At 51.6% G+C, this 133,484-nt stretch overlaps 2 protein-coding genes across 6 annotated transcripts in view; one reads left to right on the top strand and one right to left on the bottom strand.

Annotated features, from left to right (window-relative positions):
- LOC133357065 (synaptotagmin-like protein 4) overlaps positions 1–10,228 on the top strand; it is a 58,951-nt gene extending 48,723 nt beyond the window's left edge. For all 5 annotated transcript variants that reach the window (XM_061574815.1, XM_061574817.1, XM_061574819.1 and 2 more), the window contains 6 exons: positions 632–734; positions 1,615–1,776; positions 3,138–3,237; positions 4,189–4,330; positions 5,450–5,661; positions 6,784–10,228. In XM_061574815.1, the coding sequence (XP_061430799.1) occupies positions 632–734; positions 1,615–1,776; positions 3,138–3,237; positions 4,189–4,330; positions 5,450–5,661; positions 6,784–6,935 (871 nt within the window). In that variant the 3' untranslated portion in view covers positions 6,936–10,228. The remainder of the gene's footprint in view (positions 1–631; positions 735–1,614; positions 1,777–3,137; positions 3,238–4,188; positions 4,331–5,449; positions 5,662–6,783) is intronic.
- A 17,904-nt stretch (positions 10,229–28,132) lies between these two features.
- On the bottom strand, positions 28,133–126,998 carry LOC133357029 (palmitoyltransferase ZDHHC9-like). Its single transcript, XM_061574769.1, has 10 exons — positions 126,404–126,998; positions 65,859–66,031; positions 64,515–64,673; positions 63,271–63,408; positions 59,467–59,515; positions 55,352–55,454; positions 49,365–49,474; positions 48,292–48,391; positions 28,344–28,882; positions 28,133–28,220 (listed from the first exon to the last, which is right to left on the bottom strand). The coding sequence occupies exons 1-10, from the start codon at positions 126,565–126,567 to the stop codon at positions 28,133–28,135; spliced, it is 1,623 nt and encodes a 540-aa protein (XP_061430753.1). The 5' UTR covers positions 126,568–126,998.
- Positions 126,999–133,484: the final 6,486 nt, after the last annotated feature.

The raw sequence follows: 133,484 nt of genomic DNA, 5'->3' as shown, positions 1-133,484 counted from the left end.
CAGGTACGTCAAGGTGTAGCTGCTGTTGGGTGTGGGACAGGTACGTGAAGGTGTAGCTGTTACTGTTGGGTGTGGGCCAGGTACGTCAAGGTGTAGCTGCTGTTGGGTGTGAGACAGGTGCGTCAAGGTGTAGCTGTTGCTGTTGGGTGTGGGCCAGGTACGTGAAGGTGTACCTGTTGTTGTTGGGTGTGGGACAGGTACGTGAAGGTGTAGCTGCTGTTGTTGGGTGTGGGACAGGTACGTGAAGGTGTACCTGTTGTTGTTGGGTGTGGGACAGGTACGTGAAGGTGTAGCTGCTGTTGTTGGGTGTGGGACAGGTACGTGAAGGTGTACCTGTTGTTGTTGGGTGTGGGACAGGTACGTGAAGGTGTACCTGTTGTTGTTGGGTGTGGGACAGGTACGTGAAGGTGTACCTGTTGTTGTTGGGTGTGGGACAGGTACGTGAAGGTGTACCTGTTGTTGTTGGGTGTGGGACAGGTACGTGAAGGTGTAGCTGCTGTTGGGTGTGGGCCAGGTACGTGAAGGTGTAGCTGCTGTTGGGTGTGGGACAGGTACGTGAAGGTGTAGCTGTTGTTGTTGTGTGCGGGACAGGTACGTGAAGGTGTACCTGTTGTTGTTGGGTGTGGGACAGGTACGTCAAGGTGTACCTGCTGCCGGACAAGTCCAAGCAGAGCAAGCGCAAGACCACAACGCAGAAGAACACGGTCAACCCGGTGTACAACGAGACGCTCAAGGTGCGTGGAGCGCACATCGCACCGGCGGTTACCGCCGGATATCGGCACCCCGGTTATCCGCAGGCCGGCTATCGGCACGCCGGTTACCCTGGGGGAGCCGAGTTTGATTCCCGCTCGCGGCCAACGCCGGTGACGATTGTCTGAGCCGGCGTGGCGCATCGCCGGCCCTCGCACGCCGCTGCGGCCTTCACAGGGACCCCGCTCCGCTAGCAGCACTTGCCTCAACCGTCCGTGAAGGCTGTACGGGGGATCTTTGTCTTCATAGGTTGCTGCTGCTGCTGTTGCTACTCGCTAACAGCACTTGCCCCAAGAGTATATTAAGGCTGTACGGGGGATCTTTATCTGTATAGGTGTTGCTGCTGCTACTCGCGAACAGCACTTGCCCCAACAGTATATTAAGGCTATACGGGGGGTCTTTGTCTTCATAGATGCTGCTGCTACTCGCTAGCAGCACTTGCCCCAAGAGTATATTAAGGCTATGTGGGGGATCTTTATCTTTATAGGTGCTGCTACTCACTAATAGCACTTGCCCCAAGAGTATATTAAGGCTATACGGGGGATCTTCGTCTTCATAGGTGCTGCTGTTGCTACTCACGAACAGCACTTGCCCCATGAGTATATTAAGGCTATGCGGGGGATCTTTATCTTCATAGGTGCTGCTGCTTACAGCACTTGCCCCAACAGTCTGTTAAGGCTATACGGGGGATCTTTGTCTTTATAGATGCTGCTGCTACTCGCTAGCAGCACTTGCCCCAAACAGCCTGTTAAGGCTATACGGGGGATCTTTGTCTTCATAGGGGCTACTCGCTACGAACAGCACTTGCCCCAACAGTCCGTCAAGGCTACACGGTGGCGGTGGCACCTTTGTCTTTGCGCGCAGTACACCATCTCGCAGTCGCAGCTGTCGACGCGCACGCTGCAGCTCGCTGTGTGGCACCACGACACGTTCGGGCGGAACGCCTTCCTGGGAGAGACGGAGATCAACATGGACACGTGGAACCTGGACAACACGGACGAGCAGTGGCTGCCCCTGCAACGCAAGGTGACCTCGGCGGGCCAGGAGATGTTGACTACCTCGCCTGGGACGCAGGAGGTCGTGGGTTCGATCCCAACCCGACGACGCCTGCTGCTGTATATTTTGAGTTTGCGTGTCTCTCTCTCTCTCATCATCATCACGGTAGCTAGGAGATGTTAACTACCTCGCCTGGGACGCAGGAGGTCGTGGGTTCGATCCCAATCCTGACGCCTGCTGTTGTATATTTTGAGTTTGCGTGTCTCTCTCTGTCTCATCATCATCACGGTGGCTAGGAGATGTTAACTACCTCGCCTGGTATGCAGAAGATTGTGGGTTCTATCCCGACCCCGACGATGCCTGCTGCTGTATATTTGGAGTTTGCGTGTCTCTCTCTCATCATCACAGTGGCTAGGAGATGTTAACTACCTCGCCTGGTACGCAAAAGATTGTGGGTTCTATCCCGACCCCGACGATGCCTGCTGCTGTATATTCGGAGTTTGCGTGTCTCTCTCTCATCATCATCATCACGGTGGCTAGGAGATGTTAACTACCTCGCCTGGCACACAGGAGGTCGTGGGTTCCATCCCGACCCCGACGACGCCTGCTGCTGTATATTCGGAGTTTGCGTGTCTCTCTCTCATCATCATCACGGTGGTTAGGAGATGTTAACTACCTCGCCTGGCACGCAGGAGGTCGTGGGTTCGATCCCAACCCTGACGCCTGCTGCTGTATATTTGGAGTTTGCGTGTCTCTCTCTCTCTCTCATCATCATCACGGTGGCTAGGAGATGTTAACTACCTCGCCTGGCCCGCAGGAGGTCGTGGGTTCGATCTGATATTGAGATTTGTTTACGTAATTCGAAACGCACTAACTTAGTCCGGCACTGTCGGGGTGTCAGTGCAGCATGACAGTTTCCTTCCCGGAGCCGAGTTGCTGCCGGTCGGACGGCAACGTCACCGGACGGAAACTTGCAAAACTTCGTAATTTGCAGTTTTGCAGAACTCCCCCCCGCCCTTTAGATTTAAAGCTTTCGTGACTGCAGGGATTCATATTCTTGGTTCTTTCGGTAAAGTCACCACGTAGAAGGGAAGTAATGAAATAATAAAAATAAAACATAATAAAATACAATTCTCACGACGTTTCGGCCACAACGCAAGCAGCCGTCCTCGGGTGAAGACCAGGTCTGTCGGGGAGAATTATTTTGTGATGTTTTATTTTTATTATTTTATTACTTCCCTTCTACGTGGTGACTTTACCGAAAGAACCAAGAAGAAGATCCCCCCCGCCGCCCCTTGCAATGTTGCTGTTTGTTGTTTACTCAACGGTCTTCTGTCTGCGTGTTGTTGTTGTTTGTTGTTGTTGTTGTGGTGGTTGTGGCCTGGCCTTAGTCCCATGCCCAGGCGGGTGGCATTCCCCAGTACAAGGGCGAGCTCACGGTGTCTCTCAAGTACGTGCCTGCCCATCTCGTCCCCGAGGAGAAGCCAGTCGGTAAAATGTTTTACATTTTTTTTTAAACATTAAGGATGAACGAAACTTTTCATCGTGTTTTACTGGGGTGAGCGCACAAGCCCCCGTCCGCTACAACGCGCGCCGGCGGTGTCTGCAGGGAAGGGGAACTTGCGTGCGCCTTGTACGAGTCTCCGCGTGGGGTCGAAAACAACATCGCTACTCAATGCTCACGCTGAGGGAGCTTCCTCTGATGGGGGGCAAGAGCGTGGGAGGGGGGGGTAGAAAGTGGAAAGTTAAGAAACTATTTTATGTTATTAGATTTTCGCGCGACACAATAACAAAGGGCCGCAGCAGAACGTTGGGTTGCGTTCCGATTGATGACATCCGGGGAATCACCAACTATTGTCTAAACTTTTTTGTTACTTTTACCAGGTTAGACCCTGCTGAGCTTCGCGGCTGTCTTCCAGAAGCCCCCTGTCCATCGCAAACGATAGCCCGTCAAAGTAGCCTTATTGTAATTCGTGTGGACAATTTTTAGCAGCAGCCTAACAACTCTTAAAAACACGTGATCTCGTTGATTCTTAATGCGGGGAGGGGTAAACCAAAGGACCCTGATAAAAATCCACGTCACCACGGGGAGCCAGAGAGAGACACGCAAACTCCACATGTACAGCAGCAGGTGTAAGGGTCGGGATCGAACCCACGACCTCCTGCATACCAAGCGAGGTAGTTAACATCTAGCCACCGTACGGGTAGGGTACGGGTACGGCCAGGTACGGGTACGGGTACCCGTTTGCGACCCTGGTGCGGCCGGGTACGGGCACGGGTAAGGAATCAAAACCCACTTGCGACCTCTGGCGCTGACACGTCCCCTTGTCGCATCCGATCGCATCACTGTTCTTGTAGCAGTGCTGTTATTGCGCGCCGTGTCGTTGTAACCGGTTCTCGTTGTTGTTGTTGTCGTCGTTGTTGTTGTTGTTGTCATCGCAGCTGAGAGCCGCTTGAAGAGGACCCTGCGCAGGAAGCAGGCGAGCGCGCAGGCGGCGGGCGGAGAGATCCACGTGCTGGTGAAGGAGGCGCGCAACCTGTGCCCCCTGAAGCCGGGCGGCACCGTCAACTCCTTCGTCAAGGCGTACGTGTGTGTGTGTGTACGCGTGTGTGTGTACGCGTGTGTGTGTACGTGTGTGTGTGTGTACGTGTGTGTGTGTGTACGTGTGTGTGTGTACACGTGTGTGTGTGTACGTGTGTGTGCACGTGTGTGTGTGTGTACGTGTGTGTGTGTACGTGTGTGTGTGTACGTGTGTGTGTGTACGTGTGTGTGTACGTGTGTGTGTACGTGTGTGTGTGTGTACGTGTGTGTGTGTGTACGTGTGTGCGTGTGTGTGTGTGTGTACGTGTGTACGTATGTGTGTGTGTGTACGTGTGTGTGTGTATGCGTGTGTGTGTACGCGTGTGTGTGTACGCGTGTGTGTGTACGCGTGTGTGTACGTGTGTGTGTGTGCGTGTGTGTACGTGTGCGTGTGTGTACGTGTGTGTGTGTACGTGTGTGTGTGTGTACGTGTGTGTGTGTACGTGTGTGTGCGTGTGTGTGTACGTGTGTGTGTACGTGTGTGTGTACGTGTGTGTACGTGTGTGTGTGCGTGTGTACGTGTGTGTGTACGTGTGTGTGGGGAGCGGTAGTGTAGCGGTTAGCGCGCTGCGCTATGAACCTGGCGATCCGGGTTCGATTCCCGCTCACGGCTAACACCAGTGACGATTATCTGAACCGGTCCTGGGCCTCCCCTAGGTCGACTCAGCCTTAAATGAGTACCTGGTGCGGTGTGTAAACATCGCCACTAGGGAGACAAAGGCGGTCGGGCGTGGTGCTGGCCACCCACCCCCTCGTGTACCGTTCCGGCCTTCATAGGTGCTCGCTAACAGCACTTGCCCCTACAGTCTGTTCAGGCTATACGGGGGATCTTTGTCTTTGTGTACGTGTGTGTGTACGTGTGTGTTTGTATGTGTGTGTGTACATGTGTGTGCGTGTGTGTACGTGTGTGTGTGTACGTGTGTATGTGTGTGTATGCGTGCGTGTACATGTGTGTGTACGCGTGTGTGTGTGTACGCGTGTGTACGCGTGTGCGATCGCACGATGCCCCCGATTCGTAACAACGCGCGCGTGCGGCAAAACCATTTACCGTCCGACGTCGAACGCACCAAACTTACTCGCCCCACCCCCCCTCACCCCCCACTCCCCCTCACCCCCCCGCAGCTCCCTGCTGCCCGTGGACCCCAAGGGCACGCGGCAGAAGACTGCGGTGGCGAAGCAGAAGGTGAGCCCCGTGTGGGGCGAGACGCTGGTGCTGCGGGGGGTGGCGCCGCACGAGCTGGCCCAGCGGGCGCTGGAGCTCACCGTGTGGGACAAGGAGAACATCGCCAGCAAGCACTTCCTGGGCGGCGTGCGCCTGGGCATGGGCACCTCCGGTGGGTGACGCCCCCTAGACACCTAGCACATAGCCCTAGCCCATAACCCTAGCCCTACCACCTAGCCCTAGCCCTACCGCCTAGCCCTACCGCCTAGCCCTAGCTCATACCCCTACAACCTAGCCCATACCTGGGCATGGGCACCTCCGGTGGGTGACACCCCCTAGACACCTAGCACATAGCCCTAGCACATAGCCCATAGCCCTACCACCTAGCCCTACCACCTAACCCTAGCTCATACCCCTACAACCTAGCCCATACCTGGGCATGGGCACCTCCGGTGGGTGACGCCCCCTAGACACCTAGCACGTAGCCCTAGCCCTAGCACCTAGCACATAGCCCTAGCCCATACCACTAGCCCTACACGTACCACGTACCCCTCCATCCACTCTCCCTCCCATCCCCTACCTCCCCTTCTTGCCTCCACATCAAGCAACATCCTCCTCACCCCTCTCACCCTCCTCCTCCTCATGCTCGTCCCTCTCCCCTCCTCTCTCGAGCCTAACACGGCGGTGGTGGTGGTGGTGGTGGCAGTGGTGGTGGTGGTGGTGGCGGTGGTGGTGGTGGCGGTGATGGTGGCGGTGGTGATGGTGGCGGTGGTGATGGTGGCGTTTGTGACGGTGTTGACATTGGTGGCGGTGGTGATAGCTGTGGTGGCGGTGGTGGCGGTGGTGGCAGTGGTGGTGGTGGTGGCGATATTGGTGGCGGTGGTGGCGGTTGTGACGGTGGTGACGGTGGTAGTGGTGGTGGTGAGAGCAGTGGTAGCTGTGACGGTCGTAGTGACGGCGGTGGTGGTGGTGGTGGTAGCGGTGGTGGTGGCTGTGACAGCGGTGGTAGCTATGACGGTGGTGGTGGTGGCAGTTGTGACGGTTGTGGTGACGTTGGTGGCGGTGGTGGTGGAGGTAGCTGTGACGGCGGTGGTGACGGTGGTGGTGGTGGTGGAGGTGGTGGTGGTGGTGGCAGTGGCGGTGGAGGTGATGGCGGTGGTGACGGTGGTGGCGGTGGTGGTGACGGTGGTGGTGACGGTGGTGGTGACGGTGACGGTGACGGTGGTGACGGTGACGGTGGTGACGGTGGTGGTGGTGACGGTGGTGGTGACGGTGGTGGTGGCGCTCGTTGCAGGCGAGTACGCGGGGACTCCCGTGGACTGGATGGACTCGCAGGGGGAGGAGGTGGCCGTCTGGGAGGACATGTGCAGCAACCACGAGGCGGGCGACCACCAGGCCTGGGCAGAGGCCTGCCTGCTGCTGCGCCCAGACATGGCCAAGCACTGAGACCCCCCCCCACCACACACCTACAACCCCCCACCACCCCGTCCCCCCCCACCTCCCCCCCCCCACCTCCGCCCCCACCTCCACCCCCACCTCTTCCCACACCGGCGTTCACCGTCTCCGGCCGGCTCGACGTGCCACAACCGTGCCGCGTGTCTGCCAAACCGGCGGTGGCTCAGCAGCTGCTGCTGCTGCAGCTGCTGCTGCGGCTGCTGCTGGTGCTGCTGCTACTGCTGCTGCAGGTGCTGCTACAGCTGCTACAGCTGCTGCAGCTGCTGCTGCTGTGGCTGCTGGCCCACGTGGCCAGCCGAGCTAATCGGAGGTGCCGGGGGGGGAAGGACAAGAAACTAAACACAACAAGCAGCAGTTGTAAATAAATGAGTTTTCCAAGAGCAGTTCTTAAAAGAAATGAGTTTTGACTCGGCCCATCATCCATCCCTCTCTACAGGGGGGGGGGCGATAAAATAGGGTACCACTTTGTGGAACCGCGGGCCTGGTGGCTCTGGTAGTGGTTTGGGGAGGGTGAGTGGGGGGTTGACTCGGCAGGCCCCATCATCCCTCCCTCCGCGGTCGATAAAATAGCTACCACTTTGTGGGGGGGGGGGGGTCGATGGCAGTCGTGCGCTGTGGATGTACTCCCCCCCCCCCCGCCATAGGAATGTGGAATTTCCACCACCAGTTCTGCAGGAGCCACGTACACAGGCGAAGCGTCGTCTGACCTCTTGATAAGGAAGCGAAACATTTGCCGAGCAAACTTGTTTTTGCGCGGAAGTTTTTACGGCGTATATTTTCCCCATTCCTTTTATTTACATTCTCCGTTCGAAAGATGCTTTTTAACAAACCCCCCAAAAAACGAGGCCACCCAAATTTATCGTTCGGTGCCGATGCCGGAAATATTTTCTCTTCGGTTTGTTTTAAATTGTAGGGGCGATGAAGCCGCTGCGACGAATGATTGTTTTTTTAAAGTTGCGCGCACGGGCGATGCGGGCGATGCGGGCGATGCGGGCGATGCGCACACACACGTAAGCCTCCTCGTGTCAATCCACTGCTGGATGACGGGAGGTCTCCGTCACGCCGCGTCGGCCGTGGCCGCACTTCCAGCGCGCCGGCGGCGGGGACGCGGGCGGCGTGGCAGTCAACAGATTCGGGTCGCCTCTCGTGACGCGAGGAGCTGCCTGGGCCACGGGAGGGGATCCCGCGTGAGAGAGAGAGAGAGGGAGAGGCACCGCACGAGGGGTTCAGGAGGCCGGAGGAGTCCGACGCTTCTCGCTCGGGGACCCTATGGGGCGCCACGCTGGCGGGGAGATGTTGACTGCCTCGCCTGGTATGCGGGAGGTCGTGGGTTCGATCCCGAGCCTGACGCCTGCTGCTGCTGTATATTTGGAGTTTGCGTCTCTCTCTCTTTCTCTCTCTGCCCGTGGATTTTTTTCTCCGGGTCCTCCGGTTTTTCCCTCCACTGCGTTTGGAGTATTTGGCTGCTTTCAATTTCAGATTTGAAGCTTTCGTGACTGCAAGGATTCATATTCTTAGGTTTTTTCGGTAAAGTCACGTAGGTAAAAAATTAAAATTAATAAAAGTAAAATAAAATAAAAATCACGACGTTTCGGAGGCAACACAAGCTTCCGTCTTCAGGTGGAACCGTCACAGCACGATAGCTGTATCAAGTGAGAGAAATATATATACATGGACTGTTTTCTTGGAATTTCTCTCACTTGACACAGCTATCGTGCTGTGACGGTTCCACCTGACGACGGAAGCTTGTGTTGCCTCCGAAACGTCGTTTTATTTTTTTATTTTACTTTTATTAATTTAAATTTTTTACCTACGTGACTTTACCGAAAAAAACCTCAGAATATGCTTTCAATTTCCACGCGACGATTGTCGAGCCACTTGGTGGAGCTGCCATCTGTGGCCAGTTCACTTCTGAATGAGAGCTACAACGCTCAGTGGGAGGCCTTAACCTGTCAAAATAAAAGAGTTCATAGCCGTGTCGATGATGAATCGATTAATCGATAACGACGAACAATCGACCCGTACGCCCGCAGCGAGCGATGTGGAAATCGCGCGTCTTGAACGTTGATTCCCGGGCCGGTTATTTCCGATCCGCTGCCGCTGATTCACGACGGCGATGACCGGCGGCGATGTGCGCCCAGTGGCGGAGCGACGACATCGACTCGGTGTGTGTCAAGTTGGGGCACCCAACATCGCGATTTGTCTCGCACGGCCCGACCCAGGCGGTTCATACACCGCGCGACCTCCTCCTGCCCCGCATCGTCGTTACGCTCGCGGTTCTCGGCACTTGCCCCAGCAGTCTGTTGAGGCTACACCGGGGGGCAGGGGGATCTTTGTCTTGTTTGTGTGTTGGTGCAGGGGGCGGTACAGGTGGTGGTGAGTCTGCCATTGACCTGCGGGTCGAATAACTCGAAGCAGCGAAGGGCATCGCTGCCTTCAGTTAGTCGTCCTTTCCCCCGGCACCTCCGATTAGCGCGGTCGTCAACGTACGGTGCGGAATATCACAAGATGCACAGTCTCGGTTTAAAGCTTTCGTGACTGCAGGGATTCATCTTCTTGGTTCTTTCGGTAAAGTCACGTAGAAGGGAAGTAATAAAATAATGAAAATAAAACATAATTTTCGATTTAAATCTTTCGTGACTGCAGGGATTCATCTTCTTGGTTCTTTCAGTAAAGTCACGTAGAATGGAATTTCTTTTGTCAAGGCGCTCTTCCCCCCTCCATCCCAGCTTAAATAGTCGCTCCAAGCCTGGGGGTGTGTCATTCAGACTCTGTCTACTCGACAGACCTGCTCACCACCTGAGGACGGCTGCTTGCGTTGTGCCCGAAACGTCGTGATAATTATTTTATCATGTTTTATTTTTATTATTTTATTACTTCCCTTCTACGTGACTTTACCGAAAGAACCAAGAAGATGAAGCACAGTGTCCCGTAGACATCGGTTCAACATCCGTGCGTGATTTGTGCCCGCTGAAAACCTCCACTCTGTACAAATGAAAGTTGTACCACTGAGTGTCTTCGACCATCAACTTTTGCACCGTGTGGACTTTGTCCGACGTTTTATTTAAAGCCTCTCTCGTTCGCTCTGCCCCATCTTCTCTGGGACATTGACGCCGCCAAACTGACCGACGGAATGAAAATGGTTTACGCACTCCGCCGTCGGCTTTTAAACACGACTGTTGTTTGTTAGCATCCACGCGTTACATATGTGGGTTATCGTTTAGATGTTTATATATATATACGTGTGTATACTGTGTATCTAAATAAAGATTAACTGACACTTATGATTATTTTGCCGACCGGTTCACTTGTAACGATGTCATCTCGTAACACCTCGCCCCTCTGGGAGATGTTGACTATCTCGCCTGGTACACAGGAGGTCGTGGGTTCGATCCCTACCCCTGACGCCTGCTGCTGTGTATTTGGAATTTGCGTGTCTCTCTCTCATCATCATCACGGTGGCTAGGAGATGTTGACTACCTCGCCAGGTATACAGGAGGTCGTGGGTTCGATCCCGACCCCTGACGCCTGCTGCTGTGTATTTGGAGTTTGCGTGTCTCTCTCTCATCATCATCACGGTGGCTAGGAGATGTTGACTACCTCGCATGGTATACAGGAGGTCGTCGGTTTGATCCCGACCCCTGACGCCTGCTGCTGTGTATTTGGAGTTTGCGTGTCTCTCTCTCATCATCATCACGGTGGCTAGGAGATGTTGACTACCTCGCATGGTATACAGGAGGTCGTCGGTTTGATCCCGACCCCTGACGCCTGCTGCTGTGTATTTGGAGTTTGCGTGTCTCTCTCTCATCATCATCACGGTGGCTAGGAGATGTTGACTACCTCGCATGGTATACAGGAGGTCGTCGGTTTGATCCCGACCCCTGACGCCTGCTGCTGTGTATTTGGAGTTTGCGTGTCTCTCTCTCATCATCATCACGGTGGCTAGGAGATGTTGACTACCTCGCATGGTATACAGGAGGTCGTCGGTTTGATCCCGACCCCTGACGCCTGCTGCTGTGTATTTGGAGTTTGCGTGTCTCTCTCTCATCATCATCACGGTGGCTAGGAGATGTTGACTACCTCGCATGGTATACAGGAGGTCGTCGGTTTGATCCCGACCCCTGACGCCTGCTGCTGTGTATTTGGAGTTTGCGTGTCTCTCTCTCATCATCATCACGGTGGCTAGGAGATGTTGACTACCTCGCATGGTATACAGGAGGTCGTCGGTTTGATCCCGACCCCTGACGCCTGCTGCTGTGTATTTGGAGTTTGCGTGTCTCTCTCTCATCATCATCACGGTGGCTAGGAGATGTTGACTACCTCGCATGGTATACAGGAGGTCGTCGGTTTGATCCCGACCCCTGACGCCTGCTGCTGTGTATTTGGAGTTTGCGTGTCTCTCTCTCATCATCATCACGGTGGCTAGGAGATGTTGACTACCTCGCATGGTATACAGGAGGTCGTCGGTTTGATCCCGACCCCTGACGCCTGCTGCTGTGTATTTGGAGTTTGCGTGTCTCTCTCTCATCATCATCACGGTGGCTAGGAGATGTTGACTACCTCGCATGGTATACAGGAGGTCGTCGGTTTGATCCCGACCCCTGACGCCTGCTGCTGTGTATTTGGAGTTTGCGTGTCTCTCTCTCATCATCATCACGGTGGCTAGGAGATGTTGACTACCTCGCATGGTATACAGGAGGTCGTCGGTTTGATCCCGACCCCTGACGCCTGCTGCTGTGTATTTGGAGTTTGCGTGTCTCTCTCTCATCATCATCACGGTGGCTAGGAGATGTTGACTACCTCGCATGGTATACAGGAGGTCGTCGGTTTGATCCCGACCCCTGACGCCTGCTGCTGTGTATTTGGAGTTTGCGTGTCTCTCTCTCATCATCATCACGGTGGCTAGGAGATGTTGACTACCTCGCATGGTATACAGGAGGTCGTCGGTTTGATCCCGACCCCTGACGCCTGCTGCTGTGTATTTGGAGTTTGCGTGTCTCTCTCTCATCATCATCACGGTGGCTAGGAGATGTTGACTACCTCGCATGGTATACAGGAGGTCGTCGGTTTGATCCCGACCCCTGACGCCTGCTGCTGTGTATTTGGAGTTTGCGTGTCTCTCTCTCATCATCATCACGGTGGCTAGGAGATGTTGACTACCTCGCATGGTATACAGGAGGTCGTCGGTTTGATCCCGACCCCTGACGCCTGCTGCTGTGTATTTGGAGTTTGCGTGTCTCTCTCTCATCATCATCACGGTGGCTAGGAGATGTTGACTACCTCGCATGGTATACAGGAGGTCGTCGGTTTGATCCCGACCCCTGACGCCTGCTGCTGTGTATTTGGAGTTTGCGTGTCTCTCTCTCATCATCATCACGGTGGCTAGGAGATGTTGACTACCTCGCATGGTATACAGGAGGTCGTCGGTTTGATCCCGACCCCTGACGCCTGCTGCTGTGTATTTGGAGTTTGCGTGTCTCTCTCTCATCATCATCACGGTGGCTAGGAGATGTTGACTACCTCGCATGGTATACAGGAGGTCGTCGGTTTGATCCCGACCCCTGACGCCTGCTGCTGTGTATTTGGAGTTTGCGTGTCTCTCTCTCATCATCATCACGGTGGCTAGGAGATGTTGACTACCTCGCATGGTATACAGGAGGTCGTCGGTTTGATCCCGACCCCTGACGCCTGCTGCTGTGTATTTGGAGTTTGCGTGTCTCTCTCTCATCATCATCACGGTGGCTAGGAGATGTTGACTACCTCGCATGGTATACAGGAGGTCGTCGGTTTGATCCCGACCCCTGACGCCTGCTGCTGTGTATTTGGAGTTTGCGTGTCTCTCTCTCATCATCATCACGGTGGCTAGGAGATGTTGACTACCTCGCATGGTATACAGGAGGTCGTCGGTTTGATCCCGACCCCTGACGCCTGCTGCTGTGTATTTGGAGTTTGCGTGTCTCTCTCTCATCATCATCACGGTGGCTAGGAGATGTTGACTACCTCGCATGGTATACAGGAGGTCGTCGGTTTGATCCCGACCCTGACGCCTGCTGCTGTGTATTTGGAGTTTGCGTGTCTCTCTCTCATCATCATCACGGTGGCTAGGAGATGTTGACTACCTCGCATGGTATACAGGAGGTCGTGGGTTCGATCCCGACCCCTGACGCCTGCTGCTGTATATTTGGAGTTTGCGTGTCTCTCTCTCTTGCCGCGCGGTCGCGCGTTTTTTTGCCGGATTGTCCCTGCACATTTAGAATCAACATGCGGTTAGATTATTTGGCTGCTACTATAAATGACCACGTGATGATGATTATGATAAAAGCCACTTCGTTGAGCTATCATTTGTGGCCAGGCCGCATCTGAAAACGAGCTAAAAGTTTAGTTGGCTTCACCTGGTAAAATAAAAAAAATCGTTTAGGGTTTGGTTTTAATTTCAACTCGAAAATTACATCGCAAAATTACTCAATTTGTCCACTGCAAAATTACGAAATGTTTGACTCAATTGGGATGAAACGTAGAGCAGCAGCAACTGGCACAGCCTCATGTGCACAGTCACTCTTGCAAATGAGATGCTGCCTGGATATGAAAAAAATAAGTATAACCCGTAAAAACAAAGTTTTTCACTCTAAATCCTTTATATGCGTGGCGGCTAGAGTCCTCTCGTCCTCTGGCTTGAGATGGCTGCCACCTATGGGTCAGATGATTGTCTGCCAGTATTAAGCAATTGGTAATTAAATATTTAATTTTTTTTCCCTAAACAGTGTAAAATTTTTGAAAAAAATTTTCACGAACATTAATTGTCTCGCACAACGAGTCTGTGTGCAAAATGTCAGCTCGATTGGATCACGGGAAGTGGGTTAAAAAACGACCGAAAGATTTGCACGGTCGTAAGCAAGCAAGCACGCAAGCAAGCGAACTTAATATAAAGGATTTAAAAACAATGAAACTTAATCGTGACTAGCGTGGTGAAGTATGGTCAAACGACCGTGTCCGTAACTCGAAACGGCACTGAGCACGGTTGAGCTTTATCCAGCAGTGGATGGATGATTGTTGTCATTCATAATCAACGGGCAATCATTCAAAGTCGACTTCAACGAAACAACGAGCAAAAGGGTTTACGTTGGGAGTTTTACAGGTAGGAACAATATGTTCCACACTGCCCACCAGGGATTATTTGTCTGTCTGAATGTCTGTCGTGCATAAATATATATATAATATAAACAGCTATTTGATTGGTGGAGACCTACTGCAGGGTACGGAGAGGGGAGGGGCCTAAGGATATGGGGGGGGGGTGGTCAGGGGAGGGGCCTAAGGGAGGGGGGAGCCAGGAGAGGGGCCTGAGGGGGGGGGGGTCAGAGGGGAGGGGCCTGATGATATGGGGGGGGGGGGTGCTCAGGGGAGGGGCCTAAGGGAGGGGGGGGGTAAGGGGAGGTGCCTAAGCAAGGGGGCTGTCTGCCTGGCTACCTCAAGTCAAGTTATCTTGTATACATACAGGTAGGAACAACAGGTTCCACACTGCTGCCCACCAGGGATTATTTGTCTGTCTGTCGTGCACGAATGCGCTGTCCAACCAAGTTCCTACCTGCCCACTCCGAAGGAACGTGTTATTGGCAATGATTGAGTCGGAACACGCATGGACATATATACATGAAGTTGACATGGCAGAGATGTTGACTACGGGGTGAGAGAGAGAGAGAGAGATCACTGCCATGTAATTCATCGGTGAGTCCATGATTTGGGTTTATTTTTGGGCTTAGATCGCGTCAATGTATAATAGCACAGCACACAGGCTAGTGTGTTGGAGAGAACATCCACAACATTTACAATCCGACGTTTTGCCAGAAATTGCAACGAGCAGCATCAGGCGGACAGCCAAATCTGTCCGACAAATTTCCTCTCCAACACGCAACCGGTGTTGCTGTACTCGTGACGCGTAGCCACACCCCTACCACCTAGCCCATACCCCTACCACCTAGCCCATAGCCCTACCACCTAGCCCACACCCCTACCACCTAGCCCTAGCCCCTACCACCTAGCCCATACCCCTACCACCTAGCCCACACCCCTACCACCTAGCCCACACCCCTACCACCTAGCCCATACCCCTACCACCTAGCCCTACCACCTAACCCTACCCCCTACCACCTAGCCCACACCCCTACCACCTAGCCCTACCACCTAGCCCTACCCCCTACCACCTAGCCCACACCCCTACCACCTAGCCCTACCACCTAGCCTTAGCCCATACCCCTACCACCTAGCCCATACCCAGCCAAATCTGTCCGCCAAATTTCCTCTCCAACACACAACCGGTGTTGCTGTACTCGTGACGAATTGGCCACGTTCTTTTAACGTGACAACCCTTACTAGTTGGCTGTGTCGGGTGGTGGCGGAGTTAACGACACATTTATATATTCACGCGATCTAACCCAAAAAAAACTCTAATGGATGATTTCGATTTAAAGCTTTCGTGACTGCAGGGATTCATCTTCTTGGTTCTTTCGGTAAAGTCACGTAGAGGGGAAATAATAAAATAATAAAAATAAAACATAATAAAATAATTCTCACGACGTTTCGGCCACAACGCAAGCAGCCGTCCTCAGGTGAAACCAGGTCTGCCGAGGCGACTTTACCGAAAGAACCAAGAAGATATTATGGATGATATTGGTCGCGAAAACCGACTGCGTGTTAAACATTCGGTGAGTTATACAATAGCCTCGATTCGTCTCGTATTTATTTTATAATCCCCCCCCACCTCCCCGAATCGGCTGATTACTCCCAGGAAAGTTGCCAAAGCCATACACCCATTCACGTATCTCCCGCTAGCCGATAACAGCAGCACCACCACCACCAACTCACCCCATCGCCAGCAATCGAACCGCTTCGAGAATTGCCGTGCAGTTCTGCAAACTGAACTGCAGGCGGTGTTGCAGACTAACCCTCGGCCCAGCTCGTTTTGGTTGAGCCCTCTTGGGTACCGTTCAATTGGCCACCTCCCAAAAAAATGTTCTTTTTGTGTGTGTGTGGTATTTATCGGTCGCCGGCAGAGTGGCAAATGTTCACCAGGGATTGCATGGAAGCACTTCGCCTCTCGATTAAAAAAGAACAACACGTGAGGTAGGAAGGTCCCCGTGGTGGGATGATTGCGGGGAACCGGGGCGTTGACGTTCGGTAAGAGAACATCGTTTGGCGATGTAGATACGCAACGGATGCGATGGGAAACATCCTCGAAATATGACGAATCATCGCGAGCGTGGTGGACACTGATCACGGTGGACACTGCCCCGTGGTGGACACTGATCACGGTGGACACTGCCCCGTGGTGGACTGTAGTTTGAAAAACATCACAATGTACTCTTCAGCAGGCATAGCATGGAAGACACGCACCACATTTCACCACGTGTCTTCATCACTTCGCTCCTCATCATCATCATCGTGAACCATGGTGATGTTAACTCCTTCGCCTAGCACGCAGGAGGTCGTGGATTCGATCCCGATCCTGACGCCTGCTGCTGTGTATTTGGAGTTTGCGTGTCTCTTTCCACGTAGAGAGGAAGCAATGGGGGCGAATCTGCGATGCGTGAATTCGGTGAAAGCGAAATTGATGACGACGACGATGATGATGACGATGATGAGTGGATTGAATGAATGGGGTGAATGAGTGGGTAGGTGACCACCACGTGGTCAGCCTGGGTGACTACCACGTGAGCAGCCTGGGTGACTACCACGTAGTCAGCTTGGGTGACTACCACGTGGTCAGCTTGGGTGACTACCACGTGGTCAGCTTGGGTGACTACCACGTGGTCAGCCTGGGTGACTACCACGTGGTCAGCTTGGGTGACTACCACGTGGTCAGCCTGGGTGACTACCACGTGGTCAGCTTGGGTGACTACCACGTGGTCAGCCTGGGTAGGTGACTACCACGTGGTCAGCTTGGGTGACTACCACGTGAGCAGCCTGGGTAGGTGACTACCACGTGGTCAGCTTGGGTAGGTGACTACCACGTGGTCAGCCTTGGTGACTACCACGTGAGCAGCCTGGGTAGGTGACTACCACGTGGTCAGCTTGGGTAGGTGACTACCACGTGGTCAGCTTGGGTGACTACCACGTGAGCAGCCTGGGTAGGTGACTACCACGTGGTCAGCCTGGGTAGGTGACTACCACGTGGTCAGCTTGGGTAGGTGACTACCACGTGGTCAGCCTGGGTAGGTGACTACCACGTGGTCAGCCTGGGTAGGTGACTACCACGTGAGCAGCCTGGGTAGGTGACTACCACGTGGTCAGCCTGGGTAGGTGACTACCACGTGGTCAGCCTGGGTAGGTGACTACCACGTGGTCAGCCTGGGTAGGTGACTACCACGTGGTCAGCCTTGGTGACTACCACGTGAGCAGCCTGGGTAGGTGACTACCATGTGGTCAGCCTGGGTAGGTGACTACCACGTGGTCAGCTTGGGTAGGTGACTACCACGTGGTCAGCCTTGGTGACTACCACGTGAGCAGCCTGGGTAGGTGACTACCACGTGGTCAGCCTGGGTAGGTGACTACCACGTGAGCAGCCTGGGTAGGTGACCACGTGGTCAGCCTTGGTGACTACCACGTGGTCAGCTGGTAGGTGACACCACGTGGTCAGCCTGGGTAGGTGACTACCACGTGGTCAGCCTGGGTAGGTGACTACCACGTGGTCAGCCTGGGTAGGTGACTACCACGTGGTCAGCCTGGGTAGGTGACTACCACGTGGTCAGCCTGGGTAGGTGACTACCACGTGGTCAGCCTGGGTAGGTGACTACCACGTGGTCAGCCTGGGTAGGTGACTACCACGTGGTCAGCCTGGGTAGGTGACTACCGCGTGGTCAGCCTGGGTAGGTGACCACCACGTGGTCAGCCTGGGTAGGTGACTACCGCGTGGTCAGCCTGGGTAGGTGACCACCACGTGGTCAGCCTGGGTAGGTGACTACCGCGTGGTCAGCCTGGGTAGGTGACTACCACGTGGTCAGCCTGGGTAGGTGACTACCGCGTGGTCAGCCTGGGTAGGTGACCACCACGTGGTCAGCCTGGGTAGGTGACTACCACGTGAGCAGCCTGGGTAGGTGACTACCACGTGGTCAGCCTGGGTAGGTGACTACCACGTGGTCAGCCTGGGTAGGTGACTACCACGTGGTCAGCCTGGGTAGGTGACTACCGCGTGGTCAGCCTGGGTAGGTGACTACCACGTGAGCAGCCTGGGTAGGTGACTACCACGTGGTCAGCCTGGGTAGGTGACTACCACGTGGTCAGCTTGGGTAGGTGACTACCACGTGGTCAGCCTTGGTGACTACCACGTGAGCAGCCTGGGTAGGTGACTACCACGTGGTCAGCGTGGGTCGATGATTACGAAGCGCCTAAGGGAGCGCTTCTGTATGCGGTGGAATTCGCGAGGGGTGACTTGGCCAGACGGGCGAGCGAGGGATGGAGGTGGTGGTGGGGGTGGGGAGTCGTGTTGAGTTCCCCCACGGGCTGTAGCTTCACGGCATTAAATATGTAGGTGGGTGACACAGCCAGGAGACACTCGGGCAGCGCAGCCCGCGATCTTAAATCCCCCGCGGAGCGAGCCACTGGGCAGGAGTAGTCCCGGCGTGATGCTGCTGCTACTGGTGGTGGTGGTGATGGCGGTGTGTGTGTGTCAGTGTGTGAGTGTGTGTCAGTGTGTGTCAATGTGAGTGTCAGTGTGAGTGCGTCAGTGTGTGTGTGTGTCAGTGTGTGTGTGTGTCACACACACACTGACAGTGGGGAGCGATAGTGTAGCGGTTAGCGCGCTGCGCTATGAACCTGGCGACCCGGGTTCGATTCCCGCTCACGGCCAACACCAGTGACGATTATCTGAACCGGTCCTGGGCCTCCCCTAGGTCGACTCAGCCTTAAATGAGTACCTGGTGCGGTGTGTAAACATCGCCACTGGGGAGACAAAGGCGGTCGGGCGTGGTGCTGGCCACCCACCCCTTCGTGTACCGTTCCGGCCTTCATAGGTGCTCGCTAACAGCACTTGCCCCTACAGTCTGTTAAGGCTATACGGGGGATCTTTGTCTTTGTGTGTCTTTGTGTGTGTGTCGGTGTGTGTGTGTGTCAGTGTGTGTGTGTCAGTGTGTGTGTGTGTGTCAGTGTGTGTGTGTGTGTCAGTGTGTGTGTGTCAGTGTGAGTGTGTGTGTGTTGCCCCTACAGTCTGTTAAGGCTATACGGGGGATCTTTGTGTGATAGTGGGGAGCGGTAGTGCAGCGGTAGTGCAGCGGTTAGCGCTACGCTGCGCTATGAACCTGGCGACCCGAGTTCGATTCCCGCTCACGGCCAACACCAGTGACGATTATCCGAACCTGTCCTGGCCCTCCCCTAGGTCAACTCAGCCTCAAACGAGTACCTGGTGCGGTGTGTGAACATTGCTACTGGGGAGACTAAGGCGGTCGGGCGTGGTGCTGGCCACCCACCCCCTCGTGTACCGTTGCGGCCTTCATAGGTGCTCGCTAACAGCACTTGTCCCATGAGTCCGTCAAGGCTATACGGGGGATCTTTGTCTTTGTATTCCACGTGACGTAGAAACATGACGATGTGGACCTTGACTTGTTTACAAAGACTCCCCACACCGCTTTAGCCTCAACAGACTGTCGGGGCAAGTGCTGTTAGCGAGCACCTATGCAGACCGGAACAATATACACACACACACATCATGTGTGATTGTGTGTCTAATGTGTGTCTAAGTGTTTTGTGTCCTCTGGCGAGGAGTGGTGCTCAGTGGTTCGCTCACAGCGCCACGAACCCAGCCACCAGGGTTCACTTCCCGCTCACGGCCACTCAAGAGTGGCGAATATTTGAACAAATCCCGGGCCTCCCCTAGGTCGACTCGGCCTCAAATGCGTAAACATCGCCACTGGGGAGACAAAGGCGGTCGGGCGTGGTGCTGGCCACCCAACCACTTCGTGTGTCGTGCCGGCCTTCATAGGTGCTCGCTAACAGCACTTGCCCCAACAGTACCCTACCCGATACCCGGCTACCCGGCCAGGTACGGGTACCCGTTTGTGACCCTGGTGCGGCCGGGTACGGGTAGGCCGTGAGTCACTGGTGAGTCACCGTTTGTCACTCATTTCGGGTAGGGTACGGGTAAGGAACGGGTACCCGTACCCGGCCGGGTATGGGTAACGGGTACCAATTTGCGACCTTGGTGCGGCCGGGTACGGGTAAGGAATCAAAACCCGTTTGCGACCTCTGGTGTGAGATGAAGTCCATCGCTGCCGACTCGAGGCTAAAAACGCGTCGCTGGAACGAGCGCTGCAATACGACGACACGACAGTGACCCGCTTGGTCTCTCGATCTCCTCCTTCTGGGCTCCCACGTGGCAACCTCATTGCCACGTGGGCTTGGTCGGCCTCCACGACTCGAGCGATGTCCTCGCCGCCTCGAAAAACAAGAACAGATATGGTTTGGTTCTTTGGGTAAAGTCACGGAGATAGAAAATAAAAATAAATCTTTTTTTTTAATAAAAGCAAAAAACCGACGTTTTTTGCCTCTATTTTTTTACTTTATTTTAATTTGTATTTTCTACCTACGTGACTTTACCTAAAGAACCAACGAATATGATTTCCTGCAGTCACGAAAGTTTTAAGTCAAAAAAACAGAAGACAAAAAAATCCCTTTTCAAGAACACGACCAGAGTGGCTGCGTTTCAACACAAACACGCACACACACACCACACATACAAACACACACTCCGCACGCACACACGCACACACGCCGCACTCACCACACATACACACACTCCGCACACACCGCACATACACACACCACAGACACAAACACGCACACCACATACACACACGCACACACACACACATTCCGCACACACCACACGCACACACGCACACACCACACCGCACATACACACACACACTCCGACACACACACACACCGCACACACACGCACGCACACAAAAATGTGCAACTCAGCGTGAGATAACAACACGCCAGCAAGAGGGGGGTGGTGGTGAGGGCGAGGTGGCGGTGGTGAGGGCGAGGTGGTGGTGAGGGCGAGGTGGTGGTGGTGGGGGCGAGGTGGTGGTGGGGGCGAGGTGATGGTGGTGGTGGGGGCCGGTGAGACGGACTCTTTCATCACTCAATGAGAAGCCCCGTGGGTGCCGCTGTCAAAAGTGAACGCGTGCCTCTTGCTTGCTGCTCAATCGCATGGCTTGTGGTGTAGTGGGGGGGTCGGGTGGAGGGGAGGTGTGGAGGGGTGTGGGGGGGCTAGGTGGCACCACAACGATACATGAAATGCCCCGGAGAAATTTCCAACTCAGCGTGGGCCCGTCAGCATCTTGCTGGCTGCGGTGGCGATGGTGACGATGATGCAGGTGGTGACGATGATGACGGTGGTGGCGATGGTGACGATGGTGGCGATGGTGACGGTGGTGGCGATGGTGACGATGGTGGCGATGGTGACGGTGGTGACGATGGTGGCGATGGTGGCGATGGTGACGATGATGCAGGTGGTCGACACGCTAAGGCTCACAATTGGTATGTGGCGATCGTCGTCAACATAATTAAGTTATTATTATAATTAAATAATTTGTCGTGATTACGTTTCAAAAAAATTGTCATAATCGAATTCATCATTGATATCAATGATCAATTTCATCATCAAATTCTTCATCATATTCACAGTCCCAATAGGGGTTTTCCCCTTTTTTCTGGCAACAAAACTGACACCTTTTGCAAGGAATCATGCTTACATTAACCACAATACTTGCAGTCAAATGCAAACAAAAAACAGTACTCTGATAATTTATGCATTGTCTTTGAAACTGATTGGTCCACAACAGAGACAGCTTTCTTTGGAGCCTCGTCTCATATGGTGTTCGACCAGATGACACGCGTTGTGGCCGAAACGTCGTGATAATTATTTTATTATTTTTATTTTATTATTTCCATTCTACCTGACTTTACCGAAAGAACCAAGAAGATGAACACAAAGCTGCCTAGGGATGGCTTTATCGTTGTGGGGGAGGCGTTGGATAATTACAGCCTTCATAGAAATAAGACATCGTGTGCAATGATATCAGTGATCAACATCGCACTTGACACGGCACAACGTGGGTCGAGGGCCTTCCTTCATCCAGCAATGGATCGACAAAGTTGCGCCAACGATTATTGCGATAATATTTGTGGGTTTTTTTTATTTAGTAACAATTACAGCGGCCGGAGGTAGCAGCGTACATATCTGATGCCACCTTCGGAGAGAGAGAGAGACAGAGCGAACACTTTTTTTCACTGCCTGCGGGAATTCAATCGTTTTCCAGGCTGGAGAGAGAAGAGAGAGAGGAGAGAGAGGAGAGAGGAGGCGACAGAGGGAGAGAAAATGAACTCGTCGGATGAAATCTCGGCCCCGTGCCTCGCCTGCAAAGTGGCGAGTTCTGACGATGCCTACGATCCAATGGTTATTCGATGGGCAGTGTGCATCACAAGCAATGGAATAAAGTAACCCATTCATATGTACACCCCACACACACACACCAGCACTATCCAGCACGGGTGTGGGCTTTGTGTTTCTTTTCCCACTGGCGGTTTGCCGGAAACCAAACCGTGCTTGGCAAGAAGATCTGCTTTGAATCTTGCTCGGGGTGGGTGGGATGGGGCCAAGCAGCGCCACCCAGGCAGGGGTGGGGGGAGGAAGGGGGGGGGGGGGTCGAATGACGTATTTTATTGCGTGTGACGTCAGCGGGCAAGCAGCGATGACACGCGAGCCGCGTCCTCGTTCATTGCACGTGACGTCAGCGGCACGGGCTCGGCTCGGTTTCTGCAGTGGAGTGGAAAAAGACCACACACACGAGCTAGCACGGCTCAGCACGGCTCCAGCACGGCTCCAGCACGGTTTGGTTATTCAGTGGGGGGGGGGGGGGGGGGGGTAGGAAAGGTCTTTAAGATTTACAATCTGAAAATAACGAATGGCTCGTTTTGACACGTAGGATGGTTTCCCGACCAATAGTATCCCTAATAGAGGCGTTTGGGTGAGATCGCGTGGATATCGATGTGTCGTTAAACCCGCCACCACCCGACACAGCCACTTGGCAAGCCGTCACGTGACAAACTTCACCAATTGGCTGCCGGATAGCGGGTTTGACGACATTTACGAGATCGAACTCCCACCACGCCAAAAAAACCACAGCCCTCTATTATGAATAACGAATGATTCCCACCATAGGATCAACACAAAAGAAGACTTCCATAATAACAACAACAATAACAACGTTGTCCTTTGTACATCCAAGAACACTTCAGCGAGCCTCAAGACATTTCCAAGAGGCCCCCCCCCCACCGATTCGGGGCAGGGATGTTTGGCCAATTCCATCCTGCCACGATCCACCCCCCCCCCCCCACTTCTGAAGAGTACAGATTTCACAGACGCGTGGAATTATCATTGAGATAGCAAAATATGGGGGGGAGGGGAGGGAACCACGTGGGATGAGAGAACTTAGGGGGCATCCATTGAGTCGGTACGCATGGAGGGGGGCTGACCCAAATGCGTAGCTTGCGTATGGGGGGTCTACTGACAATGTACACATAGGAAACGGGGGGGGGGGGGGAGGGGGGTAAAGCCTCGATAATAATTTGTCAACATTGGCCTTTAAATGAGTTAGTCCGGCGGTGGACTATCTGTTTGCTGAAACACGTTAATATTATTGATCCTGGATCGTTTCTGCGTGGATTAAATATCGGCCGTTCTATAAGATTCGGGAGGGGGTGCGTCAAGCGTACGTACGCAGGTAGGGGGGGGGGGTGTAAAAAGTCCGCGTGAGTACAGGGAGGGGGAGAGGGGTCAGGTTTTGAAAGATTTGTGCGTACCTACTCAATGTATGGCCCCTTGGCACGGCTTAAGGATCTCGTTTAAACTGTCGAGAAATTAAGTGGGAGAAGGGGGCCAGGACACGTACGAAATTGGGAACGGCGACCCGATGGTTCAAGGGGAATGACAGAGACGGAGCGTTGAAGTCGCCTCGCTTGAAGATGCTGGGCCGGAGCGGATTAATTCACATCGCGAGAGGCCTGGGGGGGGGGGGGAGGGGGGGGGTCCTTTCTCTTCACCCAGCAGTGGATCGAACATGACCGATGGATCGCCGATGAGGCCGCCAAATCGAACGGCAAGAGCAGGGAGCGCAACGAAAGAGCGAGCGGCCGAGCGGTGTGGGGTGTGCGATCCCGGGTACATGTCTCCAAATCGACACGCGCGATGCCAATTTACAATGGATAAACAAAACGGTAAATAACAACAAAAACAAAAACGACAGCAGCAACAAACACGTGTATGGGTTTTAGTGACAAAGTTGCCGACCTTACCGCGGGCCACGCGTGGAACAAGCACCAACGCGGAACCCAAGTATTGTTGTTATTATTATTATATATATACACACTCATGTACAGGTGTCTGGGGTCAATGTACACTTGCGGGAGGGTGTCACTCTGGGCTGGATATTTAAAGACGTTTCTCATGGCTTCGAGTGTGTGTGCATCGAGTCCAATCTCATCCAATGGGTCTCTTCATCTTCATCATCTTGCTCGGGTGGCCAGAAATCGGGGTGGAGGAATTCTTAAATCACCCCCCCCCCCTAACTCCACCCCCACTATCCACCACGACCCCCCCCCCCACACCAACTCCACCACCTCTGTCCACCCAGAGGCGGAATCGGCAGAGTAAGAAACGAATGCGTCGCGGTTAGGAGCGGGTTCTAACACCAACACTGTTTTGTTCATCCGAAGAAGCGTGGCCGCTGCGGAAGAGTAGGCCAAGCACACGCCCGACTTGGCAACGGGGCTCCGCTGAGCTTCCGTGCGGGCGAGGCGCTCAAAGTTGCGGAGGGGTTCTCCCCCCCCCCCCCCCCGCCCCTTTCAACCCGTCGTCTTTTGCGAGACAGATTTTCGCGCGATGAAACATGACAATTATTCGAATAATAATCAATAGAATGCGGCTGCAACCGGTGACGATTTATATACAGTGCCGATTAATCTGAGTAAACCAATCAAATGCATCGGTTCGCTAATCGACCTTGGTCGACTCATCGGCGGCTGAGACAAAAACACATTTCCCCCGATGCCTCGCCATTCACCACGAGGGGGAATAATAATGATGATGATGATTCTAGATTTGAAGCTTTCGTGACTGCAAGGATTCATACTCTTAGTTCTTTCGGTAAAGTCACGTAGGTAAAAAATTAAATTAAAATTAATAAAATAATAAAATCACGACGTCGTGATTTTATTATTTTTATTAAAAATATTTTTATTAATTTTAATTTCATTTTTTACCTACGTGACTTTACCGAAAGAACCAAGAGAATGATGATGAAATTAAAATTAATAAAAATAAAATAATAAAATCACGACGTCGTGATTTTAGTATTTTATTTTAACTAATTTTAATTTCATTTTTTACCTACGTGACTTTACCAAAAGAACTCACAGAATGATGATGATGATAGAAAAATCAAGAACGCAAATAACAACAATCAGATGTGGATTCCAACCGGCGACAGGGAGTCGATTTCGCCACCAACCGCCAACGGCCGCGTGACAACATTTACGTGGGCAGCCGTCGAGGCCACGTGACCACCACACGACGCGGCGTGACGTCACAGTGGCAGGCCGCGTCACGCGTCGAGCCCAGGCGTCGGTTGGTGGCGGTTGCTCTCCACTCAAGATGGCCACGGCCCCCTGCTGGCTTGGAGGTGGAAATGACATTTGAATCGACCGACTTAAATCATTTCTCGCTGGACCGCAGAATTGCAGAAGATCCAATCGGCCTCAACGCTGACCCACGGCCTCAACGCCTTTTCACCTCCACTCACAAGACGAGGCTCTCCATGACCCTGGTGAGGTCAGCATACGCGCGCCGACTTGGCGGAAGCCATTCCGCGCGAGTCTACGGCGGCGAGAAACTCGAACCGGAGTGTTCTTATTTAAAAAAAACGAATCGTCAGCGATACTTCGGAGTAGAAAAAAAAAAGGAGATTAGTTCCGAGACTGTAACTTCTCATCGGAGGCGTCGCGTCGTCTTCCCTAAAAGTTCCCGACGACGCGACGAGGGATCTCGAAGAACGCCCAAGAAGGGCGGCGTGGCAATCGTCCCGGCGTTTTGTCGACGCGTTCCGACTGACCCAGCGGGTCCCCGTCGCGCCCGTCGCTCCCAAAGGGCGCGCGTGTGCCGCTTGGGTGGACGAATGCTTGCGGGCGGTGGCGGCAACCGTGGCAGCACGGAGCGAGTGGGGGGGGGGGGAACAACTCCAGATGACCACGATCGCCGTCGCAAGCGCGGGCAGCACCCTCCCGCACGGACACCGTCGTCAGCAGCGTCCCTCGGTAGATCTGTCCGTGCCGTCTCTCTCTTCCTCTTTGTGCGGGTGGGCGATGATGGAGGGGGTGGGGGGGGGGTGTTGTGCGAATATTAAAATCCACGGTTAGATTCATTTTTCCGTGTCGGCGCTATCGAGCGCCTCTAGACTCGTGGATTTTCCCCGGGGCGTGCAGTTGTCCGAGAGCTTTGTTGTTGTTGTTGTTGCTTGTTGTTGTTGTTGCTTCAACAGGGAGCCGTTGCCGCCAAACATCTCCAGAGTCCTCTTCTCTTTGCCCCCCCAGGTTTTCTCCGTCGCGTCGAAGCGTTCGTAGAAAATGTTCAGCGAGAGAATGAGAGTTCGCGTGGGGCCGGGGGGGGGGAAGATGGGGGGGTAGTGGGGGGTGAAGGGGGGTGGGGAGGGGGGGGGATTTGACAACGCATCGCTACCAATCGTCGACCGGGGTCCGGTTTCTCTCCGTGCGTGTTTGTGTGTGCGCGTGTGTGCGTGCGTGTTTGTGTGTGTGCGTGTGTGCATGTGCGTGCGTGTGTGCGTGTGTGTGCGTGTGTGTTTGTGCACGTGTGTGCGCGTGCATGTGTGTGTTTGTGTGCGTGTGTGTGTTTGTGTGCGTGTGTGCATGTTTGTGTGCGTGTGTGCGCAAACGTGTTTTTATGTATGTGTGTGCGTGTGTGTAAGCGTGTTTGTGTGTGCGTGTTGTGTGTAAGTGTGTGTGTAAGTGTGTGTGGTGGTGTTCGTGGCGACAAGTGTCCACCGGGGGAGCAAAGGGGATCTCCCTGCGATTAATACAGAAGAGACCAAACGGCCGATCGCAAGCCTGGGCCCTATAAAAAAAAAATCCAACGTAGAGGCAGCCGTCACGTGTGTTGTTAACAGCAGCAGCTGTGCGACACGTACGAGGAACTACAATGAAGACCACCTTGTTTATAAAACATTTCCGAGACGTTTTTTTTGTCCGCTTGCCACGGACACGTCCTCAAGTGGAAAAGTGCGGCCGGGATTTTTTTTTTGTCCTTCGCCGTCATCGTCGTCGGTTTTTCCCTTTTAACCTCCGCGGAGACACGGGTCGCAGAAGCAGCATCTCTCTTGACCCCTTCTCCTCGGCACGTGTTCATGTCGACGGGGCCGTTTTCAATCTCCCTCTCTCGCGCGCGCTCGCACGCCCATCGACGCGGAACGCACCGGGGTGGCCAGTGTGGGGACGACGACGCTGACGAGGAGGGGTGAGGAGGAGGAGGAGGGGATGGGGAGGGGATGAGACGGGAGGACGACGGCAGGGAGAGAGATTCGGACGACGGGAGAGGACACCGAGGATGGGAAAAGCCACGAAACAAAAAGAGATGAGAGGGGGAGGGACAGACACGGGGTACGAGCGAACGAGGGGACGGAGCAACGGTGGAGGAGGCAGACAACGAAGGGTGCTCGGAATGACGGCAGGACACGGAGAGCACAGGGACAACAAGGATGAGAGACAAGGGGGCGAGAGAGAACGAGACCAGCGTACGGGGGGGGGGGGGGGGGGGGGGGGCAAGGGATGGGACAAGAGTGGACCGGAAAAAATGAGACGACAGGGACATTCACAAACACACCGACAGCATCGGAGACGGACACGGGAGCGGCGTTCGGGGGCGAGCGCGCACACACACAGGAGGAGTGACGTCACGCTCCTCCCGTGACGTCACGCTCCTCCCGTGACGTCACGCTCCTCCCGTGACGTCACGCCCCTCCCGTGACGTCACGCCCCTCCCGTGACGTCACGCTCCTCCCGTGACGTCACGCCCCTCCCGTGACGTCACGCCGAGCGGAGGGAGCGCTCGCCACCTCTCCCACCGGTCACACCGAGCTGAGCTTGACGAGCCCACGGGCGGACACCTCCTGCAGCATCTCGTGTGTCGCCGGGTTGAGGGTGTGCACCGTGTGGCTGTGGTGCACCACCATGGGGCTCATGGGCATCGCCACCAGGCCCGGGGGCAGGGCCGCCGCCCCCCCGGCGTCGCCTCGCCGCCCCCCCCCCGCCTCCCCCTCCCCCTCCTCATCCCCCTCCTCGCCGTCCTCCCCGTCCTCCTCCTCCTCGTCGTCGTCGTCGATCATCGGGAACTTCATCGACTCCTCGAGGCGCAGGCGGCGCGACGCCGTCCTCGCCGGCCGCTCGGCCTTCCGCGACGCCGGCGGGCCGGACGCGCCGTCGCCGGGGCCCGGCTCCCCGCGCCGGCGCTCGCTACCCGCCTCCCCCCCCGGCTTCCTCGCCGGGTCGGCCCCCCCTGCCGCCGACGCCGCGGCCGCAGCGGGGTCAGATGGGGCGGGCGGGGCGGCCGAGGCCGGCGCGGCATCGGCCGGGTTTCCGGCGCCCGCGGGCGCGTAGGCCATTTCCTCCTCCATGGAGCCCACGGTGGCGCAGAGCGCCAGCCCCGCGGGGGCGCGGCCCGCCGAGGAAGCGCGGCGGCGCGGCTCCCTGACGGCGCCGCCGCCGCTTCCCTTGCCGCCGGCGCCCGGCGCGGCCCCCTTGTGGTCCATCTGCAGCAGCGGAGTGGCGGCCGCCTGGAACATCAGCTTGCTGTTCTGGAGGCACTGGTCTTGGTCGCACTGCGGCGCCGACGGTGAGGGGGGGGGGGGAGGGTGGCGTGGTGGTAAAGGGGGCGGCGGTGGGAAGTGGGGGGCGGGGGGGGGAACCCGTGGAAGTGGTCGTACCAGCGGTGGCAGGGAAGGTAGATTGGGGGGGGGGGGAGGGTCGGCAGTCGAAGGGCATTATGGGAAGGAATTGTGTGAGGGGGCCAGGGGAGGAGGGATGAGGATACCACACGATGGAGGAAGTGAGGAACGCACACGCAGGAAATGTTTGAAAAGAATGGACGTTTGAAAAAAAAGAAATGAAGGAGTCAGGAACAAGGAGGAGGAGGGAGGATGACAACAAGGGGGGCGAGAGCGTTAGAGAGCGCAGACGCAGCGGCACGAGTCGACACACGGGAGCGTTACTTCTGAGCGGCCGGGGGGGGGAGGCGGTGGTTAGTCATTGCCGAGACGAGTGTTTACCGTGTCCCACCCCCCCCCCCCCCGTAACTTCAAGCCGATAAATCCCGGCCCGCAACCGGCCCTTCACGCCGCGCTCGTTTTGTCTCAGCGGGCGAGGCACTTGGCCACGTTGATAACGCCGTGATTTGCATCTTGGATTAGTGTCACAGTGTTGACTCCCTCCCTCACCCACCCCAACCCCCCCCCCAACTCCCTGTCTCCTCCTCTCTCTGCAAGCTTACCATCGTCGTTTTCTCATTATCCGGCCAGATTTATTAAGCTTTGCGTGCGCGGGGTTCGGGTTTTGTTTTTTAGCCGGCGCATGTACGGGCAAAGTCTTCCAGGATATCCTGCGATAAAGGGGCGGGGGGTGGAGGGGGGTGTGGGGGTGTGGGGGGGCAACCGAAAAACAATTTGCCGTCGTCGTTTTCCACCAAAATTTTCTGCCAAAAAACAACTCGCCCGGCACGGTCGCCCTGCGTCAGATCGAGCAGCCGCTACGACGCGGGGGGGGGGGGGGGGGGGTGGCAACGAGGGGGTGGTGACGGACACCCACCCCCCACTCTCGCGTGCCGCGCGCGTCACCTTCGTGGGTGCTGCCTGGCCTCGGCAAGGTAAGGTAAAAGTGTAAAAACAACGAGCCTACCTTTACCCTACCTTTACCCTTACCACAATACAATCACTCTACCCTACCTTTTACCCTTTAGCTAGCAGGTAAGGTAAAAAGCAACGAGCCTACCTTTTACCCTACCCTTTACCCTTACCCCTTGGCATGTCGACACCTTTACCTTTACCCTTTTACCCGGTAAAAAGGGTACAATTACCTCACCTTGCCGAGGCCTAGTGGGTGCTACTCGCTAGCAGCAGTTGCCCCCGACCGCCTGCTAAGGCTATACGGGGGATCTTTGTATTTTGGCGGGGGCGCTGGCACCCAACGATGCCGAATCTAAACCGGCTGCACCCCCCCCCCCCCCCACCCCCAAAACGATATTTATTTCGACTGGAGGAATCTGATGAGCGACAGAGCTCTTTTTCAGAGATGTCCAATAGGGCGCGGGTCAAAACGTTACAACAAACGAAAGGTAAAACAATCACCAAAACAAAACTATTTTTTTACATCTTACCAGATAAAGCCCACCGAGGTATTCGTTATTCTTCAGAAGAGACCCTGGCCACAGAATGATGGCTCTACGAAGTGACTAATCGCGTGGACATTTATAGCAGCCAAATAAATCTGAACAATCTCACCAACGAGACGAAATTCGCATCAGCTCCTCATTATTGTCGGGAGGGAGTCCCCGTTAATTGCTGCATTGCTCCGCCAAGCGTCGTCCTTGTTGGACATCGATGAGATCAATACGCGGGGCGGAGTGCGGAGTGGACCATTAAACAAACACGCGCACACGCGCACACCAACGCAGCCGCCATTCGCCACGAAGCGACGGTGACGTCACCACGGCGCCGGTGCCAGGACCGGTGCACTTTTGAGGCCACTTCAAGTGGCCTCACACACACGCGCACACACACGCGCACGACGCCACAATCTCAGCGAACTTCGCTGAGATTGTGACGAACCGCCCCCCCCCCCCCCCCCCCCGCGCATCGGGGCGCTGGGACAATCAATTTGGGTTGCTGCGATAGTTTTGATCGCAACGAGCGCTTTAGGTTTGAAACAAGGTGTGTAACGGAGAAACCTGACGCACGCAAGGGAATCGTCACCACGGTGGCTAGGAAATGTTATCTACCTCGCCCGGTACACAGGAGATCATGGGTTCAAATCCGACCCTGACGCTTGTTCTATATTTGGAGTTTGAGCCTCTCTCTATCCCCGCGGCCGCGTGGATTTTTTCTCTCTCCGCATTCGGAAGCGACATCGCCACGCGTGTAGAGGATTCGGCTGCTAGAAATTTCCACGCGACGAAGACGATAAGCCACCTGGCTCAGCCATCAGTTGCGATCGCCAGGAGGTCGCTTCGAAAAAAAAAGAACCACAGCTCAGTGGGGCCACACACACCTGCTAAATTAAAACAGTTTCATAGTTTAGTTTCGTGCACTCGGGAGGTGGGGGCGCTCACGCGCACGCGGTTTCACGATCCCGCTTGCTGTACTGCCCCGAGGCCTCTCTCGGCCGCACGGAGAAGAACGCGGTTCGAGCGTGCCCGGGGGAAACGCCAGCGACACACAACGCACGGGGTTTATCGGCGATCGGTCCAGAGCGAGCGTGCCTCGGTCGTCCGCCGCGTGAGCGACACGCAGGACGCGCAAAGCGGAGCGGGCGAACCCTCGCCCAGCGCGGGAACATCGCAAACGAGAGGCACACGCGGTACGACGAGCCAGCGCGATCGTTGCGTGGATGAACGTCATCTCGCTCTCTCTGGGCGCTGCCGTCTTAGCAACTTCATGGTCGGGAAACAAATGCCTTGTGAGTGCAAAAACAATACTACTGCTCAACACGAAGCACATGCGTTCCTAACACCGTGGATTAACGTGCGCTCGCCCTCTGTGCACTGTGGTCTGAGCAAACTCGGCGAGCCGAGTTCGATTCCCGCTCACGGCCAACATCGGTGACGATTATCTGAACTGGTCCTGGGCCTCCCCTAGGTCGACTCGGCCTCAAATGAGTACCTGGTGTGGTGCGTAAAAACATCGCCACTGGGGAGACAAAGGCGACTGGGCGTGGTGTTGGCCACTCACCCCCTCGTGTGCCGTGCCGACCTTCATAGGTGCTACTCGCTAACAGCACATACCCCAACAGTCTGTTAAGGCTACACGGGGGATCTGTCTTTTTTGTGTGTGCGTTAGGGTCACGGCGACTGTGTGTGTGCGTGCGTGTGTGCATGCGTTAGGGTCACGGCCACTGTGTGTGTGCGTGTGTGCGTGTGTGCGTGTGCACCAAAAATCGTGTTTGCTTTTGTGACCCCCAGAGCACAAGACGTGTGTGTGTTATTTCAGCTTTAAGTAAACGTTGAAAGTAAACTGAGGTCCCCGTTTGTCCCCCACCATGGAACCAACACCTCTGGCGCAATGTCTCCACGCTCCACACGGAGTTGCTTGGTAAGCGCTCGTATCTCCAGTGGCATCCCTGAGCCCACTGGTGGAAATTCCACATTACCATGGCGGGGGTGTGGGGGACAGTCTCTCCCAATAGGACGATCAGTGTTGACTTTGCGCCCAAAGTGGTACTTACTTTATTGACGCCCGTCTTACGGTGATGATGCATGATAATGGGCTCATTTGACCCTTAAGCAGGGTTGATATACGGTGATGATGCATGATAATGGGCTAATTTGACCCTTAAGCGGGCGGGGTTGATAGGTCGTGACCCTTCCGATTGCGAGTCAAGTCACGTGACCACGGAAGTGCTTGGGGCAGTTGCCGTCCTTGAATATAATGCCGAACCAATCATGGGAGCAGCAACAGCGACAACAAATACGCGAATTAAAATAATAAAAATAAAACATCGACGATGAAATTATAATAAAAGCAAAGAGCGACAACTTAAAAAAAACCTCTTAAATCAAAGAACATTTAATGAATTTGTACAGTAATATAACAACAATGGCCGCAACAAACAAAACACGAAATGGTCACGAAGAAATTAAAACGTTTGAAGGCGCGCTGATCAACGTGGAGATTACAAAAACCGCAGCCACTCAAACTCGCGGGGGTCCATAACTTCCGGACGACGCGACTCACGATCACCGCCCCCCCCCGCCCCCTGCAACAACAACAACAAAAACGCCTCGATAGCTTCAAGCTAAGGCAAACCGGGCATGCGTTTTTGTTTAACCGGCAGCCCAAAAATAGAGTACACGCACGAATAATGCGACGCTTAAACAACAAGTCAATAAAAATTTAGCTTTGGATTTCGTTGCAGAGAAAGAAATCCCTTGATCGTCGCCAGAATTAATTTTCAGCCCCTCCACATTATTGTAAATTCTGGCTTATCGCAAAACATTTCAGTCACACAGACGACGCTAACAACAACAAAAAACACACGCAAGCCAGCCCACCGCTGCCAATTTATCCGATTACAAATAGCTTTAAATAATGCCTTCTCTTCTATCGTACGCGACGTTTAAGGCACTGCATGCAAATATAAAAATTTGTATTTTAAATATATACCGTATATTAAAACACAGAAATATTCATCGCTGTTGCAACTCGTAGTGTGTGGGGTTTAGCGGCTGTTTGACAAATTCATGAGTACATACCTCTGTAACTTTGAGCGGTTGCTCACAGCTTGCAATCATCAGCCTTGATCTATTATTAATCGGCTCTTAAAAGAAGACTTCAGTCAAGGACGTATAAAAGGAATGTATTTTCCAAAAGGTTGGACACAATCGGGGTGAGCGGACCCACCACGAAGTGGCCGGGTCGCACAACCGAGGGCATGTAACCACGAAGCGCGCAACCTCCCCCACCACCACCCCCCCCCCCGGTTTCACTTTCGGTTTGGCACGAAAACGCATTTCCAGGAATGACGATGAAACGAAGAAGAGCAATTGGCCACGCTGTGTGGATAACGGCAGAAGTGAACGCCACCCCCCCCCCCCCGCCCGCCCGCTCCGACGAAGCAACGTGTACGTCGGTTGTTCTCACGATTCCGTCCCGGTGTGCGGACGTGTACGCACACGTCGTCGGAACGCGACCAGAAGAAAAAAATAATAACTTCATCGGCACACCGAGGGCTCCCACAAGGCCATGGGGGCGGGAGGGAGGCGTGTGGCAGAGCTTTGGCGCCGGCTATCGTAGAGTCGATCGCGTCGCTACGGTTCACCGCGGCGAGTGACGATGCCTTTATGAAAACGACGCTGCTGCTGCTGCTGCTTCGCCTCTCGAAATAAAATGAACGCCTAACGGCCTCGCGCGTTCCGAGATTCGGCGGCTAACGGGGGGGGGGGGGGGACGGGGGGGGGGAACGGCCCACACCCTGCGAACTCGCAGACGTTTCGGAACGGGCGAAGGAGTTCACACGATCGAGTTGTGCGAGCCGAACGGGAACTGCCGATTGTCAAGGTGAACGGAGGTGGCCACCGGACTTCGCCGGCATGGACGCAGAGAAAATAACGACGATCAGCAATCAAGCGCCGCGCGTGGCTTACGAAGAAATTAAAACGATCGCTCCCCGCTAAAACACCCTCTCCAAATACGCGTGCACATCTACACAATCGTCATTAAACTAAATAATAAAACTAAGTGTCTCTCTCTCGCTCTCCCAGCTCGCCTCCAGTTTACTACAGCCCTGAGCCAGTGGTGGACATTCCACATTCCTATGGCGGTGAAGTGAGAGGGGGGGGGCAGAGGGGTACGGGGGCGAGTTCGTTTGCAAGACGACCACTGCAGGGAAATTTACTTAAGGTTTAATAATGATAACAAGCTCTTCGCGCGAACAAAACACGGAATACCAAGGTAATGCATCCTGTAAGGGTTTCTATGCATTCTGTACATACACTTGCGTAGCTACCACTTGCATCCTAAGATGCGTGGAGTGCAAACGTACGGTGCGCAACAGCAGTGCGACGAGCGTTGCTCCCATATGCAGAGCGAGCGCCAGAGGTCGCAAACAGGTTTTGATTCCTTACCCGTACCCGGCCGCACCAGGGTCGCAAACGGGTACCCGTACCCGGCCGGGTATCGGGTAGGGTACGGGTACCTGATTGAGACCTCTGGGATGAAGCCATGTTGCAGGCGCGGGTGGGTTGATTCTAGGAACTTGAATTGTGAGAAGAGACAAGACGTTGGGAAATGAGTGACAAACGGCGACTCACCAGTGACTCACGGCCTACCCGTACCTGGCCGCACCAGGGTCACAAACGGCTACCCGTACCCGGCCGGGTACGGGTAGCCGGGTATCGGGTAGGGTACGGGTATCGGGTACCCGGTTGCGACCTCTGGCGAGCGGGTCACGTGCTCCCCCCCTTCCTCCCACTCCAACAATGCGCGGAATAAAAAACGTCACCGAAATGGATCTCGGAGGTAGCTCTGCGACCCGCACTTCCACGGGACGTTCCTCCGACGGGAAGGGGCCGCGAAAGTGACGCCTACAGCGCGGTTTGCGATCAAAGCGCACATGCTTCGTGCGCTCCGAACACTCGACCAGGCGTTGTCCCCGCGACGCGCGTTTAACAGGTTAAAGAGTTTACACCATTGCAACCTCATTTGCCAGTAAAAAATATGATAATTGTTTTTTTTACCCTTCTATCTGGCAACAAAACTGACACCTTTTTTTTACAAGGAGTCATGTTTGCATAGACCACAATACCTGCAGCCATAATGCAAAAATTATCAGGTTAAAGAGTTTTGAGTTCACCGTTTCGGGGTGGGGGGGGGATAGCTTTTCAGCTACGTTGGGTGTACACGTTCCATTTCGGGACAAGGGTAGGTTTTAGAATTACCACGCGCAGGAAAATAGACAGTCGATTCAACAACAAGGAACATTTCATAACTTCCGCCAATTTTTTCGAGCTTTTCTGAGCGTCCGTAGGATTCGTAGCAATGTGTGAATGACGACTAACACAGCCCGTGTCGTATACAGGAGAGCTGAATCATCTCTGGCACAGAATAGTTTGCAAAAGCGCAAAATAATTACAAAATATAACTACACACCTTGTATATATATATATAAAGGCCAGACGTACGATTCAATAATCATCTTACAACCGCCCCCACAAAATAATAATAACCTCAGTAAACAGCAGCAAGTTAAGTCTCATTTTAGTGGTTTAAATATTTGTACATTACGACCATTTTCCTACAAACTGACGCGCTTGTAGAAACGTAATAACAACAATAACAATAAGCCCCGAAGAAATGTTTCCTTGAGGGAAAAAAAAAAAAACCCATTAATAATAACAGTCGGCCGGCGATAACAAAAACATTGTACCCGCCGCCCCCCGCTTCGCCAAACAACGGCCGCTAACGGAGATCTCTGCCGATTCTCCCTTTGCTGCTGCTCCGACTTCACCGGTACCGGGGCTCCCACAAGGCCACGTGGGGAGGGCGTGTGGCACAGTTTTGGCGCCGGCTACGGTAGAGCGGCGGCGGTCGCGTCGCTACGGTTCTCCGCGGCGAGCAACGACGCCTTTTTAAAAACAACGGCGCTGCTGCTGCTGCGCCGTTTGCGCGTTGCGAGATTCGGCAGTGAACGTGACGACCACCCTCCACCACCACCCTTGCAACTTGCCAGACGTCTCAGAACGGGTACAGGGGGGGTGAATGACCGTCACCACGGCGGTACTGATTGAACCTCTTCCGCCGTGGAATTTCTAAACATTTTAATCACCCGTTTTGTGAGTGGGGGGGGCGGGTTCCGTTGACTCCTACAACTCACGTTAAACGAACCGTGTTTGGTTTGCTGTACTTTTCGCTAAGTTTTGCAGGATGTGGCTTAACCAAGGTACAGCTTGAGACGTCAGCTTTCGTCCTTTCTGACGGGAGCGAGAAAAATCTAAACCAAGGGCGTGCCTCATTTTAAAACAAATGCCGCTTAAACAAAACATTGATCCACAAGACCCACCGGCTGGGTCTGTGGCCTAAAACTTTCAACAGTGAAAGAGTGCGCATTGCTTCTTAACTCACCAGAGCGGCCAAATAGTCTGGGAAGCCACAAGGAGAGCCGGGAGGCTTAATCAGGCCACAATGAGAGCCGGGAGACTCAACCAGGCCACAAGGAGAGCCGGGAGGCTTAACTAGGCCACAATGAGAGCCGGGAGACTCAACCAGGCCACAATGAGAGCCGGGAGGCTTAACCAGGCCACAAGGAGAGCCGGGAGGCTTAACCAGGCCACAAGGAGAGCCGGGAGGCTTAACCAGGCCACAAGGAGAGCCGGGAGGCTTAACCAGGCCACAAGGAGAGCCGGGAGGCTTAACCAAGCCACAAGGAGAGCCGGGAGGCTCAACCAGGCCACAAGGAGAGCCGGGAGGCTTAACCAGGCCACAAGGAGAGCCGGGAGGCTTAACCAAGCCACAAGGAGAGCCGGGAGGCTTAACCAGGCCACAAGGAGAGCCGGGAGGCTTAACCAGGCCACAAGGAGAGCCGGGAGGCTTAACCAAGCCACAAGGAGAGCCGGGTAGCTTAACCAGGCCACAAGGAGAGCCGGGAGGCTTAACCAGGCCACAAGGAGAGCCGGGAGGCTCAACCAGGCCACAAGGAGAGCCGGGAGGCTTAACCAGGCCACAAGGAGAGCCGGGAGACTCAACCAGGTCACAAGGAGAGCCGGGAGGGTCAACGAGCCCCTCCCCCACTCCCCCCTCTGGCCTTCGCACCTGATTGGCTCACAAGTGATGACATCACGTGTATCCCCCGCCCTATTTAAGACCGAAACAGGAGGAGGGTTTCTCTAGAACTCTGTGGCTGCCACTCGATGATGCTGGTGGTTGTTGTTGTAATTACTGGCAAAACGTCACGGCAATCTAATTGTAAATGTTGTCGTGGGTTTATACTCTCCAACACACAACCGGTGTTGCTGTACTCGTAACGAATTGGCGCGTTCTGTTTACGTGACAAACCTTGCAATTTGGCTGGCGGCGGGTTTAACGACACATTCATATTTACGCGATCTAATCCTAAAACCTCTGTTACGGACAATATTGGTCGTGAAAGCATACGACGGGTGACACTATCCCGCAACGTGTAGTGGAGGTTTAAAGCTCTGACTGACACAACACCTACACGGTGTCAACGAGAAGAAAGTTATTACAAAACGCCATAAACATTTTCACAACTGCTTCATTCGGGGGGGACACACGGGAACAAGCCTCGTCTTAAACCTGTCTGCCCCCAGCCAAACGGCGATGTTTGGTAGCTTCATTATTCCCCGAATGCATCACTTCAACGCTTTTACGTGTTAACACACACACACACAAGATGTGGCAGCCGCGGGTAATATTTCAAAGTTTAAAAGGCTCGGCCGTTGCAAGAGCCACGCTCGTGAAACCCGACAGGAGAGTGGTGGTAGCCATGGTGTGTAATCAACGAGAGCGCTGCTCGAAGCAACAACCCCCCACCCCACACGGAGCCAGAGCTTCCGTGGGAAATGAAATCCTGAGACGAATTCGTGCAATGAGCGTGGCCTCGCGCATTCGCTGTCCGTGCGTTCGCTCGTGCTCATTTTGTCCCGTGGCCTTGCCAATTACTGTAATTCTCCAGAATGTAAGACGCTCTGAAAGAGTAAAGACATGCGGCCCTCGCGCCTCCCCGCTCCCCCAAGATTCTGCCGGGTTTTAATAAGATATTGCAAATCAGAGTCGCACACACACACGCGCGCGTCAGATTATAAGACGCAACACCCTAGTTTGTTGCCATAACATACAGAGGAAAATAAAGTGTTTGCCTCATCACTCCGAGAGAATAAGGTCACAGCCCATCCTATACGAACCCAATACTGCAATTTAAAAAAAACACGCAGCGACTGGAGGGCCACACAACAGCATATATATTCATCTTCTTGGTTCTTTCGGTAAAGTCACGTAGAAAGGAAATAATAAAAGAATAAAAATAAAACATAATAAAATAAATATGTTTCATTTTTATTCTTTTTATTTTAAAATAATAAAAATAAAACATATTAATTTTATTATATTTTATTTTTATTCTTTTATTATTTCCCTTCTACGTGACTTTACCGAAAGAACCAAGAAGATGAATCCCTGCAGTCACGAAAGCTTTAAATCGAAGCATATAAATTATATATCATCGTCGTCATTATAATCCTATATTATGTAACGTCCATTACACATCCAAAATCGTAGGGCTTAACGATTTGGAACAAAGCTCAAAAGAAAAAACCACCCGCATTCAATATCAATGAGTGGTGAGTAGTGGTGGTGAGTGGTGAGGGTGAGTGGAGAAGGTGAGTGGTGAATGGTGAGGGTGAGTGGTGAGGGTGAGTGGTGAGAGTGGTGAGTGGTGAGTGTGAGTGGTGAGAGTGGTGAGTGGAGAGGGTGAGTGGTGAGGGTGAGTGGTGAAGGTGAGTGGTTAAGGTGAGGGTGAGTGGTGAGGGAGAGTGGTGGGGGTGAGGGTGAGGATGGTTGGTGATGGTGAGTGGTGAGCGTAAGTAGTGAGGGAAAGGGGTGAACGGCAGTAAAAGGCGCAGCCCCGCAAGTTGAATTCCCGCGCCACGCTGGCCGAAGGAACTCCCCACCGCTACCACTCGTGGGAGCTGCGGGGAGAGAGCCCCACCCCAGCCCCCCCTTTTAGAGACTGGAGTGTAAATAACCGAGCAGTAACCAAGCAAGCCGCGGGATACATTGACGAATCGGCAGCTTTATCGGTGACATCGGCGAGCAGGCTAAAAGTTAATGATGATGTCACCCTGCTGCTGCTGCTGCTGCTGCTCTATATAAGAACGGAAGACAGAGCAGAGCCTCTCACCATTCCGGCGAATTGCCCGATGATGCTGGATGCAATTACCAGCGAAACGTCGTACTACTCAAATTGTTAATGTTGTAGTTTCACGCTTCAACACACCGGTGTGGGCTAAAGCAGTGAACTATTTTGTCTTTTGTCAACGTGACACTTTTTTTGCTGATTGGCCGTGTCGGGTGGTGGAGGGTTACGACACATTTATAAATAACGCGATCTAACACCCAAAAACGTTGATTATGAATAATATTGGTCGCGAAAGCCTACGTGTTAAACAGGCTCAAAGTTGTCGCATTGCAAGTGATGTCCTTTTGTCAAACGAGCGATAATACTTTTGCACTTATCACGCGCCGGGGGGGGGGGGGGGGGGGGGGGGGCTGCCTAGTGGTGTAGTGCGCTGTGGTTGCAGCTTCCGGATACTTTCTCAAATCCTCGTCTTATAACCGCATCTTCTGAAGTCTGTTTATTACATTCAGCTTCTCCTTCTCTCTCGGGCCTGTCCTCATTCTTACAAGGCGCCTTGAGATATCAGCGGAAGGTGTCACACAAATTAAGCGTACATTATTAGTATTACCTGTTCTGCGATTGGATAGAATCCGTCACACGTAGCTTACTTATGGCCGAAACGAATTCACTACGTCACAAACGTATTGGTTGGCAACATGTATCGATGTGTGCGTAAGGGGCGTATGGGTCGTTGTATTTATCCTGTTCGCGAAATAAGATTATTTTTTTTGGGGAAGGACGAAAACACTTTTATTCGAATAAGTATAACCCATAAAAACAAAGTTTTTCACTCTAAATCCTTTATATGCGTGGCGGCTAGAGTCCTCTCGTCCTCTGGCTTGAGATGGCTGCCACCTATGGATCAGATGATTGTCTGCCAGTATTAAGCAATTGGTAATTAAATATTTAATTTGTTTTCCCTAAACAGTGTAAAATTTTGGAAAAAAATTTTCACGAACATTAATTGTCTCGCACAACGAGTCTGTGTGCAAAATGTCAGCTCGATTGGATCACGGGAAGTGGGTTAAAAAACGACCGAAAGATTTGCACGGTCGTAAGCAAGCAAGCAAGCACGCAAGCACGCAAGCACGCAAGCAAGCGAACTTAATATAAAGGATTTAAAAAGGTGGCAGCTTCGTCCATTCAAATACAATGCAGTGCAAAGCCCCAGTCGCAGAGTCCACATTCACCACAAGGCGGGCACAAAGAGTGAATCAATCCACAAATCCAACTGCAGCCTCAAACGACAAAGACGAAAAATCACCGAGGAGGGTCGGTGAATCGTCGATTTTTTTTTTTTACTGGGGCTTGGAAATTAAAGGGCGGACCGCTCAGTTGCTCACTACGGTCCGTGTGCTGTGCAGATGCAGAATCAATCATACAGAGCCCACCGGCAGAAATACTGCACGAGGATCACAAAGGCAAAGATCCCCCGTGTAGCCTTGAAAAACTGCCGGGGCAAGTGCTGTTAGCGAGCACCTATGAAGCCCGGCACGGCACACGGGGGAGTGGGAGGCCAGCACCACGCCCGGCCGCCTTTGTCTCCCCAGTGGCGATGTTTACACATCCGCACCAGGTACTAAATTCGAGGCTGAGTCGACCTAGGGGAGGGCCCAGTACCGGTTCAGAAAAGTCACTGGTGTTGGCCGTGAACGGGAACTGAACGTGGGTCGCCAGGTTCGTAGCACAGCGCGCTAACCGCTGCACTACCGCTCCCCCATGGATCTTACACACACACACAAGCACACCCACATACAGACTGACAGATGCATTCCACACACACCGGCTTGATAAATTATTCTAATCCCCCTCACCCTCTCCAGGTTCACAAACACAACTCCTGACCCGGTGACACTATTACTCCAGACCAAAACGTTCTCCATAGTCTTAATAATCCAAGAACACACACATGCATGTAACACCAATGCAGAGGCAAAGATAGCCCCTAAAGCCTTTGTAAGCTGCTGGTGAAAGTGCTGTTAAGCGAAGGCCAGCAAGGCGCACCTATGAGGGAGGGTGGTGGTGGGAGTAGCACCACTCTCGGTCATCTTGGTCTTCCCCAGTTCTGAAGTTGACACAGCGCACCAGTTACTCTTTTAAGGGCGAGACCCGGGATTGGTTCAGATATATCGCAAATGATGTTGGCCGTAGATCAGGGATTGAACACAGGTTGCCGGGTTCGTAGCGCAGTGCGCTAACTACTACGCAAATTAAGACAAAGATTCCCCCGTATAGCCTTAACAGACTGTTGGGGAAAGTGCCGTTCAGCTGGAACGGCACACGAGGGGGTGGGTGGCCAGAACCATGCACGACTGCCTATGTCTCCCAAGTGGCGATGTTTACACATTGCACGAAGTACTCATTTGAGGCTGAGTTGACCTAGTTATAGATGATATTAGGTTTGGTTATTTCCAAACAATAATAATGCCATGATAAGAAAGAGAGATTGGGTTTGCCTAAGTCCCATTTCCCTTCAGCTTTACACTATTATTCTTTACTATTAGAGATAGTGCACCTTCAGCAAATGTGATGGAGAATTCCTCATTCCTACAGCAGGCCCAGTCTATCCACAAGACGACTGCTGTTAACTTCCCACAAAGTGGTACTGATTTTATAGACCACAGAAGGATGTGCCAAGTTGACCGGCAACAACCGGGACTCGAACCCATCACCTTCGGATGGGGCGTCAGCTATTCGGCCCACAGACATCAACAGCCGAACACAATCGCCTGTACCCTTACGTGGCGTTATATCACCCTTCAAACCACACTGATCGTCGCTCTGAAGTGTGGCCAAACACCCTACATGACCCTCTTCCTCATGGGGAAGGGGGCCACCCCCCTCAACCTCTTCACTCGTAGGCCATGAGGCTCAGACCAGGCATCTTCACTTATCGGTACCACCTGAGGTGGTGTAACTCTAGCGGTGACAAACTTGTCTCCGTGGCAAGCGATGGCTGAATTACGCGATGGCCGTTTGAAATGAGCAGGGCCATTTGAAGCAATGCACCCAATTAGCCGTAATAAATATAACCCATAAAAACAAAGTTTTTCACTATAAATCCTTTATATGCGTGGCGGCTAGAGTCCTCTTGTCCTCTGGCTTGAGATGGCTGCCACCTATGGGTCAGATGATTGCATGCCACCATTAAGCAATAGGTAATTAAATATAATATTTTTGTCCTAAAAAGTGTAAAATTTTGGAAATTTATTTTCACGAACATTAATTGTCACGCACAACGAGTCTCTGTGGAAAATGTCAGCTCGATTGGATCACGGGAAGTGGGTTAAAAAACGACTGAAAGATTTGCACAGTCTTAAGCAAGCAAGCGAACTTAATATAAAGGATTTAAAAATGAATCGGTATTGACTCTCACCTCGCTACCTTTGGGTGGTGCCTGCATCTGCTATGGCCCACGGGACAGCCGGGAGAAGATTGTGCAAGTTACTGAGAGCTGAATTGACTTTTAACACTAAACTTAAAATTTTGATTTAAAGCTTTCGTGACTGCGGGGATTCATATTCTTGGTTCTTTCGGTAAAGTAGAAGGGAAATAATAAAATAATAAAAATATAAAACGATAAAATTCTCACGACGTTTCGATCGCAACACAAGCAATCTATCTACGTGGCTTTACAGAAAGATATTCTTAGGTTTTTTCGGTAAAGTCACGTAGGTAAAAAATTTTAATTAACAAAAGTAAAATAAAAATAAAATAAAAATCACGACGTTTCGGAGGCAACACAAGCTTCCATATTCTTAGGTTTTTTCGGTAAAGTCACGTAGGTAAAAAATTTTAATTAATAAAAGTTCAATGAAAATAAAATAAAAATCACGACATTTCGGAGGCAACACAAGCCTCCGTCTTCAGGTGGAACGTTGGAAGCTTGTGTTGCCTCCGAAACGTCGTGATTTTTATTTTTATTTCTTATTTATTAATTCTAATTTTTATTAAATAAAAATTAGAATTTTTTCACCTACGTGACTTTACCGAAAAAACCTAAGAATATGAATCCTTGCAGTCACGAAAGCTTCAAATCTAGAATTTGCAGAAAGACCCAAAGAACATGAATTCCCGCAGTCGCGAAAGCTTTAAGTCTACAAAGTAATTGTTCGGCTCACCAATTCATCACTTGCCGTTTGAAACTGGGAAAGCTATAACAGCCAGTCCCAAATGATAATCCGCTCCGTGGCCTTATCATACACTGTCATCCTCCGAGGGCGGCGTTACTGATGAATGTGTCGAGTGGAGAAAACTTCACGCGGCTGCGCAAAGCCAAGAAGAGGGCGGCTACTTCAGTTTGAGATCGCTTCCAATAGCCGTGCGCTAAAATGAAGAAAAAACATCGTTTGTGAAAGCCAGGTCGCTCCTGAAAAGGAGCTACGTAGGTCATCGGGGGCCTGACCTGGTAAAATAACAAAAAAACTGTTGCGTTGAGTGCAGAGCAGCAATGGATTCTGCTGCAATGCCCTCTGCGGAGGCTGTGGCACCTGTCTTTCGCGCAGGGCAGCCACGCCCGTAAAGGCGCAAAGATTAACGCTCAAACTCTTAGTTTTTTCGGTAAAGTCACGTAGGTAAAAAATATGAAACTAAAATGAATAAAAATAGCAAATCTGGCTGTGACGGTCCACCTGATGCCTCCGAAACGTCGTGATTTTTATTAGGTTATTTTTATTAATTTTAATTGAATTTTTTTACCTACGTGACTTTACCGAAAAAACTAAGAGCATGAATCCTTGCAGTCACGAAAGCTTCAAATCTAGAATTAACGCTCAACCCCACGGAGCTTCCACGATCTGGCGATGTCGGGCACATTCTGGGCGATTCGGCGACGCTGACCGAATGGGTTTATACAAAATGGAAATAGGAACGGGGATTTTTTTCACTCTTGTTTTTTGGTCACGGGAGGTGAGAACACCGATGTTTTTTGGCTGACTGGGCCTGGGGGCTTCAGGAAGGAGGTCATTCACCCGTTAGCTATTGCAACCCTCTTTAAGGAAACATTATCCCGAGTTAATTTGTTTTGCTTAAAACGAACATCCCCAGCTCTTATGCTGTAAACTCTTGATTTCCACTTGCACATCTGAACTGCGCTAGGGCCAGGCTTTCCCGGGCCGTGCCGTGTCGTGCCAAACCATGCCATGGCCTTTCTCCGCACGTCCGATGAAGCACGGCTGGCTACGTACGGCGCGAAAGAAGTTCAACGTACACACACACACACACCCAGCCCGCTGCGGCTCAGGAAGCCCCCAGGTTGTTTTTCCACTGCAGAAACCAACCGAGCCGTGCCGCCGACGTCACGCGCAGAGACCGAGTCTCTTATCCCCCCCCCCCCACCCCGTGCCGACCAGTGGCCCCGCATGGCCCCCCAACCCAGACTCGGATGTCTCCTCCAAGGGGCCGCATCGGCACAACAAAAATAGGCAGTGGAAAAACCACCCGTTCCGCTTGCACTTAGACGCTTGCCCAACGGAGAAAAGAGGCACTGGAGAGAGACACGCTCGTGGGCACAAAGTCTGATGCTTCCTCCGACGATCGCAACGACTTTCCAATCGACTTTCAGGAGCGCCCCACCGAAAATCGCTCCAGACGTGCCCACCGCCGCCAAGCGTCTCAAGGAAGACGACTGCGATGCGACGTCGCTGCTGCTGCTGCTGCTGCCGAACCCGAAAGTGACTTTCCCAAGTCTATCTTTCTCTTTTCGATTTAAAGCTTTCATGACTGCAGGGATTCATCTTGGTTCTTTCGGTAAAGTCACGTAGAAGGGAAGTAATAAAATAATAAAAATAAAACAGATTAACCTATCTGTCTCCCCGACAGACTTGGTCTTCACCTGAGGACGGCTGCTTGCGTTGTGGCCGAAACGTCGTGAGAATTATTTTTTATTGTTTTATTTTTATTATTTTATTACTTTTCTTTCTTTCTCATTAAACGCAGCATCCCTCCCCAACCGCAGTCTTGGCAGCACGGAGGACCACGCAGCCGAGGAGACCTCGACAAGGCGAGAACTGCTCGCTTTGTCCGTTACGTCCGTTATACTTCAAGCAACAGCAAAAATGGAATTAGATTTTTTTTTTTGTTACGAAAACCAGTGAAATCTGGCATTAAGGCTGCCGGGGACACAATGTTCTGCTGCAGATGTCACACAGATTAACCTATCTTTAAACCATTAAAGTGTTCGTGCCAGACGACCAAATACGTACTATTGGATTACATTTCAGTGAATAAAAATTTTAACGACAAAAACGATTTGGTATCTAGTGGCCAAAGAAAAAATACCAAACGAATCTCACAAACAGCTGCGTGCGTCGGGTGTATCTAAGCCAACGGCTTTAAGCTTTCCCAGCATGCACCTGCATCAATTTACCCACAATTCCCGCTGATGCAAACAGTGGGCCAAGTGCAACCGCAAGCCCCGCCACCCCCCACCACCGGTGGCCAACCAGCCAATCGCACGCTCCGGCACTGCGCCGTGCAAAATGTGTTCGGTCGTCTCCGATTAGTCGGATTTCCACGCTGTACAATTTCACGACACGCCGATTATCGCGGCTTCAATTTCGGATAATTTTGTCACGCGATTTTTTACGTATTTGAGTCCTGTTTTTGTGCGTTGCTGTGCTCCCAGTGTGCGTGATGACAACTTAAAAAGGTTCCTCGGCTGATGTTAACACAACACGAGTCTTCGAATTATGGCGACTTTTTTGCGATCGGTAACATTTACAAAAGCCTTCATTGCTGCCAGTTAAAAACAGAAACAATTAAAAGATCCACAACGCTAAAATTGAGGATGTCACATGACCATCACGCCATCACTTAAGCCAAAAGTCAACGGCTTACAGCTAAATATTGAAAACTTTGATGACCATGTTTGCGAAATCGTACATATGTGGATCAGAATGTAAAACACAATCACGAGAAAACGATATTTTGCCGAACGAACGTTGATGCGATGATCGTGGTGTTTACGCCGTGCGACGCACCGTTGCGTCTCCATATAGCGGCAAACCCTAGCGGTGATTAGTAGGATGGTTCTGGAACGAACGGCAGAGAAATAGGATGGGGGGGGGAGGTGGGGGTGGTGGTTGTGTGGGGGGGGGGGAGGGGGTGGCTCTCTCGCCCAGTCTAAAACAGCACGCGACGGTTACGCATCGTTGCAACAAAAAATGTCACGCGCAATAATCATTCCGTGAGAGCTCGACGCACGCTGAGAGCTGCTTGTTGTGTTTAGTTTGTTGTCCTTTGCCCGCACCTGCGATTAGCACGGCTAGGCTACGTAGGGGGCCAACGAATTTCAACGTACAGTACAATGAGATCTTGAGATCCGACGAGCTCGTTGGGGGCGATTTGGTCAGAGACAAACCAAACGGCAATTATTCTTCGGTTCTTTCGGTAAAGTCACGTATAAAGATAAAATAATAAATTAAATAATAGCATACTACGACGTTTCGATTGCAACACAAGCAATCAGACTTAGATGTCTGTCTATAGTTTTCTGGTTAGATTTTTGTTGCTATTTCTTTTATACCTGATGATGATTGCTTGTGTTGCAATCGAAACGTCGTAGTATGCTATTATTTAATTTATTATTTTATCATTATACGTGACTTTACCGAAAGAACCAAAGAACAATTCCTGCAGTCACGAAAGCTCCAAAATTAAGATCAAACGGCAATTGTTCGTCCCGATTATGTTCCCATCGCACGATTGACGCCACACACTGGGACCAAAAAATATATGGTTAAACACGTAGGCTTTCGCTACCAATATTATCCATAATAAAAGTTTTTGGGTTAGATCACGTAAATGTGTGTCGTGATGGCAGGTTTAACGACACATTTATATTTCAGGACGTCGCGTTTCTTACGCACTCTAAAATGATACAGAATCCAATTAATAAATCACTTTGTACAAATCCTAACGGACGTCACCAAAGGCCTCTTGCGTGCTGGGGTGGGAGGTGGGAGGCGGGAGGGAGGGGGTGAGTTTCTCGCTCGTCTCGCTCTAGAAAGGCGCGCGCCGCCCCCGCTGCCGGCCAAACTCGCACGAGACTCTCCGACGGGGGTCACGAGATCACCGAGCACATCACGAAAACCGCTCGCGAGAGAGGGGCGACACGACGGAGCGGTGACTGGGTTCAAAGTGCGCACACGGCGTTCTCGCTCTCTCTAAAACGCCAACCAAACCGCCGCCCCCCCCCGCCACCACCCATCCCGCGCCCACCAACCCAGACCACAACTTCAGTGATTTAAAATTAATTGTGAAATACCGACGAACAACAAGCGTGTGTGTGTGTATATATATAAATATACACGGCGCGACGCAAACGCCGCGGGCGGGTAGGAGAGTCGGAGCGACGGGTAAACTAAAACGTCGGTGGGATTTGTTTCCGTTTCACGAAGCATGGTGGTGGCGTGGTTTTAAAAAAAAATAAAAACGTCCAGTGAATTCGATTTGTCCAGTCATCAAATCAAATAAAAAAAAAATTAAAGGATGCAAATAATAACGACGACGACGACCAAAAGATACAATTGGACGATGTTAAGTAAGAATATTAGAACCACGAGGATGATTTTGCAGGCACAGCAGGACGCCGCTACGCGTCGGGGCCTACCATAGGCTGGGAGCTCGAGGAGCCCGAGGTGTTGAGGCCGTTGTGAACGGCGACCGTCTTCAAGGCGTCTTCCTCGATCTCTCCTCGCCGGTCAATTAAGCTGATTGAGACAAACACACGCACACGCGCACGCACACAGACACACACACAGAAATGCGCACACAAACACACGCGCACGCGCAGACACGCACGCACACACACAGACACGTGCACACAAACACACACGCACACACAGACACGTGCACACAAACACACACGCAACCACACACACACGCACATGCACAGACACGCACGCACATGCAACCACACACGCACGCGCAGACATGCACGCGAACACACAAACAAGTGCACACAAACACGCGCAGACACGCACGCACACACACACGTATGAGCACATGTATATTTACACACAGGGCACACATATCTATGGCAGTATAAAAAATAAGAAAAGGCTTTACCCTTCCTAGCAATAAAACGGGATTTGTGAAGATGCTCAAACACCAAATCGAAACCTTTTGCAAGGCATCAAGTTTCTACATTAACCCACACAAACTCGTGGCAAAACGGGCAAACAAACATTCTCCGATAATTATTCACTGTGTAACAAAAACATGAATTGTTGTTCCTGGGTAGTAAGTGTTATTTCCTAATTGCTTATGTCTCAAAAGTACAGAAAATGGTTATTACTCCCCACAAACTTTGCTTTTGTGACCAGGACAGTGATATTTTGAAATGTACCTATCGTCAATGAGAAAACGCGGTGTGCATTTGTGTCATTCCTTCACGTAAAGTCCTGGTCACCAAAGCAAAATTTGTGGGAAATAATAAAAGCCATTTTTCTGTACTTTTGAGGCATAAGCAGGCCGAAACGTCGTGAGAATTATTTTATTATGTTTTATTTTTATTATTTTCCTTCTACGTGACTTTACCGAAAGAACCAAGAAGATGAAACCCAAGTACACAGCGGGCCTCAGGCTCGCGATGGAACCCACGACCTCCTGCTGCTCCTGCATACCAGGCTGGTGGTGGTGGTGGGGGAGGTGGAGGGGGCGGTAGGCGGAGGGTCGGCATACCTGGGAGGCAGGGGGCCGCACAGCACGGCGCAGCAGTTGGAGAAGACGTTGCCGTGGCTGAACGGGTTGTAGACATCCTTCCCTCGCTTGCTCGACCACGAACCCTTGATCTACACACGTGGGACGAAGCAGAGGACGGCTGAAAGTTTGTAAACTTTAACGTTACATAGTAGCAGGTTTTGACCCTTTTAAACTGGTACAAAACTGACACCTTTATTCAAGGCATCATGTTTGCAATGACCACAACACAAGTAGTCAAGAAAGCAAACAAAAAGAAGCAACTCTGATAATGATAATAATATGCACTGTCCTTGAAGTTGATTGGTCCACACCCGAGACGGCTTTCTTTAGAGCCTAGTCCCCATTGGTGTAGGGCCAGATGACACCAGAAGGCGTACAACTCAAACACAGTGCAATATCAGAGTATTGAGAGCTCGGGTTAAGCATTTACACTATGAGACATCTCTTTTACCAGTGGCAAAATATAGTAGTAGGTTTTAACCCTTTTAAACTGGTACAAAACTGACACCTTTATTCAAGGCATCATGTTTGCAATAACCACAACACAAGTAGTCAAAAAAGCAAACAAAAGGAAGCAACTCTGATAATGAAAATAATAACGTTACGTTACATTTATATACACACACACATATGGGACACGGTACGTTCACCGGTGCTGTCATTTAGTGTTTCGGGTTGTCGGGGGGGGGCGATTCAGCAGGTGCGGCGATGAAAGCGAGGTAGCCATGGGGTAGAGGGCGGGGTGCAGGTCAGGTGGCGGGGGAGGGCGGCCGCTTGCGGAACACCTCAAAGCCGTCCGTTGCGCCGAGCCGGTAATTGTTCATCTTAATGAATGTTTGCCGAACTTCTTTCGTACCGTACGTAGCCAATCGTGCTAAATCGGAGGTGCAGTGGAGTGTGGTAGTTCGGTGTGGTGGTGGAGTGTGGTGGTGGTGTTGGTGGTGGAGTGTGGTGGTGGAGTGTGGTGGTGGAGTGTGGTGGTGGAGCGTGGTGGTGGAGCGTGGTGGTGGAGCGTGGTGGTGGAGCGTGGTGGTGGAGTGTGGTGGAGTGTGGTGGTGGAGTGTGGTGGTGGAGTGTGGTGGTGGAGTGTGGTGGTGGAGTGTGGTAGTTTGGTGTGGTGGTGGAGTGTGGTGGTGGAGTGTGGTAGTTCGGTGTGGTGGTGGAGTGTGGTGGTGGAGTGTGGTAGTTCGGTGTGGTGGTGGAGTGTGGTGGTGGAGTGTGGTGGTGGAGTGTAGTGGTGGAGTGTGGTAGTTCAGCATGGTGGTGGAGTGTGGTGGTGGAGTGTGGTGGTGGAGTGTGGTGGTGGAGTGTGGTGGTGGAGCGTGGTGGTGGAGCGTGGTGGTGGAGCGTGGTGGTGGAGTGTGGTGGTGGAGTGTGGTGGTGGAGTGGGGTAGCTCGGCGTGGTGGTGGAGTGTGGTGGTGGAGTGTGGTGGTGGAGTGTGGTGGTGGATGTGGTGGTGGAGTGTGGTGGTGGAGTGTGGTGGTGGAGTGTGGTGGTGGAGTGTGTGGGTGGTGTGAGTGGTGATGTGGTAGTTGGTGTGGTGGTGGTGGAGTGTGGTAGTTCGGTGTGGTGGTGGAGTGTGGTGGTGGAGTGTGGTGGTGGAGTGTGGTGGTGGAGTGTGGTGGTGGAGTGTGGTGGTGGAGTGTGGTAGTTCGGTGTGGTGGTGGAGTGTGGTGGTGGAGTGTGGTGGTGGAGTGTGGTGGTGGAGTGTGGTAGTTCAGCATGGTGGTGGAGTGTGGTGGTGGAGTGTGGTGGTGGAGTGTGGTGGTGGAGTGTGGTGGTGGAGTGTGGTGGTGGAGTGTGGTGGTGGAGTGTGGTGGTGGAGTGTGGTGGTGGAGTGTGGTGGTGGAGCGTGGTGGTGGAGCGTGGTGGTGGTGGAGTGGGGTAGCTCGGCGTGGTGGTGGAGTGTGGTGGTGGAGTGTGGTGGTGGAGTGTGGTGGTGGAGGTGGTGGTGGAGTGTGGTGGAGTGTGGTGGTGAGTGGTGGTGGAGTGTGGTGGAGTGTGGTGGTGGAGTGTGGTGGTGGAGTGTGGTAGTTTGGTGTGGTGGTGGAGTGTGGTGGTGGAGTGTGGTAGTTCGGTGTGGTGGTGGAGTGTGGTGGTGGAGTGTGGTGGTGGAGTGTGGTAGTTCAGCATGGTGGTGGAGTGTGGTGGTGGAGTGTGGTGGTGGAGTGTGGTGGTGGAGTGTGGTGGTGGAGTGTGGTGGTGGAGTGTGGTGGTGGAGCGTGGTGGTGGAGCGTGGTGGTGGAGCGTGGTGGTGGAGTGTGGTGGTGGAGTGTGGTGGTGGAGTGGGGTAGCTCGGCGTGGTGGTGGAGTGTGGTGGTGGAGTGTGGTGGTGGAGTGTGGTGGTGGAGTGTGGTGGTGGAGTGTGGTGGAGTGTGGTGGTGGAGTGTGGTGGTGGAGTGTGGTGGTGGAGTGTGGTGGTGGAGTGTGGTAGTTCGGTGTGGTGGTGGAGTGTGGTGGTGGAGTGTGGTAGTTCGGTGTGGTGGTGGAGTGTGGTGGTGGAGTGTGGTGGTGGAGTGTGGTGGAGTGTGGTGGTGGAGTGTGGTGGTGGAGTGTGGTGGAGTGTGGTGGAGTGTGGTGGTGGAGTGTGGTGGTGGAGTGTGGTGGTGGAGCGTGGTGGTGGAGCGTGGTGGTGGAGTGTGGTGGTGGAGTGTGGTGGTGGAGCGTGGTGGTGGAGCGTGGTGGTGGAGTGTGGTAGTTTGGTGTGGTGGTGGAGTGTGGTGGTGGAGTGTGGTGGTGGAGTGTGGTGGTGGAGTGTGGTGGTGGAGTGTGGTGGTGGAGTGTGGTGGTGGAGCGTGGTGGTGGAGCGTGGTGGTGGAGTGTGGTGGTGGAGTGTGGTGGTGGAGTGTGGTGGTGGAGTGGGGTAGCTCGGCGTGGTGGTGGAGTGTGGTGGTGGAGTGTGGTGGTGGAGTGTGGTGGTGGAGTGTGGTGGTGGAGTGTGGTGGTGGAGTGTGGTGGTGGAGTGTGGTGGAGTGTGGTGGTGGAGTGTGGTGGTGGAGTGTGGTAGTTTGGTGTGGTGGTGGAGTGCGGTAGTTTGGTGTGGTGGTGGAGTGTGGTGGTGGAGTGTGGTGGTGGAGTGTGGTAGTTTGGTGTGGTGGTGGAGTGTGGTAGTTCGGTGTGGTGGTGGAGTGTGGTGGTGGAGTGTGGTGGTGGAGTGTGGTGGTGGAGTGTGGTGGTGGAGTGTGGTGGTGGAGTGTGGTGGTGGAGTGTGGTGGTGGAGTGTGGTGGAGTGTGGTGGTGGAGTGTGGTGGTGGAGTGTGGTAGTTTGGTGTGGTGGTGGAGTGTGGTAGTTCGGTGTGGTGGTGGAGTGTGGTGGTGGAGTGTGGTGGTGGAGTGTGGTGGTGGAGTGTGGTGGTGGAGTGTGGTGGTGGTGTGTGGTAGTTTGGTGTGGTGGTGGAGTGTGGTGGTGGAGTGTGGTGGAGTGTGGTGGTGGAGTGTGGTGGTGGAGTGTGGTGGTGGAGTGTGGTAGTTCGGTGTGGTGGTGGAGTGTGGTGGTGGAGCGTGGTGGTGGAGTGTGGTGGTGGAGCGTGGTGGTGGAGCGTGGTGGTGGAGCGTGGTGGTGGAGTGTGGTGGTGGAGTGTGGTGGTGGAGTGTGGTGGTGGAGTGTGGTGGAGTGTGGTAGTTCAGCATGGTGGTGGAGTGTGGTGGTGGAGTGTGGTGGTGGAGCGTGGTGGTGGAGTGTGGTGGTGGAGTGGGGTAGCTCGGCGTGGTGGTGGAGTGTGGTGGTGGAGTGTGGTAGTTCGGTGTGGTGGTGGAGTGTGGTGGTGGAGTGTGGTGGTGGAGTGTGGTGGTGGAGTGTGGTGGTGGAGCGTGGTGGTGGAGCGTGGTGGTGGAGCGTGGTGGTGGAGTGTGGTGGTGGAGTGTGGTGGTGGAGTGTGGTGGTGGAGTGTGGTGGAGTGTGGTAGTTCAGCATGGTGGTGGAGTGTGGTGGAGTGTGGTGGTGTGTGGTAGTTCAGCATGGTGGTGGAGTGTGGTGGTGGAGTGTGGTGGTGGAGTGTGGTGGTGGAGTGTGGTGGTGGAGTGTGGTGGTGGAGTGTGGTGGTGGAGTGTGGTGGTGGAGTGTGGTGGTGGAGTGTGGTGGTGGAGTGTGGTAGTTTGGTGTGTGGTGGTGGAGTGTGGTAGTTCGGTGTGGTGGTGGAGTGTGGTGGTGGAGTGTGGTGGTGGAGTGTGGTGGTGGAGTGTGGTGGTGGAGTGTGGTGGTGGAGTGTGGTAGTTTGGTGTGGTGGTGGAGTGTGGTGGTGGAGTGTGGTGGTGGAGTGTGGTGGTGGTGTGTGGTGGTGGAGTGTGGTAGTTCGGTGTGGTGGTGGAGTGTGGTGGTGGAGTGTGGTGGTGGAGTGTGGTGGTGGAGTGTGGTGGTGGAGTGTGGTGGTGGAGTGTGGTAGTTCGGTGTGGTGGTGGAGTGTGGTGGTGGAGTGTGGTGGTGGAGTGTGGTGGTGGAGTGTGGTGGTGGAGTGTGGTAGTTCGGTGTGGTGGTGGAGTTGGTGGTGGAGTGTGGTGGTGGAGTGTGGTGGTGGAGTGTGGTGGTGGAGTGTGGTGGAGTGTGGTGGAGTGTGGTAGTTCAGCATGGTGGTGGAGTGTGGTGGTGGAGTGTGGTGGTGGAGTGTGGTGGTGGAGTGTGGTAGTTTGGTGTGGTGGTGGAGTGTGGTGGTGGAGTGTGGTGGTGGAGTGTGGTGGAGTGTGGTGGTGGAGTGTGGTGGTGGAGTGTGGTGGTGGAGTGTGGTAGTTCGGTGTGGTGGTGGAGTGTGGTGGTGGAGTGTGGTAGTTCGGTGTGGTGGTGGAGTGTGGTGGTGGAGTGTGGTGGTGGAGTGTGGTGGTGGAGCGTGGTGGTGGAGCGTGGTGGTGGAGCGTGGTGGTGGAGTGTGGTGGTGGAGTGTGGTGGTGGAGTGTGGTGTGGAGTGTGGTGGAGTGTGGTAGTTCAGCATGGTGGTGGAGTGTGGTGGTGGAGTGTGGTGGTGGAGTGTGGTGGAGTGTGGTGGTGGAGTGTGGTGTGGAGTGGTGGAGTGTGGTGGTGGAGTGTGGTGGGTGGGAGTGTGGGGGTGGAGTGTGGTAGTTTGGTTTGGTGGTGGAGTGTGGTAGTTCGGTGTGTGGTGGAGTGTGGTGGTGGAGTGTGGTGGTGGAGTGTGGTGGTGGAGCGTGGTGGTGGAGCGTGGTGGTGGAGTGTGGTGGTGGAGTGTGGTGGTGGAGTGTGGTGGAGTGTGGTGGAGTGTGGTAGTTCAGCATGGTGGTGGAGTGTGGTGGTGGAGTGTGGTGGTGGAGCGTGGTGGTGGAGTGTGGTGGTGGAGTGTGGTGGTGGAGTGGGGTAGCTCGGCGTGGTGGTGGAGTGTGGTGGTGGAGTGTGGTAGTTCGGTGTGGTGGTGGAGTGTGGTGGTGGAGTGTGGTGGTGGAGTGTGGTGGTGGAGTGTGGTGGTGGAGTGTGGTGGTGGAGCGTGGTGGTGGAGCGTGGTGGTGGAGCGTGGTGGTGGAGTGTGGTGGTGGAGTGTGGTGGTGGAGTGTGGTGGAGTGTGGTGGAGTGTGGTAGTTCAGCATGGTGGTGGAGTGTGGTGGTGGAGTGTGGTGGTGGAGTGTGGTGGTGGAGTGTGGTGGTGGAGTGGGTAGTTCGGCGTGGTGGTGGAGTGTGGTGGTGGAGTGTGGTGGTGGAGCGTGGTGGTGGAGTGTGGTGGTGGAGTGTGGTGGTGGAGCGTGGTGGTGGAGTGTGGTGGTGGAGTGTGGTGGTGGAGTGTGGTGGAGTGTGGTAGTTCAGCATGGTGGTGGAGTGTGGTGGTGGAGCGTGGTGGTGGAGTGTGGTGGTGGAGTGTGGTGGTGGAGTGGGGTAGCTCGGCGTGGTGGTGGAGTGTGGTGGTGGAGTGTGGTGGTGGAGTGTGGTGGTGGAGCGTGGTGGTGGAGCGTGGTGGTGGAGTGTGGTAGCTCAGCGTGGTGGTGGAGTGTGGTGGTGGAGTGTGGTGGTGGAGTGCGGCGTGCCACTCACGTCCTCGTTGGTGGTCTGGTTAGAGGCCACCAGGTAGGTGTGGAACCCCGACAGTCCGATGATCGACCACACGGAGAAGAAACAGACGACCGCTTCCAGCACAGTGCGGCCCCCGTCGCGGTCAAGGCCACCAACACCAGGGGGAGAGACTCGCGGCGAACTCGCCAACAAAACACAAGGGGGCCCCCCACCGGGGGGGCACAGCGAATGCCGTGGACTGGCGCAGAGTGTTTGTTGGGGGGGGGTGGGCGGTCGCCCGTTTTAAAATTTACGAGGAACCTCCTTTTCAAAAATAAAAATTCTACCCACGTGACTTTCCCGAAAGAACCAAAGAGTATGGATTCCCGCAGTCACGAAAGCTTCAAATCACGATTATTGCAACAAATCGCCCGCTGAAGTCACCACGAAACGGCCCGCGGTGTTGTTTGCGAAACGTGAAGATTGCCGCGGATTTAATATAATGCATCGGAAGGCAGGGAGAGAGAGAAACTGCGACGGGCACCGCCGTCGGCACACATCGCAAGCGGCGATAAATATGCAAAGCAAATAAGACTTCGCGAGCGGAAGAGTCGCATTTCATTCTCTCGCAGCGGCAACTCCCTTGAGAGGTTTGATGTTCCCCTCCGATGTCACGCGCCCGACCCTAATTGGGATTCCGCTTTCAATTCCGAGCAGTGGGTTGGAGACTCCGAGCGTCGCTGTCGTCAGAAGTGATCAATCCACTGCTGGATGAAGTCCTCCCACGCCCCCCATCCCAAGCCAATGCCACCCCCCCCCTCCCGATACCGCGACGCAACAATCCACACCGCGCCCGCTCAGTCTCCCCAGTTGACATCCTACTCGTGACGCATTCCATCCCCTTGGCTATTACACACAAAGTGCTTGCCACAACTGAACAGAGGTCGCAACCGGGTACCCGATACCCGTACCCTACCCGATACCCGGCTACCTGTACCCGGCCGGGTACGGGTACGGGTACCGGTTTGCGACCCTGGTGCGGCCGGGTACGGGTAGGCCGTGAGTCACTGGTGAGTCACCGTTTGTCACTCATTTCGGGTAGGGTACGTGTACGGGTAGGGAACGGGTACCCGTACCTGGCCGGGTACGGGTACGGGTACCCGTTTGCGACCCTGGTGCGGCCGGGTACGGGTACGGGTAAGGAATCAAAACCCGTTTGCGACCTCTGCAACTGAACCACGATACCTCGCTGACCTCGTAAAGGAGCTATAAACCATCATCATGCAAACTCCGGTCATCCTCGCAGCGGCAGCAGCGGCTTTAGGCTCAGCCATCGAACAAAGGCGATGGTCACCGCATCAACACGCCTGGCGCTTTCAGATGCGCTGCTTCTGCGGCCGTCTGGAACGCTCTTCCCTTCCGATATTAGGAAGCCACTGGAGCCGTGGATTTAAACTCTTTTCTTCATACCTGCTTTTTGTGTTTAGTTTTTTATCCTTCCCCCGCACCTCCGATTGGCACGGGTTGGCTACGTACGTTTCCAAAGAAGTTCAACACACGTGCATAGTATTACTGCACGCACGCACGCACGCCATGAAATATATTGCCAAGTCCAAATGTTCTACGCTTTGATAAAATCTTCTTGGTTCTTTCGGTAAAGTCACGTAGAAGGGAAATAATAAAATAATAAAAATAAAACAATCAAATAATTCTCACGACGTTTCGGCCACAACGCAAGCAGCCATCCTCAGGTGAAGAACAGGTCTGTCGGAAAGACGCCAAATTCTCCTGAGGACGGCTGCTTGCGTTGTGGCCGAAACGTCGTGAGAATGATTTTATTATGTTTTATTTTTATTATTTTATTATTTCCGTTCTACGTGACTTTACCGAAAGAACCAAGAAGATGAATCCCTGCAGTCACGAAAGAAGCTTTAAATCGAACTTTGATAAAATGTTCACTGCTTTGCACTCTACCATTTTATCTGTGTTTGACATTGCAATATTTACCTTTCAACTGTTGACCCGGGAGGGATTAATTTGTCTGCCAGAGATAAGCGCAGCACTGGACACAACCCCCATTGCGATTGCTGTGGCTCAAGCTGAGTCTCCAGGCTTCTCGCTCCGCCCAACCCGGGGATGATAACGTGTCGGACAATGCCCCCCCCCCCGCCCCCCCACCTCTCAAATGGCTCACGCAATTAAGCCACGTCGGAATGTCTCGGCACTAACGAGATTGCGTCTGAAGGGCTTCGGATGAGGATTATTCCGCGCGCGCGTTCGTAAAGGAGACGTCTTCGCTAAGATGACATTCATCCGCCGGCTCGCCACATCTGAGCTTTCTCATCTCAAACTAGAAATCAAACTAAACTTTTTGGATTTTTCCACATAAGGTCCAGTTCAGAAGCGACCTGGTCACAAATTATAGCTCAACAAAGTGGCTTTTATCATCACATGGACATTTCTAGCAGACAAATACTCCAAACGCGTGGTGATGCGGATTCTAAATGTGGAAGGAAAAACCGGAGGACCCGGAGAAAAATCCACGCGACGTTGGGGAGAGAGAGAGAGAGACACGCAAACTCAAAATATACAGCAGCAGGCGTCAGGGTCGGGATCGAACCCACAACCTCCTGTATACCAAGCGAGGTAGTTAACATCTCCTAGCCACTGTGGTGCCCTGCTCTCCACGGCACGAACGTACGTACACAACACGGGTGGTTCTTCCACTCGGGAACACGTTTCACGGATCGCGCGCTGTGAAAACGCAGAGCGCCCCACCCCCCCTCCCCGCATTATAACGCGGTTTCTGAGCACTCAACAACGGACTACTTTCTTGAGCTGGCCGGCTGAGCGATGGCGATACGGTCGGCGGAATGATACAGGAACACAGTGACGCGGCGGTGTATCCTCATCTCAGACCTGTGTCCCGCCATGGGACGATTCGAATGTTATGCGATTCAAATTTTTACGTACAAATGCGATTCTAATTTGCATCGATTTTAGTCACTTACTTGTGCCACGTAATGCACGCGGCGCGGGGTGCCGTGCGGGAACGCAGCATCTCCTGCTCGGGCTGTGGCACGTCAAACGAAGAACTTGCTAATTGTTTTGTTACCCTTCTATCTGGCAACAAAACTGACACCTTTTTTTTACGAGGAGTCATGTTTGCATAGACCACAATACCTGCAGCCGTAATGCAAACAATAAACACAACTCTGATAATGTATGCACTGTCCTTGAAGTTGATTGGTCCACACCCGAGACAGCTTTCCTTAGAGCCTAGTCTCACATGGTGTTGGACCAGATGATGCCAAAAGGCACACAACTCAAAGACAATGCACCATCAGAGTATGAGAGCTCGGGGTAAGCATTTACACCATTGGAACCTCATTTGCCAGTAAAAAATATGATAATTGGTTTTTTACCCTTCTATCTGGCAACAAAACTGACACCTTTTTTTTACAAGGAGTCATGTTTGCATAGACCACAATACCTGCAGCCGTAATGCAAACAATAAACACAACTCTGATAATGTATGCACTGTCCTTGAAGTTGATTGGTTCACACCCGAGACAGCTTTCCTTAGAGCCTAGTCTCACATGGTGTTGGACCAGATGATGCCAAAAGGCACACAACTCAAAGACAATGCACCATCAGAGTATGAGAGCTCGGGGTAAGCATTTACACCATTGGAACCTCATTTGCCAGTAAAACATATGATAATTGGTTTTTTACCCTTCTATCTGGCAACAAAACTGACACCTTTTTTTTACAAGGAGTCATGTTTGCATAGACCACAATACCTGCAGTCGTAATACAAACAAAGAACATAACTCTGATAATGTATGTGCACTGTCCTTGAAGTTGATTGGTCCACACCCGAGACAGCTTTCCTTAGAGCCTAGTCTCACATGGTATTGGACCAGATGACGCCAGGTGTCCGTTTTGTTGCCAGATAGAAGGGTAACAAAAATAATTATCATATTTTTTACTGCCAAATGAGGTTCCAATGGAGGAACTTGCTGTCGCACGCGGCCAACAATTTCGCGTCACGCCAACAATCGCGGTCGATATGACGTGGAGGTGGGGGGGGGGGGATGCGGGAGGTGGGGGGTCAGGGGGGGGGCCCACGTGGGTTGACGCCACAGAAAGGATATCTCGCAGGGCTGTCCTTGAGGGCGTTCAGAAAGCCGTCACGTTGAGACACTGCGGGACGAGAGAGAAGGAGGACATGGGAGGAGGGGGAGGTCAGGCCGCCGCTATCACAAACACCCACCGCTCCATTTGAGAAGCGGGGCCCAGGCCGAGAATTTGAAAGTGCGCGAAAACGGTTATTTGTACACACGGCGTGCGTGTGTTCACTGCTTTGTCGTCGTCGAACCGCTGTTGGATGAGTCGGGGGAGAGGGGGGGGGGGTTTCTTTGACCATACTTCGCCACGCTGGTCAGCGTGGGTTGGTAAACGTGGGCGGTATGGGGGTGTGGGAGAGAGCAGGTAACGTGTAGGGTCACCATTGGGGTTTGCTGCACTCCCCACTGCCGACCCACACAGTAGTCGCGCAGCTTTTATTAAAAAACTAAACTATTTCTTATTTTTATTTTACAAATGAAAGGTCCACAAAAGCTGTAGAGGGACAAACCCGGAAGGACCCGGAGAAAAATCCACGCGGCCACGTGGAGTGAGTAACGCAAACACCAAATATACATTCTAGATTTGAAGCTTTCGTGACTGCAAGGACTCATACTCTTAGGTCTTTCGGTAAAGTCACGTGGGTAAAAAATGACCGTCACAGCCAGATTTGCTGCATCAAGTGATGCAGCAAATCTGGCTGTGACGGTCCCACCTGATGACGGAGACTTGTGCTGCCTCCGAAACGTCGTGATTTTATTATTTTATTTTTTTATTAATTTTAATTTCATTTTTTACCTACGTGACTTTACTGAAAGAACTAAGAGCACCAAATATACAGCAGCAGGCGTCAAGGGCTGGGATCGAACCCACGAACTCCTGTGTACCAGGCGAGGTAGTTAACAACTCGCCACCATGGCTCCCGATTGTTCACGTGACAAACTTTACTCGTGCGGCTGTGTCGGGGTGGTGCTCGTGGGATGACGACACATTTACACGATCGAACGCACGACATCCTGCATACCAGGCGAGGTAGTTAACATCTCCTAGCCAACGTGATGATGATGAGAGAGAGAGACACGCAAACACCAAATATACAGCAGCAGGCGTCAGGGTTGGGATCGAACCCACGACCTCGTGTGTACCAGGCGAGGTAGTTAACATCTCCTAGCCACCGTGATGATGATGAGATAGAGAAAGACACGCAAACTCTAAATATACAGCAGGCATCAGGGTTGGGATCGAACCCACGACCTCCTGCGTACCAGGCGAGGTAGTTAACATCTCCTAGCCACCATGGCGCCCTCTCGCACCTCCGATTAGCACGGTTGGCTACGTACGGTGCAGAAGAAGTTCAACGTGCACACACATTTCGAAAATTCCTCAATTGTGTTGCCTTGTCCCAATTCATTTGAGTTTTGTCAGCGCCCCGATTTCAGGTGACACTCACAGGAATAAAAATCGATATCAACAATGACAGCAGTGGATAAAATATTAACTTAAAGAACAAACAACTAAAACGCTTTCATGCTGGCGTTAAAATGAATTCATTTAGAATGTGTCTCCTGACTTTTCGGGTCAGCCTGTAAATGCAGGACACGTGTGTGATTGTGTGTGGAGCGGTAGTGGTTAGCACGCTGCGCTACGAACCCGGGGACTCGAGTTCGATTCCCGCTCACCGCCAAACACCAGTGACGAATACATGAACCGGTCCCGGGCCTCCTCTAGGTCGACTCAGCCTGACACGAGTACCTGGTGCGGTGTGCAAAAATCGCCACTGGGGAGACAAAGGCGGCCGGGCACGGTGCTGACCACCCACCCCCTCGTGTCCCGTGCCTTTCATAAGTGCTACTCGCTAACAGCACTTGCCCCTGCAATCTGTTGAAGGCTATACGGGGGATCTTTGTCTTTTTGTGCGCACAAAGGAACACTCAGGCACACACTGCCCTCTGGAAGAAAAGGCGCCCCCCCCCCCCCCCTCGCACACCGCCGTTCCAACAATACGCATTTAGCCAGCACTTCACGCGACACAATCTACTCACGGGTCATATTTCCTCACCAATTGCATCTCGCTGTTTGGAACGAGAGCTCGGGTTCCGTTCGCCCTGCAGTCACGAGGCGCCGTGGTGGCTAGGAGATGTTAACTACCTCGCCTGGTACACAGGAGGTCGTGGGTTCGATCCCGACTCCTGACGCCTGCTGCTGTATATTTTGAGTTTGCGTGTCTCTCTCTCATTATCATCATCATCATCACGGTGGCTAGGAGATGTTAACTACCTCGCCTGGTATACAGGAGGTCGTGGGTTCGTTCCCGACCCTGACGCCCGCTGCTGTATATTTGGAGTTTGTGGGTCTTTCTCTCTCCCCATGGTGAGATGTTAACTACCTCGCCTGGTACACAGGAGGTCGTGGGTTCGATCCCAGCCCCTGACGCCTGCTGCTGTATATTTGGAGTTTGCGTGTCTCTCTCTCTCTCCCCGTGGTGAGATGTTAACTACCTCGCCTGGTACACAGGAGGTCGTGGTTTCGATCCTGGCCCCTGACGCCTGCTGTATATTTGGAATTTGCCTGTTTTCGTGGTCGCGTGCAATTTTCTCCGGGTCCTCCAGTTTTGACCCTCGACATTTAGAAATATACATTTAAGAGTATCAGAATCATTTATACTGGAGGAATCCGATGAGCTATAATGCTCTTTTATTATAGATGGCCAGGCTGGTATAAATATTCACATAAGCCACTTCTCATTGAGCTATCATTTGTGGCTAGGTATATTAAGCAAAAGAGTTATAGAGCTCAGTGGGCCTTACCTGGTAAAATAACAAATAGTCTTAGTTCAGTTTTAATAGTTCAATTCAGCTGTCCGTAACGTGCTGCGTTTTTATCTGCCCGGCGCTCCGCTCGTTGTGCTTGCGAGCACCCCAGAAGCCTCAAGGCGCACCGAGCCTGGGCATCACTGTTTCACTGCTTTTATGGCTTTATTTTGGTGATTTTTGAAAAGTTTTTCGGTTTGGCCATGTTTGTTTGTTGTAGTACAGAGTTAGACTGATGGTCTTAATCTAAGTTGTCTTGTGGTTGTTGTTGTTTGACTTGCATCCCACTGGGATTTTTTCACACAGTGTTGGTGTACGGTGATTTTTCTGCAATATTTTGCTGTCTTTTCTTGGATTTTTTCACTTTAAGATGTTTTCTTGTTCATGTTTTTGTTTTTTGTTTGTTGCGGTTGCACCCGATTCAAGAGCCGAATGGCTCACAGGGGCTATACCTAATAAATGAAACTTGAACTTGAACTTGATTGCCCAGGAAGCGGCCTTCACTAGCCTCTCCTCCTTGCTATGACCACGTGGTCACGGGCGCAACATCGAGCGCCCGCCCCGTAAGTGAATCCTGGGTGTTGATCCAGTCAATAAGCAAATCTATCATCGGCAACCGTGAACATTTTCCAGGAAACCCGGGACGGCAGCGGGCGTTTAGGCAGCGAAGGACGCGTCTGGAAAATCAAGCGGGCGGGGGGGGCATCCGTGGCATCGTGCGGGCAACGTTAGAAAGCCACCGAAGGCTTCGGCTACTCGCGGTCGTCATCCCTACTACGATGGGAGGCCTGCGAGGGGCCCAAGTGCTTCCGGCACGTAACCCTCTTTGGGTGGGTGGGGGGTGGGGGGCGTTTCGTCCCGACGGGTTACGCCGTTCAACGACCCGCGATTCGCCGAGCCAATGTTGGCAAGTTGGCTTCGAGCACGGGGCGACCAAAGGATCGTGTAAATGAATAATGAGCCGCGTGCGGTTGCACGGTGTTGGTGGTGGTGGTGGGTGGTGGGGTGGTGGTTGCCACTCACGCAGGGCTATGTGCACGATGATGAACGCGAAGATGTAGACGGTGAGGAGCGACAGGGAGAGGACGAACATGTAGAAGAATCTGTAGTTCCTCTTGCCGACGCAGTTGCCCACCCAGGGGCAGTGGTGGTCGAAGTGCTCTGCGCACGAACAGCACCGCACGCGGGAGACACACGCGCACACAACAACAACCACCACCACCGCGGTGCGATCGTTAAGACTGTTCAATGACATTGACATCGCCACGCAGACACCGATTACGAGGAATCGAGTCTGCATCACCCTCTCTCTTGTGGCTTTGTGTCCCACCGGTGCTAGAGACCAAAGGATGCCAAGATGTGACCAGTACAGGGACAATGCAAAAGCTTAAACAGTTCACGTGAATGCAGACTTGATGCTTTGTAAAAAGGTGTCGATTTGGTCTTTGAACATCTTAACACATCCTGTATTATAAGCCTCCTATTTCTTTATCATCTTCATAGTGGCAAAAACGGGTCCCGTAAATACATCCACATCATTCCTTGTGTGTGCGCACACATACACAAACATCAAAGATACCCTGCAAAGCCTCAACAGACTGCTGGAAAAGTGATGTTAGCGAGTGCCTATTAAGTCCGGTACGGCACAGCAAGCAATTGGGGTGGGTCGGCAGCAACACGCCAGGCCGCCTTTGTCTCCCCAGTGCCGACGTTTACACGCCGGAGGCAGCTAGCGCAAATTTAAGGCTCAGTCAACCTACAGCGAGACCGAGGAACGGTACAGATATTCGTCAACGAAACGAAACTATTTTTTTTATTTGATCAGGTAAGGCCCACTCTGTGCTAATGCAGCTATTTTTCAGAAGTGACTTGGCTATAACAAATGATTGCTCAACCAAGTTTATCATCATCATCATCACGTAAAAATTTGTAGCAGCCAAATACTCTAAACGCATGGTGATGCTGATTCTAAATGTGGAGGGGAAAAACCGGAGGACCCGGAGAAAAATCCACGCGATCACGGGGAAAGAGAAAGACATGCAAACTCCAAATATAAACAGCAGGCGTCAGGGTCGGGATCGAACCCACGGACTCCTGTACACCGGGCGAGGGAGATAACATCTCGCCACGCTGGCCACGATCTGGAAACAAACGGCTCGCGGGGTTCATAGCGCAGTGGTGTTTCGAACGCTAACCGCTCGCTCCGCCCTCCCCTAACCCCCCCCCCCCCCCCCCCCCCCTCACAGCACACACAGCCCAGCGCTCACCCACGCAGTTGTCGCAGAGGCTACAGTGGGAGGCTCGCGGCGGGCGGAATATCTTGCACGTGAGGCAGTACTTGAGCTTCACGTTCTGCCCGTTGATTTTCACCTCCTTCATGCGCGGGGGCGGCCGGTAGTTGTTTGCGTTGCCGCCGTTCGCCACCTCTGCAGGGGTGAGGGGGGTAGGGGTGGCGGGGGGGGGCGGGGGGTGGGCACGGGGTTGAAGGGGGGCAGGGATCGATGGGTTAAACCACGCCGCCGAGCAGAAGGGGACAGCGCCGTGGATCGCGATCAAAAAAGTTGAACATTTGCAAGAGGCATTTCGTCCGTAGGCCTCGTCAGCGCGAGGAGGTTGCCGCGCCACCGGTGGCACAACGACCACGCGTCGGGATTTCACTTCCCGAACGCGTCCGGTCCCCGAGGCTGGCTGCCAGCGGCGTAGCGCAATTTCTCGCTCGCCGCCGCCGTTCTCGCCCCTCCCCGCAACGGAGGCACGCACCCCTCCGCCACTCGGAGAGGTGGCGCCGTGACGAAGGAAACCCCCTCGCGCGCAACGGCTGCGGTTGATATCCGCGACTGTGCCTGAACCGGGAAATCGGACAAATTGAGCGAAACGCATGCTCACAGTATTGCAGAAACGAGCCAGAGCTAAAAACGGAAATGCATTAGGAGATTGCCAATACGTAAGTAGATACTCAGATTGTAAATGTTGTGGCTTGGCTCTCCAACACACAACCGGTGTGCTGTACTAGTACACTACAATATACACTACACTATACACTACTATACACTACACACTAGTGCTGTACTAGTATACTACACTATACACTACACCACACACTAGTGCTGTACTAGTGACGAATTGGCACGCTCTGTTTACGTGACAAACCTTACTAGTTGGCTGTGTCGGGTGGTGGCGGGTTAAATGACACATTTATATATTTACACGATCTAACCCCAAAAAAAAAACTGTATTATGGATGATATTGATCACGAAGGCCTACGCACTTGCTAATTAAATACTTGAAGGCAACCGACGATTGTGGAAAAGCGTCACATAATCCACGTATTTGCACGATTCATTAAGACTTGTTGTGAAATGACTTACATGTGACGATGATGATGTTGATCGTGGGTAATGTTGATGGGCGATTACGATTAAAAACTAAACTATTTTTTATTTTAGCACGTAAGGCCCCACTGAACTATGTAGCTGTTAACATCTCATATAGCCAACCGTGAACCGCAAAAGAACTCGCGTCGCTCCGTTCCGTTGGCACGGCGAGCTACCGTAACTCGCTGGCGGTTTGCCGGCAATGATCACGGGGGGATTGGAGGGGGGCGCTTTACCGTCCGAGCCGAGGATCTGCTTCTCCAGGTCGGCCGCTTCGTCTGCGGCCGCTCGGGGCAGGACGCCGGGGTCGCTGAAGCTCGTGCGCAGGAGGCTGCACATGACGAAGATGAAGAGGGCCGCGCCGACCGCCGGCACCGCGGGGTTCAGGTTCTCCGCCAGGAACGGGCAACTGCCGGCAGACGGACAGAGGGAGGGACGGAGGGGCCGCGGTTATATCTCGGTAAGAGGCTTTATTCCATCTTGAATTGAAGCTTTCGTGACCGCAGGGATTCATCTTCTTGGTTCTTTCGGTAAAGTCACGTAGGTAGAAATAAAACAAAATATATACCTTAAATAGTCGCTCCAAGCCTGGGGTGTGTCATTCAGACGCTGTCTTCTCGACAGACCTGCTCTCCACCTGAGGACGGCTGCTTGCGTTGTGGCCGGAACGTCGCGAGAATCATTTTTATTATTTTATTATTTCCATTCTACGTGACTTTACCGAAAGAACCAAGAAGATGAATCCCTGCAGTCACGAAAGCTTTAAATCGAAATAAAACAAAATAAATCACGACGTTTCGAACGCAACACAAGCGCCCGTCTTCAGGTGAAAATCGCGATAGCCGCGATTGTCTGCTGCGAGCAGACATCGTGCTGCTTATCGTGATTAATTTTGGTTTATTTCTACCTACGTGACTTTACCGAAAGAACCAAAGAGTAAGGCTCTATTCAGCAAAGATACGGTGTGAGAGATTGTGTGGTGCCACGATTAAAAATGTTACCCGCACCATCCGAAGCGATGCTGCTGCCGCCAGACTTTTCACCCACACCTCGAATCTGAGAGCACGTCACCCCGATTGCTTCTAACCCTCCCCCCGCTGACTTCCAAAACCAATCCCAGATCAATATCAAGATCACACTCACCGGTCTTTCAGAATCCTTCCCATGAACTCACCCCCTTGCCTACCGCTACCCTCTCATCTCACTCAACTCCCCCCTCCACACACTCTACCACCTCTCATCTCACTCCAATCCCTTCCACGCGCTCTCCGCTCCAGCAACCGAGGCGTTCTATCGAAGCCACCACCCAACCGTTTCTCATTGGGAGGTCGCTCATTCTCCTCTGCTGCCCCCACAGTCTGAAACACCCTTCCCGCAGCCCACCGTGCTGCCGACTCCCTGCCCCCGTTCAGGCCGAGACTGACGAACCATCCCTCGTCCTCTCTCCGTTCGCGACCGACTGCCTCTCAATCAGAGGTCGCAACCGGGTACCCGATACCCGGCTACCCCTACCCAGCCGGGTACGGGTACCCGTTTGCGACCCTGGTGCGGCCGGGTACGGGTAGGCCGCGAGTCACTGGTGAGTAACTGTTTGTCACTCATTTCCCAACGTCTTGTCTCTTCGCACAATTCAAGTTCCTAGAATCAACCCACCCGCGCCTGCAACATTAATTCATCCCAGAGGTCGCAATCAGGTACCCGATACCCGTACCCGGCCGGGTACAGGTGTAGGGTACGGGTACGGCCGGGTACGGGTACCCGTTTGCGACCCTGGTGCGGCCGGGTACGGGTAAAAAAATCAAAACCCGTTTGCGACCTCTGCTCTCAATACAAAGGAAACATTCCCCGCCCCCCCGTGTCGGGACGGCGCCGGGAGACGCGGTCGCATCGAGACACCGCGATGTTGAATCGCGCTGCGCTGCAGTCGCATCGACGCACGCACGGACCCGCAGGCTCGCGTGAAGACCCACAGGTCGCACCCGAGAAGACCCGAAGCATCTCTCTGTAAAATAATCACGTCCACGGCTCTGCAGATTTTCCCTCGCACACAGACGCAACGTAGATCCCAAAAACTGGCACCTTGTATTGTACCGTTCCGGACATCGCATGCGCAGTTATTAACAATTTATGAACTTGAAAAAAATCGTTACTTTTTAATTATATATATCTATTTCATTTTAATATAAAATGTAAATGTGCGTGGCTCATTAATGATTTACCTCTACAATGTCGAAAGTGATGCATCCACGTTTGCGTGGTGCAGCGTTGGTTCACATCCGCCGAGTTTGCACTTTTTAAGAAGGGACTGATAGAAAAAGAAAATCACTACCATCTCACAGAGCCCACCGTGGAAATCAATATCAAGGGCTCATCTTTTGTTGTTTATTGAATAGTTATCGGGGGGGCCAGTGGTAGGCACAGCGCGTTGCAGGGCTTCGAGGTTCGAATGCGGCAGGCAGCCCTGGTTAATACCAGCTCTGGTTAATGACCACAGCTGTAGTAACCACTTTTAGCTCGGCCATCGAAAAACTGGCGGTCACCGCATCGCACGGCGCTTCCAGACGCGCTTCTTGCGGCCGTCTGGAACGCACCTTCCTCCCAATGTGAGGAAGCCACTGGGAGCCATGCCACTTTTAAACCATCATCATCGAGATTGACAAACTCATTTTTTTTGCGTTTTCAATTGCGGTCCTTCCCCCCGCGCCTCCTGACTAAGCACGTTTGCCTACTTACGGTGCGCGAAAGAACAAGCTGAACGTACTGCCTACGTACGCGTGCACTCGTACAATTCAACGTCATCCGCTTTGCGGTGGACGTCATCAAGATAACCCGTGACATCAACCGAAAAGAGCCGCTTAGAAAAAATTATAAACCACCATTGGAACCTCATTTGCCAGTAAAAAATATGATAATTGTTTTTTTACCCTTCTATCTGGCAACAAAACTGACACCTTTTTTTTACAAGGAGTCATGTTTGCATAGACCACAATACCTGCAGTCATAATGCAAACAAAAAACACAACTCTGATAATGTATGCACTGTCCTTGAAGTTGATTGGTCCACACCCGAGACAGCTTTCCTTAGAGCCTCGTCTCACATGGTGTTGGACCAGATGACGCCAAAAGGTGCACAACTCAAAGACAACGCACCATCAGAGTATGAGAGCTCGGGGTAAGCATTTACACCATTGGAACCTCATTTGCCAGTAAATCAACTTCAAGGACAGTGCATACATTACCAGAGTTATGTTTCTTGTATTGCATTATGACTGCAGGTATTGTGGTCTATGCAAACATGACTCCTTGTAAAAAAAAGGTGTCAGTTATGTTGCCAGATAAAAGGGTCAAAAAACAATTATCAATCTAAACCACGTTAAGAAACGGACTCGATTGGGATCGGCACGCAGTGACCGACGGCCGCACGCGACTAGCGGAGGTGGGGGGGGGGAGCGGGGGGGGGAGAGGGGGGGGGAGCGGAGGGGGGGGAGCGGGGGGGGGAGCGGGGGGGGGGGCCCTCTGTGGCCAGCAGTCGGTGCGAGCGGGCAACTCCGTGCCGGCAACGCGCAAAAATAAAAAACGGACGCTTTAGAGCGGGGGATGAAATTCACTGACCAGTTATGGTCCCCCCTCGTTCGTCTCTCACTGGGGCCGCGAGGGCATTTACTAAACGGCGATAAACACTCAACTCGGGCACAGGAAGAGGGGAGCCCCACCTTCCTTTGCCCGAAATAGCCCCCCCACACACATAGCCCCCCCACACACGCACACCCCTCCCCACGCACACCCCTCCCCACGCACACCCCCCCACCCACACACCCCCCTCCCCACACACACCCCTCCCCACACAAAGACAAAGATCCCCCGTATAGCCTTAACAGACTGTAGGGGCAAGTGTTATTAGCGAGCACCTATGAATGCCGGAACGGTACACGAGGGGGTGGGTGGCCAGCACCACGCCCGACCGCCTTTGTCTCCCGAGCGGCGATGTTTACACACCGCACCAGGTACTCATTTGAGGCTGAGTCGACCTAGGGGAGGCCCAGGACCGGTTCAGATAATCGTCACTGGTGTTGGCCGTGAGCGGGAATCGAACCCGGGTCGCCAAGTTCGTAGTGCAGCGCGCTAACCGCTACACCACCGCTCCCCACACACACCCCTCCCCACACACACCCCTCCCCACACACACCCCTCCCCACACCCCCCCTGGGGTTATGGGAGCACTGAGAATCTGGCTGGGATTGAAACGGGACACAAAGAGAGGGCGCGCGTGCGCCACAGTGTTTGTGGCACGCGATGCATTTGTCGAGTTCCTGAAAGCGAATGCACGGGGGGCGGTCCGTCCATCTTTCCGCCCATCCATCCATCAGTCCTTCCTCCATTTGTTCCTTCCATCAGTCCCATCCTTCCTTCCGTCCATCTCATCCTTCCTTCAAACCTTCCCGTCCATCCCATCCTTCCTTCCGTCCATCTCATCCTTCCTTCAAACCTTTCCGTACGTCCCATCCTTCCTTCCTTCAGTCCGTTTTTTTAATGAATATTAATTTGATAAACGAGCGAGGTCCTGCAAAACGAGTGGCGCGTGCATACGCTTTGTCTGCCGAGCGTCACGTGATCACAACTGACATGCGAGTACTTTGACATACGAGTGCTTTGGATTACAAACACGTTTCCCGGAACGAATTATGCTCGCAATCCAAGGATTTACTGTAGAAACCATTAGCAACATGCAACGAAAACATGCTCTGATAATATCATATACATGGCATTGCCTTTGAAACTGATAGGCCTACACCAGAGACAGCCGTCTCTATGGCTTTGTCTCATCAGTGTCAGACCAGAGAACGCCAAAGGCTGAACAGTACAAGCGCTATGCCACAAGTATCGGAGCAGTTGGCGACGTTTGGGGCAGTGACTCTTCTTCGTAGCCGCGTGATGCAATGACGACAACATATGTAAGATACACGAAGAACGCATTAATTAGATGAACATACGCAGGGTAGAGAAATCATACTGGTGGGAACCTCCTGGTTCCACCAGCCCACAGGGGATTATTGTGTCCGTCCATTGTGCATCCAAAAATGGGAGGGGTGGGGCTGGGTGGAAAGGGGAGGGTGGGGAGGGGCTGCTCACCCCGTGGTGCCCTTATAAACCTCAACGTATAACCTACTCACGCCGGCTTGTGCCCGCCCTCACAGTCGGGCATATTTGCGGAATACACCACGCCGCCGTTGACCCTGGCCATTGACCGAGCAACCCAACGTTCCTACCAGCTCCCTCCGCAGGAACGTGTTAATTGATCGTAAAAAAAAAAAAATCGCTTCTCGCATACTTCCTTATTTTATTGGAATGAGTGCAGTCATTGATATCGCTGTTATCAGTTTTCTATTTCGCCGAGATTGCATCTTTACCTGTGAGAGTAGTCTAAATTTTACGTAACGCACTTTGAGATATTTCAATGTGAACGTGCTTTTACGAAATTGAGGTGGTTATTATTATGATGATGATGATCGTTAAAAGTAAACGTGCTTTGCCCCAGGACCCATCGGGGGCGAGAGAAGGGGGCGACCGCCGATGGTAGGAGGGATGAACCAAGGAGTGGCAGCCAAGGGAGGGAACGTCAACCGCAGAGATAAATTGATGAAGTCAGCTCATCGGGCGGGCGCCAGACGAAATGCGCCATCGGCTAGACCGTACGAGACGGTCGACGGCCAGGGGCGAGGGCTTCCTCCAGCAGTAGATAGCGGCGAATCGGGGCGACCGACCGGTGTGGCGAGGCACGGTCAAACATCTCGCACTCGGCCGGCACGTCTTTCATCATTCAGCAGCGCCGCCATGAGGTCATCAAAGAGTTAAGATCCACCACCCACGGCGTTACGGACCACCCAGGGCTCGCTCGGTGGCGCTGGCGTCGGCTCTAAATATAGCCGCGCGTGCCGCGGCAAGTCGAACCATTCGGCGGACGCGAGAGACACGACGGCGGTGCAAGTAGAAACTCACCCACCAGCCAAACCCCCAGCAGGCAGGCGCACTCAATTATTCTAATTATTAGGTCGTATCAGATCGCACCGTGTGCGTGGAGCAAGTCGGTGACCCGAGTTTGATTCCCGCTCACAGCCACCAACACCGCTGACGATTTTCATAATCGGTTCTGGGCCTCATCCTCCAAGGTCGACTCGGCCTCAAATGAGTACCTGGTGCAGTGTGGAGTAAACATCGCCACGAGGGAGACGGAGGCGGCTGCTGAGCGTGGTGCTGGCCACCCACACCCTCGTGTGCCGTGCCGGCTTTCCTAGGTGCTACTCGCTAACAGCACTTGCCCCAACAGTGTATTAAGACTAGACGGGGGATCTTTGTCTTTGTGCAAGTCGGGCGTGGCGCTGGCCACTCCACCCTCTCTCGTGCGCCGTGCCGGCCTTCATCGGCGTTCGCTAACAGCTCTTGCCCCAACAGTCCATACAGGCAATAGACGGGGGATCTTTGCGAGTGCCCCGTCTCATTTGTACCGCCTGTGCAACGAGTCTCGTTTGTGCCGTCTCATTCGTATGCTTCCACCTCATTGTTGTCCGACTCTTACCGTCTCTGTGCTGCGTCTCACTTCCGCTGGCCGTAACCACGCGTACCACACGTACCACGCGTACCACACGTACTCTCTCTTCGCGTTTCGAATGAACGTCTTATTTGCGTTTGTCCGTCTTGCCTGAAGCGCTCCGGCGTCAACTGCATTCTTCACCTTCTAGTGGACTACTGCCCATCTCATCTGTGCGGGCGTGGTGCTGGCCACCCAACCCACATCGCGTGCCACAGTGCCGGCCTTTATACGTGCTGCTGCTGCTGCTACACGAGGGGGGGGGTCTTGATGTAGTTTGTGCCGCCTTGTCTGTATTGTCTCATGTCCACACACATCCGTGTTGTATGTTGCCTGTACGGTCTCGTCCGTACCGTCTCATGTCCACACACATCCGTGTTGTATGTTGCCTGCACGGTCTCGTCCGTACCGTCTCATGTCCACACACATCCATGTTGTATGTTGCCTGTACGGTCTCGTCTGTACCGTCTCATGTCCACACACATCCGTGTTGTATGTTGCCTGTACGGTCGCGTCCGTACCGTCTCATGTCCACACACATCAGTGTTGTATGTTGCCTGTACGGTCTCGTCGGTACCGTCTCATGTCCACACACATCCATGTTGTATGTTGCCTTACGGTCTCGTCCGTACCGTCTCATGTCCACACACATCCGTGTTGTATGTTACCTGTACGGTCTCGTCCATACCGTCTCATGTCCACACACATCCATGTTGTATGTTGCCTGTACGGTCTCGTCTGTACCGTCTCATGTCCACACACATCCATGTTGTATGTTGCCTGTACGGTCTCGTCCGTACCGTCTCATGTCCACACACATCCATGTTGTATGTTGCCTGTACGGTCTCGTCTGTACCGTCTCATGTCCACACACATCCATGTTGTATGTTGCCTGTACGGTCTCGTCCGTACCGTCTCATGTCCACACACATCCGTGTTGTATGTTGCCTGTACGGTCTCGTCTCTTCTGTGCCAAGGATCCGCCGGTACTTTGAGCGTCGTCTCTACTTTGTCTAAATTGTTATTCGAGCCTGAAGAAAACATAATCACATCAAATTCGGATGCATTGCGAATCGATTTTCACGGATGGTAATGCGGGCATCACGAGGATGAGAATTGATTTTTCTTTTTGTGTATCCGTGAATAATCACAGGCCTACAAAATGCTACAAAAAATGACAGCGTCTGCAACAAAAACCAGACGTGGCACATTCTCCTGCAGCTCAAAGCGTCTCCGCTCTCACAAGCCATCGCCTCGGGGTGAGACTCATCTCCCAGGAGGTGGAAATTCCACGTGCACATGGCCAAGGCAGTTTATCAATCGGACAACCAGGGATGATCTTCTTGGTTCTTTCGGTAAAGTCACGTAGAATGGAAATAATAAAATAATAAAAATATAATACAATTATTCTCACGTTTCGTCCACAACGCAAGCAGCCGTCCTCAGGTGTTTTGTTTTTATTATTTTATTATTTCCCTTCTACGTGACTTTACCGAAAGAACCAAGAAGATGAATCCCTGCAGTCACGAAAGCTTTAAATCGAAACCAGGGATGACTTTGCAATGATGATGGTGGGCTGAATCAGAAGGGTGGGGTGGGGGGGGCGCGTGGTGGGGCCATGGGGGAAATTGCACCCCACACCCCTTTGAGACCATAGGAACAAAACACCTTTATTGATATTTAGCAGAGAAAATACATCACATTGTTTATTTATGTATTACTATGAATGACTGCACCCCCATTTGAAACGTTGGAATTCTAGGAACAACCTCCCCCCCCCCCCCCCACCACGTGCCCCTCCCCACGCCCCCACCCCGACGTCTTCAGACTGAACATGGAGGCCACCCAAAGCCCGGGCCCCCCATAGCTGCGGGGCCCCCCCAAAGTGCAGGGCCCAGGGCCGACACCCTGACCCCCCCCACCCCGAGCCCCATCCCCTATAACGTCGCCGCCCCCCCAACTGAACGTGGAAACCTTTTAGAATCTAGATACACCTATAGCTGAGCCAACCCCGGACTGGGGATATAGACTTGTGACCTTAATATTTTACGGAGAGTTCAAGCGCCGCACGGGCGGGTGCGACGCGACAGCGCAGCGTCTTCCAAGCGGGCGGCTGTACCCCGTGACCACGTGACCTTGAGAGGGGCGCGCTGGCGCACACACACGTGACCCCAGGCACTTGACGCAGCACCAAGGCACCACAGACAAACATTCATGCCACTTAGAATGGAAATAATAAAATAATAAAAATAAAACATAATACTATTATTTTGTTATTTTTGCATTTCCCATAAATATGCGAAAATTCCTCTTGATATGCAAATTATTTTGTCAAGGCGCTCTTCCTCCTCCCTCCCAGCTTAAATAGACGCTCCAAGCCCAGGACGTGTCATTCTGACTGTCTTATCGACAGACCTGTTCTTCACCTGAGGACGGCTGCTTGCGTTGTGGCCGAAACATGAGAATTATTTTATTATGTTTTATTTTATTATTTTATTATTTCCATTCTACGTGACTTTACCGAAAGAACCAAGAAGATTAATGCCACTGTTGCCACCAAACCACACTCCCTGCCCGCAGCTCCCAACTCAATCTCACCATCTCTGGCACGTTCAAAAAATAACAACAACCCCATTTTCCTTTTTTCTTTCTCTCCCCATTTTATAATTTCACCAACACGCTAGGGGTCTGGGTGGCTCAAGCGAACCACAACCAACAATGATCTGCCGACTCGAGTGCTCGGACACGTGGCCACATTACGAACCTCTACACACCACAAGGGAGAGACATGCAGCCCTAGAGAACCCTCTTGGGGGTCTGGGTGACGAACCGAACCCTGATCATGGGGCGGGCTGAAGCGCTGGATTCGAACTCGGGTTGTTCGAGCTGGCCGCTGTCTCAGCGTTTACCCACAGTGCTTATTATCTTTTTACGAGACGCCCATCCACCACCTCATCACTCACCACTTTATTACCAAATATCTACCAACCTTACGGAGGGGTGTTTTTTATTCTCACACTTTTTCCTCTCACCATGGCTCCGAGTCGGATTTTACAAAGCAGTCAGCAGATTTGTCCATTACCGTATTCGCTTTCACCTCCACCCGTAGAGCCTTATTGATCGTTACCCGCTGAGGCTCGCAAGGAACCGGGTATTTTTAGGCAGCATTGGGGCAAAAAATCGGGGTGGGCAGCGGAGCCGAGGTCACGGCGCACGACTGGGAGGGTCGATAAAATAGCTACCACTTCATGGAAAGATTACTTTTGCCGCAATAAATTTCCACGTGATGAGCCACTTCTGTTGAGCTTTCATTTGTGGCCAGGTCGCTTCGCACAGCTCAGTGGGCCTTACCGGGCCAAAATAAAAATATCGAATCATTTCATAGTTTCAACAATTAGTCATTGCCAGCTGAAGGTCTTCCTCCCCCGACTACCACCCTTCCCAGCGCCCCCCCTCCGGCCCGCCCCCCTACCCCCGCGTCGCATGCGCCGCTGCAGGGGCGGTCGTGCCTTCCCGCGTGCGGGAATTCCGCGGCACCTGGCAGCGATTGGGAGCCCGGCTTCACGGCGCGGCTAAAGGAGGCCCTCGCCAAGGGTGCCGACGGCGAAAATCGGCCAGAAATAAAAGCAAAATAAACGCGCGCCTCTCCCACGCGCTCCCGGGGCACCGGTGGCCAAAGATGAACCCAGGAAAACCGGCGTCACCGATCGGCAAGAGGCGCAAGCGTGACGCCGACACGGCCCCCTGCCGCCACATGCAACGTACAAAGACAAAGATCCCCCCGAGTAGCTTTAACAGATTCCTGCTGTTATAGCGAGCACCTATGAAGCAGAGGTCGCAAACGGGTTTTGATTCCTTACCCGTACCTGTACCCGGCCGCACCAGGGTCGCAAACGGGTACCCGTACCCGGCCATACCCGTACCCTACCCGTAACCCGGCCGGGTACGGGTATCGGGTACCTGATTGCAACCTCTGGGATGAAGCCACGTTGCAGGCGCGGGTGGGTTGATTCTAGGAACTTGAATTGTTAGAAGAAACAAGATGTTGGGAAATGAGTGACAAACAGTTACTCATCAGTGACTCACGGTCTACCCGTACCCGTACCCGGCCGCACCAGGGTCGCAAACGGGTACCCGTACCCGGCCGGGTACGGGTAGGTTACAGGTATCGGGTACCCGGTTGCGACCTCTGCTATGAAGGCCGGCAGGGTACACGAGAGGGTGGTGTGTACAGCACCACGCCCCGCCACCTTAGTCCACCCAATGCTAATGTTTACACGCTGCAACACATGCTCATTTGACGTAAGGGGCGGGGGCCGGGACAGGCTGCGGATATTCATCACTGGTGCCAGTGGCCGTGAGTGGGAATCGAAACTCGGGTCACCGGGTTTGTAGCACAGTGCGCTAACCGCTGCGCCACCCCCCCCCCCCCCCCCAAGTACAAGCACGCACGGAGGGAAACAAACGAGCTGGGATTAGAGACGCTATAAATATTTACACACACGCTTGCCACCATGCCTCCAAACCACCGTGCCCATGTTAAATACCTCGTTTGCTAAACAGGGGTCGCGGGTTCGATCCGGACACCGACGCCTGTATATTCGGAGTAGTTTGAAGGTCCTCTCCGAGGTCGCGTGGATTTTTCCTCCGGGTCCTCCCGGTTTTTGCCTCCACGTTTAGAATCAACATTGCCACACGTTTAGAGTATTTTATTTAGCAGCAGTAAATTTCCACATAGGCCGCTTATAATTGGACTATCGTCGCGTCTGAACAGGAACGATACAATGCGGTGGGCCTTAACCTGGTAAAATAAAACATATTTTAGTTTAATTGTTGGTTCGGCAGTTGAGAAGCATTCGGCGATTTGTTGACTGGTGTCGACCATTCAGCTCACGACACACATCGAAGTGTACGAGCACGGGGAGCCATATCAAATTAATTTTATTTTATAATCGCGTCATTCGTGCGAATCGCGTCCCACGACGCTGAACGTTTTTTTCCCGAATCGGAACGAGCGCCGACGCATCACGGTTGCTCATACCCCTCTTTAGAGCCATCCCGAACCACAGGTGGGGCAATTCCACATTTCTATGATGGGAGCGCAAGTGTCTATTCCCTCTGTTAGAAGAGCCAACGTTGGCTTCCGCACAAAGCATTACTCTACGCTGGTCCGAGTCATCCACCAACCAGGATTTGAAACCACGATATTCTCACTGCGAGGCGCTTGCTGGAACGCGAAGCCACCTGAAAACTCGCTTCTTTCGAATCGCTTTACGCGTTTCGTGTGTTGATGTCCTTCCCCCGTACCGCCGATTAACACGGCTGGCTGCATACGATGCGGGAGAAGTTCAACATACGTACTTGCATACCTGGAAGGGTCCCATTTGTGATTTATGGAAGTAACACGCGAACACGTTAGCTTCAGGAGGCATGCACCCACAATTCGTAATTCTAGGCTGAAATTAAAGAGGTGCTATTTTCAGGTCGAGTGTAAATTACCCGAATGAAGCGGACAAAAGGAAAGAGCGGTCTCGCGAGCGCGGGTTAGCGTCTCTAGTTTTTGTTTACGCCGCACGTTTGCTCCTGCATAATGTCCACGCTGCCGTCGTTTAAAAAAAAAAAATCGTATTTGTTCCAAGCAATCTCTTCTCACCGAGCAATTATCCCAAACGCTCCGTGCTTTGACGGTCACCGCATCGCAACGACGCTTCCAGACGCGCTTCCGCGGCCGTCTGGAACGCTCTTCCTTCCGATATTCGGAAGCCACTGGGAGCTATGCACTTTTAAATCATCATCATCTAGATTGACAAACTCATTTCTTAAGAACTGCTTTTACTGGTAGGAACCACCTGGTTACACCAGCCCACAGGGGATTATTGTGTCCGTCCATCGTGCATCCAAAAATGGGGGGGGTGGGGCTGGGTGGAGAAGGTGGGGAGAGGGGAGGGTGGGGAGGGGCTGGGTGGGGCTGGGTGGGGAGGGGCTAGTCACCCAGTGGTGCCCTTATAAAACTCAACGTTTAACCTACTCACGCCGGCTTGTGCCCGCCCTCACAGTCGGGCATATTTGCAGAATATACCACGCTGCTGTTGACCCTGGCCATTGACCGAGCAACCCGACGTTCCTACCAGCTCCCTCCGCAAGAATGTGTTTGTGTTCAGTTTGTTGTCCTACCTACACGCCTCGGATTAGCGCAGTTGGCTACATCCGATGCGAAAGAAGCTCAACATGTATCACACATGTCCAAGAAGCGTGGTACGAATCCGTATTTTAGCTCAGCCCATCATCCTTCCAGGGTTGATAAAATACCTATTGCTTTTTTTGGACATCAGGAGTGGTTGTGCTATGCGTAGACTGATGCCTGCCATGGGAATGTGGAATCTAGACCTTTTGGCAAAAGGTGGCCAGAAGAAAGTGCACCTTTATTGAGCTTTAACATCCCGCCTCTTGCCCACTTCCCCCACCTTTGGTAGTCATGAGTTCAGCAGGTCACGAGTTCGGTGGGGTAAAGTGTGGGTATTCCCACTTGTTCAAAGTCATGCGGCCGGGCCAGATGCCTACTGAGTACCCCGGCGTTGGGCACTCCGATGGCAAAGCGATCGCGGAAACCGACTTCCTCGCCAAAGCAAATGAGAAATGTATTTATATTTCTACATCTATTTAGAAAATAAACTCACCTCCACTGCCCGAAGTTGAAAGGCAAACACAGAAAGGGATTCTTTTCATTTTTTTAGTCTTTTTTTTTAAACGCATTCTTTCATAAGAATGGTAAAAAAAAATCCACGGTGGGGGGGGGGGGGTTGGTAGCGGGGGGTGGTGGTTAACAAAGCAGCACAAAAGAACAAAACAGGAAATTCCTGGAACGTGCAATTTACAAAAGTGTTTCTTCAGAAGGAGGGTGAGGAGGAGGGCGGTGCAAGGGGGGGGGGGGGGGGTGGATTTGCAGGGCAGACGAACGAAAGACGAGAGAACTCCAGTTGGTTTCCAGGGCGGCCAGGTATCACGATACGCCCCCCCACCCCCCAGCTCCGCGCTAAACCGTTTAGCCACGGAGTTTCTGTCTCCCAACGTTTTCATCTCGGCCTTGCCCCCCGTCTTTCCATGCCCTGACCCAATTCCCCCGCTCTCTCTAGGGGGGGGGCGCCGAATCACATGGCTTCTGAAGTCTCTCTCACAGTACACGCATCGGAGTGTTTGCGTTGTGTGTTTTTTTTACGTTTCGTCTATCACCCCGCACCCACCACACACGCCTACCACCCCCCCCCCCCCGCACATCATATCAGCGTCACGTCGCACGAACGAGGATCCGTTTGAATGTCACGGAGCAGTGTTTGAACCCCCTTTGCATTAAATATTTTTTTACTTCAAAGGCATATCTACAATAATGTTGTAATTGCCAAGAAATCACCAGAAAGCAGGAAGCACTTCTTCACAATTCTGCCAAATCGCCTGACGATGTTGTTTGTTGTAATCACCAGCGAAACGTCACCGTGCCCAATTGTGACTCTTGTGGGTTTACTCGCCATCACGCCGATGTGCTGAAGTACTAATCAGCACGTTTTGTTCACGTGACAAACCTTACTCGTGCGGCTGTGTCGGGGTGGTGCTCGTGGGATGACGACACATTTACACGATCGAACGCACGACATCCTGCATACCAGGCGAGGTAGTTAACATCTCCTAGCCACCGTGATGATGATGAGAGAGAGACACGCAAACTCCAAATATACAGCAGCAGGAGTCAAGGTCGGGATCGAACCCACGACCTCCTGTATACCAGGCGAGGTAGTCAACATCTCGCCACCGCAGCACCATAGATGTCACCTCATGGCAAAAAAGCACCGATTGAAAACGGTCCTCTTGTGCACACATCGGTATAATCGGCTCACGGCTCTGCAAATTCGCGAGAATCATCAACTGCATCTGCAGAACGCATGCATGCATGCACGAGCGCCGGGTAGAGAGGACTTCCCCACAGGGCGTATCGATCCATCCGTTTTCCATACGGCCTTGCAGAGAGAGTGTGATGGAGCGTCTGTCGGTACAATGCCAAGCTCTTCGCGCCGAAGGACTGAGAGCCCCCGTCCGTCAACGCAGTCCAACGGAGTGGCAATAATTCACGTCAAATTAGCAATGCGACTCGGGATCTGTGAAGGAGCTGCGTTGCGAGTGGTGGACAAAGTTCAGGGTGGGGGGGCAGTGGCGGGGGGTGCAGCAGAGGAACTGGGGGTGGGGGGTAAACGCAGCCGATCATCCCTCGACGGTCCAACAAAATGAGTGGCAGCCCTGTTAGAGATATCAACGGTGGGGTCGGCACGATTGATAAACCGGCCCCCACCATGGGAATGTGGAATATTCAGATTGTTATTTTACCAGGTTAAGCCCCCACTGAGCTATGTGGGTCTTTTTCAGAAGTGACCTGGCTATCACAAATGATAGCTGTACGAAGTGGATTATTAGGTCGAAATTGATAGCAGCCAAATACTAGTAAACGCGCGATGCCGATCCTAAATGTGGAGGGAGAAACCGGAGGACCTGGAGAAAAAGCCACGTGACCACGAGGAGAGAGATGCAAACTCAAAATATACAGCAGGCGTCAGGGTCGGGATCGAACCCACGACCTCCTGTACACCAGGCGAGGTAGTTAACATCTCACCACGGAAAGAGAGAGACACGCAGACTCCAAATATACAGCAGCAGGCGTCAGGGTCGGGATCGAACCCATGAACTCCTGTATACCAGGCGAGGTAGTTAACATCACAGCCATGCGCTTGGGACGTTTCAAAGTCAGTACTTTTGAGCAAATCTCCCCCACGGGACGACCGCCATCGATTTCCTACCGATCGCTCTATCGGCATCGCACCGCGGGACGAAGGTTCCACGGATTTCTGACGCGGCGCTTGCGACCCTTTGTGAAGGAGAGGACGTCCGCCACCCAGGCGGACGTCCAAGACACTTTTGAGACCTCGTTGACGAACCTCCGGGAGCTACGCGTTAGCGGCGCGGCACTTTCAGCAAACGTCTTGCCACCCAGGGAGTGTACGTTTTGTCGTCACAACGGTCAGAATTGGAATTTTAGCCAATTTAAGTGCTAATAGAAATTGATTGCGATGGCTTTTTTTGTGCAGTCATTGGTGACCGGGCAGAAGTCATCAACTCACCACGTTTGCGAACCCCGTTTAACTACAACTCAGTAAATGCAAGATTCTTATGGGTCTCCGCTATGCGAGTCTAAGGAGTCTATGGATCCGTGTGTAACGCTATGGATCTCTGTATCTACGATATGTCTCTATGCAAGCCATTCGTGAGCGGATGACACCAGCAATTCACTTCACTTGAAAATCCGGTGAGGTTTATATTACTCTTTGGTTCTTTCGGTAAAGTCACGTATAAAGAAAAAATTATAAATTAATTTATTATATAATACATATAATAGGAAAATTATAGTATTATATAACAAATGTATTTATTATTTTATCTTTATACGTGGCTTAATAATAAATTAATTTAGTATATAATTAATTTGTTTGCTATTTTATCTTTATACGTGACTTTACCGAAAGAACCAAAGAGTAATTCCTGCAGTCACGAAAGCTCCAAATTAAGATTGGTTTATATTGTTTAATTTATCACGGGCTGCAACCCAGCATCAGAATCAGAACCTTGATTTATACTGGAGGACGAGGAATCCGATGAGTTAGAAAGCTCTTTTTCGCAGGTGTCCAGAAAGGGGGCACGGACTCAGAACGTTACCACAACAAGCGATACAAAAACACAACGGGAGTGCAAAGTATAGGAAAGATAAAAATAAAATCACTTAAAAAAAATTTCAACCCAGGATCCTCATCAGTGCCAAGCTCAGCGCTTCGACCTCGAAGCCAGCCAAGCAGCACCCCCCCCCACCCCCCATCGAGTGAGCGGTACCTATTTTACCCCCCCCCTCTCAGCACTCCCCGGACACCGGACGACAGAGAGCGGCTGATTAAATAATGAGCGGTCGTTACCTTTGGTACCGCGCTGGTAACCCTAATGCAATATGTAACAGTCGGCACGTAGCGCTTGAAACGGTAGCGTGACCTTGCGACCTGACCGCCCCCCCCCCCCCACCAGACCGCCCCCACCCGCCCCCCCTCCGCCGCGTTATCGACCAACACGGAGCAGGCATCCGTGTGCCGATGGCAAATCGAAACGGTGGGAGCTCCGAGCAATGGGAGCTGATTGTAACAAAAAAAACAACACGCACACACAGACAGACACACATATAATAAATACAAAGATCCCCCATGTAGCCTTCAACAGACTGTTTGGGGCAAGTGCTGATAGAGAGCAGCTGTGAAGGCCGACATGGCACACTAGGGATAGGGTGGTCAACACCACACCCTTTGTCTCCCTCGTGGCGATGTTTACACACCGCACCAGGTACTAATTTGAGGCCGAATCGACCTAGGGGAGGCCCAAGACCGGTTCTGATAATCGTCACCGGTGTTGGCCGTGAGCAGGAATCGAACTCCGGTCGCCGGGTTCGTAGCGCAGCGCGCTAACCGCTACACCACCGCTCCCCGCACACACGCGCAAGCACGCACGGTTGGCTACGTACGGTGCGAAAGAAGTTCAACATACGCGCGTAGAAATTCGCCCCTCTACCGCAACAAAAACATGACAGGAGCCTCCTGACAAAATGAGTCCTGAGACTCGGCGAGGCTTTGCTGGGTGAAACAGAGAGGACTTGCAACAAGCGGAATAACCACAGCGGTAAGCGGCGACATGCGGCTCGCTCTAAAAGGGTGTCCGGCAGGGGGTTGTGGGTCTTTGTTTACGCCGATGAAGAGGAGGAGGCGGCGGTGGCGGTGGTGGTGGCGGTGGTGGCGGTGGTGGCGGCGGTGGCGGCGGTGGTGGTGGTGGCGGTTCTCAGTGGTGAACCCGGATGTGAATGAGGACTGTGGAGTGGACGTGGAGATGACGGCGCCGGCCAGGAACGAGTGAATAACGAAAACAAAGGAAGGCGGGGCGCACCCCATGCTGGTGGAAAAATGCCAGGCATATGAAGACGAAGGATGATGATGACGACGACGATGCACAACCGGCAATTCTCTGCTCAGCGCCTTGGTTAAGGCTCCATATCGGTTCTAGATTTGAAGCTTTCGTGACTGCAAGGATTCATATTCTTAGGTTTTTTCGGTAAAGTCACGTAGGTAAAACATTAAAATTAATAAAAGTAAAATAAAATAAAAATCACGACGTTTCGGAGGCAACACAAGCTTCCGTCTTCAGGTGTTGTTCACGAATTTTCAGAGGGGGGAGAGGCCACTTGCGCCGATAAGCCATCAGTGTGAGGAGGGCCGCGTCAAGCATTTGAAACCATTGGGGGTTTGACAGCAGCAGCAGCACAACGATGATGATGATGATGGGGCGGTGTTCTCACTTGTCGTGCGATTGTCAAGGGGCCGAACCTCAGGGGTATCACCAAAGGCCACCAGGGGCCGCCAGTGGCCCGCGAGGGCCTTGCAATGACGAAGACTGCTAAATATAACATCTACGTAAGTAGATAATGATGTACGAGAGCCCAACCAGGATTTGAACTTGTGACCTGACCGAGTTCAAGCACAACGTTTGGCGAACGATGCTGCTGCTGCTGCTGCCGCTTGCGTTGGGCAGAGGGGCGCAGGCACAATGATCAAAACGCTCGCGTTCGATCGCGACGCTGCGTGTGGCCTTAAGAGATCAAACGTATAACGCGAGACGGGTTTTTTTGATCGAATGGGCCCCTTTCGCTGGTGTGCTCATGCAGCAGGGCTGTTGCCCGAAACGTCACCGATCATCACAGCCTTCCTTTAAAAGGCCACAGCGTTATTGAGCGAGGACTTCCGAGTTAAGCCCTCACTCATCACCACAAGACAAAAAGATCCCCCGTATAGCCTTAACAGACTGCTGGGGGCAAGTGCTGTTAAGCGAACACCTATGAAGGCCGGCACGGTACACGAGGGGGTGGTGGGTGGTCAGCACCACGTCCGGCCGCCGTTGTCTAGCGAGTGCTCATGTTGACACACCGCACCAAGAACTCACATGAAGCCGAGTCAACATAGGGGAGAGGCCCAGGACCGGTTGAGATGAACGTCACCGGTGTTGGCCGTAAGCGGGCATCTCACCACACACACCCACGTACACACCCACGCGCAACACAAAGACAAAGATCCCCCGTATAGCCTTAACAGACTGTAGGGGCAAGTGCTGTTAGCGAGCACCTATGAAGGCCGGAACGGTACACGAGGGGGTGGGTGGCCAGCACCACGCCCGACCGCCTTTGTCTCCCTAGTGGCGATGTTTACACACCGCACCAGGTACTCATTTGAGGCTGAGTCGACCTAGGAAAGGCCCGGGACCGGTTGAGATAATCGTCACTGGTGTTGGCCGTGAACGGGAATCGAACCCGAGTCACCAGGTTCATAGCGCAGCGTGCACACCCACACATGCACACACACACACACGCGCTCACGCCACACACTCAAAACATGCTCACATACACACATACATACACGCTCACGCCACACACTCAAAACACGCTCACATACACACATACATACACGCTCACGCCACACACTCGACCGCCGCTGCGAGGAGGGCTCAGGGTACAGACGGGGTGACGTGACCACGCGAACGAGCTACATCCATTACCCCAGTGGGGCAGCAGCAGCAGCAGCGGCAGCTCGACATTATTTTAGTGAACCACTCGACCGTACCGGGAGGGCCGGCTGGCCCAAGGCGCTGCTAATGGCACGTCACAGCACTCTAATCTGGCGGTGCGCTTTGGTGTCGAGGTTCATATCTGGGTCTCTGCCTTCCCGCAATGAAACAAAGGTGTCAAGTGACCGCGCGACAACATTACGAACAAATTATACCAAACGATAAACTAAACGAATTTTTTTTATTTTAACCAAGCAATGGCTCGCTGAGCTATAGAGCTCTTTTTCAAAGCGACCCTGAGAAAAATTCACGCGACCACGGGGAGAACAAGCAAACTCCATACGTACTGTACAGCAGGCGTCAGGGTTGGGGATGGAACCCACGACCTCCTGCACACCAGGCGAGGGAGTTAACATCTCCTAGCCACCGTGATGATGAGAGAAACGCAAACTCCATATACACAGCAGGTGTCAGGGTCGAGATTGAACCCACGGCCTCCTGCATACCAGGCGAGGTAGTTAACATCTCACCACCGCGGCACCCAAAACTATAAATTAGTTGTTTCACTGAACGTAGTAGGAATTCCCAAACAACTCCACCACGACGGTCGGTCTTTCGGCGTTTACCAATTTACCGCCCCACCACCCCCCATTCAAATAGAAAATAATTCATTCCACGCCACACACACGCGCTCCACGATTGTTAAATGCGTGCACCCACGTGACGCGCTGAGCAATTAGCTCCGTCCGCGTTAATGGAACAGATTGAAATAAAGATCGAGATCTCAGTGCGTGCGCGCGCACACGCGTGTTGCACGTGTGTGCGCGCGTACACACGTGTCTCACTCGTGCGTGTACTCAAACACGCGTCCCACGAGACACAGACATCGCTAATGGCTTAACTTGGTGCTCACAACGAATTTTCAGAGGTGGGGGGGGGGCAGTTTCGTCGATCAGACATCATCAGCAGCGTGAGTGAGGGTGCCGCCACACGGTTGAAACCATTGGGGGTTTGTGACAGCAGCAGCAAGACAATGATGATGGGGTGGTGTTCTCACTTGTTGTGCGATTGTTGGGGGGGGGGCCGTACTAAATGCCACTGCGTGAAAGAATCTTCTTGGTTCTTTCGTTAAAGTCACGTGACTTTACCGAAAGAACCAAGAAGATGAATCCCTGCAGTCACGAAAGCTGTGCGTGAAAGAAGCTCAACACACACACACACGCACCTCTGCTTAGCACGGTTGGCTACGTACGGTGCGAAAGAAGTTCAACATACTTACAGTACATACGTCACGTGGGACGTGTTTCACTTCTAACTGAATAGGGAGGAGTACGTTTGGTAAACGCGGAAGGACGTAGCGTGGCGATGGTGGTGGTGGCTCGCGAGGACTGCCATTTTCAAACCACCGACCTAACAGTGAATTTTGGCTGCCAACAAATAAGAAAGTGAATTTTACTGACGTGAATAAAAAAACAAACCAATATTTACACGTATACACGATTCGCTCATTGCGGACGAAAGATAACGTGGAAAGGACTTGAGCGGCAGTTGTGCCACGTAATCATCTTCCAGGACCATTCTGACACAAGGTGGTGCGCACTGCTCGCTACGAGAGTTCCATCCGGCCACCTCCAACGTAAAATATCTGCTGAAAAACGAGCAACAGCCAGAGCCAGCCATAGCAACATGGCCCTGTCACCACCAACATAGCCCCCGACGAAAAAACTAAACCGATTGCGTGATGAGACCAGATGTTCTTCTGCATCTCTAACCGGTCAATTGCCCTCCCCTTGTAAGGGCAGTTTTCTTCTCATCCGTTTACTCTCCCCTCCACCTTGGCAAGCACATGTTGTACGGGGGGGGGGGGGGAGATGGATATCAGCAACATTCCTTTCCCGGGGAAAATGAAGCATTATTATTGTTACGGCGGCTCTCTCGGCTCTCTCTCTCGGTCTCTCGGTTGGGACCTCGTGATTAATGACAGAACTCCGCTCGGGCGGAGGCAATGGCAGTGCCCGGCGCACGCTCTCTTGTTTGTTTGCGGAGTGGAGGTTGTTGCACTATCTCTGTCCGCCGTGATTTTCCGCGTTAGCGCTAAATTTCCATCGATTAGTCCGCGCTGCTGATTTACTATAAAATGATAGCCAGACGGCGGCGGGGAGGGGAGGATGGGCGATCAATTTCAAGCGCGGAGGCTGAAGCAGGGCGTCGCCCGTAAACCACCGGCGCATTGGCAGATCAAAATTTCCGACGACGATGTGTATATGGAACCATTCCTAACGGAAACCAACATCGTCAGTGGCGACGATCAATCCTGCTGCTGGATGAAGGCTCCACAGAATTGGCGCCACAACACCTCGGAGCCGCACGAGCAGATTTCATCGCCGCCCATCTCGCAGAGCGGACGTCTGTGAAAAAAATATCCGTGACTCATCGGCTTTCTCCGGCGGTCTAAACAAAGACTGCGATTCCGAACGTCCTCCCGAAAGCGTCACCCAGAGGTCGCAAACGGGTTTTGATTCCTTACCCGTACCCGTACCCGGCCGCACCAGGGTCGCAAACGGGTACCCGTACCCGTACCTGGCCGGGTACGGGTAGCCGGGTATCGGGTAGGGTACGGGTATCGGGTACCCGGTTGCGACCTCTGGCGTCACCTCCCTTGGCTACCGCTGCTCCGGCCACCATCCCCCCCCCTTCCAGCGACGCAACCTGCCCAAGGCCCACTTGTACGCATGCTTGAACCTCTTTCGCAACGTAGCCAACCGCGCTAATCGCTAATCGGAGGTGCGGAGGTGTGGTGGTGGCCGTGAGCGGGAGTCGAAACCGGCACGTTTAATTCTCTTCAAGGTAAAATGTATATTTACGCGATCTAACCCGAAAAAAAACTCTATTATGGATGAGATTGGTCGCGAAAGCCCCCTCCCTACGTGTTAAACAAAAAATGTACATCTTCTTGGTTCTTTCGGTAAAGTCACGTAGAAGGGAAATAATAAAATAATAGAAATAAAACATAATAAAATACAATTCTCACGACGTTTCGGCCACAACGCAAGCAGCCGTCCTCAGGTGAAGAACAGGTCTGTCGGAAAGAGAGTGTCTGAATGGCAATCCGCCTTGTACCTGGTCGCTCAATAAAGTTGAAGCATCTGGCTCAACAGGCGATCTCGAGACAGAAAAACGAACCGTTGTGATTCGAAGATCAGTCCACCCCCATCATGTAACTGCCATGCAGTAGCAGTTGATGTCATTTCATTTTACTGTCATTCCCGCCGCCAATTTTACTTCCGGCCGTGCTATCGGCATCACGTCACCGAGGACAAACCAACGACCCATTCGGATCTCTCGCGGCTCAGAGCGGCCCTTCACGTCCACAGAATTTCCCACGGAAGTGGAAAATCGCAGAACTGCCCCCGGAGATTCCTACACGCGACCTGGTCCACACAGCACTTTTGCACACCCGCTCTGCATATGACAGCAGTGATTATCGGGTGACAGTAAGATAATTCTAGATTTGAAGCTTTGGTGACTGCAAGGATTCATACTCTTAGTTCTTTCGGGAAAGTCACGTAGGTAAAAAATGAATTTAAATAATGCGATGTGATTTTATTGTTTTATTTTTATTAATTTTTATTTCATTTTTTACCTACGTGACTTTACCGAAAGAACTAAGAGTATGACAGTAAGACATATTGAAACTAAAATATGTGAAACTCTTTTTTATTTTCTCCAAATAAGGCCTACGGAGATGCTATATGGCTCTTTTTTAGAAGTGGCCTATTGATTCTAAATGTGGAGTGAAAAATTAACCCGTAAAAACAATGTTTTTCACTATAAATCCTTTATATGCGTGGCGGCTAGAGTCCTCTCGTCCTCTGGCTTGAGATGGCTGCCACCTATAGGTCAGATGATTGCCTGCCACCCTTAAGCAATTGGTAATTAAATTAAAAAAAAATCCTAAAAAGTGTAAAATTTTGGGGAAAAAATTTCACAAAAATAAATTGTCACGCACAACGAGTCTGTGTGGAAAATGTCAGCTCGATTGGATCACGGGAAGTGGGTTAAAAAACGACCGAAAGATTTGCACGGTCGTAAGCGCGCAAGCAAGCAAGCGAACTTAATATAAAGGATTTAAAAAACCAGAGGACCCCGAGAAAAATCGACACGACCACGGGGATAGACAACATGCAAACTCCAAATACACAGGCGCTAGAGTTGGGATCGAACCCACGATCGCCTGTATACCAGCCGAGGTAGTTGACATCTCCTAGCCACTGCAGGGCAACCAGGATCTCATTCAAAAAGGGATTAGAAACCCAGGATCTCATTGCTTGACGTCAGAGCCAACCAGGCAACCCACTCCTTGGATGTAACCTTACAGCGCAGAGTTGAAAAACAGACTCAAATGTCAAGGGCAGAAGTTGAATAGACCTCTGGGCTTGGCAGTCCACCTCATTAAGGGTCGACCACTTAATTGCAAAATCAAATGCTAAATAATGAGCTTATTTCGGCTGTGAATTCTCACCCACGCATCACCTTCCCGCAATTAACGTCCCAGAAGGAACGGATGAACACGGCTAAGCGAGGCTCCACGTTCCCACAACTGCGGATCCGACATCTTGACGGGACACTAATGCGTCACGAATTTTCAATTAATAAAAAGGTGCCAAGAAGCAGTAGTGGCATTACGGCAGCCATTAATCAGCTCGGGGGCTATTATTAGCTCGTTAATAGCAGATGTGATCCAATTAAAAAGCCAGCCCCCTTCAACCCCCGCAGTGGCAAATGTTTTAGCATTTAATTCGTGTCGTGAAACGCTGAACATTTTAAGAGCAACTTTTATGAGAGCAAAACACCAGACTGCTAAAACTAATTGCCAGAGTTCGACGGGAGAGTGTTCTGAAATATCAGCTTTTGCTTCGGTTTATCGTCATCAAACGCGCCCTAGACAATGCTGGAAGAAGGCCTCCCCTTCGCCCCATCATCCCTCATGCTCCTGTGATGTAGGTACGCTGAACTTATTTCGTACCGTACGTAGCCAACCGCGCTAATCGGGGGTGTGGTGGAAGGACAACAAACTAAACACAAAAATAAGTTCTCAAGAAATGAGTTCGTCAATTTCGATCATTTAAAATTACACAGCTCCCAGTGGCTTGCTAATATCGGAAGGGAAGAGCGTTCCAGACGGCCGCAAAAGCGCGTCTGAAACAGAGGTCGCAACCGGGTACCCGATACCCGTACTCTACCTGATACCCGGGTACGGGTACCCGTTTGCGACCCTGGTACGGGTACGGGTAGACCGTGAGTCACTGGTGAGAAACTGTTTGTCACTCATTTCCCAACGTCTTGTCTCTTCTCACAATTCAAGTTCCTAGAATCAACCCACCCGCGCCTGCAACATGGCTTCATCCCAGAGGTCGCAATCAGGTACCCGATACCCGTACCCTACCTGTACTCGGCCGGGTACGGGTAGAGTACGGGTACGGCCGGGTACGGGTACCCGTTTGCGACCCTGGTGCGGCCGGGTACGGGTACGGGTAAGGAATCAAAACCCGTTTGCGACCTCTGGTCTGAAAGCGCCGTGCGACGATGCAGTGTCCACCGTCTTTGTTCGATGGCTGAGTCAAAAGCCGCTGCTGCTGCTGCGAGGATGAGCGGAGTTCGCGTGATGATGGTTTATGCTCCTTGACGAGATCGGCAAGGTATTGCGGTGCAATTGTGGCAAGCACTTTGTGTGTAACGAGTGCCACAATCGATCTCGCTCCCGCACATGGACGACATTCGTTGCTCCATCTCCACAGAGTGCCCTTCCGTTAGCTGCCACTCCATCAGCCGCCAGCCATCTCTTCTCGCAGCCATTACATCGCCTGCCCAAGCCCGACTCACTTTCTAAATTATTTTTTATTTTACCAGGTAAAGCACCACTGAGCTATGTAGCTAGTACTCTAAAGTCACGTAGGTAAAAAATAAAATAAATGAAAAACAACAATTAAAGTCACGTAGGTAAAAAATAAAATAAATGAAAAACAACAATTAAATCACGACGTTTCGGAGGCAACACAAGCTTCCGTCTTCAGGTGGAACCGTTACAGACAAAATCACTTTTGTTGCCAAATTCACTGTAATCTTATTACAGTGAATTTGGCTGTAACGGTTCCACCTGAAGACGGAAGCTTGTGTTGCCTCCGAAACGTCGTGATTTAATTGTTGTTTTTCATTTATTTTATTTTTTACCTACGTGACTTTAATTGTTGTTTTTCATTTATTTTATTTTTTACCTACGTGACTTTACCCAAAAAAACAAAGAGAATGAATCCTTGCAGTCACGAAAGCTTCAAATCTAGAACCATGTAGCTAGTTTTCAGAAGTGACTTGGCTATTACAAATGATAGCTCAATCAAGTGGCTTATCACGTGGAAATTGAAAGCAGCCAAATACCCGATATGCGTGACGTCGATTCTAAATGTGGAGGGAAAACCAGGAGGAACCGGGAGAAAAATATCGCGACCACGTGGACAGAGATGGATGCAAGCTCCAAATAAACAGCAAGCGTCAGGGTCGGGATCGAACCCACGACCTCCTGTACACCAGGCGAGGTAGTTAACATCTCACCACGGGGAGAGAGAGACACGCAAACTCCAAATATACAGCAGGCGTCAGGGTTGGGATCGAACCCACGACCTCCTGTACACCAGGCGAGGTAGTCAACATCTCACCACGGGGAGAGAGAGACACGCAAACTCCAAATATACAGCAAGCGTCAGGGTCGGGATCGAACCCACGACCTCCTGTACACCAGGCGAGGTAGTCAACATCTCACCACGGGGAAAGAGAGAGACACACGCAAACTCCAAATATACAGCAGGCGTCAGGGTCGGGATCAAACCCACGACCTCCTGTATACCAGACGAGGTAGTTAACATCTCACCACGGGGAGAGAGAGACACGCAAACTCCAAATATACAGCAAGCGTCAGGGTCGGGATCGAACCCACGACCTCCTGTACACCAGGCGAGGTAGTCAACATCTCACCACGGGGAAAGAGAGACACGCAAACTCCAAATATACAGCAGGCGTCAGGGTTGGGATCGAACCCACGACCTCCTGTATACCAGACGAGGTAGTTAACATCTCACCACGGGGAAAGAGAGAGACACACGCAAACTCCAAATATACAGCAAGCGTCAGGGTTGGGATCGAACCCACGACCTCCTGTACACCAGGCGAGGTAGTCAACATCTCACCACGGGGAAAGAGAGACACGCAAACTCCAAATAAACAGCAGGCGTCAGGGTTGGGATCGAACCCACGACCTCCTGTATACCAGACGAGGTAGTTAACATCTCACCACGGGGAAAGAGAGAGACACACGCAAACTCCAAATATACAGCAAGTGTCAGGGTCGGGATCGAACCCACGACCTCCTGTACACCAGGCGAGGTAGTTAACATCTCACCACGGGGAGAGAGAGACACGCAAACTCCAAATATACAGCAAGCGTCAGGGTCGGGATCGAACCCACGACCTCCTGTATACCAGACGAGGTAGTTAACATCTCACCACAGGGAAAGAGAGAGACACACGCAAACTCCAAATATACAGCAAGCGTCAGGGTTGGGATCGAACCCACGACCTCCTGTACACCAGGCGAGGTAGTCAACATCTCACCACGGGGAAAGAGAGACACGCAAACTCCAAATATACAGCAGGCGTCAGGGTTGGGATCGAACCCACGACCTCCTGTATACCAGACGAGGTAGTTAACATCTCACCACGGGGAAAGAGAGAGACACACGCAAACTCCAAATATACAGCAAGTGTCAGGGTTGGGATCGAACCAACGACCTCCTGTACACCAAGCGAGGTAGTCAACATCTCACCACGGAGAAAGAGAGACACGCAAACTCCAAATATACAGCAGCAGGCGTCAGGGTCGGGACCGAACCCACGACCTCCTGTACACCAGGCGAGTAAGTTAACATCTCCTAGCCACCGTGGCACCCACTTTCCTTGACCGTAAAAACGATGGCTTTTGTTCCAAGATCCATGGAAACCTCTCTCTCTCCACGTAATAATAATTACGCTGCGATCGTACAACAAATTATTTTGAAATTAATTATAACAAGATCTGTTGCTCGTCAAGTCTCAAGACTCATTCTTTGGGAAGCACTGCTTGGGATGTTGGCCTATTGTCTTGCACGGAGCTCTTCATAGGTGTGGGAACAACCGCGTAGAAAACCTTTAAACGGGACAACACCCTGCTCGCGCCACACAGCAGCAGAGTGTCCCGCAACACAAAACCTTGAAGGGCTGAAGATAAAAAAAATGAATAACTCGCATTGCCGAGCGGAAACACAAACTGACAAGTGCACAAAGGAAGCTCGGTGAGGTGCATGCTGGGAATTACGCCGAGAGGCAGAGACAAACAAGTGGATTGGAGGGCAGACGCGGATATAAAGAGATCACTGTCAATAAAATATCACGGGCTCAGGCAGGAAACGCCCGCTGGAAGGCAGGGCGAGATGTTAACTACCTCACCTGGTATACAGGAGGTCGTGGGTTCAATCCCGACCCTGACACCTGCTGTGTATTTGGAGTTTGTGTTCCTCTCATCATCACCGGTGGCTAGGAGATGTTAACTTCCTCGCCTGGTATGCAGGAAGTCGTGGGTTCAATCCCAACCCTGACGCCTGCTGCTGTGTATTTGGAGTTTGCGTGTCTCTCTCTCTCCCCGTGGCGAGATGTTAACTACCTCGCCTGGTATGCAGGAGGTCGTGGGTTCAATCCCGACACCTGCTGCTGTGTATTTGGAGTTTGCGTGTCTCTCTCTCTCATCATCATCACGGTGGCTAGATGTTAACTACCTCGCCTGGTATGCAGGAGGTCGTGGGTTCAATCCCGACCCCGACACCTGCTGCTGTGTATTTGGAGATTGCGTGTCTCCCCGCGCGATCGCTTGACTTCTTGTTCCGCGTGCTCCAGCTTATTCCTCAACGCTTAGAATCAACGGCTGTATTTGCCTGCTATACATTTCCACGTGATGATGATAAGCAACTTCGTTGAACTATAATTTGTCATAGCCAGGTCTTACCTGGCAAAATGAAATAGTAAAATGATGGCTTAGCAGCCGTGCGAAGGCGGGTACGCCCAGCGTGGAGACGGAGCGACGAAATCAGCTCGCGCGCACGCGCTAGCCAGCTGCTTCAAAAGGACCGCGAGAGATGGCGGCAAATGGTATCACAGCCAGCAGTGGGTTGATCACGGCCGATGATGATGATGCTGATGATGATGCTGATGATGATGCTGATGATGACCTTCGAGCGATGCACCCGAGCGAATCTCCAAGGCCTGCCAAGTGGTGCATTTTTTTTTAAAGGAACGTGCATTATCACTAAGCAAGTAACGATTCAGCGACCTTTTGCAACGCAAAGAATGTTCGCGATTTGGAGTCACATTTCGTACCGGGAACAGATTCAGTTTTTTTCTTATTGGTTCTTTCGGTAAAAGTCACGTAGAAGGGACATAATAAAATAATAAAAATAAAACATTATAAAATTTAAACGTAATTAAAAAAATACAGACGCTGTCTTTCCGACAGACCTGTTCTTCACCTGAGGACGGCCGCTTGCGTTGTGGCCGAAACGTCGTGAAAATTGTATTTTATTATGTTTTATTTTAATTATTTTATTATTTCCCTTCTACGTGACTTTACCGAAAGAACCAAGAAGATATATCACCCAAACACATACTAAAATAAAACTAAACCATCCATCCTACCAGGCAAAACCCGCCGAGGTATTCATTCACTTTCCAGAAGCGACCCGGCCACAAATGCTTGTCAACAAGGATCTAATGTACAGCCCTTTGCCAATCCACTGCTGGATGATGAAGGTATCCCACACGCCACGTCACGTGGGTTTGGTCAAGGGGACGTTGTGTGGAGGGGGGGTTCGGAAATCACTCGCCACCATTGTTGGCCGTGGCCGGGCATCGAACTCGGTTTGTCACGTGGCAGTGCACCGACTAACGCGCAGCAGAGGTCGCAACCGGGTACCTGATACCCGTACCCTACCCGATACATGGCTACCCGTACCCGGCCTGGTGCGGCCGGGTACGGGTAGGCCGTGAGTCACTGGCGAGTCACCGTTTGTCACTCATTTCCCAACGTCTTGTCTCTTCTCACAATTCAAGTTCCTAGAATCAACCCACCCGCGCCTGCAACATGGCTTCATCCCAGAGGTCGCAATCGGGTAACCGTACCCTACCCGATACTCGGCCGGGTAGGGTACTCGTTTGCGACCCTGGTGCGGCCGGGTACGGGTAAGGAATCAAAACCCGTTTGCGACCTCTGCCACGCAGCAACAACCAGCTCGAACAGAGTTGCACCACACGCCGTGGCAACAGCTCCACAGTAGAACAAGCGGAAGGTGGTTGCGAGTTTAAATAACTATTACAATAACTATTTGGTATTTCACCAGGCCCACCGAGCTATGTAGCTCCTTTTCACAAGCGACGTGGCTATCACAAATGATAGCTCGGCCAATTGGCTCATCAAGTGGACATTTGTAGCGGGCAAATGCTCTGAACGCACATTGATTTTAAATGTGGAGGGAAAAACCAGGCGTCAGGGTCGGGATCTAAACCACGACCTCCTGTATACCAGACCAGGCGAGGTAGTTAACATCTCATCGCCACCGTAGCACCCACCAAACCACTAAAACAAGTACCAAGAGTACAACGGCGATTGTCCTATGGTGATGGGAGAGACTCGCGTCCTGCCACGAGAAGGTGGAATTTCCACCACTGGTCTCTGCAGCGCAGTAAATGGGAGACCGGGCCGCCAATGCCTCGGTCTCCGAGGCAGGCCGATGTCGAGCGGGCGAGGTGACGCGGACGCTCGACACGAGAGAAACGTTGCAACCGCCAACGCAGGCAACAACGACAAACAAATATCCAGTAGACTCTCGATTATCCGTGTGCCATTTATCCGATTTGCGGATGAACCACGCAAAGCTGAGATTTTGACGTGAATTAATAACTCGTGCATTTTCCCTTAAGCCAAAATGAATCATCTAGATTTGAAGTTTTAGTGACTGCAGGGATCCACACTCTTTGGTTCTTTCGCTAGAGTCACGTAGGTATAAAATAACAAAATTAAATCGCGACGTTTCGGGCGCAACACGAGCGTCCATCATCAGGTGGGACAACCGCAGCAAGAAAACAATTGCTGAAGTGGGCAAAAGGACTGCTGTAACAAGAGGCTGTATAGGTCAGATGAATAATCTAAAAACAGAAACGCAATGTCATTCTTGGAACTATTTATTGCAAGTCACGTGCTTAAACCGAACAAATACATTGCTCCGGTTAATCCGAAATCCACGTGATCGCCTCTGCAGTACGATACAATAGTAGCATAAGTTTACAACAGTGGGGCGGAGTTTGATTGATGTTGATTTGGCATGGCTCTGCGATCATCCACTTAGGGGGCGGGCGGGCTCTTAAGCATGGCCAAATGTGGTCTCTTTGGCAGAGATTCGCGGAAAATAAATACTTTTGGAATTATCCGCGATTTTTGTATAATCCGCGGCCGCCCTCCCCGTCATCGGCACGGATAACCCGAGAGTCTGCTCTATATATAAAATCTTATTCTTAGGTTTTTTCGGTAAAGTCACGTAGGTAAAACATCAAAATTAATAAAAATAAAATAAGATCACGACGTTTCGGAGGCAACACAAGTCTCCGTCATCAGGTGGGACCGTCACAGCCAGATTAGCTGCATCAAGTGAGGCAATGATTCAAGATGTAATCCCTTAAAAGCGAGTTGAGGGGGGAGGAGAGGGGGGGGGAGCTCATTGGCTACCACATTCTGATGAGCTCCCCCCCCGTCTCCTCCCCCCTCAACTCGCTTTTAAGGGATTACATCTTGAATCATTGCCTCACTTGATGCAGCTAATCTGGCTGTGACGGTCCCACCTGATGACGGAGACTTGTGTTGCCTCCGAAACGTCGTGATCTTATTTTATTTTTTATTAATTTTGATGTTTTACCTACGTGACTTTACCGAAAAAACCTAAGAATATGAATCCTTGCAGTCACGAAAGCTTCAAATCTGGAATATATAAAATCTATTGACGGGATCCCAGCGAGCGAGTGGCAAGTCAGCGCGCAAAGCCCTGGGACGCGGAGATTTACCACAAGAGGATTTGTTTGGGCTACATCGCGTAAATATAAATGTGTCGTTAAACCCGCCGCCAGCCGACACAGCCAATCAAGTTGATCATGTAAACCAAACATGCCAATTCGTTACTAGTTCAACACCACCGGTTGTGTGTTGGAGAGTAAACGCACGAAAAGATTTACAATTCGAGTACTGTGACGATTCAAAAGTAATTAGAACAACCAGCATCATCAGGCTACAGCCACAGAGTTGGAGAAATCCTCCTTCTGTTTAAATCTAAGAGGGGGAGGGAGGTTAATGCAGTCGTATAAATTACAATGGATATCCATTAACAGTTGGGTTATCCACAGGGTAATCAACATGCACAACGTGCAGACACGACGCGCACGCCCGATGCACACATACATATTCTTAGGTTTTTTCAGTAAAGTCACGTAGGTAAAAAATCTAAATTCATAAAAGTAAAATAAAAATAAAATAAAAATCACGACGTTTCGGAGGCAACACAAGCTTCCGTCTTCAGGCAGCTTGTGTTGGCTCCGAAACGTCGTGATTTTTATTTTATTTTTTATTTTACTTTTATTAATTTTGATTTTTTACCTATGTGACTTTACTGAAGCTTGTGTTGCCTCCGAAACGTCGTGATTTTTATTTTTATTAATTTTTTTATTTGACTTTTATTAATTTAGATTTTTTACCGACGTGACTTTACCGAAAAAAACCTAAGAATATGAATACTTGCAGTCACGAAAGCTTCAAATCGAGCACACATACATTATGCATATTAAAGGACGCTGCTCTGTGACCCCCGGAACGCATCGGGCTGCGTGCGGCTGGAGAACCTGAAGCGAGAGCCGTTGCATTCTCCGCCTCCAACAAGACCGGGGAAAGAGAGAGAGCGAGAGAATGTCCGAGACAAAGCCAACGGTAACGCACAGCATTTGGCGCAATAGTGCAAGAAAAAACCCATCAGCATTTCCTGAAGCGGTGCATTGTGGTCGGTCCTCATGTCTTGCGGGGTCACCACCAAATACGAATTTCAGCAGACGCGACCGACTGACGAATCTCTCCCCTTGCAAGAGACGTGCGCTCTTAGTTCCGCCGAAAGGAACCAGCGGCGTCTTTGCGGAGCACGTGCGCCGGTTACAGTTTAGGGTTTCACTCGTCTAAAAGCGTAGGCAAATTACACAGCCATGCGTACGGTGCGAAAGAAGTTACAACGTACGTACGTCGGTCGCCAACCACGCGAATCGGAAGTGAAGGGTGAGGACGAATTAGCGCAGCCACTCTTGAGCAACGCAACTCGGGGCGAAGGGGGCAACTCTCGTGCCTTGTTACAGCGTCGGGACATCCCCGATTACGAGTCCACCACGCCAGCAGTGTCCCCGTTTTACTCCGCCAGTTCAGCACGCCAGTGACAGAACGTCGCATGTACGACGTGCAGGCGTATGCGTGCAAAAAGTCGGATATGTGGACGCCTGTAGAATGTGAACTTCAACTCACACCGGCAAACACGAGTGGGTTACCGGACAAAAAAAATACACGCAAACCGCTTTAAACATAGTAATCCCTCTGGTTAGCGCGGGTTGGCAACGTACGGTGCCAAAGAAGTTCAACACACGGAAAGGTCCGCTGTGCGAACATCTCTTCGGTAATTGCCGCCGGCGACGCCACACGCAAAAACGCCGCGCCGGGTCAGGGCGGAACGTTGTGACGTAGGAGGCGCGACGCCGTCGTGCAACCACTGTAACCCCGTGTGTGCGTGGGTGTGTGTGTGTGAGTGTGTGTGAGTGTGTGTGAGTGTGTGTGAGTGAGTGTGTGCGAGTGTGTGAGTGTGTGAGTGTGCGAGTGTGTGAGTGTGTGAGTATGTGAGTATGTGAGTGTGTGTGAGTGTATGTGAGTGTGTGTGAGTGTGTGTGAGTGTATGTGAGTGTGTGAGTGTGGGTGTGTGTGAGTGTGGGTGTATGTGAGTGTGTAAGTGTGTGAGTGCGTGGGTGGGTGGGTGTGAGTGTGTGAGTGTGGGTGTGTGTGGGTGTGTGTAAGTGTGTGAGTGAGTGTGAGTGTGTGTGAGTGTGTGAGTGCGTGGGTGTGAGTGTGCGAGTGTGTGAGTGTGTGTGAGTGTGTGAGTGTGTGAGTGAGTGTGGGTGTGTGAGAGTGTGGGTGTGTGAGTGTGTGGGTGTGTGTGAGTGTGTGAGTGTGTAAGTGCGTGTGTGTGAGTGTGTGAGTGTGTGAGTGCGTGGGTGTGTGCGAGTGCGTGGGTGGGTGTGTGTGAGTGTGTGAGTGCGTGCGTGAGTGTGTGTGAGTGTGTGAGTGTGTGTGAGTGTGTGTGAGTGTGGGTGAGTGTGTGGGTGTGTGTGTGTGTGTGAGTGTGTGGGTGGGTGTGTGTGAGTGTGTGAGTGCGTAAGTGTGTGAGTGCGTGCGTGAGTGTGTGTGAGTGTGTGTGAGTGTGTGTGAGTGTGTGTGTGAGTGTGTGTGTGTGAGTGTGTGTGAGTGTGTGAGTGTGTGTGTGAGTGCGTGGGTGGGTGTGTGTGAGTGTGTGAGTGCGTAAGTGTGTGAGTGCGTGCGTGAGTGTGTGTGTGTGAGTGTGTGTGAGTGTGTGAGTGTGTGAGTGTGTGTGTGTGAGTGTGTGAGTGTGTGTGTGTGAGTGTGTGAGTGTGTGTGAGTGTGTGTGAGTGTGTGTGAGTGTGTGTGTGAGTGTGTGCGAGTGTGTGAGTGTGTGTGAGTGTGTGTGAGTGTGGGTGTGTGGGTGTGTGAGTGTGTGAGTGCGTGAGTGCGTGGGTAGGTGTGTGTGAGTATGTGAGTGTGTGAGTGTGTGTGAGTGTGTGTGTGAGTGTGTGAGTGTGTGAGTGTGGGTGTGTGAGTGTGGGTGTGTGTGAGTGTGTGTGGGTGAGTGTGTGGGTGTGTGTGTGTGAGTGTGTGTGAGTGTGTGAGTGAGTGTGCGAGTGTGTGCGAGTGTGCGAGTGTGTGCGAGTGTGCGGGTGTGTGTGAGTGTGTGTGAGTGTGTGTGAGTGTGTGTGAGTGTGTGAGTGAGTGTGCGAGTGTGTGCGAGTGTGCGAGTGTGTGCGAGTGTGCGGGTGTGTGTGAGTGTGTGTGAGTGTGTGTGAGTGTGTGAGTGTTGGTGTTTGTGAGTGTGTGGGTGTGTGGGTGTGTGTGAGTGTGTGAGTGCGTAAGTGTGTGAGTGCGTGGGTGGGTGTGTGTGAGTGTGTGAGTGCGTGAGTGCGTGTGTGTGAGTGTGTGTGAGTGTGGGTGAGTGTGTGGGTGTGTGTGTGTGTGTGAGTGTGTGGGTGGGTGTGTGTGAGTGTGTGAGTGCGTAAGTGTGTGAGTGCGTGCGTGAGTGTGTGTGAGTGTGTGTGAGTGTGTGAGTGTGTGTGTGAGTGTGCGTGAGTGGGTGAGAGTGCGTGGGTGAGTGTGTGAGTGCGTGGGTGGGTGTGTGTGAGTGTGTGAGTGCGTAAGTGTGTGAGTGCGTGCGTGAGTGTGTGTGTGTGAGTGTGTGTGAGTGTGTGAGTGTGTGAGTGTGTGTGTGTGAGTGTGTGAGTGTGTGTGTGTGAGTGTGTGAGTGTGTGTGAGTGTGTGTGAGTGTGTGTGAGTGTGTGTGTGAGTGTGTGCGAGTGTGTGAGTGTGTGTGAGTGTGTGTGAGTGTGGGTGTGTGGGTGTGTGAGTGTGTGAGTGCGTGAGTGCGTGGGTAGGTGTGTGTGAGTATGTGAGTGTGTGAGTGTGTGTGAGTGTGTGTGTGAGTGTGTGAGTGTGTGAGTGTGGGTGTGAGTGTGGGTGTGTGTGAGTGTGTGTGGGTGAGTGTGTGGGTGTGTGTGTGTGAGTGTGTGTGAGTGTGTGAGTGAGTGTGCGAGTGTGTGCGAGTGTGCGAGTGTGTGCGAGTGTGCGGGTGTGTGTGAGTGTGTGTGAGTGTGTGTGAGTGTGTGTGAGTGTGTGAGTGAGTGTGCGAGTGTGTGCGAGTGTGCGAGTGTGTGCGAGTGTGCGGGTGTGTGTGAGTGTGTGTGAGTGTGTGTGAGTGTGTGAGTGTTGGTGTTTGTGAGTGTGTGGGTGTGTGGGTGTGTGTGAGTGTGTGAGTGCGTAAGTGTGTGAGTGCGTGGGTGGGTGTGTGTGAGTGTGTGAGTGCGTGAGTGCGTGTGTGTGAGTGTGTGTGAGTGTGGGTGAGTGTGTGAGTGTGTGTGAGTGTGTGAGCGCGTGCGCGTGCATGCGTGTGCGTTCGCAAACCCAGCGGTAGCATAGTGGTTAGTGTGCTGCGCTACGAACCTGACGACCCGGGTTCGATTCCTGCTCACGGTCAACACCGGTGACAAATATTTTAACCAGTCCTGGGCATCCTATAGGTCGACTCAGCCTCAAATGAGTACCTGGTGCGGTGTGAAACAACGCCACTGGGGAAACAAAGGCGGCCAGGCGTGGTGTTGGCCACCCACCCCCTCGCGTGCTGTGCCGGTCATAATAGGTCCTCGATAACAGCACTTGCCCCAACAGCCTGTTAAGGCTATATGGGGGATCTTTGTCTTTTTTTGTCGCACTCCGCTTAGAAAAAAAACTCTTAAAGCAGGGAGAGAAAAAAAAGGCGAAAGCGCGTGTGTTTAGTAGCGGAATGCAAATAACTAAAAAAAGACTTGTTGCAAATATTTGTAATTGTGCGAACATTTTTGAGAAAAAATGCAAGAAACCCACGGCGCGCACAGCTGACCGCAACAACAGCGTCAGACTAAAACACGGGAGCGACTTAAGATACGCATCTTCATACTACAAAAAAACCAGTCCACGGTGGCCATCAAAAGACGTCGTCGGAGAAGGGGGAGGCCAAGCCACATCAGCTGGCCGTCACGCGTGCGTCACGCAGGGACGGGCAGAGCAATTTAAATGTGCCCCACGCAAGCTCCACCAGAGCGCGCCCAGCTCCCCACCCTCGCTCTCCACCGCCCCCCCCGCCATCGCAAATGACCGGAGGAAAACGTTTATGGGTCAATGAACAGGCACGATGGGGCCGTAACGCAACAAAGATCCCCCGTGTAGCCTTAACAGACTGTTGGGGCAAGTGCTGTTAGCGAGCACCTATGAAGGCCGGCCAGGTACACGAGGGGGTGGGTGGCCAGCACCCCGCCCGATCGCCTTTGTCTCCCCAGTGGCGATGTTTACTACGCACTGCACCAGGTACTCATTTGAGGCCGAGTCGACCTAGGGGAGGACCAGGACCGGTTCGGATAATCGTCACTGGGTGTTGGTCGTGAGCGGGAATCGAACCCGGGTCGCCGGGTTCGTAGCGTAGCGTAGCGCTAACCGCAGCACTAATGTAACGCACACACGAACACGCGCAAAAATGAAACAAATACATCGAGAGAGAGGAGGCGTTTACAACAAACGGGTTTTGCGAGTCCCTGCAGATGGGTTCGTTCGGCACGATGTCCGACGTTTCGCAGCGTACGCTGGAAGGTTTCTCTAAGGAACCGAATGGAGAGGTTTGCGTTCGATTGAGCCTTGGCGCAATTCGGTCCGGGCGTTTAGAGGATTTGGATTTTTATTTGCCTGCTGCTATAAATGTCCACGTGATAAGCCGCTGCAGTTGAGCTATCATTCGTGGCCAGGTCGCATCTGAAAAATAATTGAATAGCTCAGTGAGCCTTACCTGGTAAGATAAAAAAAAAAAATTGTTTATACTCTTTGGTTTTTTCGGTAAAGTCACGTAGGTGAAAACAAAATAAATTAAAATAAAACAACCAAATTAAATCACAAAGTTTCGGAAGCAACACAAGCATCCGTCATCAGGTGCGACTGCTCCAGCAAAATTACTGCAGCGTGTATGCTTGTGTTGTTTCCGAAACTTTGCGATTGAATGTAGTTCTAGATTTGAAGCTTTCGTGACTGCAAGGATTCATATTCTTAGGTTTTTTCGGTAAAGTCACGTAGGTAAAAAATTAAAATTAATAAAAGTAAAATAAAAATAAAAAATAAAAAATAAAAATCACGACGTTTCGGGAAACAGCAATCGTGCTGTGATGGTTCCACCTGAAGACGGAAGCTTGTGTTGCCTCCGAAACGTCGTGATCTTTATTTTATTTTTATTTTACTTTAATTAATTTTAATTTTTTACCTACGTGACTTTACCGAAAAAACCTAAGAATATTAATTTAGTTTTTTTATTTAATTTAATTTTGTTTTCACCCACGTTACTTTGCCGAAAAAATCAAAGAGTATGGATCCTTGCAGTCACGAAAACTTAAAATCCAGAAAAACTAATTTTGTTTAGTTTTATTTGCAGTTATTTTTTTGTGTGATTTATTTACCTTTCCAAACCTTTGCCCTCCCATCGTGTTTTTGTATTGTTTGTTGTTGTTACGTTCTGACCCTGTGCCCCATTTACTGGACGTCTATGAAAGAGCTTTGCAGCTCATCAGATTCCTCCTCCAGTATAAATATATTGATCGTGCCGATCGACGCGTGCGACGAATCAATAACACACGTGGGAGAGCTACAACCGGCACAAACCTACGCGGTAGAACTATCGTCGCTGATAACATAAGTCGGTGACGGTAATCCACGGAAAATTGACACAATTATCATTTTACGATTTAAAGCTTTCGTGACTGCAGGGATTCATCTTCTTGGTTCTTTCGGTAAAGTCACGTAGAAGGGAAATAATAAAATAATAAAATAAATAAAATAAAACCTAATAAAATAATTCTCACGACGTTTCGGCCACAACGCAAGCAGCCGTCCTCAGGTGAAGAACAGGTCTGTCGGAAAGACAGCGTCTGAAGACAGACCTGTTCTTCACCTGAGGACGGCTGCTTGCGTTGTGGCCGAAAGGTCGTGAGAATTGTACTTTATTATGTTTTATTTTTATTATTTTATTATTTCCCTTCTACGTGACTTTACCGAAAGAACCAAGAAGAACAATTATAATTGTTTTAATTAATCTCGTCCCAACGCAGGACAGGAAAGGGGGCGACCCCGTGAAATTAGCACCCTGAGAACGACCGTTTAAGGGCGCATCACAAATGTCAATTATTATCATCAAGAAATTCGCGTCGTGCGAAAACGATGACGACAAAAAAAAACTATCGGCGACTCTTCAAATTGGCCAAGGTGCCAACCGGTCGGGAAGGAGCTCATTGGACATCTGTAGGGCGGAGGGGGGGGCTGATTTTCTTGTTAACGGTCGCTGTGGCGATGAGCGGAAGGCTCCCGTGAATGAACGCGTCTCTCTCTCGCTCTCTCTCTCTCTCTCCTGTTGCACGACAGCCACTTTGTACGCCGACGAAGGGGTGCTCTCCAGCCCGCCGAGATGAAACTGCGTCAACGCCAGCAGCGGACAACGACGCGGCCCTTCGCCTCGAATCGATTCGCGAACCTTCGGCCGTTCAACAAAAGCAGTAATTGACCACTTCACAACTCCTCCTCCCCCGCTGCCCTTCCTGGCTCCTCCCCACTTAACCACTATATAAGGTACAGATATTTTGCTGTGACGGTTTCATCTGAAGACGGAAGCTTGTGTTGCCTCCGAAACGTCGTGATTTTTATTGTTTTATTTTTATTAATTTTAATTTCATTTTTTACCTACATGGTGACTTTACCGAAAGAACTAAGAGTATGGGGGGTGGGAGAGAGTTGGCCACTTTGCTCAGGAGGTTGCTGCGAAAACATTCCGCGACCGAGGGGGTCTTCGTCGCCACGTGTTTTACTCCCCCTCTCCACCCCCCCCCCCAAATTGATTGATGCGCGGGAAACTTTTTGGAGTTGAACAACGGCGCCAGCGCACGCCACGGAACCTTTCTCGCTTTAAACACGCAGCATGCTCGCGCGGCAAATGCTATCCGCGATGGAGTTTTTTTTTGCGCTAGGTCGTGCACTCGAACGGTAAATGTCGCGGGTTTACTCTCCAACACGCAACCGGTGTGCTGAACTAGTGACGAATCGGCGTGTTCACTAATTGGCCATGTCGGGTGGTGGCGGGTTTAACGACACAACGTTCATATTTTCGCGATCCTACCCAAATGGTCAACACCACGCGCTGCCATCGTATTAACCGGGGCGGCCGCGAGTCTCGACCGCGAACATCCGCCACGAGTGGCCAAAGGGCTACCGCAAGGGCCGTGCGCTGCGTGAGAGGGAGCAGGGGTTGGTGGGACGCGGTGGGAGCCTTCGCGTGCTGTGAGAATGCCGTCCTGCCAACGCCCAACCTCCTCTCGGTCACAAGGTGGCAAGGAATCGCCGTAGCCGGGGCAATATCTCCAAAGGTGGAAGTACGCAGGCATTGTTTTGTAACGTCAGCACGGCAGAGGGCTCAGCGGGGTACAACTGTCCCCTCAATCATCCCATCACACCACTGTCCCATTACGCCATAGCGCAAGGGAGTGATGGGACGATGGCGTGATCACCCCATCACACCATCACATCATCACACCATCATCCTACAACCCCATCACCCCATCACACCATCACCCCATCACCCCATCACACCATCATCCTATAACCCCATCACACCATCGCCCCAATACCCCATCACCCCATCCTCCCATCACCCCATCCTCCCATCACCCCATCCTCCCATCACCCCATCCTCCCATCACCCCATCCTCCCATCACCCCATCCTCCCATCACCCCATCCTCCCATCACCCCATCCTCCCATAACCCCATCCTCCCATAACCCCATCCTCCCATAACCCCATCCTCACATAACCCCATCCTCACATAACCCCATCACCCTATCACCCCGTGCTCCCATCACCCCATCCTCCCATAACCCCATCACCCCATAACCCCATCACCCCATAACCCCATCCTCCCATCACCCCATCCTCCCATCACCCCATCCTCCCATCACCCCATCCTCCCATAACCCTATCCTCCCATCACCCCATCCTCCCATCACCCCATCCTCCCATAACCCCATCACCCCATCCTCCCATAACCCCATCGCGCCACCATCATCAGGCCACTAAAAGCCGAACACTAAACCAAAGGGAACACATAATGACTCAAACATGAAGCCAAAAGCCTTCGGCAGGGCGGGTTGTGGGTAGCAGGGGAGGGAGGGAGGGAGGGAGGGAGGGAGGGAGGGAGGGAGGGAGGGAGGGAGGGAGGGAGGGAGGGAGGGAGGGAGGGAGGGAGGGAGGGAGGGAGGGAGAAGAGGGAGGGAGAGGAGGGAGAGACTACTGTTCACAATTATTACCCATCGTTAATTTTGCCAAGGGGGTAGCGGCAACACAGGCACGCCAGTTGTCGCCGCTCCCAATTCCCCCTTTCTGTGCCGCGCCCTCCCCCTGGTTGCCATTTTCGCAGCGCGACGACAAAAAGGCCGACTTCCGGTTAACCACTCCGCCACGTCTCACTCGGGGTCTCGAATCGCTCGCCGGGACGGGGGCGCGACCCCGGGCCGTGGCCACGGTGGCTAGGAGGATGTCGACTACCTCGCCTGGTGTGCACGAGGTCGTGAGTTCGACCCCGACCCCGACGCCTGTTTTTATTTGCTGACCCGCACACGCTGGACATCTGTAATAAAGAGCTTCACAGCTCATCAGATTCCTCCAGGAGTCTAAATATTCAGATTTTTGGAGTTTGCATGTTTTCTCTCTCTCGCTCTCTAAACTTCCCATGGTCGCGTGGATGTTTCCCCGGGTCCTCCGGGTTGATCCCTGCACATTCAGAATCAACATCACGCGTTCTAGAGTATTTGGCTGCGATACATTTCCACGTGATGAGCCACTTCTTTGAGTCATCATTTGTGAAAGCCATGTCGCTTCTGAAAAAGAGCTACATATCCCAGCGGGCCTTGCCTGGTAAAATTTAAATAGTTTAGTGTCGTCAAGCAGGTCAGTCCATCCAGAGTCTGTCTAATGTCCGTCCAGTCTCCGTCTACTAATGTCCATCTTGTTGTGTGATTTTATAAGCAAAACAAAAGCAGAACTCACCGACTGCTGCTGCCTTTGTGTCTCCGCGCGGATAAGTAACGTCTCAATTCATCGGCACCTCGTGCGCCGTTTCAAGACCAACGCACGATCAAGCCGCATTCGTTTCCGCGAGCTAATTCTGGGCCTTGTTATCAATTACCTTCTGGGTCTCACCAGCACAGTGGGGCTCGTTAAACAAACGCAGCTGGGAAGGGAAAAAAAACCATGCCAGTTAACGCGTACGGATAAAAAGAAAATTGAGCTCCCGATTGATTATATTTGCCCTTGTGCGTAATTCCCCAAGGCGATGCGTGGAACTCCGTCACGATTCTTTGGTCTCGCGGATTTTTCCATTCAGTCATTCGACACCGAGTGAATAAAGACGGACCGTGGCATTGCTTTGGTCGGCATCGGTTTTCTTTTTAACGACCAAATTGTTCTTTTTCGATTTAAAGCTTTCGTGACTGCAGGGATTCATCTTCTTGGTTCTTTCGGTAAAGTCACGTAGAAGGGAAATAATAAAATAATAATAATAAAATTAAACATAATAAAATAATTCTCACGACGTTTCGGCTACAACGCAAGCAGCCGTCCTCAGGTGAAGAACAGGTCTGTCAGACGCTGTCTCCCCGACAGACCTATTCTTCACCTGAGGACGGCTGCTTGCGTTGTGGCCGAAACGTCGTGAGAATTATCTTATTATGTTTTATATTTATATTATTTTATTATTTCCCTTCTACGTGACTTTACCGAAAGAACCAAGGAGACGAATTGTTCTTCTTCGTCTTAATCCTCTACTTTCGAAAGGGAGCGATTGCACTTGCGAGCAACCCTAAATGGGAACGAGGGGTTATAAATCAACGTCCTAAGGTCCTCGGTGCAATTCGAAAGGCGCTCGCAGTCGAGCTGATTAATCGCCCCGGTGTCTCAACTTAATGATCTCGATTGGTGGTCAGCTGTTGACCTTTGTTATATAATAGAATAACATATTATAAGAAGAGTACTATTATTACGCGCTCTGTTTGTTGCACTCCACAGTCGAAGCTGGAAACGTTTATCATTTATTTTCCACTTGTGTGCTTGTACGTTGAACTTCTTTCGTACAGCACGTAGCCAAACGCGCTAATCGGAGGTGCGGGAGGTTCGCATTGAACAAGTGCCGAAGGTGACCAAATGAAACCCACACGGCGCGGACTGAGAACGCCACCGGTTTTGACGGCGACGACAACAGACACACGGCACCACTGGCGGTCTGTGTGCGTGGGGAAAGGAGGAAATAAAAAATTAACCCGTAAAAACAAAGTTTTTTACTATAAATCCTTTATATGCGTGGCGGCTAGAGTCCTCTCGTCCTCTGGCTTGAGATGGCTGCCACCTATGGGTCAGATGATTGCCTGCCACCATTAAGCAATTGGTAATTAAATATCATTTTTTTTCTTCCTAAAAAGTGTAAAATTTTGGGAAAAAAATTTTCACGAAAATTAATTGTCACGCACAACGAGTCTGTCGATTGGATCACGGGAAGTGGGTTAAAAAACGACCGAAAGATTTGCACGGTCGTAAGCGCGCAAGCAAGCAAGCAAGTGAACTTAATATAAAGGATTTAAAAACAACACGCAGGGCCTCGCCACGCCACGACGCGAGAGCAAAGTGCGGTGCGGAGCCGGCACCGACCACACCGCTGTGCGACCACCGACCCCCACCCTGCCCCCACCCCCACGCCCCCCCCCCCACGCTCCGGCGTGACCACACCAAAAAGTCACCGTGTCCACAAGCGATCAGCTGACCTCGCTCGCCCCGTTCGTCTCGCACTACGATAAGAGTCCAGAGTTCGACTCTCCGCCATGGTTACCGTCAGTGAAGTGTGACATATGAACGGGGGGTGGGGGGGGCCTGCCTGGTTAACATGAAACTGCGGCGAGGGGAGAGGGGGTGGAGTGGCGGCGCAGTGGTTAGCGCACTGCGTAATTGAAATCCGGCGACCACCGCCGAGTGTACCCGGCCGGGTACGAGTAGCCGGGTATCGGGTAGGGTACGGGTATCGGGTATCGGGTACCCGGTTGCGACCTCTGCCACTAAGTGGCTGTTACGTCACCACGGCGCTTGTGCCAGGCTATGTGCACGTTGAGGCTACGTGAAGGTCACGGGGCAGACCCGGGTGCCATGGGTCCGACTGACTGAGAGGAGTGGCCGATGCACCACCTGTGCCCCCTACTGTGCCAACTTGCTGTGCTTTAGCCGCTCGGCGCTCAGCTGGTTGTTGTGAGCGTCACTCCTCTGCCCTCCATCAACCACAAACTGCCCAATAGCAGCGTCCTTCACGAGCCTCCTCCACAGAGGCCGGTCTTGACACCGCTGGTACCAGTTATTGGCAAGTCCACTCAGTTTCATATCCTCTCGCGCTACATCACTCCATCTATGCTCTAGCCCATGCCACGCCCATTTAGCCCCCTCTGGCCAACAAAAGCTGTTTAGAGGCATGCGGTGGCGAGGCATGCGGGCTACATCACCCAGCAAATGCAGCGCCCAACACACACCACACACAGCATCGAGATGACGGAAAAACGATATTGTTACATGAAGAGGGAAGCTAGAAAATTATGGAGGGAGAGAAAATGGTTGAAGCAACAAACAGCAAAAAAATGTGTATTGCACACGCTTCGATGATTCGCCGGAGTAATGACACCGTGAGAGAGAGAGATGAGGCAGCATTGTTGCTGGAAGCCACACCGGGATGGTTGGGCCACGTGGTGCGGAGCGTGGATTGGAGCGTCGTGCGAGGAAGGGGCACGACGAGACAGAAGGAAAAAGTACAAACAAGGGCGGGGGCAGGGGGGGCCTTGATGGTGGCTGGAGCTGCCGACAAAGGTCAAGGGTTGGGGAGGCCGGCTCGGACCGCCGTGCAAAAAGTGTCGCGTGCGGAGAGCCCCCGACGGGACCTCGGTGGGCCAACGCGATCGTCAACTCCTCTACACCACCCACTACCACCACCTCTCACCCCACCCCCCACGACCACCACCTCCCACCCCACCACCTCCCACCACCTCTCACCACCTCGTCCAGTTTTCATGCTCTGCCGCTCTGCTGTTGCTGGGAGGGGTGGAGAGAGTCTGTTCGTCGTTAACAACGCCGGTTCGCAGAGTCCATTCGCACCACTCGCATTCAGACGCGCTGCTCCTGCGGCCGTCTGGAACGCTCTTCCCTTCCGATGTTAGGAAGCCGCCGGGAGTCGTGATGCGCTTTTGAATCATCATCATCGAGATTGACAAACTCGTTTCTTTAGAACTGGCTTTTGCGTTTAGCTTGTTGTCATTCCCCCGCACCTCCGATTAGTACGGCTGGCTATGTAGGATGCAAAAGAAGTTCAAACACACACACACATTCACACTTCTTCTTGGTTCTTTCGCTAAAGTCACGTAGAAGGGAAATAATAAAATAATAAAAATTAAACATTATAAAATACAATTCTCACGACGTTTCGGCCACAACGCAAGCAGCCGTCCTCAGGTGAAGAACAGGGCTGTCGGGGAGACAGCGTCTGAATGACACTGTCTCCCCGACAGGCCTGGTGAAGACGTTGTGGCCGGAACGTCGTGAGAATTATTTTATAATGTTTTATTTTTTATTATTTTATTATTTCCCTTCTACGTAACTTTACCGAAAGAACCAAGAAGATGAATCCCTGCAGTCACGAAAGCTTTAAATCGACATTCAAACTTTTAATTTTTTTTAAGGTTTGTTCCGTCTCGTTCCCGCTATCCGTCTGGCGCGCTCAGCAGCAGTTCGGCCTCATCCGCTGCACGAGTCCATTGACAAGAAGGGCAGTGTGCGTGCGCAATCCACTGCTGGATGAGTGTGCCTCCCTCAACCCACCCCCCCCCCTGTTGGGTCGTGGAAGTTTTGTTTGACCGCACTGATCGGTGTGGACCGGCGAAGGCAGGCAGGCAGCGCACAAGAGAACAGTACAACAACGCCGGCCTTCTTCACCTCCACAGCGCAGCGCCAAGGGCCAGCCATTGACAACAACGCGGCGTGCGTGGCGATGGCGATGGACAACCCACGCACTTAGCCCCAGTCTCAACCCCAGCGTGGCTTTCGAGATCAGAAGAGCCGATGGGGGCCACGTTCGGGGTGGCGGGCGGGGAAGATTTGCTCCGCAGGGATGTTGTTTTCATTCTCTTGCCTCTCACGACCCAGCGCACCGTGCACTGCGAGGAGGAGGAGGAGGGTGGCTTCAGCGGCTGTTGTCGCTGGGGCAGTGCTGAGGTTTTAAAGGCCCACAGCTGAGTCACGGTGGTTGCCAAGGCGAGGGCCCTATTTTTGTTCCTTGGTAGTAAGTGTTATTTTTAAATTGCTTATGCTGCAAAAGTATAGAAAATTGCTTTTATTCTCCCACAAACCTTGCTTTTGGGACCAGGACTTGACCTGATGACGTGACACTTGTGTTGCGCCCGAAACGTCGTGATGTATTTTATTTTTCTACCTACGTGACTGAGCATGGATTCCTGCAGTCACCAAAGCTTCAAATCAAGAATGAAGGAATGACACAAATGCACACCACGTGTTCTCATTGACAATAGGCACATTTCAAAAATTCACTGTCCTGGTCACAAAAGCAAAGTTTGTGGGGAATAACATCCATTTTCTGTACTTTTGAGGCATAAGACATTAGGAAAATAACACTTACTACCCAGAAACAAAAAAAACATGTTTTTTGTTACACAGTGAAATTATCGCTACATTCCAAGGGTCAGTCGGAAGGGATGGGGCCCCTATCCACGTCAGATGAGTACTGAACCAGTAATCTTCTCTCATTGACCTCACGCCAAGCCAGCGGGTGGAAATTCCACATTCCAACAGCGGGTGTGGTGCCAGTCTATCCATATGACAAACGCTGTTTGGCTGCCCATACAAAGCGGCATTTATTTTATCGACCCCTGCCCCCACCACCAACCCTCAACAGGGATTTGAAACGGGAGGATTTCTCCATAATCCTGGATGTCGCCAGAATGCTTGGTTGTAAAAAAAAAGCAACGTCACGCTACTCAAATTGTAAATGTTGTATTGGTTTTTTTTTTCTCAGGGAGGAATGGAGGCTACGTAAATGTTTTTCAACGGCAGCGCACTCAACGTTCGCCTGCCATCATCCCTCTGCGATCGTTAGCCGGGTCGATAAAGCGTCACGCCCATCACAAGTTAGGCCGAGAAAAATAACAGATTCCGTAATCGCAAAACGATCTTCAAAAATTAACCCGTAAAAACAAAGTTTTTCACTATAAATCCTTCATATGCGTGGCGGCTAGAGTCCTCTAGTCCTCTGGCTTGAGATGGCTGCCACCTATGGGTCAGATGATTGCCTGCCACCATTAAGCAATTGGTAATTAAATATAATTTATTTTTTCCTAAACAGTGTAAAAATTTGGAGAAAAAAATTTTCACGAAAATAAATTGTCACGCATAACGAGTCTGTGTGCAAAATGTCAGCTCGATTGGATCACGGGAAGTGGGTTAAAAAACGACCGAAAGATTTGCACGGTCGTAAGCGCGCAAGCAAGCAAGCAAGTGAACTTAATATAAAGGATTTTAAAATAGGTGACGCCATCAACGATCCGTTGCGTCGTGAATTAGTGACGTCAAAAAGCGATGACGTCGTACATTTTACGTAGCAGTGATCTCACGTACACACTTGTGCTGGACACGTGACGTTCGGTTTTTTATTTATATCCCGGTAAATATTTTGTTGGGAAAGAAAATAGCGGACATTAATGATTACGAGAAAGGGCAATCGCGATGTGACAACATTTTGTACATATTGTGGCTTGGCGGTTAACCGACTGGATTCGCAATTCAGAGGTCGCCGGTTCGATTCCATCTCCTGGTACGGCGGGGTTGAAACTATGGAGCAAGTTTCTCGTCCCGGCGGCGAGGTGTCAACTACCTCGCCTGGTACACAGGAGGTCGTGGGTTCCATCCCGACCCTGACGCCTGCTGCTGTATATTTGGAGTTTGCGTTTCTCTCTCATCATCATCATCACGGTGGCTAGGAGATGTTGACTACCTCGCCTGGTGTACAGGAGACCGTGGGTTTGATGCCGACCCTGACGACTGCTGCTGTATATTTGGAGTTTGCGTTTCTCTCTCATCATCATCATCACGGTGGATAGGAGATGTTAACTACTTCGCCTGGTATACAGGAGGTCGTGGGTTCCATCCCGACCCTGACGCCTGCTGCTGTATATTTGGAGTTTGCGTGTTTCTCTCTCTTCTCGTGGCGAGATGTTAACTACCTCGCCTGGTACACAGGAGGTCGTGGTTTCCATCCCGACCCTGACGCCTGCTGCTGTATATTTGGAGTTTGCGTGTCTCTCTCGCTCTCCCGGTGGTCGATTCTTAACGGTAGAGGGGAAAAACAGGAGGACGCGGAGAAAAATCCAAACGACCACGGGGAGAGAGAATATACAGCAGCAGGCGTCAGGGTCGGGATCAAATCCACAACCTCCTGTACACCAGGCGAGGAAGTTAACATCTCCTAGCCACCGTGATGATGATGATGATGAGAGCGAGAGACACGCAAACTCCAAATATACAGCAGCAGGCGTCAGGGTCGGGATCGAACCCACGACCTCCTGTGTACCAGGCGAGGGAGTTAACATCTCCTAGCCACCGTGTGGGGGGGGAAGAGCAGGACAACCCAAAAGTTTCCGCCAGTTGACGTTGAACCTCGCGGGCGAGGACACGGCAGTACGAGTGGGCGTCATCACACCAAGGTCGGTAAATCGCCGCGGGCAATGCCAAGCCTCTCCCGCGCCAGGGGACCGCACGCCGGAATGCCGAGAGGCTGCCGGAAAAGAATGTTTGGCCGGGGTTCCAGCTGTCGCTGCCGTCACCAGCGCCGCCACCACCACCACCACGGTTCTACGGTTCCGTGAAAATCCAAGAGCAGCGGCGCGGAGCTGCGCGGAATAAAACCATCGGAGGTCGTTCAGCGGGAACACTGCACCCCCAAAACCACCCACGCCATAATGATGTGGAGTTCGTGTCGTTGGCTCAGAGTCGAAGTTGCAGGTCAAATGTTTGCACCAAGTTAAATCGGTCTTCGGGAATACCAGGCTAATGCAAGGGTGGGGTTCCACGCTCTATTTATATCCATTATTCTTAACAAAACCCATTTGGGTCCGCGACGCACACAACTAGCCCATTTTCAGCTTGCAGTGTCGTTCGTATTGCTTGCTTGGATCACACGAACAGGAAGAGGATTACGTACGCGAGGCAGAAAAACACACCAGCGGGACGCCCATTGAACAATTCGCGAGCCAATTCTGGAACGCACAAGAAAACTAAACTATTTTTTTTCATTTGACCAGGTGTGAGGGCCACGGAACTGCTGTGCAGCTCTCGTTCATCACAAATTATAGCTCAACGAAGTGGGCTTATCATGTGGAAATTTATAGCAGCCAAATACTCTAAGCGCGTGTTTCTAAAATGTGGAGGGGGGGAAACCCAAGGACCCGGAGAAAACTCCATGCGATCGCGGAGAGAGAGACGCACTCGCAAACTCCAAATATACAGCAGGTGTCAGGGTCGAGATCGAACCCACGACCTCCTGTATACCAGGCGAGGTAGTTAACATCTCCTAGTCACCGTGATGATGATGAGAGAGAGACACGCAAACTCCAAATATACAGCAGCAGGCGCCAGGGTAGGGATCGAAACCACGACCTCCTGTATACCAGGCGAGGTAGTTAACATCTCCTAGCCACCGTGATGATGATGAGAGCAAGATACACGCAAACTCCAAATATACAGCAGCAGGCGCCAGGGTCGGGATCGAAACCACGACCTCCTGCATACCAGGCGAGGGAGTTAACATCTCCTAGCCGCCGTGATGATGATGAGAGCGAGAGACACGCAAACTCCAAATATACAGCAGCAGGCGTCAGGGTCGGGAATGAACCCACATCCTCCTCCATACCAGGCGAGGGAGTTAACATCTCCTAGCCACCGTGATGATGATGATGAGAGCGAGAGACACGCAAACTCCAAATACACAGCAGGTGTCAGGGTCGGGGTCGAACCCACGACCTCCTGTAGACCAGGCGAGGGAGTTAACATCTCCTAGCCACCTCGGCTCCCAACAGTGTGGCAGTTTACCGCGTGCCACAGAATGACTGCACGCCGGGGATGCACGGGCGCGTGTCACAGCGTGGACAAGCAGCCAACAGCGAGTCTGCATCGCTGACGAGAAACTTCAAGGTTGTGCGTGTTTTTTTATATTTTCGAGATTCCTGCAGACGAACCCATTGGAAGTGGCCGCTATAAATTTCCATGAGACGACGGGCTGCCACTTTGCGTCTGAGAAAGAATAAAAACCACTACGTGGTTTTACGTGGCAAAGTAAAAAAAAAATTGTTTAGCTTAGTAAGAGACACGGTACATTCTATACTCTTTTGTTTTTTCGGTAAAGACACGTAGGTAAAAATTAAATAAAAATGAAAACAACTAAATTAAATCACGACGTTTCGGGCGCTACGTTGTCCCCACCCCGAAGACGGACGCTTGTGTTGCGCCCGAAACGTCGTGATTTTATTTAGTTGTTTTCATTTTTAATTTAGCTACGTGACTTTACCGAAAAAAAACAAAGAGTATGGATCCTTGCAGTCACGAAAACTTCAAATCTAGCATATACGGTACATTCTCTCGCAATATTTCGACGACATGCTGTACCGTAAATTCGAATTGTTGTGCCACGAGCCGCGTGTAGCATTCAGGAGACGGTGGAAAATCACACCCAGGCCTCTTGCGCAACGCACGCGGCGTGCTTCAGCCGCACCGAACCTCACAAAAATTTACCCGTAAAAACAAAGTTTTTCACTATAAATCCTTTATATGCGTGTTCAATGGGCCACAACCCAGCCCACATTGGTCTTTGAAACGGGCGGCTAGAGTCCTCTTGTCCTCTGGCTTGAGATGGCTGCCACCTATGGGTCAGATGATTGCCTGCCACCATTAAGCAATTGGTAATTAAATATAAAAAAAATGTACCTAAAAAGTGTAAAATTTTGGGGGGAAAATTGCACAAAAAGAAATTGTCACGCACAACGAGTCTGTGTGCAAAATGTCAGCTCGATTGGATCACGGGAAGTGGGTTAAAAAACGACCGAAAGATTTGCACGGTCGTAAGCGCGCAAGCAAGCAACTTAATATAAAGGATTTAAAAAATTATATTCAGGGCCTACCTTGGCTCCTCCCACCCTCAACCAGTATATATACAAGGACTGTTTTCTTGGAATTTCTCTCACTTGATACAGCAATCGTGCTGTGACGGTTCCACCTGAAGACGGAAGCTTGTGTTGCCTCCGAAACGTCGTGATTTTTCTTTGATTTTTATTTTACTTAATTAATTTTAATTTTTTTACCTACGTGACTTTACCGAAAGAACCTAAGAATATGAATCCTTGCAGTCACGAAAGCTTCAAATCTAGAATCAGTGCAACACTCTGCGTCAGAGAACAGCACCAAGGCAACTGCATTGCAGAACCACTTCTGAAGTCAAGTGGCCCTTTCCCCCCCCCCCCCCATTCAAAAGAAGTGAGACTCACCTTTTATATGCCCTGCGTCGAGTGTTCTTAGGATTGCAATCAAACTTTGTTTTTCTTCTCGTAGTTACCGAGCACAGAGACCAAAGGTCCAAACTGCAAAGTGACCAGCAACAACTGTGTGTATATCTTCTTGGTTCTTTCGGTAAAGTCACGTAGAATGGAAATAATAAAATAATAAAAACAAAACATAATATAATAATTCTCACGACGTTTCGCCCACAACGCAAGCAGCCGTCCTCAGGTGAAGAACAGGTCTGTCGAGAAGACAGACCCTGTCTTCTCGACAGACCTGTTCTTCACCTGAGCACGGCTGCTTGCGTTGTGGCCGAAACGTCGTGAGAATTATTTGATTATGTTTTATTTTTTTATTTCCCTTCTACGTGACTTTACCGAAAGAACCAAGAAGAAGAATCCCTGCAGTCACGAAAACTTTAAATCGAAAAAAAAAACTATTTAGGTTGCGGCTCTGGGCAACGGATAACAAAAACTTCAGCCCGCTAGGCTCCGTAGATTCAAAGATATAAAGAGTCGAAAATTCCCAAGAATCTCAACGGGCAACGCGTCAAGTTCAACAAAAGAGTTCACTTGAAAGCGAGTCGAATGGGAACTGCGTTTTAGCCACTGGAGGCTGAAAGCCGGATCCAACGCTGAGGCTCCAGCAGTGCCAGCTCTGTTACTCTCGGACCCCTGAGCTCACCGGCCCACCTGTGGACCCGATGATAAGCGTGACCTTCCACCAACACCACGATTGCTCATTGGTGCAGAGGGACAGTGACCTGGGTAAACTGGCAGAGCGAGTGCTGTGGGGGAGAGTGAGGATGGCCTATCGGGTCCAAAAACCTGGACGTGTGGCATTGCATTCTGTTGCCAATGTTGGCTCGGTCAAATAACCGTGACAGCACCGTCGTGGTCGTAAAAACGCCGTACAGCCCTTGACCAATCCACTGCTGGATGAAACGAAGGCACCCCCCCCTCCCCCCACCACCTATTCCGCCTTTCAGTCATGGCGATTTGCTTGACCATGCCCCCCCCTCCCCTCCCGCCGTTGGTCAGTGTGGGTTGTAAAAGTGGGGGAAGTCGGGGTGGATCGGTTTCTGATACCGCTTCGCCATCGGTATTATATTGAAGTGCGATTGAAATAATATTAAGATAGTACTTTCATTTTATACAACGCTATTCACGCTAATGGCGCCCCATAACGCTGCACATGCATTATATGAGGATCAAATCCCATGTTCGAGTCGCAAAGCATTCCATAGCCATGCTAACAAAAGCCCGATCGCCAAAAGAACGCAACCTAGACCTTTGAGTGCTGAGCAGCTCGAGCTCAGAAGATTTTAAGGACCTTGGTGGAATATATAAATATATTAGTTCCTGCAAGTAATGTGGACTGAGCCCTTTTATAGGTTAATAGCAAAAGTGATAGCCTATTTTTCAGCGTATGCCCGGAAGAATAAAAATGCTTTTATAGTTCCGAATTTAATAATACGATGGCAGTTGATTTGTCGTATGTGGAGTGGCGGGGGGGGGGTGTTCCCGACTGCAGGGGCTGCACATGAGAAAGAATGTCCACCTTATTGTGACAATAATATCAGGCCCCCCAATCTTGCCTTGCAGGTCACGTTGCGTGGACAACTGGTGGCGCATTTGAAATGCGTTGGCACGGACTGGGACGCAGGTGGTGCATCGGCCAGTCGTCTCAAGTCATCGCAGTCAATCATCTCAGTCAGTCAGTCAACCCATGGTTCTTGGGTCTGTCCCTGGACCTCCTGCCGGCGGGCGTTCGACACTTCACGTGGCCTCAACGTGCACATAGCCTGGCACAATCGCCGTCGTGACGTCACCGCCACTTGGTGATTAATGGCGGTTGTTGTTGCTGCATTTGAAATGCACTGTGGCGTTTGTGCGGGCTCTGTTTTTTTTTGAAAGAGAATTAAGACGGCGGTCGTAACACAGGGGTTTGGGTTACCAGATGACACTAGCGTTAGCTATTGCCAGGAATCAACCTCAGGTTACCAGGAGATTCACAGCGCGGTCCGCAAAACACCGCACCCTATGCTCCCCCCCTGGCCTTGTAGAAGATAATCATTATGACGATCATTGTAAATTACGTTCAGAGTCCATGGGTAGCGACGTCACCTCGATGACAAATCTTCCGCAGAACGTGGAACCGATTCTCTCCTCCCCCGTGTCTCGCAGCCGGCACGCGAATATCGCTCGCTCGTAACTTACGCTGCCAGCCCAACGGACGGGACATTCGGGAGGACGACACAGGATTCCACCCTATTGTGACAACATCTGTGCATCAATAATGCACGGGAGTCAGGAGCGAGAGATCACCACTCACGCGGTCCACAGGGACGTCGTAACGCTGAGGTGTTGCAGAGACTCTGGCGTTCGTCATCGCCGTCCCAAGTCCCATAAAATCAAAAAGAATATTCCGCACAAATGCCCCTAATTGCATTCCAAATAGACCACAATGTATGGTCAATGCTCAACTGCCCATGGTAATGGGGGAAGAGAATACAAAAAACACACGCAGATAATGTAAAACATAAAAATTAGGCAATAAAATCTTATTTATTATTCATCTGCACTAAGATGGGGGTGAAGAAGTGGGATGTGCGTGTTTGCCGCGTTTCACTGCTTCTCAAAGCAATCGATTTGTACTGCCGGCGTGTTTGTGGTGGCGTGCGATCCGATACGCAATGCAAACGAGTGAGGAGCAGCCTGAAAATTAAAACAGCGTTGGGGAATTAAGATAAATTCCATTCTCCCATAATGCCCGGGGTTGTTTTCATGACGCGAATTGGATACAACGCGATGATGAATGTGTGTGGGAACACATTGTTTATAACGCGAATTGGACACAACGCGATCGAGCGAACGGAACTACGTCTCAGCGCGAGTAGCAACAAGCGGTCGTTCGGCTGCCTCGGCGTAGCAGCACGACACAAGGCGGTGGGATGCTGCTGGATGCTTCTAGATGATACCCCAACGCGCCCTCAGCCTTTGTTCGGCCTGCGTACGCATCTCACGGTGTTATCGCGGACTGTGCTTTACGCCTGTTATTCATTAATAACGTGATTTTTCCATCACGCGGTGTTCTTCAGGAACTATTACCGAGTTACAGAACAGACTGTGTTCTATTCTGTTTCAAGCACGGGCAATCCACAACTCACGTCACGCGCCCACAGAAAGAATAAAAATCACGATTGGAGGTCAAACGTGCAACGCAGACGTTCTCGTTGAAATGTCACGAATCCACTCAAGAATCAATGGTTGTCCTCTCGTTTGTACAGACTGCCTCCAAACTTCGCAACCATGGAAAGCCATTCGTAGCGATAACTAAAACATTTGATTTTCATCTTCTTGGTTCTTTCGGTAAAGTCACGTAGAATGGAAATAATAAAAAATAAAACATAATAAAATAAAATAATATAATATTTAATAATGTTTTATTTTTCTTATTTTATTATTTCCATTCCACGTGACTTTATTTTTAATATTTTATTATTTCCATTCTACGTGACTTTACCGAAAGAACCAAAAAGATGAATCCCTGCAGTCATGAAAGCTTTAAATCGAAATTAGATTTTCACTCAAACTAAACTATTTTTACTTTACCAGGCAAGGGCCACAGCTATTTTTCAGAAGCGACCTGGCCAAAAATTATAGATCAACGAAGTGGCTTATCACGTGGAAATTAATAGCAGTCAAATACTCTAAATGCATGTTTATAAATTTGTTTCTAAATTTGTTTATAAATTTGGAGGACCCGGAGAAAAATCCACACGACCACGGGGAGAGACAGAGACATGCAAACTCCAAATATACAGCAGCAGGCGGCAGTGTCGGGGTCGAACCCACGACCTCCTGTATACCAGGCGAAGGAGTTAACATCTCCTAGCCACCGTACAATCCGTGGTCAACTTCAATGAACACGGTGGGTGAATGTTGCCCTCATCTGACACTGATTTGGATTCGCTAACTGACCAGTACGAGGAAGTATAGTCATTTATGTTGCTGTTGTTCTTCCCCAGCAACTCCGATTAACACGGATGGCTACGTGCAGCGCGAAAGAAGTTCAACGTACATGCACCGCACCTCCGATTAACACGGATGGCTACGTGCAGCGCGAAAGAAGTTCAACGTACATGCACCGCACCTCCGATTAACACGGATGGCTACGTGCAGTACGAAAGAAGTTCAACGTACATGCACCGCACCTCCGATTAACACGGATGGCTACGTGCAGCGCGAAAGAAGTTCAACGTACATGCACCGCACCTCCGATTAACACGGATGGCTACGTGCAGCGCGAAAGAAGTTCAACGTACATGCACCGCACCTCCGATTAACACGGATGGCTACGTGCAGTACGAAAGAAGTTCAACGTACATGCACCGCACCTCCGATTAACACGGATGGCTACGTGCAGTACGAAAGACGTTCAACTTACATGCACCGCACCTCCGATTAACACGGATGGCTACGTGCAGTACGAAAGAAGTTCAACGTACATGCACCGCACCTCCGATTAACACGGATGGCTACGTGCAGCGCGAAAGAAGTTCAACGTACATGCACCGCACCTCCGATTAACACGGATGGCTACGTGCAGTACGAAAGACGTTCAACTTACATGCACCGCACCTCCGATTAACACGGTTAGCTACGTGCAGTACGAAAGAAGTTCAACGTACGCACGTACGATAAACCCGCGGTGAGCGATACGATGTGGGAAAGCCTTTATCCACCAGTGGTAATGGGGCAGTTTTTTTAGTTTTGCTGCAGGCGAGCTGAAGCGACGCGATCAACTCGGGTGTGCGGACTGTCGCGTCTCAGGAACGCGAGAGAGGGCAAAGGCTCGGGGAAGACTTCATCCGACAGTGGTTTGATCACGGCTGGCGATGCTGATGATGATGTGGAAACCGCCTGGGTTGTTTCATGTAGCCGACCCCAGTTTCTAGAAAAATAACTCCACTGGGGACGAAAGCACGGATCTAAGACGGGAGAAGCTTCTTCAGAGGGCATTTCTAGTAGTGTGGAATAATGCATCAAAGCAACTCGTGCAAGCCCCCCCCTCCTCCCTCCCCGAAGGCATCTGTGACTCAGTCGAACAACATTAGCAGAAAATAGGTCGGGTTCCTCCTGCACAATATCATGAGAGCTGTTGCTGGTTCGTGGGGAAATGCAGCAAAGCCAAATAAAAAAAAATTAACCCGTAAAAACAAAGTTTTTCACTCTAAATCCTTCAAATGCGTGGCGGCTAGAGTCCTCTCGTCCTCCGGCTTGAGATGGCTGCCACCTATGGGTCAGATGATTATCTGCCAGCATTAAGCAATTGGTAATTAAATATTGAATTTTTTTTCCTTAAACAGTGTAAAATTTTGGAAAAAAATTTTCACGAAAATTAATTGCCTCGCACAACGAGTCTGTGTGGAAAATGTCAGCTCGATTGGATCACGGGAAGTGGGTTAAAAAACGACCGAAAGATTTGCACGGTCGTAAGCAAGCAAGCACGCACGCACGCAAGCAAGCAAGCGAACTTAATATAAAGGATTTAAAAACTATTCCATCTGATGAACGTCACCATTAACTTTGCGATTGCGCACCCGCTGACAATGCAGTGCCGGTGAGGGCTGAACGATTAATCGATTTCAAATCGAAATCGCAACATGAAACAATGCGATTAGCAAATCGCAAAGGCTGCGATTTTTAGCGATTTGAAAAGTCCTCTTACTTTCTTATTGGAATTGTTTTATTTTTATTATTATAACTTTTTTTTTACTTAACAATTGTTTTATGTTTGATTGTTCTATTTCTATTAAAATTTGTAATAAATACATGTTGGAAGCAATTCATATCTTTTAAGTTCTCATCCTTGCATCAGAATATATAGAGCAGTTCATATTTTGATGGTATCATGTGGTAATGCTCCATCACATGTTTTACATCTATTACACAGTGAATATTGAACTGAAGCTTGACTTTAAAAAATGTAATCGCAAATCAAATCGCAATAGCTGTCAGAAAAATTTACAATTAGATATTTTCCCCAAATCGTTCAGCCCTTGTGCCGGTCACTTATTATTCCAACTCCAGGTGAAAAAGCAACGCGCCTGTCCGTCCGTCCGTAACATGAGGCCGCACACCTCTTGTTAAGGATAATCCGACATGAAAGAAAGATTCAGCATTTTAAGTTGCTGTAAGGGACTTACTCCGGAGAATACCGGCCACGTTGATCAAAGGGCTGCCAAAAACTTGGGAGACTGAACCAAATATGACGCAAACGTTCAGTCAAGAGTTCAGTTGCTAATGGAAGACTTCAGCCAAACGGAAATTCATCCGAATTGTTCATCAAAGGGTTGTCGAAACTTTGGGAGAGACAAACCACAGTTGGAGAAAAAAAAATAACATTCGCAAACAAACGCGTTTCGCCCTGCCCACCAGATTCCGTCCTGATAATTAAATACTTCCCAAGTCAAATACATCCTGGAGCGTGCGTGTTACATAATCCATGCGTAAGCGCGGTTTTTTTTCCCCCTCCTACCCTGCTTGAATTTCATCACCATCGTAGTAGCCGTTGGCCCAAATCCACGACCAGGCCTATCCACGCCAATCTGTTCAGTCAGAATTTATCTTCAAATTTGGCACGCGTGCATAACATTTTAACTCCCCCTTCCCCGACTTAATCGGGGCAAGGCCCAATTAGGTGGCCTTATCTCGAGTAAACCAAACATGTGTTTGAAAACTGTCGGCCGCCAAGTGGCTGTCGACTTGCAAGTTGTTATTTGCTCGTCATCGCTTCGTTGCTGTGGTTGCCGGCAATGTTCAGACTTAGCAAACACTTTGGGCACCAACTGGCCGACAAGATGTCAAGACAATGTGCAGTTTGTGACAAAAATAGAAAAAGAATCAACACTCTACTCGGATTCAAACCCAATTACCTCCACAAATCGGCGGCTTTTTGCCGGCGATCGAACGCGCTTAGGCGGCCGTCTGGAACGTTCTTCCCTTCCGATATTAGGAAGCCACTGGGAACTGTGCACTTCTAAATCATCATCTAGACTGAAACACTCATTTCTTTCAAACCGCTTGCTCTTGCGTTTAGTTTGTTTCCCTTCCTCCGGCACATCCGATTAGCGCGTTTGGCTATGTACGGTGCGAAGGAAGTTCAACATACGTACATGCAGCCAGAGCGCTGGCTCCAAAAATAATCATCAGGCATGGTCAATCCACTGCTGGATGAAAGCCTCCTTCCCTCCAACCTCCCCCCACCGCAATCTGCCATCTCTTGCAATACTACAATGCAATAATCCATCCGTGGCTCCGGTCAATAGCCACATCTTTCACAGATGCGCAGTAGGGGTGAGTCAGAAAGTTATAATAATCATCAAGATTTAAATTTCGATTTAAAGCTTTCGTGACTGCAGGGATTCATCATCGTTATTATCTTGATGATTCTTCTTGGTTCTTTCGGTAAAGTCACCCTTCTACGTGACTTTACCGAAAGAACCAAGAAGAATCATCAAGATAATAACGATGCCGTTGTTGTTTTTGTTTTGAAGCAGGGTTCTGCACTGGCTTGTTTGGCCAATTCGATGAACACGCATCTGGCTTCGTGCGCGTTGAAACTTGAGGAACCCTTGGGACAACTCGCACACACACGCACACGCAAAGGAGAACACACAGAAGCCAGGAACGGATAGATTCCATAATCCGTTGCTGTACTGCCCCCTCCGGATCACCTCACTGCACAAATATTCAACGCCTGAGTTTCCCCAAAGTTATTCGACCATACTACACCAGGCAGTTCAGCGTGCGTTGGTGAAGGCGGGGAGCATAGACACGGGGAGGGGGGGGCGCATATAGGTAGAGTACAACAATGGATTTTTGCGGCACTGCCCACTGCTACCCACCACCACTTAGCCGTTCAGAAGCCTATGACTGCCTATTTGTGCAAACGTGCTCTGCTCATCAAAGTGTCAACCAGGCGCAAAGCTGATCAGATTCCGAGATCTGTCGTTTTTGGTCGTAAGATGTCTACGATAGGGCCTGAACGCCAATATGAACAGCACAATACAGTACTCTAAAGCAGCACTCCGCTGATGGACTTACCAGCCCGCGCCGAAAAAAAACATCTCGCCATTACCAACAACACAATCGGCACAATGCTCCGTTCAACCAAGGCTTCTTAAGAAGGAAACCCCTTGCCATCAATTGATCTCCCGCTCACTGGAAGGTCTCGCTCTCCTCCTCTGCTGCTGTTCCCACAGTCCACAACTCACCTCGTCCTTTGCTTGCTCTCAGTGCTCTTTCCCACCTCGTTCCCACCTCGTTCAAATCCATGCCAATAATTGACAGCCTCCCAAACAGCCTCCCAATGAATGTCACGGACTTTGCAATCCAGTGTCTTCCCTGGCGTTCTTACTGCAACACTGTTGACGATTTTCCCTCATCACCATAGCCCCCCACCCACCCATCCATTCGCTTGTTTTCTATGTGCTGTAAGTTTGGACTTCTTTCGCACCGTACGTAGACAACCGTGCTATTCGGAGGGGAATAAACTGAACACACAAACGTGTGGGGGGGGGGGGGGTATCACTGCTGTCACAGCGTCTGCATGTGTTTGGTAGGGAGCTGAAAATCCCCAGGCGTTGCATGTGTGGATAATTGTGATTAATAACGCAACTTAAAACATTGAACAAAATGCACAGAACCTTAAAAACTCTTACAAGATGCACCGTAAGATGTTTATGATTGCCATGGTGGTTACAGTTATGATGATGATGATGATAAATTAGGAAGACACTGGTGAAAGCCATGATTACGATAAGGTTAAGAGACGTATATGATAATGATGGATAGAGTAGTTGGTGCCGAGTAGGGCAGTATAAGCAATAACGCAATGAATCCAGTTGTAGTGGTGGTAGTGGTGATGATGAAGAAGGCAGTGAAGATGGTTATGGTGACACTGATAACGATGATATAGTGATGGGCCTTATCCAGGAATCCTCTCTGGATCGATCGACTCAGAGGATGATTCAACCAATTCCATTAAAACGTGGTGGTGATGATGATGGTGGCAGTGAATATGATTGGGATTGATGGTTACCTGACACTTAAAGATAATTCTGCTCAATGAAACCGATGTCCACCAATGATGACCAACAGTTATGATGACGCAGCCGACGATGATAGTGGTGGTGGTGATACCATCATCCGCTGCTGTTGCGGATGACGGTGTTCACGAATCACAATGAACGTGTTGAACGAAGCAGACTACGATCAAGCTGGTGACGAGTGGCGTCGATTGGTGCTGCCGCCGATTTAAAATCCTGCTGCTGCTTACGAGTCTATGGAAATCATAACGATCATTGATGCACGTGTAGAATGACACATCTCATGATGTGCAGGCTGATGATGCTGACAGCAAGTGAAAGCTGATGACAAAGATGATGATGATGATTACAATGATCACAGTGACACCGCCGCTGATGATGCTGCTGCTGCCGATCATGATGAAGAGCAGGCTGATGATGCTGACAGCAAGTGAAAGCTGATGACAAAGATGATTACAATGATCACAGTGACACCACCGCTGATGATGCTGATGCTCCCGCCGATGATGCTGCTGCTCCCGCCGATGATGATGATGAGCAGGCTAATGATGCTGCTGCTGCTGCCGATGATGATGAAGAGCATCACGCGAAAATAAGTGGGCGACTCGTGATGCCAATGACGACTGTGATTTTAAGTGATTCTTGCTGATGAAAGACTCCTGCTACCGATGATGTTGCTACCGATGATGCCGATGCCGCTGGTTATAATGAATGAATACTTACTCAAAGGCGAAGAAGAGGCCGCTGGTGATGGTGATGAGAGCCAGAGTCAGGTAGAAAACGCCCGACTGCCTTGCCATCATGATGCGCCCATTGCAGCAAAATCTGTTTCTTCCCGGGAACACCTCCCATTTGCGACGAGGAAGCTTCACCTTCGCCGACTCCATCGCGCCGGGCTTGCTCTCAGTTGTTGGCGACGAATGCTCACGACTGAGTCTGCGTTATTTTTGTTCAATCGCCTCAAAACGCAAAGAAATTTGTGTCCAAATTTTTTTTTTTTTTTGGACCGCCCTCGCGGCCTAGCTGCGTTCGGGCCCCTAGGGCCTTGCCTGAATCAGGGCGCCGGGCGAGGTGCCCCTCCGCCGGCGGAGTGCCGCACTGCGGTCGGTCCAACTTTCGTCTTTCCCTTCCCTGGCCGCCGCCGCCGTCGCCCCGCCACCGCCGCCGCCACGTCCCTGTGTCTCGTAGATGTTCGTTAACGCAATGGCGCTAAATCTGTCGGCCTGTTGGCGAGCTCCATCGCTGCTTTGAGCCGACGTGGCCACATCGCGACGACTGCTTCGAACTCGCCTTGGGGCGCCTGGGCCGCCTCACCCCTCCTGCGCCTGACGTCACGACGCAACGATAATTTATGTTAATGAGGGGCCGTGGTATTATAAATATGTTAATTTATGCGTGATGTCATCAGGCCAGCATAACTTATGTTAATGAGGGGGCGTGTCATTATAAAATATGCTAATTTTATCGTGATGTCATCAGGCCAGCATAACTTATGTTAATGAGGGGGCGTGTCATTATAAAATATGCTAATTTATGCGTGAATGTTGAATTTGATTGCGGGGCAGCGCGGGGATGTTATGATGTCGTGACGTCAGGCACGTCTCATTTAAATAATTATGACGTCACTGAATATGTAACGATTCTGACAATTAAATTCGATTTAAAGCGTTCGTGAGTGCAGGGATTCATCTTCTTGGTTCTTTCGGTGAAGTCGCGTTAGAATGGAAGTAATAAAATAATAAAAATTAAACATAATAAAATAATTCTCACGACACTTATACGTTGGAAATTATTAATATATGCAAGACGTCATCACACATTAACATTCATAGCAACAATATTACAATATTAATGTGTATAAGTCGTCTGATACAATACATTGGGTGAGGTTAATGTTAATTAATCGTGACGCAGCATTCTTTACATCTAGACACCAGAGCTGAGCTATCCATCATTTTGAGTAATCGATTGGTCTACCGATAATCGATCCGATTACCCGACAACAGAACTCCTGTAATCCGCGACTCCAGTAATCCGCGACTCCAGTAATCCGCGACTCCTGTAATCCGCGACTCCTGTAATCCGCGACTCCAGTAATCCGCGACTCCAGTAATCCGCGACTCCAGTAATCCGCGACCCCAGTAATCCGCGACTCCTGTAATCCGCGACTCCTGTAATCCGCGACTCCAGTAATCCGCGACTCCTGTAATCCGCGACTCCTGTAATCCGCGACTCCAGTAATCCGCGACTCCTGTAATCCGCGACTCCTGTATTCCGCGACTCCAGTAATCCGTGACTCCTGTAATCCGCGACTCCTGTGATCCGCGACTCCAGTAATCCGCGACTCCAGTAATCCGCGACTCCAGTAATCCGCGACTCCTGTAATCCGCGACTCCAGTAATCCGCGACTCCTGTAATCCGCGACTCCAGTAATCCGCGACTCCAGTAATCCGCGACTCCTGTAATCCGCGACTCCAGTAATCCGCGACTCCAGTAATCCGCGACTCATGTAATCCGCGACTCCAGTAATCCGCGACTCCAGTAATCCGCGACTCCAGTAATCCGCGACTCATGTAATCCGCGACTCCAATAATCCGCGACTCATGTAATCCGCGACTCCAGTAATCCGCGACTCCTGTAATCCGCGACTCCAGTAATCCGCTACTCCTGTAATCCGCGACTCCTGTAATCCGCGACTCATCTAATCCGCGACTCCTGTAATCCGCGACTCCTGTAATCCGCTACTCCAGTAATCCGCAACTCATGTAATCCGCGACTCCTGTAATCCGCGACTCATCTAATCCGCGACTCCTGTAATCCGCGACTCCTGTAATCCGCTACTGCAGTAATCCGCAACTCATGTAATCCGCGACTCATGTAATCCGCGACTCCAGTAATCCGCGACTCCTGTAATCCGCGACTCCTGTATTCCGCCACTCCAGTAATCCACTACTCCTGTAATCCGCTACTCCTGTAATCCGCGACTCCTGTAATCCGCGACTCCAGTAATCCGCGACTCCTGTAATCCGCGGTCAGCTTGGCTTGACCCCGAGTGGTGAGATGTGGGAGAGAGGCCCCGAATATTTAAAGAGGCCCAAGTAAATAAAGCACGGAAAATGTTCGACTTTAAATTAAACAAAGACGCAACACATTTGTCAACGGCACTCTGTGGGGCCTTAATAGGACAAATATACAATAGGCGACGTTTCGGGCAATGGCCCTGCCTCAGAGTAGTCGAATACAATGTATAGACTATTAATATTCTGCATAATTTACCCACGAAAGCCTCTGTGTCGTGACTGTCTTCTAGGAGGGGACAATGTTGCAAACAATACAATTAAATTCAAAACGTATCCGTTACACAGATGCACCAAAATACACACGCACGCAAGGACAAAGCTCCCCGTGTAGCCTTCATCACACTGTTGGGGCAAGTGCTGTTAGCGAGGAGCACCTATGAAGGCCCCGCGTGGCGCAAGAGGGGGTGGGTGGCCAGCACCACGCCCGGCCGCCTTTGTCTCCCCAGTTGCGATGTTTACACACCGCACCAGGTACTAATTTGAGGCTGAGTCTACCTAGGGGAGGCCCAGGACCGGTTCAGATAATCGTCACGGTTGTGTTGGCCGTGAGCGGGAATGGAACCTGGGGCGCTAGGTTCATAGCGCAGTGCGCTAACCACTGCGCCACCGCTCCCCATAAGAACAAAACACATGCCACATACACCTCACATATTAAACACCATTAGCTGCCGAAGTAAGAGCACAGGACACGAGCAACTTGAATGATAAAGCGTACCTTTTAAATCCAGATACACACACGCACATACACAACAACAACAACCGCCATTCGCCACGAAGTGGCGGTGACGTCACCACGACGCTTGTGCCAGGCCATGTGCACCTTGAGGCCACGTGAAGTGTCGAACGCCCGCTGGTAGGAGGTCACGGGGCAGACCTAGGTGCCACGGGTCACATATACACACACGCACGCACATACACACGCACCCATGAGTAAGAGAAATTGGCATACAAATGCATTCGCCCCTGCGATTAATACAGTTGGTTACGTACGGTGCGAAAAAAATTCAACATATGTACTGTAGATACATAGACTCACACAGAGGACCACAGACTCACACAGAGACCCATAGACTCACACAGACCCACAGACTCACACAGAGACCCATAGACTCACACAGAGACCCATAGACTCACACGGAGACCCATAGACTCACACAGAGACCCATAGACTCACACAGAGACCCACAGACTCACACAGAGACCCATAGACTCACACAGAGACCCATAGACTCACACGGAGACCCATAGACTCACACAGAGACCCATAGACTCACACAGAGACCCTTAGACTCCCGCAGAGACCACACACACAACACACACACCAAACACACACACCACACACACACCAAACACACCACACACGCACACCACCACACCAAACACACACACCACACACACACACCACACACACACTACACACACACCACACACGCACACCACACACACACCACACACAGACACCACACACACACTACACACACACCACACACCACACACACACCACACACAGACACCACACACACACACCACCGCACACACACCACACACACACACCACACACACACACCACACACAGATACCACACACACACCACACACACCGCTATCCCCCATTCAGCCTGCAGAGAATATCCGCGGCTCATGCAGAGAGGCTTAATGCACTTCCATCCATTATTGAGCCCTTGAAAGAGCGCTCCTCAAATGCATGCAGCGGAAGCAGCAGAAGAATAAAACCCCCACCGCAGACATTAGTTTTAAAAATGCATGAGCTACCGTTGAGGAATTGGTCACAAATGAAGGGGCTTTCATTATATATTTTTATATTTTTTATATATAAAATGAGCAGCACGAGGCGGTCGTTTCGTATCCATCGCGGCCGATTCCAGTGGCGGCCGTGGTGGTCAATGCCACTGGAATGATGTCCGGTCTGCCGTGTGCCAGGACAAATCTACTCGTGACGTCATGACGTCTACTCGTGACGTCTACTCGTGACTCGTGACGTCCACTCGTGACTCGTGACGTCGCCACGTGACGTCTACTCGTGACTCGTGACGTCATGACGTCTACTCGTGACGTCTACTCGTGACGTCTAGTGACGTCAACTCGTGACATCGCCTCGTGACTCGTGACGTCGCCTCGTGACGTCAACTCGTGACGTCTACTCGTGACTCGTGACGTCTAGTGACGTCGTGACGTCTACTCGTCACTCGTAGCGTCATGACGTCGCCTCGTGACGTCGCCTCGTGACTCGTGACGTCGTCTCGTGACGTCAACTCGTGACGTCGCCTCGTGACTCGTGACGTCGTCTCGTGACGTCAACTCGTGACGTTTAGTGACGTCTACTCGTGACGTCTACTCGTGACTCGTGACGTCTAGTGACGGCAACTCGTGACGTCGCCTCGTGACTCGTGACGTTGCCTCGTGACGTCAGCTCGTGACGTCGCCTCGTGACGTCAACTCGTGATGTCTAGTGACGTCGTGACGTCTACTCGTGACTCGTGACGTCTAGTGACGTTGTGATTTCTACTCGTAACATCTGCTCGTGACATCTGCCTACATATTAAACTCACAGTACACACACACAGTACGCACAGTACACACACTACACACACTGTTTCTGCGTGTGTATTTCTATATATGGACCTGGCGTTGGTGCTGGCCACCCACCCCTTCGTGTGCCACTGTGCCGGCCTTCATAGGTGCTGCTACTCGCTAACAGCACTTGCCCCAAAAGTCAGTCGAGGCTATACGGGGTGTCTTTGTCTTTGTACCTGTGTGTGTGGTGAGGGCCAATTCAGATTGGCCTTTCCCCTCATGGCGTTTGAAACCTCCACAGCGGCCAAATGGGGGCTCTGGACGGGTGCGAAGGGCTGGTAACCTTCAATTAAATATATAATTAATTAGCTTGTGCCGGAGGCCCCGGGGGAGAGGCTGCCACTCCTCTGTCGGGAGCTGGTCCGGTACCGCCTGGATCTCTGTGGTATTCAGGTGGACTGGGTCTGGCTCCTGCCACCATGACGGGTGGACAGTCCTCTACTCGGGGCAGGAGACTGTCAAACAACAGGGAGTGGTTCTTCTTTTGAATAAAAGAATGAAGGGGACGTGGGAGCGTGGCGGTGAGGCGTTTGAAGCGGTAAGCCCCAGACTACTTTGGGCTCGCCTTCCCATCAACCAGAGGTGAGGAGTGGTGGTCGTGGTTACTTATGCCCCCACCGAAGACGAACATCCGTGGAGGGATGCAGGCAAGGCCGATGAGTCAGATGCCTTCTATGACCTCCTGTCACAGGTGCTGGCTAAAGTGGCCCCTCGGGACAGAGTCATCTTGTTGGGTGACTTCAATGCCCGAGTTGGTCATGATGCTGGCACCTGGGCTGAAGTGATTGGAAGCCATGGGCCAGATCAGCTCAATAACAACGGTAGGAGGCTGCGAGGTTTTTGTTCAGCCCATGGGCTTGTAATTACCAACACGCTGTTCCAGCATCGGCGCATCCACAAAACATCATGGATGCATGCCGAGTCCAAGCAAGAACATCTGCTGGACTACGTAGTGACGGAACAGCGGATGCAGGGCCCATGTCCTTGACACCAGGACCTACCGTGGAGCTGATCTGTCCACTGACCATCGACTTGTCATCTGTAAGATGCGCCTGCCATTCTTCCACTCCGGTGGTGGGTGTACACCTAGGACCCCATCCAAACCCAAGATGGCCTGGTCTCAGCTAGCTGATGGAAGTTGCAAGCGAGAATTTAATCATCGCTTGCGGCTGAGGTTGGCATCGTCTTCCACTCCTCCAGGGCAGTGTGCTCATGACCGGCTTCAGTTTGACAGCAGAGGTCTCACTCCGAATCAGTCGAGCGGCATTATATTTTCATTGGTTGCAAAAGGCTGTGTGGAAGATACCTGGTTTGTCGCTCCGCACGAAGCTTCAGGTCTTCTCGGTCGTAGTCATTCCCTCCCTTCTCAACGCTTGCGAAACGTGGACCCCACCAATGGGACATCTTCGCTGGTTAGAAACATTTAGGCTGGCCTGCCTACAATCCATCCTGGGTTTAACCAGGATGGATTGTGTGAGGAGCTCACACATCCTTGAAAGATCTGGACAAAGTCCCATCGGTGAGCTCCTCCGACAGGCAAGGCTGCGTTGGCTAGGTCATGTAGCTCGCATGCCCAGCCACCGCATGCCTAAACAGTTTTGTTCGGCCGGATAGAGGGATCTAAGCAGGCTGAGTCGACCTAGGGGAGGCTCAGGACTGGTCCAGATAATCGTCACCTGGTGTTGGTGGCCGTGAGCGGGAATCGAACTCGGGTCACCGGGTTCGTAGGGCTACCCGTAACGAATACCTGGACACGTCCTGACAAAAATCCATTCTGACAAATCCTGGAGGTCTTTTTGACAGAAAATATGATTGTATCATTATTTCGATTTAAACTTTCGTGACTGCAGGGATTCATCTTCTTGGTTCTTTCGGTAAAGTCACGTAGAAGGAAAATAATGAAATAATACAAATAAAACATAATCAAATAATTCTCACGACGTTTCGGCCGCAACACAGCAGCCGTCTTCAGGTGGAGAACAGGTGTGTCGAGAAGGCAGAGTCTTAATGGCACGCCCCAGGCTTGGAGCGACTATTTATGCTGGGATGGAGGGGAGACTTTACCGAAATAACCAAGAAGATGTATCATTATTATAACATGCGCTTTATTAGTATCATTATTCCACACGT

The sequence above is a fragment of the Lethenteron reissneri genome, chromosome 56 (genome assembly GCF_015708825.2).
Source record: "Lethenteron reissneri isolate LAM-NWPU_2019-01 chromosome 56, ASM1570882v1, whole genome shotgun sequence".
NCBI classification, from domain to species: Eukaryota; Metazoa; Chordata; class Hyperoartia; order Petromyzontiformes; family Petromyzontidae; genus Lethenteron; species Lethenteron reissneri.
The sequence above is the reverse complement of the archived record's forward strand: the minus strand, read 5'-3'. Positions and strand labels throughout refer to the sequence as shown.

What these genes read in the sequence shown, in the direction of transcription:
- LOC133357029 (XM_061574769.1), bottom strand. Translation starts at nt 126,567, where the DNA reads ATGGAGTCGGCGAAGGTGAAGCTTCCTCGTCGCAAATGGGAGGTGTTC. An exon ending in GGCCTCTTCTTCGCCTTTGA is followed by an intron (nt 66,032 to 126,403) that starts GTAAGTATTCAT and finishes GTCTGCCGGCAG; the next exon opens with TTGCCCGTTCCTGGCGGAGA. An exon ending in CCTCTGCGACAACTGCGTGG is followed by an intron (nt 63,409 to 64,514) that starts GTGAGCGCTGGG and finishes GTTCGTGCGCAG; the next exon opens with AGCACTTCGACCACCACTGC.